We start from the raw sequence: 144179 nt of genomic DNA on the forward strand, positions 1-144179 counted from the left end.
CATCAAGAACTCCCCTATTCATAATTATGATAGTCAAAGTTCAACATACTTAGAGGATGAATTGATGGCTCCATCGCACCTTCTTCATTAAACTCAACAGGGATGCTTGTCAAGATTTGTAAGCAGTGATGGCAGAAAACTTTAATTTCCCACACAAAGGTACCGTCTTCTTGCTCAATCACTTTATATCCCTTGCTCCACCAGATAAGCCTCCCCTGATGATATTTTTGCTCGAGATATGGGTGCTCCAAATAAGAAATTAACCGCCTCATCAACCAATTTAAGCTCTTCTGTAGGTCTCCAATCAGCCCCAGCATGGGCCTGTAATGCATTTTTCCGTGTTAACATACTTAGAAATAATAAGGTTTAATCTTATTAAGATTAACCTTATTCTGAAATTCCACTCCTTATAGATCAGCTAATAGAACTGTGGACTTATTTTTACCTATCCGAACTATCTTGTAAGGGCCATACCATATGCGCATCGTAATATAAAAATAATTGCCCCTTTTTAAAAGTATATTTCTTCGCTTTCAGATCATGCAACCATTTCATCCGACATTTAGCTACCTCCTGGTGCAACAAACTCTGCAATTTGAGCTCGTCCAAGTGGGCTATAGTTGTAAACCGCTCAAATAGGGCATCTTCATCACCCAAAGAATGATTGGTTGTGAATCTAATGGTCGGAAACTCAATTTCTAAGGGCAATACACACTCCTCCCCATAAACTAATTTGAATGGGGTGTGGCCAGTGGCTCATTTAAACGTCGTATTATACACCCAAACCGCCACATATAATTTTATATCCCAGCCCCACTTCTTTTCGGAGACTATCTTGGATAGGATACCCACAAGTTGCTTATTGGTGCAACTTGTCCATTTGCTTGCGAATTATAGGGGGTCGTCTTGTTATGCTTGATTTTTCAAGCTTCAATCAGACTTTTAATCACTTTATTTAAAAAGTGAGTTCCACGGTCCGATACTTTTTTTTTTTGCGGACCAAAACTGCAGATGGTGTGCTCAAGTAGGAAACTGGCTGTCTCTTTTTGCATTGTCTTGCCTCGTTGCATGTGCTTCTGACCATTTTGTAAAATAATCAGTTGCTACTATAATGTACCTCTTATGAGTAGTAGACGACGGGGTGATAGGATCCACAAAGTCAATGCCCCACTTCTCAAATGGAAGGATAGCCATAATAGACGTAAGTGGACGCTTCTTATTCTCTCTGCTATCATGCCTTTGACAGATATCACATCTCTTAACGTACTCAAAAGAATCTTGGAAGATGGATGGCCACCAATATCCAGCTCGTAAAGCCTTCTGTGATGTTAACCACCCAGCCAAGTGCCCTCCACAAGCGAAGTCATGGCACTCTTCCAAAATGAAAGGAACCTCGTCAGGCATCACATATCGGCGATAGATATCATCAACACCCTGCCGATATAATGTGCCTGCGATCAAGGAAAATTTCAATGCTTGTTGTTTAATCTTCCTCTTCTTCGATTTTGATAAAGTAGCTCCAGTCTCTCCGGTAGAAAGATAGTGCATTATAGCAGCATACCAGGAGGGAAATGACGCTGTATCAATCTTGAACAAAGTCTCCATGTCACTTCCTTCAGCCACGATCTCTTTTGGTTCTCCAAAATCCACAAGACACTCTACAATGCCCTAAAGCTTCGGCGGCTTGCTCTTAATCTCATAATCAAATTCCTGTAAAGTGATTAACCACTTTGCTAAACGGTCAGGCGACTGTAACTTATTCAACAATAATCGAAGCCCTTCCGCCTTTGTATAAAAAACCACCCTCTCATAAAGAATGTAGTGCCATAGCTTTTTGGTCGTGAATACCATCGCAAGGCACAATTTCTCCATATAGGTGTAGTTAATTTCCGATATGACCAACTAGCAAAAGCTATCGGATGGTACCACTTTTCCTCTCAAATTTGGGCCAAACAGCAGCTGATACTATATATAGTTGCTGCTGAAAATATATAGAATATTTCATCCCTTTTTTGTGCTTTTAAAATAGGTGCTTTGGCAAGCTCCTGCTTCACATCGTCAAAAGACACTTTGCAAGCATCACTCTGTGTAAACTGACAATTAAAGGACAATAGGTCTGTCAGCGGCAACATTCTTTCTGCCAAGGCATTGATAAACCTCTGATAATACCCTACTGATGACAGAAAGCTATGCACTTCCTTTGGAGTATGTGGCGGACTCATGGCGACTATGACCTTGATCTTTTCAGGATCAGACGCAATCCCTACGGAACTGACCACATGGCATAACAAAAGCCCATAAGGGACTCCAAAGATGTACTTCTGTCAGTTAAGAGCTATGCAAAATTGTCTACAATGCTCAAAACACTTGCACAGAATGATTAACTATCTATCCCTTATGGTGGCTGCCCTCGGATCATCAATGAATACTTTCAGCTCCTCTGGGGAGATGTCACCAAAGGTCTTGTCAGTTGTTCTTTGCCATGAACCAAGGGCATTACACAACCCAAATGCCATCACATGGTACGCAAAGGTACCAAAGACTGTAATAAACGTTGTTTTTAGCTTGTCTTGCTCAAGGATCACCATTTGGTTATACCCGCAAAGCAGTCCATAAATGAATAGATTTCTCTACCCGCTAGTTGATCCAAATTTTGGTCAATAAACGGCAACGGAGTAATCTTTAACAGTCTGCTTATTCAGCTCTCTAAAGTCTACACAAAGACGGATTTGATTATTCTTCTTCTTCCTGATCACAACTGGTGAGCACCATTCTGTATGTTGAACAGGGAAGATCAAACCTGCTTTACGCAACTTTTGTAGTTCCTCGTACAACCTGTCCCTTAATTCAAAAGGCATACACCTTACTTTCTAATGTACAGGGCGGGTACCTTCATTTACAGGAATAGTATGCACAGCTAGACTGGGAGAAATACCCCGAAGTTCGTCATAACTCCAAGCAAAGATATCGTGGAACTCTCGAATTAAGGACACATAATCCTCTCTTTCTTCTGAACTAAGCATGGACCCTAATTTAATTGGCCGCGAATCATTTAGCATACCAAGATCCAACTCAATAACGTCCGCGTCTCTTATTCGACCATGAGGCTCTATCAGCTCATTCAAGGTTATCTGATAAATATCCTCTGTAGTGGACCCTTCCTTAGATCCATCACTCGATGACATCTCACTACCAGATGGATCATCTATTGTTTCTAGTTCAGTGGAGGATAGTGGAGGTCTCTCACTCTGAGGGGACTCAAGGTAAGCATCCACTATTACACGATGGGTACCTCGACCTAGAATCACTCGACCAGCAGGTATATCGACTTGACAATCTGTCCGTAGAATCTATGGCCTGCCTAGCAAAACTCGATAGCTAGGACGTCCTGCAAACCTTATCACCCTAAAGTCCAAATAGCATTCTATGCTCGCAACTATAACATGGACCTTAGTAATGCAACCTTTCGGTTGCCTTAGACTATCACATTAGCCATCCTAAGAAGCATGGAGCCGTCTTTTTGGATCTCCAGACCTAACCTCTCCATCAAGTTTGAACTTATGATATTGATGGAGGATCCAGTGTCCATGATAGCGTGCTCCACTAATATTCCATCCACATATGCTGGAACCCTAGGGCAATGCTTTTTAGCATGATTGAACCAATCTTTCCCCACTCTAGCTATGCCCAAAGATTCTACTATATACCCTATACGCATGATTTTCTTGAATTCCTTGCGTACTCCTGGAGAAAGTTTAATCAATTGTAGGAGATTCATGTCTAGTTTGACTTCGCAAAGGAAACTTGCTAGATCAAAGTCGTGGTAATTAGCCAAAGTTCTCTTCTCGCACCAAACCATTCTCTCCTTTGGTATTTTCATTGGCTTTGGTGTCTCTTTTTTAGCCTTTACCTTCTTTCTTGGCAATCCTTTATCCTCCTCGGGGTCGACTTTACTACCAATAGGTCTTAACGGTCCACCTTCCATATCAGGATTCAAGACTCGCTTTTCCCTAGCATCTTGCTTAGGGCTTCCCTCGACAGGTTTTACAATTCCTTTGTCACCCTCTTTAATCTTTTGACCTCTTATTACGACTTGTAGATTAGAAGTTTTAGCATCATTAACACGTACAACCTCAATAAGGCTGAATCCATTGCCATGAGGTAACTCCTCTACAACATGCTTTTCTCTTTGCAATATTTGCCTTGGTCCATCATCTTGCGGGAGATTATTCCCTTGTGCGCAATGGTTAACTGGACCTGGTTGTTTACTCCCTTGTTGGAGAGAACTGATCTTACTCCAACAGGTAGCAGCTTGGCCAAACTTCCCACAAATATCACATTTGACATTCGAGCAATTCCTAGGGAAATGTTGGCCACCACACCACTTACAGGTAAATCTTGAGGGGCCACCCTCTTCAGGGCGTCGGCTCCCTATCAAATTCTGTTGCTTCTTAAGAAAATTGACATCCATAGCTATTTGTCGATACTATTCAGAGATTATATTAGTGTAGTGCTTCATCGTGTCCTTAACTTCACCAAGGACATTAGAAGCATTTGACTCATAGCCACGATCGTCAGTCTGTCGTCCCATGGGCCTAACCACTTGATTAGAAATTAGTCGCTGAGCAACTGGGACAACATTAAGATTCATTGTTTGATTTCCACCACTATTTAGTGAGGCCACCTGACTAGCCATAGGCATAGTCATGCTAGAAGGAGCTGGTAACATAGGAAAATTCGACATAATACTCCCTCTACCACCCGTATTTAACATGGGGTCCCCTTGAATCCCATTAGTCAAGGCCAAATTATTACCATTCCAATTGATCCTTACTGCATAAGCCGCTTGCAAGCACAACTCTACTCCTTCTACTTGGGTAATGGTAGTGTCAATATCGGCCAGAGCAACACTACTCAGCTGCACCTGGATATTGAAATCCAATCCATGTAGGAAAAATTACAACTATGTAGCCATTGGAATGGGAATATAAGCATTAAGTTTGCGAAGAACATACTTTAGTTTCTTGGCATATGCCTGGACATTCTCATTTGGCTCTTGACGTGTTACATCCGGAACACATAACCAATATTGCCTACCCTTCTCAAGGGAAGACTCCCTACGGAAAGCCATAAAGAATTGGGCACTGCTAGTTATGGTTCCAACTTCTAGACTGTGATACCACACTGCCGCTCTTCCTTTTAACGTCATGTTGAAGAACATCATTAGGTGTCCTTCATCTTGGATTCGATAGTTAAACATGAGCATTTGAAACTCCTTAATGTGGAGTTCTCCATCTTGTGCTACTAACCCATGGAAAATGGGCAATGGTGCTCCTAATGCCGATAAATCCAGTGTACCTACTGGAATTGCAATAGGTTGTGCCATGGCTACAACCGGACTGACAACAGGAATTTGTGTAGGCAACACTACACCCCCACTTGTTGTGGGTTGATTAACTGGAAATAGGAAAGTACCAAGACTCCCACTTGCACTCAAAGAGCTACTCGTAACACCTAGGTTACTGGAACCACTACCAGTTATGCGTAACAGACTGCTCCTTTGAGAAGAATAGCATCTTACAATCTCCAACCATCGTCTAGCCCTCTCAGCACATTCTACTTTTTGTATTTCGGCTTGACGGTCCTTATCAAAGGACATAAACCAACTATTTGGTCCCTAAAAACCCTAGATTCAAGAACGACTACTTGTTGGGGGCTCCGGATGGCATACGCACCACTGATGAGACCTAAAATGGGCCAGCACTGGCTATGGCACTAGCCGGACCTCATGCATACGATAGACAACCCCACCACACAGCCTCGCGGGCTAGGAGTATCTAAAACTCACTTTGCACTAAATGCTTATGACAATTTTGCATTTATATCCAATATGTAGTCCAATGTTCACCTTCCCTTCTCCTCAGAGGGAGATCCCATAACATCTAGGCATAATGCCTCGTAATATACACATATGAAAGCATCTCTCGACTGATTGTCGCGGCTCCACTGCGACTCTCCTACACCTCAGGGATTAGCCCCAAGATGCATCACTAACACATATAACATTCGCACAAACTCCACTCTTTCATAATTCTGCGTTCCAAGAGATTTTGATTTGCCTCACAAAACTTTCCCTAATAGAAACGCCCATCTAACCCTACAGCTTGGGTTTCCTATCCTCTCAGCGTTGGTCAAAGTTTATCAATCAATTGCAATGCATTCCAGGAGATACCACGTGGCATGCTTGATGCAAGGTGTATGACAATTGTGCACAACCATTTTATGATTAAAAAAACTAGCCATGTGAGGTATGAAAAACAACCCTTTCATAAATTTTAACTAATCATTACGTGCTGCGCTGCTTTAGGGACTAGCACCAAAACTTCCATGCTAGTAGTCGCCTATATTTAATCATAGTACGATCCCTAAATGCTATGCACAAAGAGGAAAATCAGAATTTGTATCTTTCCAGCAATTAGATCGTCACACAAACTTCATTCTCCCCTCACCGTTTAGGTGTTGTTGTGGTGCATAGGTGTAAATGATTGTTTTGTATCATTTTTGTATGTGAAAAGCAATAAACACGTACTATAACACTAAGGACAAGGCCAAACTAGGGCTTGACCTCATGCTTTAACCTTGCCAAACATTCACGCACATATTTTGAGTGCAAAAACCCCGATTTTCTTCTATTTTTCGCTATTTTTTCCTATTTATTATTCATGAAAAGCATGTATTTTTTAATTTATTTGTATTGGATTATTCTTTTGACTGAAACTTAACATTTTCTCTAAGTTTATTCATTTTTTCCAACTCAAAATTTAAAAAACCCACTAATTTCCATAAAAAATGACATTTTACGGGTTTTAAAGAATTAATAACGACTCTAAATCATTACAAGTTCTACATTTCTGTAGTTATAGCCCCCAAACATGATATAAACAAGGTTGAAACAAAAATTCATCACATATGAACAACATTTGGACCATGAAACAACAAAAACAAACAAATTTCTTCATAAAATTGGAGCATACTGCGTGTCTTGCGTGTTGCGGGTTTTTTAATAATTATTATGAGCAGACCACGGACTGTTCAATGCTGAACCTCTTTCCTCAGCCTCCTCTTCATCTTGAAGCAATCCGATCACAGCCAAACAAGCATTCTTTAGCCCCTCTTCTTCTTGATTTCTTGCACATGAATTGCCTCTATACAGGAGAGAGAGGGAGGAGAGAGAAAGACTGGTTTTTGATCTCCACAACTAGGCAGCCAATTGAGGAGCGAAGACCGGCGATGGAGAGCGAAGATAGGAAGAAGAACAGCCATGAGATCAATTGGGGGGGTTGTTTGTAGGTGTCACAATCCATCTCTCCACCAAATCTAGCCATGGCGCCTTCATCCCTGTCTCACGGCAAAAAAAACGCCCCCCCCCCCCCCCCCCCCCCCCCCCATACTCACAAAATTTTTGGGGGGCTCCCTCAAGGGAGCCCCCAAAGGTCATGACCTTTGGCCTTCCTAAAGTCCATTTTTACTTGGCATTTTGGGCTTGGCCTCCCGGGCACTCCCTCTTCCACGTCCGGTGTCCGATTCAGGATTCGAAAAATCTTGGGCATTCGTCTTGAAGTCCTTCACTACTGGGCAGCTCCCAGAGTCTCGTCCCACATGCCGAAAAATTATCAAAATTCCCCGACCGCCGTCTAGTGGCTCTTTTAAGCATGTATGGGGCATTATCGCTTAAAATCGTACTAATTGCCACCGCCACCTTCGACGATGTATATTTTTTCCTTGAAATTCGTAATTTTTGGCTATTTTTAAGCACTTCTTGGCATCAAAAATCATCTGTTAGGGTTCGATCGTGAACATTCCATTGCAAGGTGGACTCGGGAAACCCTAGGCAACAAACCCCGGAACATTCCATGGGAGTGCCGGGCAGCAATGCTTAGACTTGTTTCTCCATGGAGTGCTAAAACGTCCTTCGATAGCCAATAGACGGACACATTACATGCTAATCCTCGATATATAAGAGACCTTGAGATGTAACTGCCAAATGATATTATTCATAATTAAACTAACCAAGATTTTCTTTTATTGCAAGCAAAGACCCACGAAACTCCAAGGGAGTTATCCTCAAGTATCAAATTCTTGCTTAAATTCAGTCCAATCTAATCCCCAAGGAAGAGGAAGTCCATGAAGACTTTTGGAAGGTATTGCCACATGCTAGTTTGTCTCGAAGTTATATTGCCACTTATGCTAATTTGTCTCAATGTTATATTGCCAGTTATGCTAATTTGTCTCGAGGTTATTTTGCCACTTATGCTAAATTGTCTCGATGTTATTAAGTATTGCCACGTACGTTAATTTTACACTTATACTAATTTGTCCCAATATTATTAATTTTTGAAAAGAAAATATTTGTCTTGGAAATGAACCTATTTGAAGTTTAAGTATAATGCATTCAAAATAAAGATGTTTGTGATTGCAAGCTAGGTACTGATATTTTTTAAAATCATCAAGCTAAAAGATGGATGATTGAGTATATACATCGCCGACTGAGGCAGTATTCTAGAGAGCATAGAACACCGACTAAGGCATTGTTCCTAATGGCGCTAGACCTCCCCAAGGCCAGCATGAAGAAAACCTACTCCGAGGGTTTTTTCTCTTTTGTTTTACATTAGTGAGAATAGACCAATCATGATGCGAAAGATCTTGTCGTAGGAAACTTTAGTTGGTAGGAGGAGATGAGGGTACCAGGGGACTCTAGTCACAAACTCCTTAAGCTCTTACAAATTTCCAACTACCCTTCGATTCCCAAACTCAGTGTCGTGGAAGTTCCAATACTAGTTGGAGAATGGAACTCGGAGAGAATAGTACCTTCGAGTAAGAAAATATTTGTAAAATGTCTTTTTTTTTAAAGGAACTATTAAGAAGGAATTACTTTACTCTATTTTTGTGTCATGAATTAAGGGCATGTAACGAATGTGTATTAGGAAATAATTCAAAGAAGTTGTTTTTATATGTTGAATCTAAAGTGGTAGATAATTAGATAAATAAAACTACTCTCTCGAGGGAAGTGGGAGGATGGACCCCTGACGAGGATCCACACCTATGGTTGGGTGGTCTCGGTAAGCCGAGAGCTTTCCTAAAAAGTGTTGGAAGAGAGGGAGAGAAACAGAGTAGAGCAAAAGATGAGCCTCAGCTCATTGTTGTTCTTCTTCCATTATTCTTCCATCATACTCACTGAAAGAGACTTACACACATAGGTATGACTAATCGAGACTAATTGTGATTGAGTCACTGACTACACCGACTTATTGAATGTCACACACATATACAGTCATATCCAGCTAATGCCAGTCACACACATAAAGATAGATAACTGAAGAGTAATGGGAGCTTGATATTCTAAAACTCCCGCTCAAGCTCAAACCATCGGATAAACTCCAAGTAGCTGTCTAAAGTATATGAAATTTTCTTTACCAAGAGACTTGGTAAATATATCTACTATCTGGTCTTCAATCTTCACATGAATCAAGTCAATCTGCCCTATAAGAACCATTTCTCTGATGAAATGGTAGTGAACCTCAATATGTTTGGACCTAGCATGGTAGACAGGATTGCTAGCCAACATAACATTGCTGAGGTTATTACAATGCAATCTCACTCTACTTTCCAAATGTATTCCCAAGTCTTTCAGTAGTTTCATCAACCAAACTGCTTCGCAAGCCGCTAAGGCAGCTCCTCTATACTCAGCTTTCTGTACTAGACAATGCAACAGTAGGTTGTTTCTTACTCTACCAACTGATCATACTACTGCCCAATCCAAATGCATAACCACTCGTTGACCCAGTGTTATAGGCACAACCAATCCAATTAGCATCAGTAAACCCTGTCAAGTCAAGGGATTTCTCATATGCATAAAGCAACTCATAATCTGTAGTACCCTTTACATATCTCATGATTCTCTTGACTGCATCTAAATGTGGTTTGCGAGGCTTCTACATGAATTGACTAATCAGCCCCACTGCATAACATGAGCCAGGATGGCGGGCAATAGTCAAGTATATCAAGCTACCCACCATCTGTCGATACATGGTCGCATTCTCTATGTCATTCCCAACATCAATCTACACCTTGACATTCTGATCAAGAGGTGTCTCCATAGGCTTGCATTCAGCCATACCATACTTATGTAGCATGTCATGAGCATACTGCTTCTATAGCAGCCATATACCTTCAAGCATAGAGACTACCTCAATCCCAAGAAAATACTTTAGTTCACCAAGGTCTTTGACTATGAATTCAACCTATAAACATGATTTAATTTCAACAATGCCATCTTCATCATCTATAGTGATGATAAGCTCATCTACATAAACCACTAGAAACACATATCAATGATTTGTCTTCTTTGTGAATAGACTGTGATCTGCATCACTCAATCTAAATCCATGTTACTATACATAATTGCTGATCCGAGCATTCCATGCTCTAGGTGCCCTGTTTCAGTCCATATAAAGCCTTTTTTAGCTTGCATACATGTGTAGGAAAGTTCGGGTAAACATAGCCTTCATGCTAGTCCATATATACTTCCTCAACCAAATCACTGTTCAAGAAAGCATTCTTGACATCCATTTGCCATAATTTCTAGCCTTTGCATGCTGGGAAAGCAATGACAGTTCTGACTGTTGCCATTTTAGCCACCGGACTGAAAGTCTCCTTATAGTCAAGGTCATATTGCTATGTATACCCTTTTACAACTAGCCTGGCCTTATAGCATTCTAACGAACTATCTGACTTGCACTTAACCTTGTACACCCATTTGCAACCAATGGGGACTTTGTCTTCAGGCAACTCAACCAATTCCCATGTCTCATTTTTAGCTAGGGTTGCATGCTCCTCATCCATGGCAGCACACCAATTATCATCAGTAACTGCATCATCAAACTTTGTAGGTTCTTTGTAACCTATCACACTAGCCATAAATGCATAATGGTGGGCTGAATAACCAGTGTATGTAAACCTGTCAACTGGTTTTCTGCCTCTCTTAGATCTTTGTAATTGTGGCTCACTCTGAGCTTGCCTCTCATGAGGCGGTACATAACGACTTTGCCTTGCTCCAAGTGTCATAATAGACAGAATGCCCAACTCACTATCCAAACTATCACTATTAGATGACTCATATCCTATTGTAAGTGGACCTATCACATCCTCAAGCATCTTTTATTTTTCCTTATCCAATCTCCCCTTCACTGACATATTTGTATCAGTGGATATAGGATTAGAACTCCACAAGCATCCTGACCAAGGACTTACTCTAGGTGACCCATCACCTGTAGGACTACTCATAGATGCACTCACTGTAGGTGTATTTTCAACATTACTAGTGTTGGCTAATCCATCAGTAGCCATTGCAACAAGATCACCATACCACGATGCCAGCTCATCAAAAACAATATCTCTACTAATCAATGTCTCATATGTAGACAGTACATAACACTTATAAGCTTTCCGGTCTTATGCATATCCAAGGAACACACTCTTGATAGCTTTAGGATCCAATTTCCTCCTCTTTTCATCAGGAACATGCACATATGCAATGCTGCCAAATACCTTCAAGTGTGAAATATCAGGTTTATGACCATGCAACCTCTCATATGGAGTTACATCATGAATCCCTGCTGTATGGATTCTATTCAGCACATAGACAGCAATCACTACTACTTTAGCCCAATAACCATTTGGCAAACTCTTCTCATTCAGCATAGCTCTTGCCGATTCCATCAATACCTTATTTTTCCTTTCTGTTACACCATTTTGCTGCAGTGTATAGCTGCAAGTTAGCTGTCTTTGATCCCACATTTAGTAAGGTACTTGTCAAAGTAATTAGAGACATATTCTCCACCTCCATATGATCTTAAACATGAAATTTTATAGCTCAACTCATTTTCAATATGCTTCTTAAAGGCCTCGAATGCATTAAACACATCATCTTTATGTTTCAATATGTAAAGCCAAGTCTACTTGTTGCTGAAATCATTAATGAAGGATACATAGTAACGAGCACCATCAAAAGAAGCATTATGAGATAGACCCCATACATTTGAATATACCAACTACAAGGGTTATGAACTATTATGTACATGTCTCATAAATGGAAACCTTGCTTGCTTTCCAAACTGACATGCATCACATACATGTCCAAAGTCATGATACTTGAATTTAGGCAGTCCAAGCACAATCTCCTTCTGCTGCATAGATTTTAGCTTTTGTAAATTCACATGGCCAATCTGCTTATGCAATATCTCAACATCTCATATAGCACCATCATCATGTACAAAAATGATTGCTTTCAATTCTAGAATTGACGCATCAAGAGCAAATATTCTACCATCTCTTCGGCCTCTAACAATCAATTTGCAGCCATTACCATATTCTTCAACAAAGCATCCATCTCTATTAAATCTCACCTATAGATTTTGTTTTGCCATCTATCCAACTGAAAAAATCTTATTGGCTATTGTAAGTACATGTAGTACATCATGCAGGCTCTTTTTCTTGCCATCAAGCAATAGCATCAATAAAGGTACAACTCCTTTCTGCTGAATAGTATGCTAGGTGTCATCCCCAGTACAAACATCATGTGAACCTGCAACCATCTCATCAAACCATTCTCCATGGGTGTCATATGATTTGAAGCCCTTGAATCAATGTACCATCTCTCATCTCTGTTCTGCCTAGATGCATTCTTAGACACATGCTGCATGGCAAACAACCTATCACCTTGATCATCCCGCTAGATTAATCATAATTTTCATGCTGTCTACCCTTAGCTTTCATGTCAATCTGCTTCTTATGACAATATTTGGCTACGTGCCCATATCTACCACAATAATGACAGTCCTTGACCCTATTGTTGGACTAATCATTTGACTGCCAAGATCCTCCTTTGCCTCTAGGGAATCTTTCCTTGCCTCAAAAACCACCAGATCCACGCTGACCATGTGTATTTGTGCCATGCCAGGCATTCTACTACTGCTGTCCATAAGTGTTTCGAGTGTCTTCTCGACCTCAAAAAGAGCCACAGCCTCTGCCGCCTCTACCATGCTGGTTAGAGTAAAGAACAGTGTCTCTACTTTGAGACATACTAGAATATGTATTCAGCCCAAGCTTAACTTCCTCATGTAGCAGCAAAGCAATCAACTCATCCCAATCAGGGGATTCAGATCTCACAGAAATAGATGTATCAAATGCTTTATACTCTTTGCCAAGTCCATTCAATGTCACTGCAATCATATCATCCTTAGACACTAAATATCCAATGGTGGCAAGCTGATCCTCTATGTTCTTAATCTCTGTAGTGTAGGCTTGAATGCTTCTGTCATTCCTAGACATGTTATTGAAGTGTTGCTTCCACTAAATCTTTATTGCATGTGTTACATTTTCATAAATCTTAATGAGTATGTCCCATGTATCCTTTGGGAAATTGCATCCAATAATCTGTATAACCATAGCATCTGATATACATAAGGAAAACCAATGTAACACCTTGCATGCTCTCTCATCCATAGCTTATGAGCCCTTTTTTGATCATTTGTCAGATTCCTTTCAAGCATTTCAGGGTCAGCCTCATCTCTTGTACACAAGTCCCAATAACCTCTGCCAACCAAAAAATTCATCATACGAAACTTCCATAAAGTAAAATTTTTGTTGTCTAGCTTTTCTCCCACAATTTGAGTGATATTGTCAGTGCCTTGAGCATTTGCCAAAGTTGCAGCTTAGGTATTCAGTGATGTATACAACCTGTAAGTATATGACTCATTTTCCTACAGTTCTGAATCAGTTTCCTGCTATTCATGACAATTTCTTACAATTCAGGACAGTTTTCTGCGGATCATGACAATTTTCTCCAATTCAAGATAGTTTCTTGCAATAATTTTATGCACCAAAGAAATAGGGTATTTCAGCCCTTTACAACCTCATAAACATCCACAAGCATGGGGGATAACCCGTAGGTATTTTATCAATACATAGACTCTACAAGCATTGTATCTCTATCTCATGTATTCTTACTACAATGAGGAGAATATGCAGTCTAAAACTTGCAACCTGACATTCAAGCACCTTCCTGACATTCAAGAAATCAACTCCTTTGAGATCCTGTGATAAATGATGCTATTTTCTTCAAGAGTGTAGAGAGGCTATGTCATACACTGCATATACTGTAAATGACCAGCCAAGTATATGTTAAAGCATCATCTCCATATTTCAATCCTCAATTACATCCTATGCTCTCTTTAGTCTTCTAAGAATTCAACATATATATATCAGGTCATACAAATGACAGGAGCTCCAAAATGACATGTAATGCTTCAGTAAGAGACAATGCTTGTTGCCTACATTCAGTGATAGTTTTCAGTCATTTAAAAATTCTAGATCTGAATATTTTTTAGCATATACTCCTACCTCCAATGCATGACATCAATTTCATATGACTTCCCAACATATACATATGCTTCAATGGTACTCTTGAACAAGTTTGAGAGCTCCAAGCTCATGTCAAAGGTGCATACATGTTGTAGGTTGTCTGTATACAGTAGATCACTGTTGTTTCAGATTTGTAATTAGTTCTTCAAGCTCCCAAATGAGCTCTTGGTCAAGCAATGATGCTATCACCTGCTATTTATTGCAGTGAGCAACGGGTCTGCATAGGTCTGTGATGAATATCTAAAAATCTGTGAGGAAATTGAAAAAAAATTCTTCTACAAAGTTGTAGACCATGTCTAAACGGTCAGGAAGAGGGAAGAGCTAGTCATTTCTTCAAAAACCATTTCTGTAGCAAGATATAGCTTCTGTAAAAAAAAAAAGGGTTGCAGGCACAGTCTCCTTTAATGACGTTTTCTTCATATACGCTGTCTTCATGTCAAATGGCCACTACCAAGCCTTCAAGCTTCAAGCGTTCAAGCTTTGATACCATGTTGGAAGAGAGGGAGAGAGACAGCGTGGAGCAGAAGATGAGCCTCAGCTCATTGTTGTTATTCTTTCATCATACTCACTGAAAGAGGCTTACACACATAGGTATGACTAACCAAGACTAACTGTGGTTGAGTCACTGACTACACCGTCTTATTGAATGTCACACACGTGTATAGTTGTATCCAGCTAATGTCAGTCACACACATAAAGATAGACTAAGTGAAGAGTAACGGGAGCTTGATATTCTAACAAAAAGAAATAAAAATCTCACTTGATGGACCATTAGAAAACTAGAAAGCCTAATTCACATCACTTTAGAATTTGCTAATACTAATTAGCCACTAGTAATAGATTTGACTAGAAAAACTCAGGCCGAGATCCTCATGGGAGTGGCCGAAACTTCCATTGCGGGGTGGACTCAAGCAAGCCTAGTTAGCAAACTCCGAGGGTTTTATCGAAATCTTGGACGATGCTTTCTAGGACATCTCTTGATGGGATACTAAGAACGTACCGCCAAGAAAAGCTCCGGGCGGCACATTACAGCTACTACAGGCTGTCTAATGAGCTATACATGAGCAGGATGCCCCTCTTAAAATATCACCATGCACACCTCAACCACCTGCCCAGGTTGCTTATGCATATTTTCCTCATGGAAAATGATGTCATGGCTGCGGACAACCTTGCAAGCCTACGGATCCCATAGGCTATGTCCCATCTCACCTATGTCCTCATAATCAAGAAAGATACATTTTATGGACTTAGGATCCAACTTATTGCACTTGTCCTTGGGACCACATCAGAATGCCTCACAAATAAAGATATGTAAATGAGCGTATGATGGAGGTTTTCCCATCCATACCTCCTTAGTAACCTAGCAATAAAGTAGTGCAAGGGGACCTGTTATAATGAAGTGTATGGCAGCAGTAACTATCTTAGCCCAAAAGTGCTAGGATAAGCCTGTCTGGCTAAGCATATTGTGGACTCTCTTTTGAATTGTCCTATACACATGTTCGACAATTGCTCAAAAGCTTTTGAGACATACTCACCCCCATTATCTGACCTTAGGTATTTTAACTTATATTCAAGCTGGTTCTCAACAAGAGTAAGCAAATGCTAAAAGATAGACAATACATCTAATTTCTGCTTAATAGGGAAACCCAAGTTCTTTGCACCACCTAGCGAGCGACTGATAGGGCATGGGACCACATACATTTGAATGAGCAAGATCCAAAGGCTCACCTATGTGCTTCATAGGGAAACCCAAGTCCTTATAATGTAACGAAGTACTTTGCACCATCTAGCAGGATTGACTAGGTATGGGACCACATACATCCGAACAAACAATATCCAAAGGCTCACCTATCCACTTCATGTTTGAGTTCTTATATGTACTATGTGTTTGACAGCCATACAAACAATGATTATAAGACTCAATGCACATATAGTCTAGGAAATAAAGATACCACAAACTGGTAGGCTTTCATTTCTTTCAAAGACATGTGCCCAAGGTGACGATGCCAAAGAGATACGTATGGAATTATAGCCACATCCAAAGCATGGTCAACTGACCTAAATACAAGTGAAGGACAGAGGATACTAGACTTAACACCACGTGCAATAACAAGATTCCTACGACAAATCTTCCATGAAATCACCAAAAGAGACAACATAACCTACATCATCCAAGGTGCCAACAGAGATAAGGTTATTTGTGAGAGTTGATACATGATGTACATCATGAAGAGTGAATATGCTGCCTTGAACCAAAACATAGCTGGACATCATCAATACCAATGATCTCTAATGCTAGGTCTCTAACCAAACAGACAAATCCAAACATGTTGCAATAGGAGTGAAACAACTCTCTATGAGGGGTCACATCAAAGGAAGCCCCTGAATCTATACCAACACTCAGTATATCTTGACAAAGCATTAGTCAGTTGTAAAGCATCCAATGAGGAAGCTACCAAGATAAGATCATTAGATATAATGGGATGCACTATATTAATCTCCTCAATCTTGACACTAGAATTGCAGGGCACAATGCTACCATTAGCATTTTTGTCCTGCACTTTAAACCTTTTCCTTTTTCTTATTCTTGTCTTTGCGCATTTTATAGCACTATGGTTAAATATGACATGCTTTCCCACAATAATGACAAGTAAGACCAGACTTATAGCCATGGAACTCACTGCAAGATTGTCCACGTGTCCTAGACTGAAGCTTGTTAGAGTCTCTACCATGACCATTTCCATCTTGTTGGCCTCTCATAGTCAATGCATGTGACATACGAGAAGCATCCACATTATTTCTATTCACTTATTCCTTCAAGAAGGCACTCTCAATATCCTGCAATTTCAGCCCATCATTAGTGGAGAGAGCCATAGGAAAGGTGCTCCATGAGACTCATATAAAGTAGAAGCAAAAATAAAGGATCTAAAGTATCCTTGAACTCAATCTCTTGCGAAGTTAAATGGCCGATAATGGAGTGCAACTCATTCCAAGTGTGCAGACATAGAAGTCCCTTCCTTCATGCGAAGGTCCATCAACTCTTTCAGTACTTAGAGAGTGATAAAATGATCATGGACTTACATAGCTCATTAGTTCATCGCAATCCTCGACTATAATGTTTTTGGTATCCCCATTTTTTAGTGTCTAACTTGCAATTTCTACACTAAGACCTACCATATCTGGGTCTTCCAATAGTTATACTTGGTTCCATCTAGTTTCTCAATATTGAAGATAGCACTATCATGAGAACCACTAGATGTTATGAGACCAAGCAAACACACACATGGGTAAGATGGGTGGTTGTATTATCTTGCAAATCAGCCCCAAAACCACTACTAAATCAAGCAAAAGACAAGAGATACTACCAAAGTAATGAGTTGTTCACAAGCTATAAACAAAAGACTATCAAGTCTATGTGATTGCTCTCAAATAGAATGCATAGAACCAAAAAAATAGGTTGATGTAATAAATTGCAACAATATGCCAACAACAGGATGAAGAAGCTCCTCGAATGGTTAGCTCTGATATCAATCAAAGGGAGTGAGCTTAGAGTGAAAGCACGCAAGTAGAAGCAAGAGCTATGGTGGAAGGAGCAAGAGCAAGAGAGAGAGAGAGACTCAAGATGTGGGAACTCCAATAATGACGATGCATGACCAACCTTCCTTTTACTCCAATATCACTGAAAGAATAAAGAATGAAGTGACAATGATGGGTGTCTGCCACTTGCAATGTATTAGGTATGTGAGTATTGTCAGTATAGTAATACATGGGCAGCTAGGCACATGCCTTTACCCCCAACATGAAGATGGCTATTTATTGGAAGAATCTTCTACACATACCCCCCGATGGCCTTGTTGATTGCCCAAGATAGATGGATACACACCTGTCTCATGGTGTATAATGTGCCATTGGACACCTTGTACATTCTCACACTAACTCCGAATTGAGATAGGTTGACACTATGCAAACTCCCTCCCCCCAAAGGACATGATTTGCTAGCTTTCTCAACTCGAGCGAGAGACAGAGGAGCATTACTTATGCAGATGCTCAGTGCACTATGAGATCTGAGGATGCTTCCATTGCTTTTTCAGAGAGGGATTTGAGCCACTATTCATGGTTATGGATTTCTTGAATCAGAGATGTATCAAGCTCTTCTTACTAGAGCTACATTGCCACAAAGAGAACCTTTTATGGACCTAGTAGTAGGCAAAGACACAAAGCCACACATCAATATGCACTAACACTATTCTACAGAGCATCGACTACTCCCTCCACCATAAAGCCCTCATCGGTCCATCCAACTGACGACCCTACCATGGGAGCCACAAAGAGGTGCAAAGCCTATCTTCCATGTACAATTGGTCCATGCCCTCATAAGAGGTATCGTTTGTAGATACAAAGGGCACACTACACTATCACTAAGGGACCCTACCTCACCACTTTAGCCTCTCTACCCACCCCATGAGAAATATATTGGGATGTTAGTACCTCTTGAGTAGTTCCACATTGTATCTAACTTAGATATCATTTTTTCCTCATTAGCTAGGTATTGTTCGTTGTTTATTTTCCATTCAATTAGTTGTAGCATTAGATGATACCGATTTCGGGACATGGGAAATTCCCAAACTTTTCAAATGTACCATTTGGTCTCCGATGCCAATTTGGCCTTTGTAGACATTAATATAGCTTTATTTTATTTCTCTCTCTCTCTCTCTCTCTCTCTCTCTCTCTCTCTCTCTCTCTCTCTCTCTCTCTCTCTCTCTCTCTCTCTCTCTCTCTAACAAACTAAGCAAATAAACAATAAACTAAACCCTAAACCAAGTAACAAACCAAAAAATTAAATTAACAAATAAATTTATAAAATAAAACTAATAAATAACAAATAAGCTTATAACTTTAATGAAACAATTAACAAATAAAAATAACCGAATTAAACTAGTAACCGAAGCCAAACTAACCATAACCAATTACAAAAAATCAAACTAACTAAAAAACAAACTAATAAACTAATAACTAAACAAAACTAACAATTTAGGCTGAATTAACCCTAAACTAATTAACAAAAAATTAATCTAATCAAACTAACTTAAAAATTAAACTAATCCTAAACTATCTAAATCAAAATAAACTAAAGTAAAAGCAAACCAAAAAATTTAAACTAAAAAAGAAACTAATATAACCAAAAACATTAAACTAAACTAATAGACTAAAAACTAAACTAAACTAATAATCTAAGCTAAACTAACCCTAAATAAACTGACAAAAAATTAAACTAACCAAACTAACTTAAAAATGAAACTAACCCTAAACTAACTAAACTAAACCCTAAACCAATTAACAAACCAAAGAAATGAAATGAACACATAAACTAATAATTCAACTAAACTAGCAGTCTAAGCTAAAATAACCAAGTAATCAAATGAACTAATTAAAAATGTATAAAATAAATAAATAAATAATTTAATAATAAATTTAAAAATAAAATGTGATTATTAAATAAAGTAAAAATAGTAAACTAAAAACAAACCTATGAATAAACCAAAAGTATTATTCACACACACACACACACACACACACTCTCTCTCTCTCTCTCTCTCTCTCTCTCTCTCTCAGCTATGCAAACATGATTCATCACCATCTCACTGACCTGATTCATCACCATCTTGCTGTTGTCGCCACGACGCATGATAGTCAAGCTACCTTCACTACAACATAGAGAGAGAGAGAGAGAGAGAGAGAGAGAGAGAGAGAGAGAGAGAGAGAGAGAGAGAGAGAGACCTTTGTTATGCTAATGACCTCTACTACATGAGGGCCCTATTGTGGATTGCTATTGCTGACAATGTCTATTGTGTGATGTCCCTCTAACTAAGGGAGAGAGAGATAGATAGAGAGATGAACCGAGAGAAAGAGAAAGGCTTGACACTATGTAAGAGAGAGATGAAGCAAGAGATGTATTGTCATTATTATCATGCACCGGTTTAATCATTACCTTTTTCATTAATGAGTTATGACATGCAAATTTCTATATATATATATATATAATTTATGGTTGGTATGGTATGGGAAAGCTAGGCTCAAGAGCTCTTTGGTGCTTTGGTGTATTTTGAACTTATAGCTCTAATTTTATAGTAGTATTTAGATGTAGTCTATTTCTCCTTGGTAGAGAGATATCAGCTAACCTGGACAATAGTCATCAAAGAGACCCTTTGAAGGACCAATAGTCATTGAATAAGTACCAAACACCAACAAATAGAAATAACAACTAAAATGTAAATTAATCTCTCTCTCTCTCTCTCTCTCTCTCTCTCTCTCTCTCTCTCTCTCTCTCTCTCTCTCTCTCTCTCTCTCTCTCTCTCTCTCTCTCTCTCTCACACACACACACACACACACACATTCTAAATAAACTAAAGTAAGTTGAACCAAACCAAACGAAAGTAAATTAAAGCCAAATCAAATCGTACTTTATAACAAACTAAAAAGTTAACGAACCAATAAACTAATAAACCTAACCAATAAGTAATTAACTAGACTAGACTAAGTGAGTAAGCTAATAAACCCAACCAATAACTAATTGACTAAACCAAGAAATTTGATTAAAATAAATACATTAACAAACTAGATACATTACATTACACAAATTGAACCAATAATCTGAACTAAAGTAACTAACTAATAAGCTAAACTAATTAACTAACTAAATAAAATGAATGAATCAACTAAACTAAACTAATAGCCATAAAACAAACTAAACCAAAACTAATTACCAAAGAAACCAATAAACATTACAATTCTTCTCTCTCTCTCTGTCAATTGAACAAAATTACACCAACTAACTTATCATTAACAAACTAAATCAATAAATTAAATATTAGAAAAATTATACCAAGCAAAATAAGAATTTAAACAAACAACTAAACTAATAAATTCAACTAGCAACCAACCAATAAACTAATAACCTAACAATCATAGACTTTATCAATCTTTAATTGATCATGATCATAAACTAATACATCAATGACATAATCTAATAAAGTAATAACATAAACCAAACTAAACTAACCAATAAACTAAAATAAACAAATAAACTCTATCAAATAATAGACTCTCTCTCTCTCTCTCTCTCTCTCTCTCTCTCTCTCTCTCTCTCTCTCTCTCTCTCTCTCTCTCTCTCTCTCTCTCTCTCTCTCTCTCAAACTAACATAAACTAATAAAATAGCCTAGTAATCTTTATCAAACTTTGATTGATCATGATAATAAATCAATAAACCAACAAAGAAACAAATAAAAGAATAACACAAATTGAACTAAACTAATAAATAAACTAAACCGATTGAAAAACTAATAAGTAAATCAAGTAAATCAATAAACTAAACTAATAAATAATAAATAAACTATATCCTCTCTCTCTCTCTCTCTCTCTCTCTCTCTCTCTCTCTCTCTCTCTCTCTCTCTCTCTCTCTCTCAAATAAATATAAACTAATAAAGTAAAAACTAATAATCGTAAACTAATAACCTAATAATCATAAAATTTATCACACTTTAATTAATCAAGATCATAAACCAACTAACTAAATTAATAAACATTAAATAAATGATATTTTCTTTTTCTCTCTCTCTACCAAACAAAGCAAATAAACAATAAACTAAACTAAAGTAAATCCTAAACCAAAAAGAAGAAAAACTAACAAATAAACTAATAAACTAGTAGACTAAGAACTAAACCAATAAATAACAAACAAGCTAATAATTAATCATGAATAAATTGACAAATAAACTAATAACCAAATTAAATTAACAATCTAATCTAAACTAACCTTAAACTAATTGACTGAAAAATTAAACTAAGCCTAAACTAACTAAATTAAACAAAACCAAACTAAACTTAAACCAATTAACAAACCAAAATTTTTAAAATAACAAATAAAATAATATATAAATTAAGCAAATTGAAGTAAAACAAACCCTAAACTAGTTAATAAACCAAAGAACTAAACTAAAAAATACACCAATAACTAAACTAAACTAACTCTTAACTAACTAAACCAAACTAAACCCTAAACCTATTAACAAATCAAAGAAATTAAATTAACAAATAAATGGCAGACTGCAATGTGGTTCAGGGGGTTTGGTAACAGTGGTAGCTATGAGCTAGCAGCTTGACTATTACCCTCTCTCTCTCTCTCTCTCTCTCTCTCTCTCTCTCTCTCTCTCTCTCTCTCTCTCTCTCTCTCTTTCCCCATGTTGTGGCAAAGGTAGCTTGACCATTGTGTACTGGGGCAATAGCTACGAGTTGGTGGTGAATTGATATGAAGTTACATGGTTTTCTATTTGGCATGCAAGAGTGGGCTAGAAGAGATGTTGAAAGACAAGAGCCAACTAGTTTAGCTAAGGCCATGAGGATGGTTGAAAGACTAGTCAATCTAGAAGGGAGGAGGACAACCCAAGGAAGTCAAGCTAGATTCAACTCTAGCCTTACCACCAACTCTTGGACTCTGAGACCCAATCCCACCAGAGACCCCATCTCAGAGATTCGGGGTCAAATCTCAGGAAATAATCTTAGCCGCGTCACAATCAGCCTTGGTGCGAAGAGGAACGATTGGATGGGGGGGAAACAACCACTATAGACCGACCCTGAGTGCATCTTATGGGTTTGCTAGATCAAAATACATCGTGGTGGAGACCCCAAGCCTCAACCATGGGGGCAAGATGCTTTACTGTGGAGGATCCCACTATCAAAATAGGTGCCCCATGGAAGATACCGCCTTAAGCGGGTCTAGGATAACAATCACCAGTGCTTATGGAGAAGAGGAGCCACAACCCCCACACATATAGGAAATCCCCAGTGGAAGTGAAGAGAGCCTAGACCACCCAAGGGTGGGGGTAGTGAGTGCTCGTCCCCAATGTATGGCGGCTCAGGTAGCAACAATACAACACTTATACCTCAAGGGAAGAATGAGCAAAGGGGATCAAGCAATCATGGTAGACACAGGAGCCACCCACAACTTTATCACACCGGATTGTGCAGTTAAACATGGACCCAATTTGTCTGAGGCTCTAGAAGGATTAATAATAACCTTTGTGCAAGGAGAAGCCAAGGAGGTCAATAAACAATTCTTTGTGGTGCAAATGGAAGTAGGTAAATGGAAGGTCAAACTCAGCTTTCTAGTCATACCTATAGATGATTTTGAAATCATTTTAGACATCGAGTTCTATGACAAATATGCCATTGCAATGTTTGGAGAAGGAGTAATGAAATGATGCTAGATATGCAAGAAGAGGGCATCAAAGTACCCTCTAAAAGAATGCAACTCCCAGGCAGGACCTCAATCAAAGTGCATATGAAAGAGAGCAAACCTAGAGTCTCATGCCAAACTGCGAAGCCACCACCTAATAAACCAAGAGCACCAGTCCAAGTACTGCCAACAAGTTACCCATGTACAGCCCAACATCATGACCTGCAGTGCCAAACAAGTGGAGAAATTAGTGTAGGGAGACACGGTATATTTAAGTATGATTTGACCTATAGAGTAGGGGGTCGCCGAGAATCCCAAACCACAACTTGGCAACCAATAAGTGGAATCAATACTTGAGGAATATGAGGATGTGATGCTAGTTGAATTACCCATAGGTCTACCACCCAAAAGAGAGGTAAACCACAAGATTGAGTCAATCTTAGGGGCAATTCCTCCAACTAGAGCCCCATACCATATGAATCACATCAAACTCATGGAGTTGAAGAAACAGTTATATGAATTGGAAGAGCAAGGATTCATCCGACCAAATAAGTCCCCGTTTGGTGTCCCGATGTTGTTTATTAAGAAGAAGGATGGGGGACTCCGATTATGTATAGACTATAGGGCTCTTAATAAGATCATCATCAAGAACAAGTATCCCATGCCCTTGGTTGAAGACATATTAGATAAGCTGCATGGAGCCAAGTACTTCAGTCGTATAGATCTTAGGTCTGGATACCATCAAATCCATATATCAGAAGAAGACATTTCCAAAACAGCCTTTCGTACCCATTATGGAAGTTTTGAGTGGCTCATCCTAGGGTTTGGACTAAGCAATGGGGCGGGTACCTTTTGTGGCCCAATGGATGAAGTATTCCGCCCTAAATAGTTGTCTTTATCATTATCTATATAGATGATCTCCTAGTGTATAGTAAAACCCTAGAGGAAAACAAGAAACACTTAATATTAGTATTTAAGAAGTTGACACAACACAAAGTGTATGCCAAACCCATCGAGAAATGTGAGTTTGCAATGAAGGAGTTAGAATTCCTAGGGTTCATCATAGGTGAGGAAGGTATCAAGGTAGACCCCAAGAAGGTAGAAGTAGTGAAGAATTAGCATGTGCTAAAGACCATGAGAGAAATTAAGGAGTTCCTAGGGTTCATGGTGTTTTATAGAAGATTCACCAAGGATTATAGTATGATAACCGCTCCACTATCCCACCATACCAAAGGATATGGAAATTGAAAAGAGAGGGGGAGAGATGCGCAATGGAGAGTGACAACATCGGATATGGAGGCTCTACCATTTATCATGTTCATCTTCTTCTATATCTCTATGTTCTTCCATCCTCATTGACTACTACAAGTGGTATCCTCCAGTGATAGATACCCTCAACTTAGGGACACTTTACATATGCTTCTACTTTAGATGCATACAACCATATATGACTTAGGATATGTCATATTTATCAACACTCCCCCTCAAGCTCAGAATGAGCTTGCACACATAAGACTCCAAGTGCACTCTTGAAGTACTCAAACTTATCTTTACCTAATGCTTTGGTAAAGATATCAGCAACTTGGTCATTTGTTTTGACATGGACCAAGTCAACTCTCCATCAATAACCTTCTCTCTAATGAAGTGATAGTGCACTTCTATGTGTTTTTTCCTTGCATGGTAGATTGGGTTCTTTGCCAGGGTTCTTTGCCAACATAATGTTGCTAACATTGTCACAATACATAATGACTCCACCATCAATCTCTATCCCCATGTCATACAAGATCAATCTCAGCCATGTCTGCTCACATGCTGCCAATGCAATGCCTCTATATCTGCTTCGGTGCTTGATAGAGCAATTGTAGGCTGTTTCTTATTGCTCCAACTTACCATGGCTGATCCAAATGAGAATACATAGCCACTAGTAGATCTTCTATCCATAGAGCTACCTGCCCAGTCTGCATCTGAGTATCCAAACAATGTAGGATTGATTCCTTTTTCACAAAACAAGCCATAGCCAACTGTCTTCTTCACATACCTAAGAACTTTTCTCACTACATCCAAATGTGATTTGCATGGTTTCTGCATAAATTGACTTATTAATCCAACAGCATAACTCAAGTCTAGTCTTGTACTGGTCAAGTAGATAAGACTACCAACCATATTTCTGAACATAGTGACATCGTCAACATAAGGTCCATCATCCATCAACTTAACATTTTGATCCAATGGTGTATCGACCGGTTTGCATCCTATCATGCCATATTTTTCCAACATCTCCAATGCATATTGCCTTTGTATTAGCCATATACCATGAGGGGTGTCAATAACCTCAATACCCAAGAAGTATCTCAACAAACCAAGGTCCTTTATATCAAACTCTTTATGTAACCCATGCTTGACTTTAGCAATCTCCATCTCAAATGTACATGTAATAATGAGGTCATCAACATAGATGACAACAACAACCATACCATCTTCTATATGTCTCACATAAAGTGAATAACCAGCTTTGCTCTATTGAAATCCCGTGCTGCATAAGAATTTGCTGATTCTATCACACCATGCTCTTGGTGCTTGCTTCAGTCCATATAAAGCCTTCTTCAACCTGCATACATAATGTGGGTATATTGGATCTACATAGACCTCTGGCTGATCCATGTGCACTTCCTCTTCTAAGTTTCCATTCAAAAATGCAATTTTCACATCCATTTGATAAAGCTTCCAACCATAGATAGAAGCCAAGGCAATGACCGATCTCACTGTCATCATTTTAGCTATTGGATTTGAATGTTTCTTCATAGTCCAAACCATAAGTTTGTGCATATCCTTTTGCAACCAACCTTGCTTTATACCTCTAAAGGGAACCATCCGACTTGCATTTGACCTTATAGACCCATTTACATCCAATGGATTTCTTGCCATGAGGTAATTTCACCAAATCCCAAGTCTTGTTTTTCCTTAGTGCATCCATCTCTTCATCCATTGCTTGTCTCCACTCTTTGCTCTCTATTGCTTCTTCAAAGCAAGTAGGCTCCACTTGTTGTACATAAGAAACCATGTATGCATAATGCATCTTCATGAACCCATTATAAGTCAATCTATCAGCTAGATATCTTACCCTTTCTGACCTTCTCAATTGAGGTGCACTACCATGTGTCTCAAAACTGATCTAGCATGTGGTGGAACATACTTTTCTGCACTTCTAGTGCCATGTGTTTTAACATGCGAAATGCCATACTCACCATCTATAGAGTCATCTTCTGAACTTTCAGCCATAGGTCTCTTTCCTTTCTCAACTTCTGCACTCCTTTGTGCACTTCTCAACCTACCACTCCATGGACTATAAATGCCACTGCTTTCCACATTCTCTTGAGGCCCTGAAGCATCTTCCACATGCTGATTTTCAGCCTTGTTGATTGCTGAAATTTTCCTTCCATAGCTTGTACCATGATTCATATTCACTGAATTTGACATCCTTGCTCATGTGTACTTCCTTACTCATTGAATCATAGCATTTGTATCCCTTCTTCTCATTAGGATATCCAATGAAAATGCATTTTACAGCCTTTGGTTCCATCTTCTTTCTCAAATCATCCGGAACATGAACATAACAAACACATCCAAAGACTCCAAAGTATGCAACAGTGGGTGTCTTGCCATACATTTTCTCATGTGGTGACATATTATGAGTTAAGGTTGTAGGTGTTTTATTCATAATGTGAATTGCAGTATGCACTGCTTCTGCCCAATATGATAATGGCACATTCATTTGGTTCGTCACTGCCCTTGCAACCTCTACAATGATCTAATTCTTCCTTTCAGCCACACCATTTTGCTAAGGTGTGTACCTGCATGTCAATTGCCTTTTAATACCATGATCTCTCAAGAAGTCACAAAACTCATATGACATGTACTTTCCACCATTATCTGACCTCAAACATTTTATGTAGCATCCAAACTGCTTTTCAGTAGAGTTAAACTCCAAAAACTTTTCAAATGCTTCACTTTTATGCTGCATAAAGTACACCCAAGTCACTCTGCTAAAATCATCAATGAAAGTGATATAGAATCTACATCTTCCGCTCATGGAAACATTTTGACATGGGCCCCAAATATCTGAGTGTACCATTTCCAAAGGATAGCTACTTATTCTCCCCCTCTTTGGAAATGGCAATTTGGACTGCTTGCCAAATTGACAAGCCTCACATACATTATCAAAATTCACATACCAAAAATGCGGTAAACCATGAACTATTTGTCTTGATTGCATTTGCTTCAATCTTTGCAAATTGACATGACCAATCCTTCTATGCCACAATTCCACATCCTTATCTTGCCCATATCCTTTCTTAACATACAAAGAGTTTTGAATCATTTGAGTACTTGCATCCAAAGCAAATAATCTCCCTTTCTTTCTACCATGAGCAATCACCCTGCCAAGTTGTCCATTATGGAACTCCTCAATGAAACATCCAAACTTATTGAATCTCACCTGAAATCCTTGATTTGCCATTTGGCCAATCGATGCTAAGTTCTTGGTTATTATGGGCATATAAAGTACATCACCAAGCTTATTCTCAATCCCATCTTTAGTAACAAGTGGCACACTACCAATATGAGTAATTTTATGAGTCATGTGGTTTGTAGCTCTTGAATCCAAAAACCAATAATTCTCACGAGGAGAGCGAGTCATGCTTCCAAGCATGGGCTCCATAGCAAATAGGTGACCTCTAGGTGATCCACCTCTAGGTCCATAATTTGTACTGTTATAAGTGTCTGCATAGTGGCCATATTGGGTCCTTCCACGACCCCTAGACATGGCATTTTGGTTGTGATAACAATCCCTCTCAAAATGACCAAACTACCCACAATAATGACAAGTGTCATCTCTATGTGAAGGACTAGACCGTCCTCTACCTCTAGGGAAAGATCTCCCCCTGCTTCTATGCATGAAGTCACCATGAACAAAGTTACCTCTTTCATGAGCAAAACCATCATTACCACAACCAAGTGAAGGCCTCTAGCTCTAGATGAGCTGCTACGACCTCTCTGGTGATAGAAAACACGGTCTCCACCTGCATTTTTGCCACTGCTAGATGCATTCAATCCCAACTTGATTTCTTCTATAAGTAGCAATCCAATAATCTCATAAAAAAGTCAAGCAAAAAGCATCCTCTAATTGAAATAGAGGTATCCAAAGATTTGAAGGCTGGTCCAAGTCCATTTAGTGTCACTGACAGTAAATCATCATCATCAACATGTGCATTAATTGATGCAAGATCTTTTGCAATTTGCTTGATTTCTGCCACCACATAGTCATTGATACTGCGATTGCCTCTCCATGCACCATGTAATCTCTACTTGAGTTGTATCTTACGAGCCTTTGTACATGTTTCATACATTTATTCTATGATTTCCCATGCCTCCTTACAAGTACTTGCCTTTTTTATAAGAGGAATCAAGGTTTCTAAAATACATATGGAGATCCAATGTAAAACCTTCATGTTCTTCCCTGTCCAATCCTTGTACGCTTTCTTTTGCTCTTCAGTTCAGGAACTTTTGGACATTCATCATCACCTGTTATGAGGTCCCATAGACTTCTACCCATCAAAAAATTATCCATCCTATAAGACCAAATACTATAATTGTCTTTGGTCAATTTGTCTCCCACAATCCGAGTGATCTGTGCCGTGTCAGACATTATGGCTGTTGAAAATTCAGGAAAACTAGCAATACAAACTATCCACAAATGGTATTCAACAGCATGCCCCAATCTGGAACATCAATGGTCCAATCCGAGACAAAAAAGTATAAAAAATGGCCCAAAATGCATGTAAAAATAGCTTCTAGCAATATGTCTGTCATACATGTGTCCAAAAACTATCATATGCATCCATCCATGATGCCAACATGTCATACATTCAGTTCTCAACAAGAACCATCCGAATCGGATTCCAAACGATGTCTGTATGACCCAAAATGCATCAAAACATGGGTCTAAACTTGACCATTTTTCCTGCATTTTTTTATTTTTTATTTTTGGTTTGTGCCAAACTGGAAGTACATATCAAGCTAAAGCTACAAAAATTTTCCCATAAATTTTTGAGCAAAGATCGACCTCCAAATAGTCTCCTGTAAGTTGCATAGAACCTGCCCTTAACTTCTACACATTCCTAGAACAGATGTTGAGTAGATTCTTCATGCATTCTACAGCTATTCTAGATATGTCACTGGAAGGATCATCCAATTGTTGAAGAAAAAAATGTGATACTTTCCATTTCGTTTCAAGATCAGTCTTGAATGTATCTTTATGCAGCTCATTTAGAAGATTTGATGTGGCCATATATCATTGATCCTTATCCTTTGCAGCTATCTTTTCAAGAATAAGCCCAATGGCAATGCCTTCAGTCAATCCAATAATTATTATGGAATGTTACAAGTATGCCGTCAGTTGCGATCGATTCATCTGTCAACAATTTGTCTTGCTTCTCCTCCCTTCACGAATGGCCTATGCTTTTGCTTGATCATAAGCATGATTCTGAATACGTATGTTATTCCAAAACTGTGCATTTGCAATTTCTGTTGCCCTTTGCTTGGGAAGCCCCATATCAACAAGCTCCATCACTCGGTGTGCCATCTTGTGTACATGAGATTTATCAAAGCCTTCAACCTCAACTGACTCATATCCCAACTCTGGATACCGCTTGAGCACATCTTGCACGTATGGATCTTCTAGTAGTATAATGTCAGTGGGATCTTTCAAAGGGGTGTAATTCGCCAAAGGTGGGTTCTTGATGATTGGTTTGAACCACACTGGTTTCTTACTCAACAGCTTTGCCTTGAGGAGCTTGTTTGTCAGATAAACTAGCTTTACCCTTTTGCTGGCCAACTTTGCCTAGCGCTTTAGCAATCATGTTTCCAAATTCATAGTTGTTTCCAACACTCACAACTGCAACATTAGCAAGCTCACTATCCTCTACCTCCTTGGACAGGGCCTTGAGCTCAGACACAAGAGCTTTCATCGTTTTCTCAATGTTCTGATACCAAATAAAAAGAGAGGGGAAGAGATGCGCAATGGAGAGTGACACCATCGAATATGGAGGCTCTACCATTTATCATGTTGATCTTCTTCTATATCTCTATGTTCCTCCGTCCTCACAGACTACTACAAGTGGTATCCTCCAATGATAAATACCCTCAACTTAGGGACACTTTACATATGCTTCTAGTTTAGATACATACAACCATATATGACTTAGGAAATGTCATATTTATCAACAAAAATTTCACATGGGAAGTGAGTAGCAAGCCTCATTTGAGTTGATGAAAAAATATACAAGTCAAACCCTTGTATTCAAAGTGCCAAACTTTACCAAACCCTTCAAAATCTCCATATATGCATCGGATTATGGCATTGGGGGAGTGTTGGTGCAAGATGGACACCCTATAGCTTATGAATCCAAGAAGTTCATAGATACAAAAACAAGATGGGGCACACATAAGAAGGAAATGCTAGCAGTAATTCACTATCTTAGAAGATGGAAGCATTATGTACAAGACAAACACACAATTGTATTCATAGACAACATATCACTCAAATACTTCAAGACTCAACACAAGTTGTTTGCCAAGCAAGCTGGATGGCTTGACTTCCTAGTCAAGTTTGACTTGGAGATCAAACACAAGCCAGGCTCCACAAACAAAATAGCAGATGCCCTGAGTCCCAAGGCCGATTTAAAGGCCGTGAGCGTGGTCAATAACAACTTTCTTGAGTTAGTGAAAGAGGCCTTAGAACATGACCAAGAAATGCACAAGATTATAGAAGAAGTGAGAGCTGAAAGGATGCCTCATGGCATGTATACATGGATGAAGGAGTTCTATTTGTAGGCAATAGATTATACATTCATGACAATGCAAAGTTGAAGAAAGCCATCCTACATGAAGTACATGATGGAAAATTAGGGGGGTATAAGGGACAAAGCAAGACACTTGAAGCCTTTCGGGGACAGTTCTTTTGGCTAAACATGAAGGAAGAGGTCATAGACTATGTCAAAACTTGTTCTACTTGCCAATTGGTGAAGGTACCATGCTCCAAGCTAGCAGGATTTCTTTAACTAATGTCAGTACCTAGCAGCCACGGGACATCATTAGCATGGATTTTATTGTGGAACTCCCAGAATCCCATGTTTATACCATCATCTTTGTAGTGGTGGACTATTTCTCCAAAAGCAAGCCCACTTTATCCCTGCTAAGCCACCACTAAATGCCAAGGAGGTAGCCTGCCTTTTCTTCATGCATGTGTTCAAGCTGCATGGTTTACCCTTAGCCATTGTCTTAGATAGAGATGGTAGATTAATGAGGAGTGACATGTGGAAATATCTCTTTAAGACTCTAGAAACACAATTGAGATTCATCCTTCCATCCCAAGAGATCGATGGGCTGATAGAGAGTGTGAACCAAGGCATCAAAGACTATCTCAGGAGCTATGTCCGAGTGGACCAAAAAGATTGGGCCTTGTACCTTGATATACTCGAGTTCCACTATAACAACTTAATTCACTTAGCCACATTTTACACACCCTTTGGGTTAGCCACAAGGAAAGAAGTCATCACACACCTCGCCTTTGCCTTAGGAGTTGCCAAAGCTAAAGATTTGAATGCAGAAGAATTCTTGAAAAAATGGAGAGACTGCAATGAAGTTACTAAATAGAGTTTGAAAAATAGCAAAATCACCACGACCGAACATGCCAATAAGAAACGGAAGGCAGTCCTCTTCACCAAATGAGACATGGTCTTAGTCAGTTGCAAACATATGTCCCTCCCAAAGAATGCGAGTCCCAAGTTCAATCATTGTTATTATAGACCCTACCATATCACTCAAGTCTTGAATAAGGTGACATACAAGCTTGACCTACTAGAAAGCATTTGTGTCCACAATGCATTCCATGTACGCCTTCTACGTAGGTTCTACCTCAACACCCAATGGGGACGACATGTTCCACTGCTTCATTCCAATGGCCCCTTCGAAGCAAAAGCAATCCTTTAGTTCCGAGAACACAAAGGATAACCCAAGTACCTCACTAAGTGAAAAGGGCGCCCTCTCAAAGAAGCCACTTGGATTTTCGAAGTGGAGGCTTGTGAACATGGCAATGAGGCCTTCACTACCTGACTCTAGGAGAATTCCAACAATCCTTCCAATGCACCTTGAGCCATCACTTAACTTACCATAAGCCTAGCAACACCTCCATGCCTCAAATGTCATCAAGTCGAGGGTGGATAGGCATGATAGCAAGGATAAAACAACAAACAGAGGAGTCTAGATGGGTTGACATTGACCAGCTTTATAGAAAAAGCTGTGTTAAGATCCCCAAGATGTAATGCAGTAGACATTGACCAGCATGGTAAGTAGTAAAGGCTGTGTTAAGACCTTGCTAATGTGTCAAGACAGATTACTGACTAGCTTATTAGAAGAAGCTATGTCAAGACCTCGGAACGAGTTAAATAAGCTCTACCCTTAGATTGCTGAGGACACAAATCCATTATGTGGGGGTGAGTATAAGTGCTTTGTAACTATACCATGGCATTGCTACCAGAAACACCTATATAGGGAGTAATAGTGACTTTAAGTCTTGCTTGGTTTCCACTCTACATGTGATTTCCTATACCCAATGCTGAACTCTCACATATGCGATGTCACGAGGGTGTAGTCTTAGGATGTATCTATGTTGTATCATTTCTTTCATTAAATAATACAAGAATATACATTGCCTTCACATATCATGTTACCTTCCTGTACCGTGTCAAGTAAGTAATTGAGTGCAAGTGCATCACGAGGATGGCAGGTAAAAAATGGCCAAAAAACTCCACCCGTCAAATTGAGGTAAAAAATGCCCAAAAAACTCTGTCTCCACCCTATGCAGCCAATCTTGGTCTCAATGACAACCCGGAATTTATGATGAAAAGTCAGTGGAGGCGGGAAATCTAAATCCCGAGCGTTCAACATTTCTTCTTCTTCTTCTCCTCTCTCTCTCTCTCTCTCTCTCTGTGTCTGTATCTGTCTGTCTGTCTTTTTTTACCCTTGACAGAATTCTCTTAGCGTCAGGTGCAGTTTTCCCCACGTTTGCGGAGACCCAGATTTTTCCTGTGGGCGCCGTGTATGCCAAAGAATATAAACCAGTGAATCGAGGAATCGGCACACCATCTGAAGGTACTTAAGCTCACGATCCAATGCACCATTGTTTCGTTCCTGATCATCTACCCACGATGGTTCTGTTTCACTCATCCTAGCTTTGAGATAGAAGGCCCTATGCCTCGTACGTGGTGCATTTTCTGGCACCTCATCTGTCCCGGATCATAGGTAGAATTGTGCTTCCAGTGGAAGATTTGACTGCGCTCACTCTGATTTCTCTATGTCGTAGTCTGATAATGGGATCAAGTGCCCGCTTTCTGTTCGCAGCAAACAATGCGATTGTTAAATTCTACTGTCCTATGTAATTTTGCTTCCCTACAGATTCAGAATGTTTCCGGCATGAGGAACTAGCGATACATCCTCCAATTACTGACGGCTCACTGTTCAACGATCTCTTTCATGTCCTGTCATGCTGCGCAGTAATTGGTATCAATGTGGTTTCAGGATATCTGCCTGTGGAAGTCTCATACTATTCCTCTAATGGATTTATCTAGTGGCCACAACAAGTTACGATAATCCACCTTTTGACCTATTCTGCACTCTATTGGTCTTTTCAGACGCTCATCTCAAATGCATATGCCTGTAGGTGCTATAAACAAGTGGCGTAACTCTTATTAGTTCCAAGTGTGGACGTACGATATGTGTAATTGCCATACCACAGTATCTGTTCATACCATGGTTGCTTGCTTTCTTGTTACCTTTGGTCATCTGATGCTTGCTGATGTTCTTGTGATATTTATTACAGGTCATGCCTGGACCAGTTCAGAAAAATTGCAATCAACTTGAGCTATGCCAATGTGGGACGGATGCTTTATCTCCTGAAAAGAAGGGTGCACAATCCAACAAGCAGACCAGATATTCTTGTCATGCAAAAGAGTCTCCTTTTAAAGCCAGTCGATGTGAGGGCACATGTGCTTGCGCATTGCAGGGCAAGCTTGTAAGTTTTGGTTCCAGTAAGGTGCCCTTGAACCACTGGTGGGAGGACCCAAAATCAGGATCAAAAGGACAAGGTGTTTCGAGTACATTTGCCATGCAAGCAGCATCCAGTTCATCTTATCAGTCAGGCTTGGCTTTTGGTATGTTGCATTCTTAGCCTCATGTCTGGTTGGCTCGTTGTGTTTCTTCCATCTTCCAACTACTCCTGCTGTACTTATGTAGCTACAAGTTTGTGATTGCAATTGCTTGTCATTCTATGCACACCATAAGCAATTTTAATCAAAGGAAAAAAGTTTTACAACTAAGAATTCAGTCCTCTAAGACCAGGAAATTTACGATCTGACATAATCAAACCATTGGTCCAGAGTGTTACCAGCATTTGGATTTGAATTACATTGCATGACATGGCAGCATTACATACTTTTAGAGTTCAGCTACTCAAAACTTAAGCTTGAAAGGCTCAAGGTGGAAGAACTTAAGATAGAGACGAGAACAAAGTCTTAAACTACTTTAGGATCAATAAAGTGGTCTTAGAAGGACTCGTAGGTGGAAGCAAAGGGTACTTAAAAACCTAAATAAAGGATGTTTCCGTGCGTTTGTCACATCAAGACAATGTATGTAATAAGGCCAGCAATTATAGGATACAATAGGAAGCTGTTCATGTTCCTTTTGAGATTCATGGTAGAATCATTATAAACGGACAAGACTAGGAATGGAAGTTCATTTTCATGTATTTGGACTTATATGGCATGTTAATTCAACTTTCGAGCCCAACTCTACAGGTTTTCTTGGATATAAAATTGGTTTGTTCAATAAATGGGTCACCATTATTTACACAAATTGGCTATTCATTAATTGCATTTACACAAATTAGTTGAACAATAAACATATCGAGTGAATTTTGGGTCTTGATATGCTTACAAATTATTTTTTATTATACCACTTAAAGAGATCTTAATGAAATTTAGTCATACTTGAATTGCTCTATCAATGAAAGGAACAAATGAATGTGGTTTTATATCTCATTGAGATAGACATTATCTTCTAAAAGTAATATTTGTTTGAAGTAGTTGATGACAATACATTTGTTAGTTTTCTTAGCTTCTTTGTTGATTTTTATTAGAAGGATTTTGTGCTTTTGAGACTAAATGAGTTATTGGTTGCATTTGTCTTTGTTATTTTCGTTGTTGCTATTTTCAAAGTACCAAAAGATCACCTTTTTAGTATACTTGGTTTTTAATAAGGATAAGGTTGATAATGAAAATGTTGAAAACATATCAAAGTTAGAGAATGATTGCATTTCTTTTTTAAAAATGTATGCTGATTGCTTTTCTTAGTCACTTTTAGATTAGCTATCACTTGAAAGGTTAGAAGATCATATCATAGATTTTATCCTTGGAAGTAGCCTACCTAATTGGCCACCCTATAGGGTAAGTGTAGTCTAGCAAGAGAGAACGATTCAGGTGAAAGAGTTGTTGGAAAAATGATTGATTCATCCCAACTCATCTCTCTGCCGTTCTCTAATATTTTTGGTGTAGAAAAATGATGGCTCATGGTGTATGTACATTGACTATTGTGCTTTTAATAAAATCACGATAAAGAGTTGGTTTTCAATTTCTCGGATCAACAATGTTACGAATATATTGTAGGGGGTAGCTTGTTATTAGTGAATGCAGCAATGAAAGCATAAAAGGATGTTGAAATAGATTGCTAAACACAAGATAGAAGAGAGAGAAGATAGAAAACACAAGAATATTGCAAAGGAGAATTCAGAGATGTGCTTAGGAAATAGAATCCATATACTAAACGTGAGACAATCGTATATATTAGTGAGTCATTGGTTGCATGGGCATTGACATTGGCTTCCTCTCTTCAATAAGATATGTGTTGGATTTGCAAGCGATGAATGAATGAATATGAGGTAAGAGTCCGAATAAATAAAACAAAATAGTATAAAAAAAGTGATTAGGTTAACTAGTATTTAATGCTAATCGATCAATATAAAATGCTAAAATGATCATCTTAATGATTTTTTAAAAATATCTAGATAACTCATGAATGCTTGGTACTTTCGAGACTTACACATGAGTTGATTAGATTATGAACACTCTCTTAGATCATGGATAATTTGATACGATACAATGATACAACGATAATGACTCATCATAGTCCATATAACAAAGACCATCAGAATAGGACTATCGATACCCAAGCAGTGGGTGATTAAACCACTCCCAAGTTACCTTGGAGCGAACCTAAGTGTCGATGTTGACCATACTAGAACTTGAACATAGAGAAAAATCATAAAATATTTTTGTGTTTATTATCAATGTTTTGCAAGAGCATACATGATTATCTTGTCAAAAATGCCTTTGGGTATATGTAAACGCGGATTTCTCACCTTTGGCTAAGATCACCAAAGTGTCCCCTCATGTGAGCTCGGACTAGAAGCTAATCCTGCTCTTTGTCACAAGGAACAATTCATGATGAACCTAAAGGTCAATCCTAGCTTTAGGATTCTAAAACTTGCCAGACTTGGATCGATGCTTCAAGGAAGTTTCTCTTTGGAACCTATGTCAGAGTGCAGCGATGCGGAAGCATAGGACAAAGACTAAGAGAGAGTGAACACAGAGAGAAGAGAGAGAGAGAGAGAGAGAAAAGGAGACAGTGAAATACAAAAAATCTGCACTGTAGTATGTTGTATAGGAGTGCAAAAACATACACGCATGCAAAGAAAATATCTGTGTGTGTCTCTGCCTTGAGAATCTCAATCTCCGTCAATCCGCACGCTGTCAATTTCAACAAGCCGTCTTTGTCAAATGTCAGATTGGAATATTTGAGAGTGCTACAAACTGTCTATAAATAGCGGAGAAAAAAATAGTGTCAAACACCAGGTCGGTTGTTGGAAATGTAGTCGATTGCATAAAATAATGCAAAAACTGTTCGATTGACCAAACTGTTGTCTGATTGATCAATCAGTTGATGTGGCACTTTGCATTGTTCGTACTGTATTACTTGTTGATGTAGCAATCTGTGTTGTCTAAGAAATAACTCGCTAACATCTCCCTTCAAAGCTTGGACATGTCAAAAGACTGAGGGATTTGGTATGGCTCCGAAGAAGAGCTTGGGGAAGCACCTTCGTGAACAAATCTGCAAGATTATCCTTCGTCTTGTAGTACTCCATATCAATGGTCCCATCTAGAAGCTTCTCTCGAATAAAGTGATATTGGATCTCAATGTGCTTCGTCTGGGCATGGAATACGGGATTTCGTACCAAGGCAATGCAACTCTTGTTGTCACACTTTAAAAGAGTAGGACGAGTTTGGGAGCAACCAAGCTCCTTCAACAATTGTCGAAGCCACACAGCCTCACATATGGTGGAAGACGCGGCTCGATACTTCGTCTCAATAGAAAAAAGGGCTACCGTGGGCTGTTTCTTGCTACTCCATGAGATAACACTTGTACTCAAGGTAAAATAATAGCATGTAGTAGACCGCCGTTGGTCCATATTGCCAACCCAATATGAGTCGCTTCAACTTGCAAGAACAAGATCGGAAGCATTTGTACTTGTTGGATAAGAAATTTCTAAGTCAGAGGTCCCCCTCAAATATTGAAATATCCGCAAGGCAGCTTGCCAATGCACTTGTTTGGGTTTACTCATGAATCCCACCAAAAGACCCACATCAAAACAAAGATCAACACGAGTGTTGATTAGCCAAATCAAGGATCCAATCAATTGACTGTAGCAGAAAGCATCTGTCAAGGGAGAATTGGCGTGTGAAGTGACCTTTCAGTTTGGATCCATAGGAGTAGAAATTGTCCGATAAGTCTCCATCTCAAAAGTTTCCAAGAGCTCTTGAATGTATCTCTATTGAGAGATGAAAATCCCACTTTGAGATTGATAAATCTCGTGACCCAAGAAGAAATAAAGAATCCCCAAATTTGTCATCTCGAATGTTTGATGCAAAGCTATCTTGGTCTCTTGGACCTTCTGTGCATGATCCCTTGTCAGAATCAAATCATCAATATACAACACAAACAACACACGACTAGTCTCAAAAGTGTTCACATAAAGATGTGGATCGGTCTCGGAGTGCAGATAGTCCAATGTGGACTGAAGAAACGAGTTAATCTTCTCGTTTCATGCACGCAGTGCTTGCTTGAGGCCATACAAGACCTTCAATCTGTAAACCTTTTCATTCGAGGATCTAAAGCCAAGAGGTTGCTCAATATAGATCTCCTTCAAGTTACCATTAAGAAATGTCGACTTCACATCCAATTGATAGACATGCCATCTCTTGTGGCCAGCCAAGGCAAGAACAGCTCAAATAGTCGCCATACGAGTAGTGGGGGCAAAAGTATCATGGAAGTTAATGCCTAGGCGTTGAGTAAAACCTTTAGCAATAAGGCGAGTCTTGTGCTTGTCCAAAGAACCATCGCTAAGGTACTTGGTCTTGAAGACCCACTTGACGTCAATTACCTTCTTGGGAGAGGGATGAAGCACAAGGGACCAAGTATCATTTCTCGCAATAGCCTCCAACTCGGCTTTCATAGCCTTTCGCCAATGGTCGATTGCAAAGTCTCCTTCATTGAAGTGGGCTCTCGATCTTGCATAACACGGGTCATCAAACAATAGTTAGAGCAAACAAGCTCCGTAGAATGTGTTTGGTTCCTCTATGACCTCCGCGGCCCATCTTGCAGTTTCCACTCCTTAGGGACTCCTCAATCGCTAAATCTCAGAGTGTGTGACATGCCCAACAAGGCTGAGGTTGGACCTCTCCTTGTCGCTCTTTATCTGTTGAAGACTTGGGAACATCCATCGGCGGAAGCTCCTTTGGGGCGGCCGGTGAAAGGGAAGACTTTGAATCAGAAGAAGAATCTCCATCAAGAGGCTATGGCTCCAAAGGAACTATCTTGGGAGCCCAACTCTCCCTTGGATCTCGAAGTACAAGGTGCTTCTCACCCCTCTCTGTGGCCTAAACTTCTAGGAACTGCACATCTCGGCTCGTGTAGACATTCCGGTTGACGGAATCAAACAGACGATAACCTTGGGGCTGGGAGTTGTAGGCAACAAAAACCTGTCTTCGGAAAGTTGCCTCAAATTTGTCATGTTGCGTCTTCAGGATGTTTACATAGGCATCACATCCAAAGATCCTGAGAGACATTAGGCTTAGTCTCAAAGTAAGCCTCAAAAGATGTCATCTTGTCAACGACCAAAGTGGGAGGAGATCGATTGAGGATATGAATTGTAGTAGCCACAGTCTCGACCCGCAGAAACAGAGGTGTTTGTCGGTGCTTCATCATGGTGCGTGCCATCTTGATCACACTTCTGTTCTTTCACTTCAAAATGCCATTCTCTTGAGGAGTGTTGGTGTTAGCAAACTCTTGGTGAATGCTCGTATGTACACAAAAACGAGCAAACTCATTAGATATAAATTCACCACCCTTGTTTGAAAGCAAGGTCTTCAGTCATCGACCAGATTGGTTCTCCTCAAAGAGAAGCCAATCCTTGAAGTGGGAGAAAGCTTGCAACTTCAATGTCAAGAAATAGGCCCATGTTAGCTTGCTGTAGTCATCTATAATCAACATGAAGTATAAGCTTTCCTTCAAGGACTCAGTACTCATCGGGCCACAAAGATCCGTAGTGACAAGCTCCATAGGTGAAGTAGACCGCCTTGAAGCTTTGTTGGAAATTGCTTTCCCATGCAGTTTTCCATGAATGCAAGAGACACATGGTTGATGGCTCTGTTAGGAAGCGGAATTACGTGGTAAATCTAGCAAATCAAATCTCAATCATAAACAACTTTATGACACACATAATAGAACTTAATGGAAAAATCTAACAAATCAAACATCTCAACTATTAAATACAAACAACATTATAATATATAAGAGGATTTGAATAAATCAATAGATTGAGAAAGACGAAAAAAACACACGATTGGGCCCAATCTTCCCCATGGCAAAAGCCATGGTTTGCTATCCTTAATTATATATTATAGTTTTACATGGATATTTGCATTCATATCTTACATATAATTGCAAAGAAAGTATAAATATCAATTGAAATACAGAGTTTTAAGAGTTAAGAGGTATCTTGTAACATGTTGCAATTGCTGTAGAAGATTCTGTGCTCTAAATCTTGACGTTTTGACATCACCATCGCATCCAGAGTGTGCCAAAACTCCCAAAATGACTCTTGAAGCTTTGAATTTCGATTTTGAATGAGGTATCAACAAAAAAACTCAGTTTTCATCTTGTTCTCTTGTTTTGCGTGCAATCCTGTTGCTTTTATAAAGAAAGCTAGAAAAGCCTTCTAAAAATGTAACCATATTAACAAAGTAGCAAGGTATTCCATAAAGAAAGCTTATTTCAATAAAAGCATATCTTAAATCTTATATTTTAAAATAATTTATATTAAAAATAATAAATTAATAATACTAAGGACAATGATTTAATTATTACTAAAGAAGTTTAAACTTATAACTTACAAATAGAATAGTAATTTTAATAATACAATATCATATAAATACATAATATTATATATTATACTTAATATAACTAATCATAATTATGAAATTTATGCTTGGACTTACGTTAATGCCCAGTGCTACCCAAAGCTATCGCTACTTGCTTTACACATCAATTGAAGCATTCACAATTGTTTATAAATAAAATAAACAAACAATAGTGAATACCTAGCAGTTTTCAGTTACAAATAATTAAATAGGTTGGAACTTTGTCTTGATTTTAATTTAATTCGAGTGCGCACTCTGAACTCGTAAAAGCTTAATTAATTAATATGAATTTTGCAGAATCACCTGTTGTGGAATCATCCATGTGCATATTAAATTAATCTGACGCTTGAAAAGGATAGATGTCCCCTTCAATTTCTCGCACAAGGAATCCACCTTGTGTATGATGATCCTCGGTAAATAAATATAGTTTTACGGAATTCATCGAAAAAACCTCACGGAATTCACCGTGGAATATTTCACGGACTCCATCGTAGAATATGCCTCCTGGCATCATACCTCCTGGCATTGTAGAATATGCCTCCTGGCATCTAAAATTTACCAAGTGTTTAGTATAGGATAATGAATCAATCGGAGTCTAATTATTAGCAAATAATTGATTCTAATAAGATTAAAAACTAATATTAGTGTCATAGATGTCTTTCATGGGAGTAAGAGAGTCAAAAGATAAGGTAGAAATATTATGAATGCTAGGTCTTATACTGAAAGCATCGATAATAACAAATAAAATTGTTATTTTAGTTTATTAGTAAGTAAAAATTTAACTAAGAATTCTAGAAAAAATAGTAAGACTTACCTATCTTACCTTGATTGGAGATCTCTATCTTTATATGAAAGTGTGAATTCGCAACAGAATTAGGAAGTTGAAGAAATTTTTAAAGTACTTTTAAGAAAAATTTGTTAGTCTCAATGTTGATCAAATCAAAAGATAACAACATTAAAGGTATACTATAATTGTAAAAAATTAGAGTGAGAATCATATTGAAGGCCTACTTTGAGTAAAAACAACTTATATCTTTTTGTGAATTAAGTTAGTCTATAACTAGAGAGTTGAAGCTTATAAGGAATTTTATAAAACATTTACTTATGACTAAGACTAAAATTAAAAAAATAATAATAATTATAAGGCTAAAGTTGGATAAAATACTAGTCTTTTGGTAAAAAATAGTAATATTCAAGTTCTATGGCATATTTAGATATGATTATCTTTTAATATATGCATATTTAGACAAAGCCATGTCTAATATAAATTTTAGATCTTTGTACAAGCTAAAACTTTTTCTTTTGGAAGTATACTCAAATTCCAAATGGATTAAAAGCTATCCTACTCGGAAATTAGTGTCAAAAAATGACGTACTAGTGAGACGGTAGGGTTGATGGGGAGGAACACGGAGTGAACTCAGCAAACATGGAGAAGAGAAGAGAAGTGAGAAGAAACTCTGATGAATGAAATGATGAAGTTTTGAATCATGGAGTGAATGTGATACAAGGAAACAAGGGTGCCGTAGCACAAGGAAGATGATGAAGACAACCACGTACCATGAACCACAATATCCTCCTGAAGGGGTGTGAGGGTAGTGGAGAGGCTGGAGAGAAGAAGTGACGGATTGAATGAATTAGCCGTAAAGAAAGAATGAGAGAGTGGCCTATAAATAGGCATAGTTAGTCTAGGATGGCGCCCCTTTTTGGGGTTGCAAACCCTAAACGCAAAATGCAAAAACGCAAACTGTAGGTGAAGGGCGAAGGGTTTCTCAACACCCCCTCTCAGGCCCAAAAAGGGGAACAAGAGAAGAGAGGTGGAGATGCAATGCTTATGCAGCAGGTGCCACTTGGACAGTGTCCCTCATGGAAAAATTGTTCACTTGCCGAAGTGTCCTAGTACAAAGATGATGAAAACATGCAATGCATAAGAGAAATGTCAGACTTTGTGTGGTGCCGAGAACCATAAGGATATGCTTGTACTTGATCTCGGGAGGTGGCTTCATGCTAACCAAGTGACCAAGGCAAGAAGAGAAGAGGAGGAAGAAGATGTAGAGGATCCCTAAGATCCAAGATTTCCACTAGAAAGAGAACTTGTAGTAAAGAACAATAGACAGAGTGAACGGGAGAACCTGAAACTCAACCTTGGGAGAGAAGCCACTAGCTCCGTGCATCCATGTTGGAAGGAATATGAAGGCCTCGTCACCAAGTTGCGGCTGAACCTCCGAGGTTCCGATATAGGTAGTACATGAAGATCCTGGGTATCAGTAGAAGAGATGACTGGTCGAAGATAGCCACCCCAAGAAAGTGGAGGATGGGTGAAGAACTTCATGTGGAGTAGGTTGCTCCTTTGAGGTGGGAGGTGGAGGGGCCCCCGTTGAAGTTGAAGAAGTAGATACCCTCTCTGAGAGCAAAGAAATAACATCCCCCTTTGAATCCCCCTCTGAAGTAGATAGGGAATCCAAAAACTCATGGATCATGGACTCCGAAATGTCTGATGATGAAGGAAGTGCCGCCGGTCGTGCTGAAGGTATCTGGGGTGCCGAAGAGCTCCCAGAGGTAGCCTCTCGAACCTGAGTAGTCGAGGGTGGGGCTCAGAATGAACAAGAGGTGGGCACCAATTGCTATCTCTTAGTGGAGCGGACTGGGTAGCCAAAGAAGAGGAAGGAGTTGAGCAGCCACTGTCTCTCGAAGGAGCAGATTGACGAGGAGATGGTATCAAACAATCATTGTCTCTCGATGGAGCAGATTGCAGATCCGTAGGTTGTGGAAGCCACTGTACCTGAAAATAAGTGGGAGAAGATTGCCGCTGGCATTGCGATGATCTCCAAAAGGTCGTAGCGCCAATCCATCCTCCATGTGCTCGAAAGGACTTAGTGCGCATCGGATGTGTCTTATTGCCTTGAGCATAGTACTCTGATAGCCGATGCAGAATGTTTTCTATGGCCCAAAAAGGAGAGGTGGCACAAGGAGTGCCTGGTGGAGGACGCATATGCTTCGGGGAGTTGGGGAGCAAAGATCGAAGTCGGCAAGCATCGGTGGCGTGTCTGGTGATGCCACAGTAGAAGCACCTAGTAGTTTGGACATCTATTGGTAAAGAAGCCATGGATACCAGTGTGTTTCGAACTTAGTGCGTATCGGATGCGTCTTATTGCCTTGAGCATAGTACTCTGATAGCCGATGCAGAATGTTTTCTGTGGCCTAAAAAGGAGAGGTGGCACAAGGAGTGCGTGGTGGAGGACGCATATGCTTCGGGGGGTTGGGGAGCAAAGATCGAAGTCGGCAAGCATCGGTGGCGTGTCTGGTGATGCCATAGTAGAAGCACCCAGTAGTTTGGACATTTGTTGGTAAAGAAGCCATGGATACCAGTGTGCCTTGTTGAAGAAGGAAGAGGTCAGCCACCATGAACCACGAACTGCAATGTTTGCCTCAAAGGGTGTGAGGGCAGTGTGAAACACGAGCCGCAATGTCCGACTCAAGGGGTGGGAGGGTAGTGGAAGGGTTGGAAGTGAGCTGCCAGTGGGAGGAGGATGTGACCAGCAGTAAGAGATTGCAACCAGTAGAAAAATGTAGGTGAGGAGAGAGAAAGAATAAAAATGCAGGTAGGATAACTTGCAGGAGAGAGAAAGACTAAAAACGCGGACAGGACGGCTTGCAAGAGAGAGAAAGACTAAAAACGCAGACAGTAGGAGAGAGAAATATTAAAAACGCAGGCAGGACAGCTTGCATGAGAGAGCCACGTACCACAAACCGCAATGTCCACCTCAAGGGGTGTGAGGGCAGTGGAGAGGTTGTTAGCAGTCATGTTTGTCATGCCTTGTCATCTCCTGCCTGTGAGCCTCAGTCTGAGTCAGACGAGGACATTAGGAGCTTTGACATGTTTGTCATGTGTTATGATGGGGGAGGCTAGTCACTCTTGATTGGCTGTCTTAGGTTGTGTATTTCTTTTTGGCCTCTTTTAGTGGGCAGCCACTGGCTGCCCGGCCACCTTTTTGGTCACTGTTGTGGGGCGCCCATTTTAGGGCACTTTTAGGGTTTGCGCCCATTTTAGGGTTAGGGTTAGGGTTTGTCCGTTGCCTATATATTGGCAGCCCCCCTCCCCACTTGGTCAGTTGTCTTCTTGCAGATTCCGACACTCCTTCTCCCCCGTGGTGGTGCTGCCATCGTCATCAGCCTGATCTGGTGCCCTCACTGACGTTGTGGGCTGCGTGCAGGGACTGATCAGTCCATTTCAGTGTATTCAGCATTCATTTCAGTCAGTGCAGATTTCTCTTCCTTATTTTCTGCTTTCTCTCCCTCTCTCCCTCCGTGTTCGTATTTCCTCTTCCGTTGCGCACTCTCACATGGTATCATCGCCGAAGGAGAGTACACGGAGCTGAGTTTTACGCGGGAGAACACCCACAACTTTGCGTTTGCTGGTCCCGATGTCTCCAACAGCTGAGGCGTCACCTTCTGCACCATCTCCTTGATCCAGGCGGCCTGTTTTGGTGTCAACAAATTTGCGTTTGCTGCTGGCGCCTTCTCCAGTGGCTGCCACGTCATCACCACCCTCTTCCTGCCTGCGTTTTCAGTCTGGGCGGCCCTCCTCCAGCTGGGCTCTTTTCTGGCTGGCGACTCTTTTCCTGCTGTTGTTCCCTCGTCCGGCGGCTCTTTTCCTGCTGGCGACTTATTCCCAGGCTGCGTTTTCAGGCAGGCGGCTGTTTTTCTGTGGTGATTGCATCGTCAGCATTTGCGTTTGACAGCATCCTTGCGTTTTGTGCAAGGCGGCCAGCTCAAGAGCTTCTGGTGTTTGTGTTTCGGCACCGGCAACCTTCCCTTGTTGTGTTTTGGTGTTTGCAGATTGGAAGATGTCTTCTCATCAGTCTACAGGTTTTGATGACTCAGATGACGAGCTTTTGTCTCGACATTCATCTGAACGGAGGCATGATTTCTATCACGAGGACCGTCGTCCGGAGTCTATTCCTCTTTCCCGTCCCCCTTCTATTCATGTATCTCGGCGATCCCCTTCCAGTGGGCCGAAGATGCAGCCTTTGGTACCCCCTGTACAGGTACCCGTACTTCCTCAGCTGCCCAAAGAGGACCGGTTGGATGGCTCCAACTTTACTCTATGGTCCTGCAAGGTGGAGTGTATCTTGGACTCCTTCGATCTTTGGGAGCTTGTTTCTGTTCCTATTCCCCGGCCTAAGGTGGATCGTGCAGATGGGACATCTATGGATCGTGCAGCCTTATGGGATCGGCTCAATTCTAGAGCCCGATCTTTCCTCTTTCTGAGTTTGCAGGATTCTGTCCTTGTTCATTTTCACAGGTTGAAGACTGCAGCGGACGTGTGGCAGAAGCTAGCGTCTCTCTATCAGCAGAAGACGTTTGCCCACCGGATATCTCTTGAAAAGAAGTTGCGGATGCTCGCTATTGATGATAGTCCTTCCATGAAGGACCACATCAACAGATTACAGGATATGAGGGATGAGCTTGCATCCCTCGGTCGGACGATATCTTCTGAAGACATGGCTATGATTCTTTTGACTCAGCTGCCATCGCCTCGGTTTGATGTCTTCTACACCAGCCTACTTACATCGAGGACCCGTGAGAAGCTTCTATGGGAGGAGCTATCCCCGCTTGTCTTGGAGCATGACGAGCGACTCAGAGAGGTCAGTGCTAGTGGATCCGACTCCACTAGAGCCTTTGTTGCAGGTTCGGGAGGACAGAAGAAGAAGAAGTCAAAGGCTAAGAAGAAGGACAGTTCTTCAGGCTTTGACTCAGATTCAGAGAGACCGAAGTGCCCACACTGTGGGAAAGGGACACATCCCGAGGAGAAATGCTGGAAGAAGTACCCTCACCTTCGTCCGGGAGCGAAGGATGGATCTATATCAGAGCCTTCTTCTACCTCTACACCAGCTGTTACCCATGAGTCAGTGTTCCTTCATATCCATGCTTTGGAGGAGGATCCTTCTTCTGTGGCTGTAGTGTCTTCTGCGCAGCCTTGGTTAGTGGACAGTGGTGCTTCGAGTCATATGACTCCCCGAGGTGATTTGTTACAGGATCTCCGTCCATCAGAGGGTTCAGTCACTGTTGGTGACATTTTATCGGTGCCTATTAGTGGTGTTGGCACATTGTCTTTGTTTACAGACCAACCTACGAGCTTCCTTTCACAGGCCCTACATGTTCCGGACTTGGGCCTTCCTCTCCTCTCAGTTTATGGCCTTACGAGGCTTGGCACACGAGTGATCTTCACCGAGCATGCCATTGTTATTGAGGATCCTCTTACAGGAGCTGTCTTATCTACAGGTTGGCAGGAGAGCGGGCTTTACAGGCTCCATTCCCCTTCTTTGATGCAGGGTCCTCCGAGGTAGTCTATTGCTACACCCGTTCTCGCTTGTGCACCTTCTATTCCACAGGTTCCTTCCCATCCCCCACCTTCTCCTCCGGTGGTTCCCTCGTACCTCCCATCCCTTTCAGAGGGGGACGATCTTGGTGATGCGGCTGTGGATTCCCTGGCCCCTAGTGTTTTCGAGGGGGCTTTCCAGGATCGTGAGGAGCTCCTTCAGCGGCAGTCTACTTCGATGGACTTCATCGACATTGGCATTCCTCTTGCGACCCCAGGATCTATTTCCTCTTCGGCCTTCAGCTCTTGATTGGCTGTCTTAGGTTGTGTATTTCTTTTTGGCCTCTTTTAGTGGGCAGCCACTGGCTGCCCGGCCACCTTTTTGGTCACTGTTGTGGGGCGCCCATTTTAGGGCACTTTTAGGGTTTGCGCCCATTTTAGGGTTTGCGCCCATTTTAGGGTTAGGGTTAGGGTTTGTCCGTTGCCTATATATTGGCAGCCTCCCTCCCCACTTGGTCAGTTGTCTTCTTGCAGATTCCGACACTCCTTCTCCCCCGTGGTGGTGCTGCCATCGTCATCAGCCTGATCTGGTGCCCTCACTGACGCTGTGGGCTGCGTGCAGGGACTGATCAGTCCATTTCAGTGTATTCAGCATTCATTTCAGTCAGTGCAGATTTCTCTTCCTTATTTTCTGCTTTCTCTCTCTCTCTCTCCCTCCGTGTTCGTATTTCCTCTTCCGTTGCGCACTCTCACAGAGGTTGGAGAGAAGAAGTGACGGACTGAATGAATCAGCCGTAAAGAAAGAATAAGAGAGTGTCCTATAAATAGGCACAGTCAGTCTAGGATGGCGCCTCTTTTTGGGGCTACAAACCCTAAACGCAAACCCTAAACGCATAACGCAAAAATGCAAAAATGCAAACTGCAAGTGAAGGGTTTCTCAACAATTAGATGTCTGTATAGGTTGAAATTTACAAATTTCATTAAGTTTGGGTTAACTGCGAGATCTACTTTCAAGATAAATAACTTTCTTTGTAGATAGAATTAGGTCATGATGATAACTAAAGAGTTGTAGACAACAAAAAGGTCTACAATTTATGTCCCTATGATGGATTACTAAATTTGAATGTAAGGTCATAAAAAATAGGGCTCAAAGTTGGCTACTACATAGTTTTTTGCATATTGCTGTGAAATTTGCAATCAGGGTCACTTTAGGACTCAAATAACTTGTAAATATTTAGAATTTGTAAAATATGTGTCTAATAACAATTGTAGATCTTTCGGAGGGCTGAAACTTTTGTTTTTACACCATCCTCAAAATATGAATCAGTAAAAAGTTACATTACTTGAAAAATAGTTGTTCGAGAGGATTTTTATGGTAAAGTATATGCAATAGCTAGGCTATTTTCAAGTGCCTCTTCTATATAGCCTGTTATATAAATAAAGACTTAATATGCTTAAACTTAAATGTTTTATCAAATAAAACAAAGCTTTGATTTACTATGAAATAAACTTCAAAAGCTTTTTGGCTATAACATCATGTTTGCATGGCCAAGTCCATGCTATAATCCAAATTTAGAGAAGAACAAATTGGATCAATTCGAGTCAATCAACTGTGGATATAAGGTTGTCCAAAACACGAGAAATGCAGTTGTAATATTCATCTGTAGTGATTTGTCTTGTAGATTGCCATTGTTTCACGGTGTTTGTCTTTATACACTGATATCATAGAATTGAAAACTCGGAACGTAGCCAAGCTCTGATACCAATATTACGAAGTAGAATCACGTGGCAAATCTAGTAAATCAAATCTCAATCATAAACAACTTTATGATGTACATAATAGAACTTAATGGAAAAATCTAACAAATCAAATATTTGAACTATTAAATACAAACAATTTTATAATACATAAGAGGATTTGAATAACTCAATAGATTAAGAAAGACAAGAGAAAAACACACGACTGAGCTCAATCTCCCCCATGGCAAAAGCCATGGTTTGCTATTCTTAATTATATATTATAGTTTTACATGGATATTTGCATTTATATTTTACATATAATTATAAAGAAAGAAAAATATCAATTGAAATATAGAGTTTTAAGAGTCAAGAGGTATCCTGTAACATGTTGCAGTTGTAGAAAATTCTATGCTTTGAATCTTGACTTTTTAGATATCATCATTGCATTTGGAGCATGCCAAAATCCTCAAAATAACTCTTGAAGCTTTGAATTTCGATTCCGAATGAGGGACTAACAAAAAAACTCAGTTTTTATATTGTTCTCTTGTTTTGCGCGCAATCTTGTTGCTTTTATAAAGAAAGCTAGAAAAGCCTTCTAAAAACTTAACCACATTAAGAAAATAGCAAGGTATTTTATAAAGAAAGCTTATTTCAATAAAAGCATATCTTAAATTTCATATTTTAAAATAATCTATATCAAAAATAATAAATTAATAGTACTAAGGACAATGATCTAATTATTACTAAAGAAGTTTAAACTTATAACTTACAAATAGAGTAGTAATTTTAATAATACAATATTATAATAATACATAATATTATATATTATACTTAAGATAACTAATCATAGTTTTGAAATTTATACTTGGACTTACGTTAACACCCAGTGCTACCTAAAGCCACGATCCTCGCCATGTCTTTCCAAAGGTACTCATAGTTTAGATGGCTAAACCGAGCATGCCATAGCTCGGACTGTGTTTGAGAGGTAAGAAGAAGAGAGGTGAGAGCTGTAGAAGTGTTCAATATGTAGATGCCATTCTCCTCATACCTTGCAGAGAGAATCTTCCTTGATCCACGATCAAGGACTCGAATAGTATCACTGTCAAACTCCATTAAGAGACCAAGAGAACAAATCTTATGGATCGAAGGCAAATGATATTCCAAGCTTGGCACATACAACACCTCAGAAGTGTGGGTACCACTACGTCCATCTGAAATCAGCTGCATCTCACCCCGCGCAGCAAGAGACACAAAAGAGCTATCTCCAATGAGAATCAGCCCACGCGAAGGTCGCAAACGGGCAACACCAACAGGAGGAGTTATGTGCTGTGAGGTACCACTGTCCACGATTCACTCTCGAGCTTGGGGGGTTGTCATCGTAGTATCAGAAGTCTTCGGTGAAGAGTCCTCAATGACTACTAAGTATAGAAAAGCAGTTGATGAGGGTGTAGTTGTTAGAGTATAACGATGCGGAAGCGTAGGACAAAGATTGAGAGTGAACACAAAGAGAAGAGAGAGAGAGAAAAGTAGATAGTGTAAACGCAGAAAATCTCAGTGTAGTATGTTGTATAAGAGTGTAGAAATATAAATCGGGGCAGAGGAAATATTTGCGTATGTCTTCGACTTGATGACCTTGATCTCCGTCAGCCCAAGCACAGACTTTCTCAGCCAACAGATCTCAAGACCAGAATTTGAAGTCAATAGATGACTGAGTATGTCACAAATTGGCTATAAATAGCCAAAAAAATAGGAAATAACAACACCAGGTCGGTTGCATTAAATGCAACCGACTGCAGTAAAACTAATCGATTGTAGGTGCTGACGTGGCGCCTGTTGATGTGGCACCCTGTAGACATGGCACTACCGTACTCTGCTGTCCAACGACTGTCCAGGAAATGATTGGCTAACACCTCCTCTCGAAGCTTGGACATGTCAAAAGACTGAGGGATCTGGCATGGCTTCGAAGAAGAGCTTGGGGAAGTGCCTTCGTGAACAAATCTGCTAGAGTATCCTCCGTCTTGCAATACTCCATATCAATGGCCCCATCCAGAAGCTTCTCTCGAATAAAGTGATATTGGATCTCAATGTGCTTCGTCTGGGCATGGAATACAGGATTTTGTACCAAAGCAATGCAACTCTCATTGTCGCACTTTAGAAGAGTAGGACGAGTTTGGGGGCAGCCAAGCTCCTTCAACAATCGCCTAAGCCACACAGCCTCACATGTGGTGGAAGACGCGGCTTGATACTCCGCCTCAGTAGAAGAAATGGCTACCGTGGGTTGCTTCTTGCTACTCCAAGAGATAACACCTGTACCTAAGGTAAAACAGTAGCTTGTAGTAGACCGTCAGTGGTTCACATCGCCAGCCCAATCCGAGTCACTCCAATTTGCAAGCTTCAGATCTGAAGCATCTGTACTTGTGAGATATAAAATCCCTAAGTCAGAGGTTCTCCTCAAATATCGAAGAATCCTCAAGGCAGCCTGCCAATGCACCTGTTTGGCTTCAGTCATGAACCTTGCCAAAAGACCCACAACAAAATAAAGATCAACACGAGTGTTGAGGAGCCAAATCAAGGATCCAATCGACTGACGGTAGCGTGAAGCATCCATCACAAGAGAATCTGAGTATGAAGTAGCCTTCCTGTTCGAATCCATAGGAGTAGTAATGGGTCGACAAGTCTCCATCTCAAAAGTCACCAAGAGCTCTTGAATGTACCTCTACTGAGAGATGAAAATCCCCCTTTGAGACTGATAAACCTCGTGACCCAAGAAGAAATGAAGAAGCCCCAAATCCGTCATCTCGAATGTCTGATGTAAAGCTGTCTTGGTCTCTTGGACCTTCTGTGCATGATCCCCTGACAGAATCAAATCATCAACATACAATACAAACAACATACGACCAACCTCGGAAGTGTGCACATAAAGCTGCGGATCGGCCTTGGAGCGCCGATATCCCAACTTCGATTGAAGAAACGAGTCAATCTTCTCGTTCCATGTACGAGTCAATCTTCAACCTATAAACCTTCCCATCGGAGAATCCTAAGCCAGGAGGTTGCTCAACATAGATCTCCTATTGCAAGTCACCATTAAGAAAGATCGACTTCACATCCAACTGATAGACAAGTCATCTCCTATAGCCAGCCAAGGCAAGAACATCTCGAACAGTCGCCATACGAGCAGTGGGGGCAAAAGTATCATGGAAATCAATGCATGTGCGCTGAGTAAAACCTTTAGCAACAAGACGAGCCTTGTGCTTGTCCAAAGAACCATCGCTAAGGTACTTGGTCTTGAAGACCCACTTGACACCAATCACCTTCTTGTGAGAGGGACGAGGCACAAGAGATCAAGTGTCATTCCTCTCAATAGCCACCAACTCCGCCTCTACAGCCTTCCGCCAATGATCAAATTGCAAAGCCTCCTTCACTAAAGTGGGCTCACGATCTTGCATAACACGGGTCAGCAAACAATAGTTGGAGTAAACAAGCTCCGAAGAATGTGCTTGGTTCCTTCGTGCCCTTCGCGGTCCATCTTGCAGTTCCCACTCCTCAGGGATCCCCTCGATCCTGGGGTCTCGGAGTGTGTCATGGACCCAATGAGGAGGAGGCCGGACCTCTCCTGACCTCTCCTCGGTGCTCGCCATATGTTGAAGACTCGGGAACATCCACCGGCGGAAGCTCCTCGGGGGTGACCAATGGAAGTGAAGACTCGAAATCAGAAGATGAATCTCCATCAAAAGACTCTAGCTCCAAAGAAACTATGGTGGGAGCCCAACTCTCCCTTGGATCTCCAAGAACAGGGTGCTCCTCACCCCCTCTGTGGCTGGAACTTCCACGAATCGCACATCTTGGCTCGTGTAGATATCTCGCTTGACGGGATCAAACAGACGATAACCTTGGGATTGGGAGTTGTAGCCAACAAAAACCTGTCGTCGAGAAGCTGCCTTGAACTTGTCACGCTATGTCTTCAGGATGTGCACATAAGTGTCACGCCCAAAGATCTTGAAATAAGAGACATTAAGCTTAGTCCCGAAGTAAGCCTCAAAAGGTGTCATCTTGTCAAGGGCAGAAGTGGGAGATCGATTGAAGATGTGAATTGCGGTAGCCACTGCGTTGGCCCCAAAAATTGAGGTGTTTGTCGGTGCTCCATCATGGTGCGTGCCATCTCGATCACACTTTGGTTATTTCGCTCCGAAATGCCATTCTCTTGGGGAGTATTGGTGTTAACAGACTCTTGGTGAATGCCCATCTGCACAAAAACGAGCAAACTCGTTAGACATAAATTCACCTCCCTTGTTTGAACGCAAGGTTTTCAGTCGCCAGCCAGAACGGTTCTTCTCAAAGAGAAGCCCATCCTTGAAGTGAGAGAAAGTCTCCGACTTCAAAGTCAAGAAATAGGCCCAAGTCATCCTATTGTAGGCATCTACGATCAACATGAAGTACAAGCTCCCCTTCAGGGACTCGGTCCTCATCGGGCCACAAAGATCCGTAGATACAAGCTCCATGGGTGAAGTATAATGGAATTTCATTGAGTCAACAAGGGAGCATGAAGGTAGAAGTAAGAGAAGGATAAATCATAAGCCACGTTTAAGTCTACAACCACTAGAATGATTGCATTTAGTTTTTCCCACCTTAAATATGATTGGGTTCTTTTACATTTGGGTGGTCTCTTATTCTTGGCATTATGCTCGAACATTTTGTATGCTCATAGCCTTTGGGTTTTTGGCTTGTCAACACAGCTCTTTTAATTCCATTGACTCATTGTGCATGGTGCCCTTACGTGTGTGTAATTTTAAATTACAAATTGCACAAGAATGAGCTTGATGCTTGAGAATAATTTTACAATAAACTATTTCTAGGTTTTAAACTAATTTCTTGATTTGTCGTAGGGTGCTCGACTCTTTCATGCCATTTTTGACCTTTTTGCATTTTGAGATATGCTTTTATTCTCAGCTTTGATTTTTAGCACTTATGAAGTGGTCAATGTATTGTTGGGCAATTGTATTTGGTGTTAGCTTTAAATTTGGCCTTTATACCCATTGCTTTTCACTTTTGTTGCAGCTGATCTTGAACTCTTTTGTAGTCTACCTTGAAAAGAGCTCTTTGTATACCTTGAAAAGAGCTCTTTGTAGTTGACCTCGAAAAGGATTAACAACCATACCATACCACAACAATGATTTACCAGAAATCTATACCACCATGGTTCATACAACATTGGCAAAGAGAGAGGACCATGGTTACCCAAGTAGTGGGTTAATCAAGCCACAACCAAGATATCTTAGAAAGACATTGATATTGATGTTGATTTTACCAAGCCTTGAACTAGAGAGTAGAAATAGCTAAATCTTGATGACCATCATGAATGAGCTCTATGAAAGGCACATATTGACCATGGATTTCTTACCTTTGACCACACTGCCAAAGGGGTCTCCTCATGCTAGAACAATCTAGGAGCAAACATCAACTTTTGTCTAACCTCTTGTGATGAACTTGAAAGATGAACCAACTTTAGGATTTATATTGCAAGATTGCATCTATGTATAAGCCACGTCCAAGGTCCACCATAGCTAAATATAGATGAGGCCAGAATGTTCTACTTTCACCCGTTAGAGAGTCATGAGGGATGATGGCACACTAGGGCTAGAAATGATGGCACACCAAGCACAAATGCCCTACCTCCACTCGATAGAGAGTCATGTTGGAATTGGGATGATGGCACACTAGGCCAAAATGCCCTACCTCCACTTGCTAGAGAGTCTTCGTTTGCTTGACCATTTAAGTATGGACACATGTCACAATCAAATCGTCCACATAAGGACAAACAACACATGATCTCCACCTAAGGTGTGTATATACAATTGGGGGTCGGCTTTGGAATGCCGATATCCTAATTTCTCTTGGAGGAACGAGTCAATCTTCTCATTCCAAGCACGGGGAGCTTGTAGGCCATAGAGAGCCTTCGGCAACTTGTACACCTTACCATCAGAAGAATCGAAGCCTGGAGGTTGCTCAACATAGATCTCCTCCTTCAACTCCCCATTCAAGAAGGCAGACTTCACATCCAATTGATAGACTGGCCATCTCCTATGGCTAGCCAAGGCAGGAACTATGCGAATAGTGGCCATTCGAGCGTAGGGGCAAAAGTATCATGGAAATCAATGCCTGGGCGTTGTGCAAAACCTTTAGCAACAAGGCAAGTCTTGTGCTTGTCCAATGTGCCATCATTGCGGTACTTGGTCTTAAAGATTCATTTGACTCCAATGATTTTCTTACCAGGAGGCTTCAACACAAGAAACCAAGTGCCATTCCTCTCAATCAACTCTAGCTTTTGCTCCATTGGTTTTCGCCAATGATCATGTTGTAAAGCCTCCTTTATGGAAGTGGGCTTCCAGTTTTGCATGACATGAGTCATCAAACAATAATTAGTGTAAACAAGCTCAATGTGGTGTGCTTGGTTCCATCGAGAATGTTGTGGACCATCCTATAGTCGCCACTCCTCAGGGATCCCCTCAATCCTTGCATTACGAAGAGTGTTGCAAGCCCAACGAGGAGGTGTTGAGAAACCCTTCACCTACAGTTTTACATCTTGCGTGTTGGAGGGGTTTTTGTCGTAAGGTTGTATCCATCGGGGATCAGAGATGGAAGGAAGTAGAGGATAGGAGATGGAAGAGAAGAAAAAGAATAGACAAGAGGTAAACACGATAAAGACAAAGCACAATGAATCAAATCACTATGTGTTGATAGAACTTGAAATCCCTTGTTTGGCACTACTCAGAAGCAATCTCCAAGCATTAGATCTCTTGGAGCTTCCTTGTAGATAAAAAATGTACATGAAAACAACAGCTTTTTCTCTGTTGCTCCGAGTTCAAATCTGATGGCTCCGTTGGCTCCGAAAGGGGGGTAAAGCTCCAGGATGCCTAGTCCGGAATCTCCCAGATCACTCCTTCCTCTCCTTATTCAAAGTGTTATTTGTTGCTTGTCAATTGCAATCGCGACACGCACGATTTTGCCTATTTTTCTTTTTTATGAAAATTCCAAAACCGGTTGAAAAAGCAACTTGCTTTTTGCATGCCATCCTAATTTAGGAGTTTTTCTAGCTTTTTAGGATATTTACAATAAATAATATAAAAAATATCAAAACTAGGTTAAAATTGTTAAAAAATCTAGTATTTTTGGACCATCCATGCCATGGACACTAGTACTAATGACTTAGATGACATTGTGTCAGAGTGCAGCGGTGCGGAAGCGCAGGACTGAGAGAGAGAGAGAACGCAGAGAGAAAAGGGAGAGAAAGAGATAGTGTACAATGAAGATCTGCTATATAAAGAATGCTGAATACAAAGATATACACGGGCGTAGTGCGCTGGACTGCGTGTCTCCACCTCGACGATGCGACCTGCTGTCCACCTCGAAGTCTGCTGCAGTCTGCACTGTCTGCTGTCTGAAATCTGTGAACAGAGACAGAAATCTGCACGGCACCGGTCTGTAATCTGCGACAGAGAAGAATGTGTAGACTGCTGGAAACGTCGGCAAAAAATAGGCGAAAAACCACCTAGAACGGGGCGCCAAAATAGGGCGCAGCTTGGAATAAATCCGCTGCAGGCAGTCGGACTGCCACGTGGCAGTCCGACTGCTGCTGGTCTGACTGCAGCAGTCCGACTGCTGCTGCTGGTCCGACTGCCCTCCAAAACAGGCTATGATCTCTGACACCCCCTCTCAGAGCCTGGACAGGGCAGAAGCCTGAGGGATCGGGAATGTTGCCGAAGTAGAGCCTGAGGAAGCGCCTTCGTAAACAAATCCGCAAGATTATCCTCCGTCTTGCAATACTCCACAGTGATGGTCTCATCCAGAAGCTTTTCTCGGATGAAGTGGTACTGGATCTCAATGTGCTTCGTCCGGGCATGAAAAACAGGATTTCTTGCCAAGGCAATGCAACTCTCATTGTCACATCGCAGCAATGTAGGACGAGTCTCGGGGCACCCAAGCTTCTCCAACAATCTCCGAAGCCACACAACCTCGCATGTGGTGGAAGATGCGGCCCGATACTCCGTCTCAGTAGACGAAAGGGCTACCGTGGGCTGCTTCTTGCTACTCCATGAAATAACACCTGCACCCAAAGTAAAGCAGTAACCTGTTGTAGACCGCCTGTGGTCCACGTCACCGGCCCAATCCGAGTCGCTTCAACTTGCAAGTACAAGATCTGACCCATCTGTCCCTGCGGGGTAATGAATCCCCAAATCAGACGTCCCCCTCAGATACCGAAGTATCCTCTGAGCAGCCTGCCAATGCACCGTCTTAGGTTCACTCATGAACCCTGCCAAGAGCCCAACAGCAAAACATAGATCAACCCTCGTGTTGAGAAGCCAAATCAAGGACCCTATCAACTGTCGATAGCGGGAAGCATCCGCCAAAGGAGAAGCTGAGTGGGAAGTGGCCTTCCAGTTCGGATCCATAGGAGTAGAGAGGGCCCGACAATCTTCCATCTCAAAAGACACCAAGAGCTCCTGTACATATCTCTGTTGGGAGAGAAAAATCCCCCTCTGAGACTGATAAATCCCATGTCCTAAAAAGAAATGGAGTAGCCCCAAATCCGTCATCTCGAACGTCCGATGTAAAGTTGACTTTGTCTCCTGGACCTGCTGTGCATCATCACCTGTGACAATCAAATCATCAACATATAATACAAACAGCACACAACCATCCTCGGAAGTGTGAACATACAGCTGCGGATCGGCCTTGGACCGCCGATATCCCAACTGAGTCTGGAGGAACGAATCAATCTTCTCGTTCCAAGCTCGCGGGGCCTGCTTGAGACCATACAGGGCCTTCTTCAACCTGTAGACTTTCCCATCTGAATAACCAAAGCCAGGAGGTTGCTCAACGTAGATCTCCTCCTTCAAATCACCATACAGGAAGGCCGACTTCACATCCAGCTGATAAACAGGCCATCTCCTATGGCCAGCCAAAGCAAGAACAGCTCTAATGGTTGCCATACGAGCTGTAGGGGCAAAGGTGTCATGACAGTTAATCCTTGGGCGTTGGGCAAAACCCTTAGCAACAAGGCGAGCCTTGTGCTTATCCAAAGTACCATCACTGAGATATTTGGTCTTGAAGATCCACTTGACTCCAATCACCTTCTTCTTCGAGGGGCGTGGCACAAGTGACCAAGTGCCATTCCTCTCAATAGCCTCCAACTCAGCTTCCATAGCTTTCTTCCATGGGGCGGACTGTAAAGCCTCCTTCACGGAGGTGGGCTCTCGATCCTGTATAACTCGGGACATCAAACAATAATTGGAGCAAACAAGCTCCGAAGAATGCGCCTGGTGCCTCCGTGACCGCCGCGGACCATCCTGCGGTCCCCACTCCTCAGGAACCCCCTCGATCCCTGAATCACGGAGTGTGTCACGGGCCCAGCGAGGAGGAGGCCGAACCTCCCCTCGTCGTTCTCCATCAGTAGAAGACTCTGGAATGTCCACCGGTGGTAACTCCGCAGAAGGATCCGGTGGAACAGTAGACTCTGTGTCAGAAACAGAATCATAATCAAACGGCACAGGCTCCAGTGGAACTGTAGAAGGAGCCAAACTCTCCCCTGGATCTCCAAGAACGGGATGCTCCTCACCCGTTGAAGAAGCCGGAACCTCCACAAACCGCATATCACGGCTAGTATATACATCCCGCTTGACAGGATCATACAGTCGGTAGCCTTGGGACTGGGAGTTGTAGCCAACAAATACCTGTTTTCGGGAAGCCGCTTCAAATTTGTCACGGTGAGCCTTGGGAATGTGAACATAGGCATCACACCCAAAGACCCGAAAGTAAGAAACATCTGGCTTCGTCCCAAAATAAGCCTCAAATGGAGTCATCCCTTCACGGCCGAAGTAGGGGATCGATTAAGGATGTGGACTGTAGTAGCCACAGCCTCGGCCCACAGAACCTAAGGGGTCTGTCGGTGCTCCATCATGGTGCGCGCCATCTCGATCACACTGCGGTTCTTCCGTTCTAGAATACCATTTTCTTGAGGAGTATTGGTATTGGCAAACTCCTGGTGAATTCCTCTATCTGCACAAAACCGAGCAAATTCATTAGACACAAATTCACCTCCCTTGTCGGATCGCAAGGTCTTGAACTTCCGGCCTGATCGGTTCTCCTCAAAGAGAAGCCAATCCTTGAAGTGCGAGAAAGCTTTTGACTTTAGTGCCAAAAAGTAGGCCCATGCCATCTTGCTGTAGTCATCCACGATCAGCATGAAGTACGAGCTCCCACGCAGGGACTCATTCCTCATAGGGCCACATAGATCCATAGATACTAGCTCCATCGGTGAAGTAGACCGCTGCGAAGCTGTGTGGGGAATGGCATCCCGATGTTGCTTCCCCCGTATGCAGGAGACACATGGCTGTTGGCTCACCACTATATCCGGCAACCCCCGAACAAGCTGTCCACGTGACGCCTTCCGAAGATAGTCATAGTTCAGGTGACCAAACCGAGCATGCCATAATTCAGACTGTGACTGTGAGGTAAGTAGAAGAGAAGAGAGGGCAGTGGAAGACTTCAGTTTGTAAATGCCGTTCTCCTCATATCCAGATGATAGAACCTTCCTCGATTCACGATCAAGGACTCGCACAGTAGAACTGTCAAATTCCACCAAAAGACCAAGGGAGCAAATCTTATGAACTGAAAGGAGATGGTACCCCAATCCTGGTACATGCAAAACCTCTGAGGTATGGGTGCCACCTCGTCCATCCGGAATGAGCTGCATCTTACCCCGACCTGCAATAGAAACTGAAGAGCTATCTCCAATGAGAACCTGCCCACGCGAAGGTCGCAGCTGGGCAACACCATCGGATGAAGGAGTCATGTGCCGTGAGGCACCACTATCGATAATCCACTCTCGAGATTGGGGAGCCGCCATCGCAGCATCAGAAGCATTCGGTGAAGCGTCCTCAATGACAACTAAATGTAGAAATGCAGCTGATGAGGGTGCAGCCAGCACTCCAGAATCCTTGGTTTCCTTCTTCTTGGTGTCCTTCGAGTCTTTGTCAGGGCAATCCTTCTTCCAATGGCCAGTCTTTCCACAAATATGGCATGTGGAGTCTTTGTACTTGTCCTTCTCCTTGTCCTTCTTGGACTTGTTATCCCCCTTCTTCTTCTTTTGATCCTTCCCCTTCTTCTGAGAGGCTTGACCTGTCAACGCCTCCGTCTTGGAAGCATTCTGTCCCTTTAACTGTTCCTTTTGGTCCAGGACCATAGGAACCAACTCTTCCCACCGAAGAGTAGACTCTCGTCCCGAAGCAATAAGGGCAGAGTAAAATGTACCGAATCGTGGCGGGAACTGGGACAAGAGTGTAATCGCCATGTCTTCGGAGGAAATTGGCTTCCCCGCATTCTGAACCTGCATCTGTAGCTGCCTTAGCTTGTTAATGTGTTCCCTTAGCGAAGAAGACTTATTGACGGACAAGGTCCGCATCTGTACCTCCAAAGAAACCCTCTTCATCAGGGTCATCCGATTGTACATTTGATCAAGCTCCAGCCATATCTCACGAGCCACCATCAAGTGCTCGATCTGAGCGATCACGGCTGTAGTGCATGATAGAAAGAGAAAGGATCGAATCTTGGCATTCAGTTTGTCCCAATGAGATTGGGCCCTGGCCAACTCCGCACGAGCATCGGAAGAGAGTTTGGACTCATCTCTTACCGAAGGCCGGTCAATATCTTCCTGTACCAACTCCGCCAAATCATAGGACTCAAGAATGGCCAACATCATAACGCGCCAAATGCGGTAGTTGTCGCCGTCGAGCTTCTGATCTGTAGGAAGAGCCGGTAAGACAGGCACCTTCCGGTCCATAATCGTCTGGAACTCCAAGTCCATCTCTGTAGACATCTTCACCTGCAATGCCTTCTCAAACGCAAAAGCAGCCCCCTCTGACTGAGTAAACTCAGCCTGCTAAGGCTCTTCCGCGTCCCGAAGCTTCTTCACCCGCCGGAGGCGATGAAAAAGCAAAACCTGCACTTTTAGGTTGAAAACTCAAACTTTCTCCGCGTTAAACAGCAGTAAACAGCAGCAAATCCACCACTCGTACTCCTTTCCTGTGCGCCCACACTCGTTTCAGCCTTGTTCCAAGGCGCAGCCCTCCTGTCTGCCCTTAAACGCAAAAAACGCAAATTTGTGTCGCGATGAAAACTCCTTTTCAGGTTGATTCTGCGCTCAGTCAGCCCTCAAACACTGCTCTGATACCATGCCAGAGTGCAGCGGTGCGGAAGCGTAGGACTGAGAGAGAGAGAGAACGCAGAGAGAAAAGGGAGAGAAAGAGACAGTGTACAATGAAGATCTGCTGTATAAGGAATGCTGAATACAAAGATATACACGGGCACAGTGCGCTGGACTGCGTGTCTCCACCTCGACGATGCGACTTGCTGTCCACCTCGAAGTCTGCTGCAGTCTGCACTGTTTGCTGTCTGAAATCTGTGAACAAAGACAGAAATCTGCACGGCACCGGTCTGTAATCTGCGACAGAGAAGAATGTGTAGACTGCTGGAAACGTCGGCAATAAATAGGCGAAAAACCACCTAGAACGGGGCGCCAAAATAGGGCGCAGCCTGGAATAAATCCGCTGCAGGCAGTCGGACTGCCACGTGGCAGTCCGACTGCTGCTGGTCCGACTGCAGCAGTCCGACTGCTGCTGCTGGTCCGACTGCCCTCCAAAACAGGCTATGATCTCTGACACATTGACTCTCTAGATCAATAAGAAAGTCAGATGATGATGTACTTCAGAGTTTTTCACATTGTGTTCGCGTAGTGGCACGACAATGTTTTGTGTTTAGGGTTGTGTTTTGCGTTTAGGGTTTCACAATGGACTGTCCCAAAAGGGGGTTGGGCGTCCACAGTGGGGCACCACCCTAGATAGCCAGTGGCCTCCCTCCGGGCGTCACCCTAGACAGTCTCTTCCCTATTTATAGGTTGCCTCTGTCACTCATTCTTTACGGTTGATTCATTTAGTCCGTCACCTCTTTTCTCTAGTCTCTTCACTATCCTCACACCCCTTCAAGAGGACATTACGGTTTGTGGTTCGTGGTTGTCTTTATCATCTTTCTTGTTCTATGACACCCTTGTTTCCTTGTATCACATTCACTCCATGATTCAGATCTTTATCATTTCATTCATCGGAGTTTTCTCTCTCTTCTTTTCTCTTTTGTGTTTGTCGAGTTCACTTCGTGTTTCTCCCTGCAAACCCTATTATCTCATTGGTACGTCGTCTTTGGACATGGTATCAGTGTTGGATCTACTCAAATAGCGGCAAAGATCCTCCATTCCAGTGAAGGCAAAGATCGGTGGCAGGTTCGACATCCACTTCTCTTCTTCTTCCGTTGCATCAACATCCTAAATGGCAGTTTCTCCCTCCTATGTTTGCTATTTTTCAACTTGCGTTCAGGGTTGCTTTTGCCATCTCCACCTCCCAGTCAGTTGGCGGCTACTCCCTGTTGTTGGTGGCTTAGCCAGACTGTTGACAATGATATTTTGCAACCGGTGGCTTCTCCCTCAGTGTTGCAGGCTGTGTTTGCAGCTGGTGGCTCCTCCTTGGTAGCTAGGAGCTCCTCCCTGTAGCAATTAGCAGCTCACGTCCGGCCCTTCATTGCCCTCCGAGCCTTTGAGGCAGACATTGCAATTCATGGTTCGGCTGACTTCTTCCTTCTTCAACAAGGCACAGTGATATCCATGGTTTTTTTACCAACAAATGACCAATCTACTAGGTGCTCCTATTGTGGTATCATCGAACACACCACTGATGCTTGCTGTCTTTGACCTTTGCTTTCCACCCCCTTGGAATATATGCATCTTCCACTCGGCACTACCTTTGCCTCCTCTCCTCTCTGGGCCATAGAGGTCGTTCTGCATTGACTATCGGAGTATTATGCTCAAGGCAATAAGTCGCAACTGATGTGCACTAAGTTCTTTTGAGCACACGGAGGCTCTAAGAGCTTGCAAGGCGATAAGCCCTCTTGGAGACCACCCCACTACGCGGAGGTTTTCCCCATCCACTTTCGGATACAGTGGCTTACATGGCCCACATCTCCTCCACAATCCACTCTCTTGAAAGCTCGCGACTGTTCCCTACCCTTGGTTCATCTTGAGTCTCCTTCTTTCCCACCCTCTTCCACTTAGGTTCGTCACTTTTGGGTGCTTTCTGGCTTTTTAAATACGTTCTTCGGCACGATTGGCGGTGCTTCCTTCGTTATCAAATGCTTTGCAGTCCGTGAGCCATGAGTGGTTGGATTCTTTTTCTCTCTTAGACTGGGATTTAGAGGGGGATTTTTTTACTTCCCTCTTAGAGGGGGCTTCTAGTTTTTTAGCTTCACAAGGGACTCCTACTTCTACTCCTTCCGATTCAAAGAGGGACCCTATGTGTCATGAAGTTCTTCACACACCACCACCTTTCACTTTTGAGGAGTGGCTCTCCTTTGAGCAGTCATTTCCTCTACTCATACCCAGGATTTAGAGGGTTTACCTAGATTAGGGCCCTTGGGTCTTTAGCAACGCCTTGGTGGTTAGGCCTTCGTATTCCTTCCAACATGGAGTTTCGGGTTCTATAGCTCATCCAGTCTTCTAACTATTTTCAAAGGTCTCCTTTCAAGTGGTATTCTTAGATTACAGGGTGGATTTTCTTTGTCCTGGTCAACATGTCTCGAGATCAAGTACGAGCATATCCTTATGGTTCTCGATACCACACAAAGTCCGACATTTCTCCTATGCATTGCATGTTTTCATCATCTTTGTACTAGGGTGCTTGGGCAAGTGAACAAATTTTCCACGAGGGACATCGTCTAAGTGGCACTTGCTGCATGGGTATTCTTCAGCATGTAGCATTGCATCTCCACTTCACTATTACATTCTTGAAATAAGAAACATCTGGCTTAGACCCAAAGTACGCCTTCTATGGAGTCATGCCAACAACAATGGAAGTAGGGGAATAATTCAGGATGTGAACTGCGGTAGCCACAGCCTCAACCCATAGACACTGAGGTGTGTCTGACGATGCTTCATCATGGTACATGCCATCTCGATCACACGCCGATTCTTCTGCTTTGGAGAAAGCCTCTGACTTCTGCTTTAAGAAATAAGCCTATGTCATCTTGTTGTAATCATCCACAATTAGCATGAAATACATGCTCCCTTGAAGGGATTCTATCCTCATCAATCTACAAAGATCGATAAAAACAAGAGGGTGCTAATGACCGCCTTGAAGCCTTGTTGGGAACAACATCGCGAGTCTGCTTCTCACGGATGTAGGATACACAAGGCTGTTGGCTCACCGCAATATCGGAAACAAGCTGTCCCTTTGGCGCCTTCCGAAGATAATCATGATTGAGGTGGCCAAATTGAGCATACCTAAGCTCGGATTGAGTTTGGGAGGTAAGAAAAAATTGTTCGGCTGATCAATTTGTTGCCACGTGGCATTTGCGGCAGCTGACGTGGCTCCTCTTGTGCACCTGCTTTGCTGATGTGGCTCCTCTGCTATCCTATTGCTGATGTGAAACTCTCCTGTCCAGGAAATGACTCTCTAACACTCCCTCTCAAATCTTGGGCAGGTCAAAAGATTGAGGGATCTCGCATGTCTCCGAAGAAGAGCTTGGGGAAGCGCCTTCATAAACAAATTTGCGAGATTATTCTCTGTCTTGTAGTTCTCCACATCAATGGTTCCATCCAGAAGCTTCTCCCGAATGAAGTGATATTGGATCTCAATGTCCTTCGTCCGGGCCTGGAATATGGGATTTCGTACCAAGGCAATGCAACTCTCATTGTTCCACTTTAGAAGAGTAGGACGAGTTTGGGGGCAGCCAAGCTCCTCTAACAATTGTCGAAGCCACATAACCTCACATGTGGTGAAAGATGTGGCCCGATACTCCGACTCAGTAGAAAAAAAAGCTATCGTGGGTTGCTTCTTGCTACTCCACGAGATAACACCTGTACCCAAGGTAAAACAGTAGCCTGTAGTAGACCGCGGTTGGTCCATATTGCCGACCCAATACTAGTCGCTTCAACCAACAACAACAAGATCGGAAGCATTTGTGCCTGTTGGATAAGAAATCCCTAAGCCGGAGGTCCCTCTCAAATATCGAAGAATCCGCAAGGGAGCTTGCCAATATACCTGTTTGGGTTCACTCATGAACCCCGCCAAAAGACCCATAGCAAAACAAAGATCAACACGAGTGTTGAGTAGCTAAATCAAGGATCCAATCAACTGACTGTAGCGGGAAGCATCCGTTACAAGGGAGAATTGGAGTGTGAAGTGACCTTTCATTTGCATCCATAGGAGTAGAAATGGTCCGATAAGTCTCCATCTCAAAAGTCACCAAGAGCTCTTGAATGTATCTCTATTGAGAGATGAAAATCCCTCTTTGAGATTGATAAATCTCGTGACCCAAGAAGAAATAAAGAAGCCCCAAATTTGTCATCTCGAATGTCTGATGTAAAGCTATCTTAGTCTCTTGAACCTTCTGTGCACGATCCCCTGTCAGAATCAAATCATCAATATACAACACAAACAACACACGATCAATCTCGAAAGTGTGCACATAAAGCTGTGGATCGGCCTCGGAGCGCCGGTAGTCCAAAGTGGATTGAAGAAATGAGTTAATCTTCTCGTTCCATGTACGTGGTGCTTGCTTGAGGCCATACAAGATCTTCAACCTGTAAACCTTCCCATCGAGGATCCAAAGCTAGGAGGTTGCTCAACATAAATCTCCTCCAAGTCACCATTAAGAAAGGTCGACTTCACATCCAACTGATAGACATGCCATCTCTTATGACTAGCCAAGGCAAGAACAACTCGAATAGTCGCCATACAAGCAGTGGGGGTAAAAGTATCATGGAAGTCAATGCTTGGGCGCTAAGCAAAACCTTTAGCAACAAGGCGAGCCTTGTGCTTGTTCAAAGAACCATCGCTAAGGTACTTGGTCTTGAAGATCCACTTGACGCCAATCATCTTCTTGGGAGAGGGACGAGGCACAAGGTACCAAGTGCCATTTCTCTCAATAGCCTCCAACTTGGCTTCCATAGCTTTCCGCCAATGGTCGATTGCGAAGCCTTCTTCATTGAAGTGGGCTCTCGATCTTGCATAACATGGGTCATCAAACAATAGTTAGAGCAAACAAGCTCTATAGAATGTGTCTGGTTTCTCTATGACCTCCATGGCCCATCTTGCGGTTCCCACTCCTTAGAAAACCCCTCGATCCTTGAATCTCGGAGTGTATGACAGGCCCAACAAGGGGAAGGTTGGACCTCCCCCCGTCGCTCTTCATCTGTTGAAGACTTAGGAACATCCATCAGCGGAAGCTTCTCTGGGGTGGCCGGTGGAAGGGAAGACTCTGAATCAGAAGAAGAATCTCTATCAAGAGGCTTTGGCTCCAAAGGAAGGATCTCCAAGTACAGGGTGCTCCTCACCCTTCTCTGTGGCTCGAACTTCCATGAACCGCACATCTCGGCTCGTATAGACATTCCGCTTGACGGGATCAAACATACGATAACCTTGGGGTTGGGAGTTGTAGGCAACAAAAACTTGTCTTCGGGAAGCTGCCTCGAACTTGTCTTGTTGCGTCTTCGGGATGTGTACATAGGCGTCACACCCAAAGGTCCTGAAATAAGAGACATCAGGCTTAGTCTCAAAGTAAGCCTCAAAAGGTGTCATCTTGTCAACTGCCGAAGTGGGAGATCGATTGAGGATATGAATTGTAGTAGCCACAGCCTCGGCCCACAAAAACAGAGGTGTCTATCGGTGCTCCATCATGATGCGCGCCATCTTGATCACACTTTTGTTCTTCCTTTCCAAAATGCCATTCTCTTGAGGAGTATTGGTGTTAGTAAACTCCTGGTGAATGCCCCTATCTGTACAAAAACGAATAAACTCATTAGACATAAATTCAACGCCCTTGTCTGAACGTAAGGTCTTCAATCATCAGCCAGATCGGTTCTTCTCAAAGAGAAACCAATCCTTGAAGTGGGATAAAGTCTTTGACTTCAATGTCAAGAAATAGGCCCAAGTCAGCCTGTTGTAGTCATCTACGATCAACATGAAGTACAAGCTCCCCTTCAAGGGATTGGTCCTCATCGAACCACAAAGATCCGTAGATACAAGCTCCATAGGTGCAGTGGATTACCTCGAAACATTGTTGGGAATCGCATCCCGATGCAGTTTCCCACGAATGTAGGAGACACATGGCTGATGGCTCAGAATTATGTCCGGCAAACCTCGAACAAATGATCCTTGCGACGCCTTCCGAAGGTGCTCATAGTTCAGGTGGCCAAACCAAGCATGCCATAGCCCGGACTGTGTATGAGAGGTAAGAGTTGTAAAAGATTTCAATTTGTAGATGCCATTCTCCTCATACCTTGCAGAGAGCACATGCCTTGGTCCGCGATCAAGAACTCGAATAGCATTACTATCAAGCTCCACCAAGAGACCAAGAGAACAAATCTTATGGACCGAAAGCAAATGACACCCCAAGCTTGGCACATGCAACACCTGGGAAGTATGGGTATCTCCACGTCCATCTGGAATCAGCTGCATCTCACCTTGCGCAACAATAGATACAGAAGAGTTGTCTCCAATGATAATCTGCCCACGCGTAGGTCGCAATTGGGCAACACCAACGAGAGAAGGAGTCATGTGCTGGGAGACACCACTGTTCACAATCCACTCTCGAGCCTAGGGAGCTGTCATCGTAGCATCACTAGTCTTCGGTGTAGAGTCCTCAATGACTACTAAGTGTAGAAAAGCAGTTGATGAGGGGGCAACCACTGCTCCAGAATCCTTTGTGTCCTTCTTGGTGTCCTTATTGTCTTTGTCGGGGCAATCCTTCTTCCAATGATCGGTCTTACCACAAATATGGTAAGTCGAATCCTTCCCCTTGTTCTTCTTGGATTTATTGTCCTCCTTTTTCTTTTGGTCCCTCCCCTTCTTCTGAGAGGCGTGACCAACCAAAGCCTTTGATTTGGAAGCATTCTGTCCCTTCAACTGTTCCTCTTGGTCCAACTACCATAGGAACCAACTCATCTCACTGAAGAGTCGACTCCCGCCCTGAAAAGAGCGGAATAAAGAGTATCGAATCGTGTTAGTAGCTAGGACAACAAAGTGATTGCCATGTCTTTAGAGGAAATAGGCTTCCCCGCATTGTGAACTTTCATTTGAAGCTGCCAAAGCTTGTCGATGTGTTCCTGAAGCGAAGAAGAGTTATTCACGAACAAGGTTTGCATTTGCACCTCCAAAGAAACCCTCTTCATCAAGGTCATCCGATTATACATTTGGTCGAGCCCTAGTCATATCTCTCGAGCCACCATCAAATGCTCGATGTGAGCTATCACGGTTGTAGTGCAAGACAGAAAAAGAAAAGAACGAATCTTGGCATTCAGTTTGTCCCAATGAGACTGTGCCTTGGTTAACTTTGCACGAGCATTGGAAGAGAGTTTGGACTCATCTCTTACCGAGGGCTTGTTAATCTCCATCATAAGCTCCGCCAAATCATAAGACTCTAGAATGGCCAACATCATCACCCGCCAGATGTGGTAATTGTCACCATTAAGCTTCTGATCTGATGGAAGAGCCGGTAGGACAGACACCTTTCTGTCCATGATTGCTTGGAACTCCAAATCAGTCTCTGTAGACATGTTCGCCTGCAATGCCTGCACAAATGCAAAATTAGCCCCCTTTGATTGTGTAAACACAGCCTGTTAGGGCTGGTTCCTTCGCTTCTTGAACCTTCTTTAGCCGCCGGAGGCGATGAGAAGGTAAAATTGTCAGAGTGCAGCGGTGCGAAAGCGTAGGACTGAGAGAGAGAGAACGCAGAGAGAGAAGGGAGAGAAAGAGACAGTGTACACTGAAGATCTGCTGTATAAAGAATGCTGAATACAAAGATATACATGGGCGCAGTGCGCTGGACTGTGTGTCTCCACCTCGACAATGCGACCTGCTGTCCACCTCGAAGTCTGCTGCAGTCTGCACTGTCTGCTGTCTGGAATCTGTGAACAGAGACAGAGATCTGCACGGCACCGGTCTGTAATCTGCGACAGAGAATAGTGGCCAGACTGCTGAAAACGTCAGCAATAAATAGGCGAAAAATCACCTAGAACGGGGCGCCAAAATAGGGCGCAGCCAGGAATAAAATGGCTGCAGGCAGTCGGACTGCCACGTGGCAGTCCGACTGCTGCAGGTCCGACTGCAGCAGTCTGACTGGACTGCACCTGCCTGGCTGTGATCCTCTCTAACACCCCCTCTCAGAGCCTGGGCAGGGCAGAAGCCTGAGGGATCTGGAATGTTGCCGAAGTAGAGCCTGAGGAAGCGCCTTCGTAAACAAATCCGCAAGATTGTCCTCCGTCTTGCAATACTCCACAGTGATGGTCTCATCCAGAAGCTTTTCTCGGATGAAGTGGTACTGGATCTCAATGTGCTTCGTCCGGGCATGAAAAATAGGGTTCCTCGCCAAGGCAATGCAACTTTCATTGTCACATCGCAGCAATGTAGGACGAGTCTGGGGGCACCCAAGCTCCTCCAACAATCTCCGAAGCCACACAACCTCGCATGTGGTGGAAGATGCGGCCCGATACTCCGCCTCAGTAGACGAAAGGGCTACCGTGGGCTGCTTCTTGCTACTCCATGAAATAACACCTGCACCCAAAGTAAAGCAGTATCCTGTTGTAGACCGCCTGTGGTCCATGTCACCGGCCCAATCCGAGTCGCTCCAACCTGCAAGTACAAGATCTGACCCATTTGTCCCTGCGGGGTAATGAAACCCCAAATCAGACGTCCCCCTCAGATACCGAAGTATCCTCTGAGCAGCCTGCCAATGCACCGTCTTAGGTTCACTCATGAACCCTGCCAAGAGCCCAACAGCAAAACATAGATCAACCCTGGTGTTGAGAAGCCAAATCAAAGACCCTATCAACTGTCGATAGCGGGAAGCATCCGCCAAAGGAGAAGCTGAGTGGGAAGTGGCCTTCCAGTTCGGATCCATAAGAGTAGAGAGGGCCCGACAATCTTCCATCTCAAAAGACACCAAGAGCTCCTGTACATATCTTTGTTGGGAGAGAAAGATCCCCCTCTGAGACTGAAAAATCTCATGTCCTAAAAAGAAATGGAGTAGCCCCAAATCCGTCATCTCGAACGTCCAATGTAAAGCTGACTTTGTCTCCTGGACCTGCTGTGCATCATCACCTGTGACAATCAAATCATCAACATATAATACAAACAGCACACAACCATCCTCGGAAGTGTGAACATACAGCTGCGGATCGGCCTTGGACCGCCGATATCCCAACTGAGTCTGGAGGAACGAATCAATCTTCTCGTTCCAAGCTCGCGGGGCCTGCTTGAGACCATACAGGGCCTTCTTCAACCTGTAGACTTTCCCATCTGAAGAACCAAAGCCAGGAGGTTGCTCAACGTAGATCTCCTCCTTCAAATCACCATTCAGGAAGGCCGACTTCACATCCAGCTGATAAACAGGCCATCTCCTATGGCCAGCCAAAGCAAGAACAGCTCTAATGGTTGCCATACGAGCTGTAGGGGCAAAGGTGTCATGACAGTCAATCCCTGGGCGCTGGGCAAAACCCTTAGCAACAAGGCGAGCCTTGTGCTTATCCAAAGTACCATCACTGAGATATTTGGTCTTGAAGGCCCACTTGACTCCAATCACCTTCTTCTTCGGGGGGCGTGGCACAAGTGACCAAGTGGCATTCCTCTCAATAGCCTCCAACTCAGCTTCCATAGCTTTCTTCCATGGGGCGGACTGTAAAGCCTCCTTCACGGAGGTGGGCTCTCGATCCTGCATAACTCGGGACATCAAACAATAATTGGAGCACACAAGCTCCGAAGAATGCGCCTGGTGCCGCCGTGACCGCCGCGGACCATCCTGCGGTCCCCACTCCTCAGGAACCCCCTCGATCCCTGAATCACGGAGTGTGTCACGGGCCCAGCGAGGAGGAGGCCGAACCTCCCCTCGTCGTTCTCCATCAGTAGAAGACTCAGGAATGTCCACCGGTGGTAACTCCTCAGAAGGATCCGGTGGAACAGTAGACTCTGTGTCAGAAACAGAATCATAATCAAACGGCACAGGCTCCAGTGGAACTGTAGAAGGAGCCAAACTCTCCCCTGGATCTCCAAGAACGGGATGCTCCTCACCCGTTGAAGAAGCTGGAATCTCCACAAACCGCACATCACGGCTAGTATATACATCCCGCTTGACGGGATCATACAGTCGGTAGCCTTGGGACTGGGAGCTGTAGCCAACAAATACCTGTTTTTGAGAAGCCGCTTCAAATTTGTCACGATGAGCCTTGGGAATGTGAACATAGGCAGCACACCCAAAGACCCGAAAGTAAGAAACATCTGGCTTCGTCTCAAAATAAGCCTCAAATGGAGTCATCCCTTCGACGGCCGAAGTAGGGGATCGATTAAGAATGTGGACTGCAGTAGCCACAGCCTCGGCCCACAGAACCTGAGGGGTCTGTCGGTGCTCCATCATGGTGCGCGCCATCTCGATCACACTGCGGTTCTTCCGTTCTAGAATACCATTTTCTTGAGGAGTATTGGTATTGGCAAACTCCTGGTGAATTCCTCTATTTGCACAAAACCGAGCAAATTCATTAGACACAAATTCATCTCCCTTGTCGGATCGCAAGGTCTTCAACTTCCGGCCTGATCGGTTCTCCTCAAAGAGAAGCCAATCCTTGAAGTGCGAGAAAGCTTTTGACTTTAGTGCCAAAAAGTAGGCCCATGTCATCCTGCTGTAGTCATCCACGTTCAGCATGAAGTACGAGCTCCCACGCAGGGACTCATTCCTCATAGGGCCAGATAGATCCGTAGATACTAGCTCCATCGGTGAAGTAGACCGCCGCGAAGCTGTGTGGGGAATGGCATCCCGATGTTGCTTCCCCCGTATGCAGGAGACACATGGCTATTGGCTCACCACTATATCCGGCAACCCCCGAACAAGCTGTCCACGTGACGCCTTCGGAAGATAGTCATAGTTCAGGTGACCAAACCGAGCATGCCATAATTCAGACTGTGACTGTGAGGTAAGTAGAAGAGAAGAGAGGGCAGTGGAAGACTTCAGTTTGTAAATGCCGTTCTCCTCATATCCAGATGATAGAACCTTCCTCGATTCACGATCAAGGACTCGCACAGTAGAACTGTCAAATTCCACCAAAAGACCAAGGGAGCAAATCTTATGAACTGAAAGGAGGTGGTACCCCAATCCTGGTACATGCAAAACCTCTGAGGTATGGGTGCCACCTCGTCCATCCGGAATAAGCTGCATCTTACCCCGACCTACAATAGAAACTGAAGAGCTGTCTCCAATGAGAACCTGCCCACGCGAAGGTCGCAGCTGGGCAACACCATCGGATGAAGGAGTCATGTGCCGTGAGGCACCATTATCAATAATCCACTCTCGAGATTGGGAAGCCGCCATCGCAGCATCAGAAGCATTCGGTGAAGCGTCCTCAATGACAACTAAGTGTAGAAATGCAGCTGATGAGGGTGCAGCCACCGCTCCAGAATCCTTGGTTTCCTTCTTCTTGGTGTCCTTCGAGTCTTTGTCAGGGCAATCCTTCTTCCAATGGCCAGTCTTTCCACAAATATGGCATGTGGAGTCTTTGTCCTTGTCCTTGTCCTTGTCCTTCTTGGACTTGTTATCCCCCTTCTTCTTCTTTTGGTCCTTCCCCTTCTTCTGAGAGGCTTGACCTGTCAACGCCTCCGTCTTGGAAGCATTCTGTCCCTTTAGCTGTTCCTCTTGGTCCAAGACCATAGGAACCAACTCTTCCCACCGAAGAGTAGACTCTCGCCCCGAAGCAATAAGGGCAGAGTAAAATGTACCGAATCGTGGCGGCAACTGGGACAAGAGTGTAATCGCCATGTCTTCGGAGGAAATTGGCTTCCCCGCATTCTGAACCTGCATCTGTAGCTGCCTTAGCTTGTTAATGTCTTCCCTTAGCGAAGAAGACTTATTGACGGACAAGGTCCGCATCTGTACCTCCAAAGAAACCCTCTTCATCAGGGTCATCCGATTGTACATTTGATCAAGCTCCAGCCATATCTCACGAGCCACCGTCAAGTGCTCGATGTGAGCGATCACGGCTGTAGTGCATGATAGAAAGAGAAAGGATCGAATCCTGGCATTCAGTTTGTCCCAATGAGACTGGGCCCTGGCCAACTCCGCACGAGCATCGGAAGAGAGTTTGGACTCATCTCTTACCGAAGGCCGGTCAATATCTTCCTGTACCAACTCCGCCAAATCATAGGACTCAAGAATGGCCAACATCATAACGCGCCAAATGCGGTAGTTGTCGCCGTCGAGCTTCTGATCTGTAGGAAGAGCCGGTAGGACAGGCACCTTCCGGTCCATAATCGTCTGGAACTCCAAGTCCATCTCTGTAGACATCTTCACCTGCAATGCCTTCTCAAACGCAAAAGCAGCCCCCTCTGACTGGGTAAACTCAGCCTGCTAAGGCTCTTCAGCGTCCCGAAGCTCCTTCACCCGCCGGAGGCAATGAAAAAGCAAAATCTGCACTTTTAGGTTGAAAACTCAAACTTTCTCCGCGTAAAACAGCAGTAAACAGCAGCAAATCCACCAGCTGTACTCCTTTCCTATGCGCCCACACTCGTTTCAGCCTTGTTCCAAGGCGGAGCCCTCCTGTCTGCCCTTAAACGCAGAAAACGCAAATTTGTGTCGCGATGGAAACTCCCCTTCAGGTTGATTCTGCGCTCAGTCAGCCCTCAAACATTGCTCTGATACCATGTCAGAGTGCAGCGGTGCGGAAGGGTAGGACTGAGAGAGAGATAACGCAGAGAGAGAAGGGAGAGAAAGAGACAGTGTACAATGAAGATCTGCTGTATAAAGAATGTTGAATACAAAGATATACATGGGCGCAGTGCGCTGGACTGCGTGTCTCCACCTCGACAATGCGACCTGCTGTCCACCTCGAAGTCTGCTGCAGTCTGCACTGTCTGCTGTCTGAAATCTGTGAACAGAGACAGAGATCTGCACGGCACCGGTCTGTAATCTGCGACAGAGAATAGTGGCCAGACTGCTGAAAACGTCAGCAATAAATAGGCGAAAAATCACCTAGAACGGGGCGCCAAAATAGGGCGCAGCCAGGAATAAAATGGCTGCAGGCAGTCGGACTGCCACGTGGCAGTCCGACTGCAGCAGTCTGACTGGACTGCACCTGCCTGGCTGTACCTGCCTGGCTGTGATCCTCTCTAACAAAAATCTGTAGTGAAAGGCCTAAAACACAGCCTTCCTCCCCTTCGAATAGCAACAGCCTGCAGCAAATTCACCAGTTGAACTCCTTTTCCGCACGCCCACACTCGCTTCAGCCTTGTTCTGATGCGCAGCCCTCTCGCTCGCCCTCAAATGCTGAAAACGCACCCTTTTGTTGAGCTGAAATCTCCGCTTCAGGTAGATTCTTCAATCAGTCAGTCTGATTTCACCGCTCTGATACCATGTGAGAGTGCAGTGATGTGGAAGCGTAGGACAAAGACTGAGAGAGAGTGAACCAGAGAGAAGAGAGAGAGAGGAGACATTGAAACACCAAGAATCTACAGTGTAGTATGTTGTATAGGAGTGCAGAAATATTCACGGGTGCAGCGAAAATATTTGCGTGTGTCTTCGCCTTGAGAACCTTGATCATCGTCAGCCCGTGCGTTGTTAGTCTCAGCAGGCCATCTCTGTCAGATGTCAGATCAAAATATGTGAGAGTGTGCCACAAATTGACTATAAATAGTCAAGAGAAAATGGTGCCCAGCAACAGGTCGGCTGTAGTAAATGCTGCTGATTGCATAAAACAATGCTAAAAATTGTTCGATTGATCATACTGCTATGCGACTGATCAGTCTGTTGCCACATGGCATCTGCGATAGTTGACATGGCTCCTGCTGTGTACCTGCTCTGTTGATGTGGCTCCTTTGCTGTCCGTACTGCTGACGTGGCGTTGTGCTGTCCAAGAAATGACTCTCTAAGAGAAGAGAAGTCAAGGCAGAAGAAGACCGCAATGGGTAGACTCCTTTCTTCTTATAACTTGAAGAAAGAACCTATCTCGATCCACAATCAAGAATCCAAAAAGTATCCTCATGAAATTCGACCAAAAGATTGAGGGCGCAAATCTTGTGCACCGAAAGGAGATGGTATCCTAAGGTTGGCACATAAAGTATCTCGGATGTATGGGCACCACCATGTCCATTTGGAATACGGTGCATGTATCCCCGACCTTCTGTAGGAATAGATGAATTGTCACCAATGAGAATTTGGCCATGTGAAGGCCGCAAATGACCAACACCTATACTGAAGAAGGAGTCGTGTGTCGGGAGGCACCACTGTCAACAATCCACTCTTGAGTGTATGGGGCCGTCAACGCAGCATAAAAAACCGTCAGGGTTGAATCCTCAACCACCTCCAAGTGGAGGAAAGCAACTAATGAGGGAGTACCTACCGCTTCGGAATCCTTTGAAGATTTCTGCTTCTTCTCCTTGTCAGGACAATCCTTCTTTTAGTGACTTGTTTTGCTACAAATGTGACAAGTAGATCCCTTTTCTTTGTTCTTCTTAGATTTGTCCTCCTTTTTCTTTTGGTCCTTCCCCTTCTTTTGAGAGGATTGACCAATCAAGGCCTTAGATTTCGAAGCATTGGTATCTTTTAATTGCTCCTTTTGGTCAAAGACCATAGGAACCAACTCTTTCTACCGAAGAGTCTCAGACCACCTTGAAGCAATCAAGGGGGAATTGAAATGGGGCGGTAATTGTGAAAGAAGAGTTATTGCCATGCCTTCAGAAGTGATCACCTGCGTTTTGAACTTGCATCTGAAGCTGCCTCAGCTTGTTGATATGCTTCCGCATAGAAGATGACTCGTTGACACTCATGGTCTGCATCTGCACTTCCAAAGAAACTCGCTTCATGATGGTCATTTGATTGTACATTTGATCAAGCTTCAGCCATATCTCTCAAGCCATTGTCAAATGCTCAATATGAGAGATAATAGTTGTAGTACATGAGAGATTAAAAAAAACGAGCGAATGCAAGCATTGAGTTTATCCCAATGTGCTTGAGTCTTTGCCAACTCCACCTTATCATTGGAAGAGAGTCGGGACTCATCTCGCAAAGGATGATGAATAGCCTCCGTAACAAGCTTCGCCAAATCATAGGACTCCATGATAGCAAGCATTATGACCTGCCAGATTGTGGTGATTCTCGCCATCAAGCTTTTGATTTGATGGAAGAGTCCGTAAAACGGTGAAACACAAAAAATTTGCCATGAGAGCAGTCTCCACGGTTTGTAGTGTGAAATCTGTGGAAACTAACTGAGGAAGATTGTTGAAATCAAGGCCTATAAATAGGCCAAGAAAAATGCGAAAAATAATGTAGGTCGGCGGCCGATTGCTGCAATTGGTCGATTGTGCCATGTCAGTTGCCGTGTAGCACTCTTGCGCTTGTCGTCTACTAACCAGTTGTTCCTATTAGTCTTGCTTGTCTAGGGAATGTCTAGCTCTAACAGGAGGCTATCTATTTGAGGAGCTTACTAGCAGCACTTCAGTTTCCATGCGACTCTCCTATTGTTGTCTACTATAATAACCAGAGTACCGAGCAATTCGATCATTACTCTATGGATGTGGCATGTGGGGGTTCACTTTCACTTTACCAAAGAGTAGATTGAGCTAGGTATCATATGCTCAGAGTTTGTGACTTCATTCAATAACTTTGTAGATATATTGACTAAGGTGATCAATTGGCCGGTGTTGCAATATATTCTATCTAGGATCGGTTTGGGTACATCCTCCTCTACTTCTTCAAATTCATAGGGAGAGGGTGATTCCCTTTAGCTTTTCCTTCCAGTTTGAGAGGGGGTTGCTTTCTTCTCTTGGTGATAGGATGTTGTTTATGGTTTTTTTAAAAGACACTTTTGTATGTTGTGCGCTGTATTTTCATCTGCATCATTAGGATGATATGATTATAAAAGGGTGCTTGGGCTATTGAACAATTCCCTTGTGAGGGTACTGTCCAAGTGGCACCATTGCATAGCATTTTGCATTGCCATGATTTCACTTGCATTGTCTCTTATATAACTTCAATGTATTGACATTTTGTTTTGTAAACATGCATATGTGCATATTTATCCCTTTTTGGTCTTTTTGAATGGTTGACTTTGGATTCACCATATTCACAACATTGCACATGGTAGTCTCCCTTGCTTGCTTAGCTTTGCTAGCTTGCTTTCTACACATCTTTTTTGCCTCTCCACTTACCCATCATGTTTGCTTCACACACCACTAGCCTCTTCCTTTGTCATTGATATCTAGTAGTAGTAGGGTTAGTTTACTTATTTTGTGAAAGCCTTTCCGCTTGGCTACTTGTCTTTCATCCGTTAATTGACCGTCACCTCTACTTTTTGAAACACTCATTACCAAACCAACACAAACTAAATATAAAAATAAACAAAAACAAAAACAAACCCAAGAAAAAAGTTCACCAAAGTCCCATTTGTCTTTGTAGGACTTGGTAGGCCATTGGGTAGTTGATGCGCACCCTTTGTTCGATGCCTTGACCTGTCTATGGTGATCTGTTGGACTCCCTTGGTAAGATAACCATTGCCTTTGTAGTCTTGGTAGGCCATTGGATAGCTCTTGTGCATCCTTTGTTAAATGCCTTGAATGCTTTGGGATGGGACGCCTTAGGGTGAAACACGAAAAAACAAGCACACTCAAAACTTTGGGTTGGTCTTTTTTCTATATTAGTTTTTGGGCTTGAGAGAGGGTGTTGAGCTAACATAAGGATTACATGTTGAATTGGCCAATTAAACATCCCTAAAAATGCTTAATTAATAAAAATCCTAAAATGGTGCATGGTATGAGGTTTCAAAACTTTTTATAAATATGCATGTTGCCCTCCATTTAGTCCAATCTCCACCTCTTGACATATTTACATATTGGTATGGGTTTAGGTCTCCATGATAACTTGTGCACATAAATACCTTCCAACAAAGTGTCTCCATGGTAACTTGTGTACATAAATACTTTACACTAACTTTGGTGGAAATAAAGATATTGGATAGCTCATTGTACCCATGTCAATGTGTCCTCTTTCAACTAGGAGCTTTGGATTCTCCTAGCGTTTAGTGCTAATTGTTGTGTGCCTCTTTCCAAGCTGTAGATTGGAGTAATGGATTGATATGTTGGATGTCTTGAAGGGATATTACAAGGTAGAATTTAAGCCAAAGGATGGTTAGAACCCTCTTCTTCCAAGTGACTCTCATGTCTTTATCTCAAGACTCGTGTTCATCATTGGACAAGAGATAGAGTGCCCTAGAATGGAGATCTTTGCCTTTAGCCTCGGAGAGTGATTAAGGGTACCAATCCCTTTGAGCTTGGAATGAGGGGGAAATTGTATGTTGGTGGAAGCTCTATGGAAAAGTGCTTTGGAGAGGTTGATTGAGACATCATTGAGTGTGTTTTTGCATGCTCTTGAATGCCAACTTCGAAGCTCTTTTAATCAAGGTTGTGGCGTTAGTCAAGAGCAGCCCAAAATCCTCCTATAAAAGGACATGCTGTGGGTATCCTCAGTTTATTTTTGATTATTATCATTCTCACTAAGCCATCAATCATGATTCATCATTGCCCTTGCTGCCATCAAAGGCTGCCTCCCTGTTCCAGCTTTTGCTGCCCTGCCACCAGAAACTGCCACCTACTAGCATCAGCTGCCACCCTCCTTGCAGTGTCGTCGCCACACCAGATCTGCTTTTGCTATCAGCCACATCATCCTCTCCTATTGGAACTGCTGCCTTTTTCTGCCAGTCTGGAGGGCTGTCACCATTAGATGCATCATCTTCACCATATCAGATTGGGCTGCATTTTCAGCCTGCATGCCCATGTTTTGCTGCCTAACATGAGCATCCTGCTACATGGAGACACGTGTCCCATTCCTTTTTTCTGCTACACATCATCATCATCATCATTAATGGTGAACTGTTGCTGCTGCATTTTGGGACTCATCTGGAGTATGACATGCACTCTTGGAGCTGCTCTCAACGTCTCCCATACCTATCTCAGCTCACCTTTGGCCTAGTTCTCAAGATATGAAGGTCCAAGCACCCTTATGAAAACTCATACTATATCAAAGAGAGAGTAGGGTTTGCAAGGAGAAACACAGAGTGTACAGCAAACACTGAGAGAGGAAAAACTTAGAAACTCAGAAGAAGAGTGAAGAAGATAATGAATGATGAATCATTGAATCATGCTGAATAGATCAAGCTGATACAATGGAGCAAAAGCTCAAAGATTGCATTGTCTTGGTTGATCTTGTGGCAATATTTGTAGGGAAACTGCACTATGAAGGGAGTGAAATGCAATCCTCCGGGTAGTAGGGTATTGAAGATAATGCTAAATGGTGAAGGAAAGGACAACCAGTTGTAAGGGGAGTGGAATGCAATCCTTAGGGGCCGTTGAAGTCAAGGAAGAAGATCACAAGCAATAGTCGCGAACTTTGGAGAGTGGTAATCAACAAGGGGGCCCACTGGATGCTAAAACGCAGCCACCGAAGGAGCAGAGATTGCAAAACACAGGCTACAGAGGGTGGCAAGTGCTTGTTGGAGCCATCATCGATGCTAGGAAGAGTCCAGTCTACAAAACACAGCCAGTGAGGCTGATTCCAGGTGTAGATCATTGTCGCCAGGTGGAGAAGAAGATGCTAGACTACAAATGCAGCCAGTAGAAGGTGCTGTCAGGTGGAGAAGCCAGTTGCCAAGTGAAGAGGACGGTTGCCATGCAGCTAGGAGATGGAGGGCAGCTGGATGATGTCACCTGAAGCCAAAATGCAGCCTGTGATGAAGAGGATTAGGGTGCTTGAGAGCAGGGAGAAACAGACCACGAACTGCAATGTCCTCATGGGGTGTGAGCAGCAGTGCAGAGACTAGAGAGAGACGAGAAGAATGTGGGAGAGAATGATTGAGAGTGTCAAGATAAATGAATGATGATGTGAACATGAGAATTTGAGATAGAGGATATGGTTCAAGAAGCACATGGGGGGATAACAAGAGGTCATCTACTGTTGAAAATAGAATTCCTTTTTCATAAACAAATCTTTTTGGGGCTTTTTAATTGGATTAAATTAGGTTGAAATGCATGACAATTTTCTATGCATTGAGGCCTTCAATTTTAGTTGCTCAACATGTGGTAGAGGAGATACATAGATATTATCTTTGGGATCACCCAAATCTTAAGAGATTTGGAAGAGAGCTCTTAGGTTGGTTTTCCTAGTATAGATGACACTATGACAATGACCTGGAGTCTTGGAGAGCAGATTCTTGGGTCATAGACAAGAGGCCTAGCTTGCCGTTATGAGGGGAGTCTTTAATTTCTCATCCTTGGGCAGTGTTTGAGGATCCATGACAGTGATTCTCCGGGATCTAGATGGAGAGATTATCCAAGAAGGTGGGAGATGATATAGGGACACTTTAAGTGCACACGAATATATTCATATCCTGCTGTTGGAATTTTTTGACTTGGATCTGCAAATGGTCTGATATGACAGGCCACAAAATTGGCTCTTTACAAAGCCCTTGTATAATGTATTAGATACTCTTGAGTGGAGATGTGTTCTTCTGTAATTATTCTGCTGTTCACAGGGTTGTATTGTGTTTTTATTGAATTCTATTTGATGAGTCAGTTATAAATAGGATTTTCTTATCTAGGAAAAAAACAGTTTTCAGTTTCTGGTTGAATAGCTACTTCTATTGGATCTGTGGATTGCAAATGTGTCCTACTGAAATTTCAGCATTCATCTTGCTGAACTAGTGATGGATGTGCTTACATGCAGTTTGCTATTTGACATGGAATGATGGTTTTTGAGCTTTCTGAGTTTGTTGATAGATTCTATGTCAAGTTGCAGTACAGTGATGAAATGCCACTGTCAAACTGATAGGTCTTTTTGGTCCTGCTCAGAGGGTGGAGGTGTTTCTAGTGATCATAGAGATGATGCATGCTCCGAATCGACACGAATGAGCAATACTACACCTCACAAAATCTGCGTTTCTGGTGTAGCAAACAAAAATTTAAGCAGACCAAGTTCAAACAGGGCTCCTAAGCTAGAAAGTCCTGGATCTGCAAAAGGAAGTTTAGCAGACATTGAAAGTTCAGTTCATAATGAAGAACATCAGGCAAACAGATGGTCAGAAGAAGAAGGGAAGATAGTCATTCAAAGTGTTATTTATAATGCAGTTCTTCCAAGTACTGATGAGGTAAAATTTAGATGATTAATTAGTTTGATGCTATGTTTTTCCCGTTGTTGTAGATGAGATGAAATTTCATAGTTCAAGGTGCTGCTAACCTCAGTTCACCATCTAGCTGTAAAATATTTTCCTTTACTCACACACTTAATGAGTAAAGAAGTTGAAGGAAAATTAGGAGTCAAGCGATTCAATATCAATCTTGTTCACACAGGTTGGTTTGCAATGGAGGATCTCAGAACTGCGAGTTGCATTACGAGCTTCTGAGAGGTGACATGTTAAGAAATGTGGCAAACACCTTGACATAGTAATTCACTATTGTTAATCATAAGTAAGCTCCTTTAAACAACTAAACTGGTAGTGTTTTTTGGAGTCATGCATTCAGATCAAGACAACTTTTGATGCTGCATATGCACATACTTGGTTTATTTATAGATATTGTGGAGCAGAGAATTGCTGCTCACTAGTTTGGGAATTGAAATGGTCAATGTGTTCAGGATTATTGACATAAACTTCTATTCCAAGCTCTTTTGCTCAATAGTGACTGCTTTCAACACCATTGTGAGAGCCTTAAACATGCTCAACAGTTGTTGGATGCCCAACTGCTTTCATACACTCTGATACTGCAGTGTCAATGGTAATTGTTGCTCTTCATTGGCACACTTTTGAACTGCCATCAAGCCATCCGTTTTCAAGCTCATTGTTGACAGTAACCAAGGATCATGATAACTTTAGGTGTAGGCTACATGGTTCTCTGAAAAAGGAATTGAAAATAAGGATTGGATGTAGATTATAGAATGCTTGTTGAGCTTTAAATGCTGCCTTGTGCTGTTCTGCAATTAATCGGTTTTCTTGTTTTATCGCCTTAGGTCGCAGTCACAAAATCCATCCAGTAAGATCGAATCTGCAGTAAACACAGTTCCTTTTTGGCAAACAATTGAGAGTGCTTTACGAGCATAGATTAGTTCTTCTGCATCCAGCCTCTTTCCACAAGAGGAGCTTGCCGAGATACTTGAACCCTCCCATGGTTGAGCAGCTGCTGGAGCATTCTCTGAGGGAAATACTCAGATAGTAAACACTACATCAGACATATAGAGGATCTAAAGCTATCATCCAATCTTCTCCAAAAGTCAGCTAGGAAAATCGGTGAGATTCCTTGGCCAATCCAATGTTGCATAGCAATTGGTGTTCCTCTAATCCTACATATTTGGATCCTTCTCCCTGCTCTGGTGGTGTATCTAGAAAGGGATCTCTTCAAACCCACCCCCTTGGGTCCAACTAAAATCTTTGGAGAGGCCTACTTTGATAAGCCAAGTACCTCCAATCATCCATTGTGCATGTCACTTTATCCGTGTTTGAGCAACTCCTATGACAATGAGCTGCCACTCACCCTTTGATGAGCGCATTCCATGAACTTTGGCTGATCCAAATCCTCCCTCTTGAATGTGCCATCCTTCTGCATTGAAGAAGTGAAAATTCTCTCCATTGTGGTGACCATTGCAAGAAGAATGCCTTCCTTTGGTCTATAAACCAATCTAGGTTTGTGGAGCCTGCATGAGTTTCCCACTCTTAGGGATTCCGTTCATCATCGTTTCCATGATGCTCTTGGCACCCTTGATGCCTTGAAGTCTCTTTCTTTGTAAATCAGCCAATAAAGCAAGAAAAGCCAACCACTACCCCACTATAGAAGCTACTTGAGTAGAAAGCCTCCCCCAAGAGGGTTGTCCTTTGTCCTATGATGGTGTGGCTTGTCTTTGTCCTCAAGACACGGTTGAAGAAAAGAGGCTGTTTTTAAAGCTAAAAAGGTGCATCACACACTAAACCTTCATTAACTCGTTTAGACAGCCCCAAGACAAAAATTTTAATGGACGATGTGCTTCACTGTCCCACACTTTTGGTTTGTTCCTCATCTATAAATAGATAGTTTGCATCCTCACTTGAATCTTTTCTCATCTAGTCTCCATCACGGTTGCATCATCCACCATTCCTAGCTGCTGCTGTGACCAATTGCTGCTGCTGCCTTCATCATCTAGTGGCTGCCATCATCAGCGTTTGGTTCCAGCTTGCTGATGTCATCTTTAGAGCTACTGTGACCATCTGGCCACTGTTGCCTTCATCTACGGGTGGCTGTCATAGTTGCACTTTGCCCCATCTGCACTCATTATCATCTCTAGCACCATCATGACCAGTTTCAGCTTGTGTTTTTGTCGTTCTAGTTGACACTTGATTGCTAGTTACCATGTGCATTAGTCGTATTTGTGAGAGTGTGCAACAGAAAGAGGAAAGTGAACACAGAGAGGAGACAAAGAGAGAACGCATGAGAGAGAAGGAACAGTGTGATTGCAATGGTTGAAGATACAGGGCTGCAATAGTCAGCCCCAACACGTAGCTCTATGTGCCAGTGTGGGTGTTAAACGGTAGTAGGGGGATGAGAGAATGAGGAGGGCTGGCTGATCATGAAGGATCAATGATGGATGATAAGAGTGGGAGGGCAGGCCACCTATATATAGGCAAAAAAGTGGGAAAACCCTAACTATCGTCAAATCCCTAAAAACTAGCCAAAAGCGCACAAAAGGAAATACACTAATATATCCTCCATCTAAAGTGTCTAAAATACATAAAATGACGGACAAATACAATATCAGAGCTCCTAATGTCCCGTTTGACCTAGATTGAGGTTCATAGGTAGGAGAATGACTACACAAGATACACATGACTGTTGCTAACACACCCTCTCAGATCTTGGATGTGGCAGAGTGTCAAAGGAGATGCAAATCAAAGGGTGCTAGGAAGAGTGTCAATGTCGATGAAGTCTATTGATGAAGAAAGCAAGTCAAGGAGCTAGACTCCCTCTCCATAGAAAAATACGATCAAACGAAAGGCCACCAAAGGGCAAGGGAAACGGAAAGACTTGGAATGGATCGCTCCTAAAAATCCTAGTCTAGAATGGATGAGCCAAGTCTCTGATCCAACTATGAGATGATAGCGAGGAACTATCAAAGGTGCCATAAGTTGCATAGAAACAATAGGGATCAAGGGCCAAATGGCAAGGGATGGTGGCTTGATGATGAAGAAAAGGGGTTGTTTTAAAAACGAAAGGCCTAAAGTAGATTGCAAACTTTGAAGAAACTCCTCATGATCTTGGGAAGCTCTCTTTGAAACACAAAGGGCCAGGAAATCCACAACCATATCACTGATTATTGTTCCCCTTTGAAAGGAATGGGAGGTATGAGGGAACCACTAGAGAAGATGTTGGGGGATGGGATGGAACATATGGGATAAATGGTGCACAATCGGAAACGAGTGTGGCAATAAAAATGTGTCTCGGAGGGCCTTGCACAATGGAAGGGGAATGGAGCATAGATAGCCCCCTCTCCTCCCAACCCGTCACAAAAGTGGCTCCTGTAGAAGAATCCTCAACAAAGACGATTGACTCGGTGAAGACAACAGAGGTCTTGAGTTTAGGAAGGCCAAAAATTGAGAGAAGAGGGAAGCCCAAGTATAAAACATATAGGGCCTTAGAAACGGAGCTCGATGGACGGTCAAACAATAGAGGCAAGATGCCAACGCCGCTAATAGGCATCAAAGAGATGTCACTAGCAGTAAGGATACCCTTTGACGGATAGAGATCTTGCAACAAATCACCTCGGGAGTCATAGGACTCCGTGCACCATTGTCAATGAGCCAAGGTTGCTCAGAAGACAAGACAATGGAAGAAGGCTTCTCCACATGATAAAGGTGTACAAACATAGCACTTTTCCTTGGGGTGTGAGGTCTTCCCACAATGAGGACATGTGGGATATCCTCTACTTTTTCCCACAAAAGCTGAATCAGAGTCAAAAGATGACTCCAACTTCTTCCTCTTTCCTTTCTTTTGCTTGGCATGTCCTATACTTGGAGATAAAGACACATAAGAATCTGCCTTATTGTGACACACATCTTGCTCAAGCACCTGCTCAAGTACCTATGGGACTAGCCCCTCCTAAGTGAGAGTCTCCTGGCTACGAGAAGTGAGAAGATTGGTGTAGAACATATTATATGTCAATGATGGAAGATGTGAGAGAAGTGTCACAACTAGGTCCTCTGAAGAAATGTTCGTACAGAGGGATGCAAGCTCATCCCGTAGCTCCTCCATCTTGTGGATATGATCCCTCATTGTAGGGGAATTTGTGTGACAATAAAGCTATCAGAGCTTCAACTCGAGATATAATTGATGCCCAAATGTCTTGATCCGAAAGAGAGATGCCAATCTCCTCCAAACCTTTGTGGTGGTGCGTATATGTAAAACATGAATGGACACATAATCTGTACAACTCAAAAAAAGTACTTGCAAGAAAACAAAGAAGATGCTGGAATTGGGGTGTCCTCCATCTGTACAGGGTCTGTCGATCTGCAGGTCAACCAGAGATATAGCTGCAATAGGGTAGACGGCGAGTATCTGAGGTGAGAGAGATGGCCAAGCAGAGGGACAGATCTGCAAAACATAGATATGGCTGCAATAAATGCAGTCAAAACAGGTCAGAAAACTTGTCACCCAAGAGTTGCTTGAGGTCAAAATGAAAACCTGCCCTTGTAAATGTAGTAGTAAAGGGTTGGAAACAAGCCAGTCTACCTTGTTTGACTTCACACACAAGGTTTGCAGTACGTGAGGATGATGCTTGGCAAGTTTTGTCGTGGACATCGTGCTCCTCTTTAAGATCTTTGGTTCCAATGTGTGGCTTTGATACCATGTGAGTGCGCAATGGAAAGAGAAAAGTGAACATGGAGAGTAGAAGGAAACAAAGAGAGAATGCAAGAGAGAGAAGGAACAATGTGATTGCAATGGTTGAAAATACAAGGCTGCAACAATCAACCTCAACATGCAACGCTATGTGTTAGTGTGGGCACTAGACGATAATAGGGGGATGAGAGAGTGAGGAGGATTGGTTGATCACAATGGATCAATGATGGATGATAAGTGTGGGAGGGCGAGCCACCTATATATATATATATATATATATATATATATATATATATATATATATATATATAGGCAAAAAAGTGGAAAGACCCTAAATATGGTGAAACCCCTAAAAAGTAGCTAAAAGTGCACAAAAAGGAATGTACTTATGTGTCCTTCATCTACAGTGTCTAAAATACAGAAAATGACAGACAAATACAATGTCAGAGCTCCTAATGTCCGCATCTAACTCAAACTGAGGCTCACACGCAAGAGATGACTACAAAAGACACGTATGATTGCTAATAGGATTGTCTCGTTGACATTTGCACTTTTTTTGTCTTTTCTAGTTGCCATCTTGTTGATCTACATTCAAAGGATAGTTGCATTTTGCTTCAGATTAGACCCTAGTATTGTCACCTTGCTCTTGGTGAATTGTCTTGCTTTGGCATTTCTTCACAGACTCCGTTTTTATTGCCTACACACTTGCACTTCCTTAGCTTTGACTAGTGGTTTCTAGACTTGGGATTTGTCTTTGTTGGACGACTGTCACCAGATGGTGATACTTTTTGCAGTTACTTTGCTTACTTATATAAATATTTTATTTTATTTTTCTTTAGTTGATGTTGCTTTTTATCCCCAGAGTTCTCTTGGATTAAGCCGAGACCTTTGCATGGCTAGAAGAGGCAGCCATTGAGACAAATTGGACTAATGGTTTGTCTAAGCCTTGGGATTGGGTTGAATGGGCTTTGAAGAATAGAATGCTAGTGGTTTGGGACTGTGTGCTTAGCCACTGGAGATAGTGCATGACAATGAGCTTGGCCGAGACAAAAGATGCACATGTGAGAATGCCCACAGAATGAAAGTCACCGTAATTGAGCCACATTAGACTTTTTGATGTGGTTGCAATGATAAAAGTTGCTCGGAACAACTTGAGGAATGCAGGGGTCACCATTTCTAAAATTTAGAGGGTTACTATTTTTGGACTCCAGAATTTGTTTGCATCATTATCTTTATTTTTGCACGAGGATTAATTCTCCGGTTTGTGCCGAGGCGAAATTTTGCACCAATCATGGAGAATTTTAGATTGGAAGGTTTAAACGGGAAAATTGTTATGTGTATGCCATGTGCCACAATTTAGGCACAAATTTTCAAAAGAGAGAGAGTAGCAAGGTTGAATGCAGGAGCAGCAGATTTGAGCGTAAATTTTTTTTTTTGGGGTTGAGGGCAGATTGTTGCAAGTACATCAGCTATGGAGAGTATTTCTTCGTCTGTGACTCATGTACAAAGGTAGAGTCTACTCTTTCTGGTTAACTCTCTCTCTATTCTCAGAGGAAATGCTTTGCATGATAGGTTGATTCAATGGAATGTACAGTTCTGTGTTTTCTTTGCTCTTCTGTTGAGGCAAGAGCCTCGTTGTCCAGGTTCAGGAGCAGCTGATTGCTTCTCCAATGCAGGAACTAAAGAAAGTGATGACCATGCCATACAAAAACAGGGTTTTCAGCTTTGATTTAGTGCAGTTTGAGGGACTGTTTTACTATTGGAATGATGCCAAGGTCAAAGGGTTTATGGAACATATCTGGAGTGGAATAAGGCTGAGAATAGGTCAAGAAATAGGTGAAAAATAATATATACAGAGTTCTGCAGATTGCAGTTTTAATTATTGAGTTATGGTCACAGAAAGTGTTTTTTCCTACTTGGAATGTTGTTTTGGATATATTGCACTGTCCTTATGTAATTGAAATTCACTTAGAAAAGATGAAAACCAAGTGTTTACAAGCTTTGTACTTTGGAACTTTTTTTTTTGTAACTTTCCATCTTTTATTTGATAAAGAAATATCAAAAGGGGCGTTGGACCTCGGGGCCAATTTGAGGGAGTGAGATCTGTGTTTGTGTGTGTATGTGAAAAGACCAGGTATTAATTGAAGGGACTATCACTTTATGTGAGTCATAGACCGATTTCATGGTTTCATTGCCAAGATTTGAACGCGGGGCATCTCAGATTTCTTTTAAACGGGACAAAGGACAAAAAAGACCTCTTTTTGGCAAATCATTTGAAGAAAGAAAGGCTTTAATGATGGTTGGGAAATGCTTTATATGTGAACAAAAATTCCATATTGCTTCGAAGTGCCCACAATAATCTTCTAAAGATGTGGAGGATAAAGATGCGCCAAGTAAAAAGAAGCCATCATTGGCTTAGTGCTTGATATGATGGGAGATCAATCAGTTGATGATGCTACAGAATTGTGTAAAGCTTGGGGAAAGATTAGAGATTCCAGAGTGCTTATTTTCTTTGATCTTGGAGCTTGTGCAAACTTTATTTGATTGGCATTGGCAGCTAAGCTGGGTATACGTCCCGAGGAAATGGGGCCAACTGGATAGGTTGATTTGGCATGCCCAGGACATATTGAACCCGTCACCCCCATTCTTGGCAAACTTTGTATGCACATTTAGAGCTATGTGGACACAGAGGAGTTTCATATTATGCCTTTAGAGGGCTGTGATGTTCTGTTGGGAATTCCATGGTGCCATAGGAAGCATGCTATTTTGGATACTTACAATAGAACGATTACTCTTGTACATAGGAGCAAGACTCATGTGTTAGATGTGAAACTTGAAGGAGAGTCTGTCCCAGTTGTTTTGCTTTTGCAATAACTTCTGTAATGAAAAATCATATTTTTGCGTATTTGGTTTTTACAAAGCAAGTTAATGAAGTTGACAGTAATGTGTTTGTACTAGATGAAAGTAAAAGGGCTTTCTTGGATAAATTCAGTGATTGTTTCTCAGATTCGTTACTAGGAGAGTTACTCCGTGAGAGGCCTAAAGATCATATCATAGAACTTATTCTAGGGACTAGTCTGCTGAATAGGCCACCGTACAGGGTCAGTGCAGCGCAGTAGAAAGAGATTAGGACACATGTTAATGAGCTTTTAGAGAAGGGACCCAGTAGTTCTCTGTTTTGTTCACTTGTGTTGCTAGTTTAGAAAAAAGACGGCTCTTGGCGAATGTGTATTAACTACAGAGCCTTGAATAAGAACATGATTAAGAATAGGTTTCCGATTTCAAGGATAGATGACATTCTTGATTGATTACAAGGAGCAAGAATGTTTATCATGATAGATTTGAAAAGTGGATACCATCAGATCAGAATCAGGCCAGAGGATATCCATAAGATTGCTTTTTGAATGACATTTGGTTCTATGAATTTTTAGTTATGCCGTTTGGATTGACCAATGCCTTGCTACATTTAACAGGATGATGGATAGAATTTTCCGCCCTCATCGAAGTTTCGTTGGTACATTCTTTGATGATGTGATTATCTTTTCAAAGAATGAAGAGGAGCATAGAAAATACTTAGTTATTGTCTTTAATGAGCTTAAGCGTAACAGATTGCTCATTAATGGTAAGAAGAGTGAATTCTTTTTGAAAGAGATTCACTTCCTTGGGCACATGGTTTTAAAAGATGGTGTGAAGACGGATCTTACAAAGATAGAAGTAATTGTCTCTTGGCCAGACTTGAAAACTTTTCATGATGTTCGCAGTTTCCTTGGCCTATGCTGTTACTACAGAAGATTTGTAAGATACTTTGCAGAGATTGCTTCTTCTTTACATGTGCTTGAAAAGAAGGATGTCAAATGGCAATGGACTGAGAAAGAGAAATTAACATTTAGATGTTTGAAGGATAAAATGACTACAAATTCAGTACTTATTTTGCAAGATGTGTCTAAGCCATTCGTAGTGCAGCATAATGCATGTGGAAACAACATTGGTGGTGTATTAATGCAGAATGGCCGAGTTGTGGCATACGAGAGTAGAAAAGACTTACCAAAATTTATGAGAAAGAGTTATTGGTTGTGATTTTGTTGTGATCCATGCACTTTCTAGTTGGAAGCACTATTTTCTTGATGCTGATTTTATAGTGCAAACGGATCATCAAACGCTTAGATACGTTCTCACACAGGCTAAATTGTCAGAGAAACACATGCGTTAGGCAAATTTCCTATCTATGTTTCATTTTCAGATAGTGCATGTGGAAGGCAAGAAGAATGTAGTTGCAGATGCTTCATCTTGCAAACCACAGGTGTCAGCTGTTTCAATTTCTTACCACCATGAATTGGATGATATGAAAGAGCAGTATGCTGATTACGCATATTTCTCTGAAATCTATGAACAGTTGATCAATGACCAACATCATGATCATTATGTGTTCAAAGAAGGCTTTATCATGATGCATGGAAGACTATGCGTTACAAAACAGCTAAGGCCAAAAGTTTTATTAGAAAGTCATGCTCCATCGTATGCATGACATCATGGTATAGATGCTACAGTCAAAGCGGTAGCGACTTTCTTCTATTGGCCAATCTTAATCTAATGTTGATGTATATGTCAGATCTTGCCTTGTATGCCAAAAGATCAAATTTGATAGACAAAAGGCACTAGGATTATTGCAACCATTGCCTATTCGAGAAAGGCCATGGGAAAGTATTGCCATGGATTTCATTTTTGATATTCCAAGAACTTCTTTAGGGAATGATAAAATGTGGATTATCATTTGCAGATTTAGCAAGTACCATGGAATGCCACGGTCAATTGTTAGTGATAGAGACCCAAGAATGACTAGCTTATTTTGGAAAGTATTGTTTGAAAACATGGGCACTACGCTGAAATTTTTATCTTCTTGCCATCCACAAACTGATGGACAGTTTGAAGAAGCAAATTCGACTGTTTTAGATATACTGAAGTGTTATGTTTCAGACCATAAGACTTATTGGGAACACTACTTGCCATTGGTTGAGTATGTATACAATAATACGGTGCATTGGTGTACTCATCTATTGTAAAAGTACCTTTTGAGATTGTGGAAGGTGAAAAGAAACTGCCTTCCATTTTGCAGACAAAAGATAACGTTTTTGAAGCAGATCTTTATGTAAAAGATTGGGAAGAAGCATGTAAAAAGGTCAAGTATGCCTTAGAAAAGTCACAAGCTAAACAGAAAAGAGCTACTGATAGTCATCGTCGGGAACTCTTGTTCAAAAAGGATAATTGAGTCTTATTGCGTTTTGAAAAGGACGTTTGAGAAAACGGAAGGGCGAGGAACGTTTGTTTCCAAAGCATAGTATGCGTAACTATGGCCCTTTTCAAGTCTCAGGGAACCTATAGTGACTTAGAAAGCTTTTGGAAGCAATGTACATTCTCTATTGTACAGTTGAATGTTGCATCTCATTGAATAATGCACAATGTATGGTTTACACTTAGCATTAACATGTGTATCATTGAATGAAATCTTAGTGCTTTGAAGTTGTATTTGTTACACTTCAGTTGAATGGTTATACATGTGATACTAATAGTTCGGGGATATGTGCTATCGCCTTGTGCAAGTGATACATGCGATGGCACTAATAACATAGAGAATCTTGTTATCGTTTTGTGTCATCTGGTAGCATGTGTGGCATGCAATCGAGGTCGCTTGTTTCTTTCAAGAGGGAAGGGGGGTTTGTCACTAGGTGGTGATACTTTTTGCAGTTGCTTTCCTTATTTACTTATATAAATATATATATATTTTTTCTTTAGTTGTTTTTTCTTTTATCCCTTAGAGTTCTCTTGGATTAAGCCACGATCTTTTTATGGCCAAAAGAGGCAGCCATTGGGAAAAATTGGACTAATGGTTTGTCTGAGTCTTGGAACCGGATTGAATGGGCACTAAAGAATAGAATACTAGTGGTTTGGAATTGTGTGCTTAGCCATTGGAGATGGTGCAGGACAATGAGTTTGGCCAAGACAGAAGATGCACATATGAGAATGTCCACATAATAAAAGTCACCGTAATTGAGTCACATTACACTTTTTGATGTGGTTGCAATGAAAAAAATTGCTCAGAACAGTTTGAGGAATGCAAGGGTCACCATCTCTAAAATTTAGGGAGTTACTATTTTTGGACCTCGGAATCTATTTGCGTCATCATCTTCGTTTTGCACAAGTATTAATTCTCTGATCTGTGCCGAGGTCAAATTTTGCATCGATCATGGAGAATTTTAGAGCGGAAGGTTTAAATGGGAAAATTGTTACGTGTATGCCATGTGTCACAATTTGGGCACAAATTTCCAAAAGACAAAGAGTAGCAACGCTGAATGCAGGAGCGGCATATTTGAGCTTTTTTTTTTTGGTTGAGGGTAGATTGCTGCAAGCATATCAGCTATGGAGAGTACTTCTTCGTCTTTGACTCATGTACAAAGGTAGAACTTGCTCCCTCTAGTCAACTCTCTCTTTATTCTCAGAGGAAATGCTTTGCATGATGGGATGATACAATCAAATGCATAGTTCTGTGTTTTCTTTGCTCTTTTGTTGAGGCAAGAGCCTTGCAGTTCAAGTTCAAGAGCAGTTGATTGCTTCTCCAATGTAGGAACTAAAGAAAGTGATGACCATCCACACAAGAACAGGGTTTTCAGCTCTGATTTAGTGCCATTTGTGGGATTGTTTTACTGTTGGAATGATGCCAGGGTCAAAGGGTTTATGGAACAGATCTGGAATGGAATAAGGCTGAGAAGAAGTCAAGAAACATGTGAAAAACAATAAATACAAAGTTTTGCAGATTGCAATTCTACACTTGAATTATTGAGTTACGGTCACAGAAAGTGTTCTTTTCTACTTGGGACGTTGTTCTAGATATGTTGTATTGTCCTCATGCAGCTGAAATTTACTCAAAAAAAATGAAAGCCAACTATTCACAGGCTTTGTACTTCAGAATTTTTTTCTTTTTGTAACTTTCCGTCTTTTAATTGATAAAGAAATACCGAAAGGGGCGTTGGACTTTGGGGCCAATCTGGTGTTGAGCAAGGGAGTGAGGTCTCTGTTTGTGTGTATGTGAAAAAACCAGGTATTAATTGAAGGGACTATTGCTTTATGTGAGACATAGACCGGTTTCAACGATACACTCCAACCTATCTCAACTTGCTTCCACAAGAGTGATTGGCTGTTGGATAGCTTCGCCCTTGAGCTTTGTGTACACATTCCTTTATCATTTATTCATTCAATATTTGGTACTTTTCATCCGTTCAATTTATCTTCATACAATAGTTTTGTGTTTTTTACTAGTGTTTGTATTCACGATGTTTCAATTGTGGTTGTAGACTTTGTTTTCTTTTGCAAACCCTAGCATATCTTCATAGCCACATCTTCTCTTCAATCATTAATGTCGATTAAAGAAATTTGAAGTCCTAAAGATATTGACCTCCAAGCTTGAATGGTTCCAACAAATCTTTTCAAACTTTATGGCTTTGATATCTTGAAAAGTCCAATAAATGCTAAGCAGCCATGGTTGATTGTTGGATATTAAAGCCTAAGTTGACTTGAGTTTATAGTAACTTGGGATAGAGTATCGACAAATGCTCTAGCGTTAGAGACTAGAGGTGGGACAACGTAACTTTTTTTTAAAGGTGATGTGTGTTGCCAAACCACCATGGACTATTATTATCCAAGCTTCTCTCAAGGATTGGAACCTTTGGCATGGTAATACGAAGAGTCAAGGTTCGTGGTGACATGTGCTTGTTGGTTGAGGTTCCGTTTTCTTCATTTGCTTTAGTCCTTCTCAACCATTTGGTGTGCTCATAAAAAATGGTGCTTTGCAAAGTTCAATGGCATCCAATAGAGGATAGATTGGTTACCAATTTGTTATAGATGGAAATTCTGGCCATGTCTCACCTACTTTCTTGGGACGACAAATTGAAGCAAAGACCTAAGTTTAATCGCACGACTCATCTTGGATTGGCCTCAGTGGTTGATGCCACCCTCTTGTCTCGAGGCACACATGTCTTTTCACACTATCAAACGGGTCTTTTGGGTTCCTCGTGGCTACTATGAGCTTTGGTGCAAGGTCTCCAATCTTATGCAAGATTGGCAACCATTTCTTGTCTTGGATTTTGATTGTCCTTGGTAGGTTTGGGACCTTGCAAGGTGTATGACCCTTGAGTCTTCTTTGGTTAACCAGATTTCTCATTTCATATCTCAAGATCACTCATGGTTGCAAAACCAATACACTTTGGGTCTTGCACAAATCTAAAGCTTGGTGGAAATTGACAATGATGGAGGAATGGATCAACAAGACATATTCAAGTGTATGGTATTTATTTGGAGAATATCAGTGGGTGGCCTTTCCCTTGCATTGACTCTTCACCGTAGGGATATCTCCAATGGTAATTGTATCTTTTGTATCACTGCAGTTGAGTCTCCTTGTCACAGATTCATTTACTGTCCTTTATTGACATTGCAAGTGTTCACACAAGGAAAAAATCCTTCTCCAAATAGAAGGTACAAAGTGCCCATAGATAAGGGAACATTCACACTACAACTTAGGAGGAATACGATAAGTGTAATAACCATAGTGCCTAGAGCCCATGATACATATTGAACTAATAAAAGAGGCAGCTAAAATATCAACTTGTTCGAGTATTGGGCAATCGTTGTAGTGATCGGGAGGCATGAAGATCGAGATTGTTGTTGTTCCTTACGTACGGAGAGACAAAGAGAGCGAGAGAGAGTAGAGTAGAGTAGAGTGTGCATGATTTGTGGGTACAATGACGAGTGTACCACTTTAGGTTTTTTAGATAGATATATATATGTAAGTACAAGTACTAAGGATGTGTTCACATCCAAGCACATTTAAAGGCACGAGGGCTTCCCAACAACCTCCCACCTAAAGGCAATGTGCCTTAAGAGGAGAAAACAATGAGCTAAGTCTAGGTACGTACAAAGCTGAAATACATATATCTATCCAACTTCCATCATTTGTCGGCAATGAGCAAACCGCTTTGTTGGAAGACCCTTCGTGAGAAGGTCCACATGATTATCATCTGTATGCACTTTGACAAGCTTAATGCTCTTGTTGCAAGTGCATCTCTAATGAAGTGATACTTCATCTGTATGTGCTTCGTCTTCGCATGAAAGACGGGATTCTGTGCTAGCATGATACCACTCTGATTGTCACAATGGAGAACAGGTAACTCTGTAATGCCAAGCTCTCCCACCAGACGTGAAAGCCATAAAGTCTCCTTGCATGCCTCAGTGGTAGCCACATACTTTGTCTCTGTAGTAGACAATGCAACACACTTTTGTAGCTTGGAGATCCAAGAGACCGCTCCTCTTGTGAAAGTAAACACATACCCAGAAGTGGACTTTCTACAATCCGCATGACCAGCATAGTCTGCATCCGTAAAGCTAACAACAGATGCCTTCTGCTTTCCAATGCAGATGTACAACTCCTTTGTGCCTTTGAGGTATCTCATAATACCTTTCACTGCTTCCCAATGCTTTTTACCAGGATTTGCCATGTATCTGCTAACCACTCCCATTGCAAAGGCAATGTCAGGACGTGTAGCAACCATAGTATACATCAAACTGCCAACAATTGAAGCATATGGTATCTTGGCCATTTCAGCCTTCTCATCATCAGATGTAGGGCTGTCCTTTGCATTGAGTTTCATATATGGAGGCAATGGAACCCCAATTGTTACCCCCTCCTACTACCCCCCCCTCTTCCATATTGAAATGCTGTAAAACTTTGGAGATATACTCTTGCTGAGATAGATAGAGCAATCCTTTTGACCTATCTCTAAGTATTCGCATACCAATAATGTGATTTGCATTACTAAGATCCTTCATGTCAAAGCTACCATGAAGACTTTGCTTCAGTGAGTCCAAGGCATGAGTATCCTTGCCAGCAATCAGCATGTCATCAACATACAAAACCAAGATAATCAGGTTGCCATCTGTTGTCTTCTTAGTGTACAAGCAGTGATCTACTTGACTTTTATAGAAACCTTGAGATTGCATAAATGTATCAAATTTATGATACCATTCTCTTGGTGCTTGTTTTAGCCCATACAAACCCCTTTTGAGTTTACATATCATCTTTTCTTTCCCTTTTTCAACAAATCCTTCAGGTTACTGCATATATATGTCTTCATGTAGATCACCATGTAAGAATGCAATCTTTACATCCATCTGTATGAGCTCCATATCTTCAGCTGCAACCAAGCCTAAAATGGTTCTCAATGTAGTCATCTTGACTACAGGAGAAAGAAAGAAAGAAAGAAAGTTATATTAACGTCTTCTAAAGACCAAAACTGGCCTATGAGACAAACTGTGATACAACTGATGAGGTCTAGCTATCCAAAATAAAAGTGCTGAATGAAAAGCTAAAAACTGGAAACTGAAAATACGGTGCTGTGAGTGTGATAAGTGTCGTGTATGTGTATGTGCGTATGTAGCTCTGGTACTCCAGATAATGGCTACAAAAGGAGAACAAATGTCGGCTGTGATAGGGAAACAACTGTCGGTTGTGATAAAGTGGTGCGATATGTATATGTAACAGATGTAGGGAGATATACTATCCTGGGATGTAGTAGCAGTCGTCGAAGTCGCTAATAGCAGGTGATCCCTCCTGGATGCAGGATGTGGTACATCGGCGGTGGAGAAAGAGCAAACTGGAGATCTGAGATCCAATGTGTCGAGTATCGTCGGATCTCAGTCTGCTGTCGATGTAGATCAAGAATCCTCCGGATCTCCTGTCGGTGTGGCTGTGGGGTCCGAAACCCACGGATCCTCGTGCGACGTCGGGTACGTTGGTCCTCAGTCTGCTGTAGTGTGAGCCCGGAGGTCTGGCTGGAGGCTGGTACAGTAGCTCTCACTCTGTCTGTCTGAAAGAACTGTGTAATAGTCGTCTGGGTGGGCCCCTCTCTGATTCGGACCCGCTGTGTGCTCTGCTCTCTGATGTGCCATGCCTCTCTCAGAAAACGGCCAAATGATCTCTGATCCATATCAGTCATACATCCTTGAAGTGAGCTGCTCAATGTGTATCTAGATCTCAACTTTGAGTATGCCGGGCATCTGAGAACAAAATGCTCCTCACTCTCCACCTCTGATCTGCAAAGGGGGCATATCCTCTCCTCTCGCGGGATGCCACTGGCTCTGCCACTCTCAATCATAAGCTGATGTGATGATACCCTGAGCTGTCCAATAAGAACTCTCAATCGATGTGGCATATAGATCTGCATATATCTCGGAATCTCTATGAATCCCTGCTCTGATATCCTTAAGAACTGTGTATAATAATGTGCCATCTTCGATGGCAGTGGCTGTGCAGGGTTGACCTATGTCCTCTGTATATAAATATGCCATATCTCCTGTCTGATGACTCTGTTCCTCTCAGAGAGAGAGAGGGTGTAAGTGGGAGCCTGAGTATCATATAAAAGTCTATCAATGTCCAACCCATGTCTGTCAAACCAAGCTCTAGTCTGTGCATACCATGATGTGGTATCCCCCTCTCGAGCCATCTCTTGAGATGCCATATATGCTCTATATGCAATGCGATCTTTGTCCATATCCTGAAATCTGTGTAGGAAGCAGACTGTCTGAAATAATGCCTCGACTAGCATGGGCGGTGTGGCAAGCTCTGCTCGCACAATGTCATGTGGGACTGAGGCCTTGCTGCGAATCAATCTAGATATCATGATCACCTGAGGTCTCTCCATCAATGTCCATACATAATCGGCAAGGCTTGGCCCCCATATAGCTGCTCCATACATCAGTGCTGGAGTGACTAGAGTATCAAAGAGCCACCCCTTGGTGCGGGTCTCCTGGAAATGTGCCTGATGACACTATCGCTCCATAAGAGCCAATGCTGAGTATCCTCTAGTGAGGCGGTCACGAGCTGCCTGTGTCATCGAGAAAGTCCCTGAAGCTGCTGTAAAGGTGACTCCCAAATATACATATGATCCAGTGACCTCAATACTCCCTCCTGCTGCCATGAAAATACTCTGTCTGCGTATCTGAGCTGATGTATGGAATATAAGAACCTTGGTTTTACCAAGGTTCACTGTCACGCCTCTCTGTATGCAAAAATCATCCAATGCTAATAAATGCTGCTGTAATCTCTGAGCTGAGTCTGAGACCAACACAATGTCATCTGCATATAGTAAGATATGAACTGTGGCTCCACTGAGATCTATACCTCCACCGGCTCGCTGTTGAATAAACTCTGCTATCTCATCAATGTATAGCCCAAATAGAGTCGGTGAGAGTGGGCATCCTTGCTTCACACCAATGGTGCTCACAAGGGGATCTGATATACCTCCCGGACATTTGACTCTGCTAGTAACCCGCTCATATAGTGTATAAATACCCCACATCATGTCATCATCCAGCCCCAAATCAAGTAGGCGTCTGAAAAGCCTCTCTCTCGGAACTGTGTTAAAGGCTTTGCGGAAATCCACAAAGCAACAGTACAATCTCTGTTTCTTTACTCGTGTCTGGTCGATCAGACAACGGAGAGTGAAGATGTGGTCTATGGTAGAAAATGCCCGTCTGAACCCTGCCTGTCCGGGTGTGCGCATGCACTCTCTCTCTGCCAGCGTGCTGAGCTCCTCCTCCATCATCGTGCCATAAAGTTTGGCCAAAACTGGTCCAATCATGATGGTCCTATATGTGTTAGGATCCATAGGATCCCCTGACTTGTGGATAGATACAATGGTGTGCTCTGTCCACGAGTCAGGGAACCCCTCAGACAATGCACGGTTGAAGAGGTGAGCAATGAGTGGAGCCAATGTGTCTCTGCCATATATAATATGCTCTGCTTGAAGATCAAACTGGTCTCGAGCGCGGCCATGCTGTAACCGTGAGATAGCATGTTTCACCATACTAGTGGTGAAAAAGGATGAAATACCTGGTCTCGGTGTACATGGTGTGGGTATCAGCGGCTGTGCGGGTACATGATATAAACTTTGTGCGTATCCATGCCATACTGCAGGGTCATGTATCGGTGTGGGTAAGTGTGGTTCTCTGATCTGCCTCCATGCCTCTGCACAATCTCTGCTCAGAAGAAGGTGGTATATATCCCAATATCTCTCCTGCTCCCATTCCCGCTTTTTACGGCGGGTCAAGCGGTGCATGCGTCTCTGCGCTTGTTTGTGTGTGATCTCTCCTCTAGCCTCCAAATCGCGTAGCTGTCGACGTAGATCTCTGCACTCATCATCATACCACCTGTTCTGTGGCATGGTACCGGTCCGAGGGGGGTGCGTGTATGTGTGATGTGGAAAACTGAGTGTAGCAGAATTATGCAGAATGCGTGTGATATCAGTGGTCACTGTATCAAGGGGTGCGTATGGATCAAGTGACGTGATGTGCTCCTCCAGATGCTGAGTAGACATGTGAGAGCTCATGGGTGAAGTGTATGGTAGTATGCATGTGGGGTATGATATCTACAGGTGGTGATGGTAATGAGATGAGGAGTGAGAAACTGAGAAAGGTGTGATTGGCACTGAGTGGAAGTCTCCCAAGTCCGAAGGACTCGATAGTATGCATCCCATCGATCGGTCCGAGCAGATAATCTACAGTACTCTCGTCCCCCCATGTGGGAAGCATGTAAGACCTCTTGAATATGGCCATCGTGCCATCCCGTTATAAATAACGAGATGATGTCTACTACCAAGCTCAAGTAAATGCCCTCCATACCCTGTGGCGTCTGGCCCAGTATCTGCTGACTCCCTACTGATCCCCAACTCCTGAAAATCTCATCAAAGTCAATTCCATGCTCTTACTTGTATCCCTTTGCAACCAATCTTGCTTTGTACTTTGGGGAGGAACCAGAAGTGATCTTCATCTTGTAAATCCATTTGCATGGAAGGGTTTTTTGCCCTTTAGGCAGCTGCACCAAGTCCCAAGTGCCATTTTTCTCAAGAGATTCCATCTCTGACAATATGGCTTTATACCATTTTTTGCTGTCCTGTCTGTCCACTGCTTTCTTGAAGCAAGACGATTCACCACAGTTAGTCAACATGACATAATTAGCCACATTATTTGCACCAGGAATGAATCTATCAGGTTGTCTAGTAGCCCTAGATGATCTCCTAACCCAATGATCATTGTTTGCTGGGTGTTGAGCATTTTCAGCTTGTTGTCTTGCAAATCAACATTAACAGCTTGCTGTCCTGGTTGTTCTTGCACATGTAGTGGCTCATTATCATGGGCAATAGCTGGCTGATCATTTACAGTATTATTTTTTGCATTTACAGGTTCATTTATAGCAAGTATTTGCTTTTTGTACAACGGGCACATTTTGCTGTTTAAAAGGTATTTCTTTTTGGAATACAGCCTTACGGACCTCCTGAGTCTTTTCGGGCTGTTCATGCATGCGATATTCTTGGAAAATAACATCATTGCTGCGTATTACTTTTCTTTTCTTGAGATCCCATAGTCTATACCCCATTTCACCCTCGTTATCGTATCCTAGGAAAATGCATTTACAGGACTTTGGCTCAAGTTTGTTGCGTTTTTCTTTACGAATGCGCACAAAAGTCTCGTAGCCAAACACTTTCAGGTGAGCATATGAAGGCGGCTTGCCCGACCCCCCCCCCCCCCCCCCCCCCCCCCCCCCCCCCCAAAGATCTATTTGGTGATCGATTAATTAAGTGTACGACTGTCATAACAGCCTCTGTCCAAAAACCATGGGGTAATGCAGTATGAGACAGTATTATATGGACCTTATCTTGTATGGTCTGATTCATACACTTTGCAACTTCATTGTGGGGTGGATTATGAGGGGTAGTGAGCTCCCTCTTTATCCCTTTGCTGTCACGAAATGCTTGAAAGGCCTTGGACACATATTTCCCATCATTATCAGAGTGAAGATACTCGAGTGTCTTATCAATTTGATTTTCAACCAATGTCAATAATTTTTTAAACTTATCAAGTACTTCATCCTTACTACGAAAAGGATAAACCCATACCTTCCGTGTAGCATTATCCACAAAGGTGACAAAATATTTCTTTTTCTCTAAAGATAATCTTGGTATCTGACATACATCTGAATGTACTAACTCTAGAGGATAAAATTTCAATAAAAGGGACTTTTTGTGAGACGTATGTGCATGTTTACTGTAAATAAAGTGATCACAATGCTCAAAATCAGCATAACAAAGACAAGGCAAGTAACCCAAACAAGACAAGGCAAGTAACCCAAATAAGAAAGCACTTTCATTTTTGTTTGACTTATGTGTTCCAATCGGCCATGCCACAAAGAAACGCTTGGCTGCTCGATCACGGCGACAACATGATCACTCACACTAGATACATGGAGAGGATACAAAGTATCACTTTTACAACCTCTGGCAATCACTCTAGATCCCTTACAGATCTTCCATTTCATAAAGAAGCGCTTGGCTGCTCGGTCACGGGAACAACATGATCACTCACACTAGATACATGGAGAGGATACAAAGTATCATTTTTACAATCTTTGGCAATCACTCTAGATCCCTTACAGCTCTTTCATTTTCCATCACCAAAGGTGGTATGAAAACCATCATCATCTAGCTGCCCTGTGCTAATCAAGCTCTTTTTGACCTGAGGTATATGTCGTACATGTTGAAGTGTGAAGACATAGCCATATTGAAACTGCAACTTCAGACTGCCAACACCTGCAATGTCACATGCATAGTTGTTTCCAAGATGGACAACACCATGTCGACCACCTGTATAGGCAGAGAATCACTCTTGATAAGGGGTGACATGAAAGAAAGTACTTGAATCGAGAATCTAGGCATGCATGTCCTCATCTGTATGTGCAAGTAAAGCATGTGCACCAAAGTGTGAAGAGACCAAAAGTACGTCATTCCCACTGTCCTCACTGTCACGAGTGACTACATTCACCTCTTCAATTTTGACACTGCTCTTCTTGGGTTGACCCTCTTTCTTCTCTTCTTTGCTATTATCTGTCTTCTTGCCCTTTTCTTTCTATGTCTTCCATTTGTAGCAATCACGTTTAAAGTGACCCTTCTTACCACAATGGTATATCTTTGCCACGTGATTTACTGCGTCCCTTGCTATCAGATTTGCCTTTCTGCTATGATCTGCCCCTAGTATGCAAGGCACTAGAAGACTTATTGGATGCATTGTTCTGCCGATTCATGTCTTCCATGAGTAGAGTACTCTCTACATCAGCATACAAAAAAATCGCATTCGAATTGCTCATAGCAGTCTTGAATGTATCCCAACTCTTTGGAAGAGTACAAAGCAAGAACGTAGCCTTAAATTCTTCATCAATCAAGAACTTCAAGGTCACCAATTGGCTGAAAATAGAGTTAAACTCAAGTGAGTAGACATTGCTGTACCCTCTTTCATACGCAAATCCATAAGCTTTTTCAGCCAATACACTTTGCTTGCAGCACTCTTCTGTGCATACAGTTCTTCCAGTCTAGTCCATATAGCATATGCAGAATCCAAACCTTCAATATTAAACAGCAAGGCATAAGAAATCGATAGCTCGATGGTTGAGCGTGCAAGCTCATTTAACTCATCCCAATTTTCCTATTCCATGTCCATGGGCTTTGTCCCTTTGGTTTTAATCGGCTTTGCCTGCTTCTTTTGCAACAGGATATTGTAGCACTGTTTTTGCCAAACTGCAAAGTTATGTGCTCCTTCAAGCTTCTTTATGTGGATGAGAATACTGTTGTCACTGCTACCAGCCATGATTTTCAGCCCAAACGTGACAAAAAAATCAGCAAATGCAGGCCGAAACTGTCACCCAAGTGACCAAGGTACAAACAAGTACCAACCAGCAATAAATGACCACGTAGAAGCAGAGATTTCAGATCTGTAAATAAATTTTCAAAAGCACCAAACCATGTGCTATAGCATTCCACAACTGATTACAGCTGTTCCAAGGGCATATGCATCACATTACATGAGAAATCCCAAATTTTAGCTGCAATTTTTGTTGTACATGTACCCATGGGCATAAAATTTGACATGCACAGCCAAAAGCTCCAAAATTTTGTGCTTAAAGCATCAATCACACATCTGCATTTTCTTTGTTATGCATATAACAGACCAATTTTGCTAAAATAGAGCAATTTCAGCAAAACCCCCAAATTTTCCAAGTGTTGGATGTCCAAATTACATGAAATTGAACTTGCATGTACATAAAATGACCAAATGGTGCACAAAGTTTGTCCAAATTGCAAAAGCCCCAAATTGCACGGGGTCCAATGTGCATCAATGTAGAGAAATTGAGTAAATTTCAGCCCAATTTGTGCATGTACATGTAAAACCCCAAATGTCGAGGACAAAACGTCATAAATTCCTGCAATTTTTGATACAGATATCACCATTGTAACTTGCTCGCACCAAATTTGGACAAATCCCCAAATTTTCCAAGTCTTGCATGCACTAATTTCAGTGAAATTGAAAGAATTTCACTAAAATGTGAAAAGCCCCGAAATTCCCGGGTAAATGTGCACTGACTTTGCAATTTTTGAGTCGGATTGTACAGTTTTGTGTTAAGATTCCCAATTCGGGAAAAGCCCCAAATTTTTGGGCTTAAATTTGTCCAAAATCCTGATTGTGCCTACACGCATGAACACCCGTCAATGGGCAAAGGACTTGTTTGCAGGAAACCTTTGAAAAAATTAAAAATTTTCAAGGGGAAAATGACGGATCCGTTCCCGTTGACCAACCGTAGTTGTCGTCCAGTCGCGCCTTTGAACCGCACAGCGTCTATCGTCAGCACTACCACGCTGCCACGCTTGCTCCCTGGTTTGGTCACTATCTATTGGTCTTCAACTTGACGCTCGTTCCCTAGTCAACTAGACTGCTCGGTTGTCACACACGCCAGTTACTTTTTTTTAGCACGACCTGAGCTGTACATGCCTTTTGCCTGACGACCTATTCAATGGCTGCTTGCACAACCTGTCGATTGCTGCTCGTCGAGTCCACTTGAGACTCTTGCAACACTTGAGCTGTCTCTTGCCCGCTCTGATACTAGTTTGTAGTGATTAGGAGGAACGAAGATCGAGACTGTTGTTGTTCCTTATACGCGGAGAGACAGAGAGAGTGAGAGAGAGCAGAGTAGAGAGTGTGTACGATTTGTGGGTACAATGACGAGTGTACCAGTTTAGGTTTTTAGATAGATATATATATGTAAGTACAAGTGCTAAGGGTGTGTTCACACCCGAGCACATTTAAAGGCACGAGGGTCTTTATTCCCAACAATCACTTGAAGAATTTGGCCTATAGGGGGTCAAATCAAGATGATGACAGCAAAGGAAATGACCCCTATCTTATAGGTGGGAAATTTGATGCTAACCATCAAGTGGGCACCTAACTCACTCATGGAATGTATAGATGGATTTGACCTTTAGGGTCTTACTGCAGGCAAGGGTAATATGGATAATCTTAGCAATGGCTCCCTTCTTTACTTGCACATCCCTATGAAAGACTTGACCAAAGCGGGTCAAATACAAGTTCTCATTGCAAGGGGAATGGTCCTTGCATCATAGGCTTGATGATATTGCGCTCCTCCCCATATTGCTACTTGGACTTGGACTACATGGGAAATATTGCTACCTAGGGCGTCACCCTTCACTACATTCCTTCAAAACAAGGCGGTGCAAAGTGGGGCAGGATGATTCTAGCAAGTGTGACAATCTGTGCCAACTAAGGCATTTCAAGCAATGAACACAGGTTATGGGGAGGTCCATCAAACTAGGCTCATGCCTTCCATGCTAGGAGGCATGTGGGCTCCATAATGAGATGCTGTGTTTCCAAAAGAGCTCCAAGTTCCAAACATCCAAGTATCTCAATTTCCATCAGTGTTTTTATCCTTGACATAGTTATTCATGACATGGGTCACAAATGGGGATGGTTACAGGAATTGCTGTTCCTTGTCACCATGAGAGGGGCGGCTCCAAATGTGGATGAGACTGCGATTGTGGGGACAGCATGGGATTGGGATGGGAAGCTAGAAAATGGCCGTTCCATATCACTATGATGATATGATCCATGTCACCATGATTGGGTCTACGGGGACAGCATGGGATTGTGACGGGAAGTTAGAAAATGGCTGTTCCATGTCACTATGATCCATGGCATGTTAGATGGAGGTAGCACTTTGCACTGATCTCTCTGCCATGCCCACATGTTTAGGCAGCTTCGGTTGTGATGCTTGGTTGTCGTGCAGCATTGGTAGTTGTGTAGCAGCCTTGATTGTTACTTTCTTTGTAGCTGTTGAACAGTTTTCAGGTCTTTTGCTTAGACTGCGGTTAGTCATCACTTTTTGGACTTTTCTCCCTAGCAGTAGGCACTTTTTCATCCTTTCACCGAGATTCTAGAGGCTGTGGCCTGTTTTAACCAGTTTGAAGTGGTCCGACCTTTACAGTGGGCTGGCCAGTTTGGTCATTTGTGCCTATACACTTTGCTGTCTTAACTTCAGTCTTTGCTATCATTGTGATCATCTTCATCATTGTCTCCATTGCCTGCTGCTGTTTGCAGCCTCCTTCTGGCCACCATGTTTTGTCTCTCCTCCCTCTCCTTCATATGGGACCCTCACTTATCCTGCCTTCTTTGGCACTCGTGCAGGGATCCATTCCATCTTCATCAGTGTTGTACGCAGTCTGTTTTTCCTCACCTCACCATTATTCAGGTTTTGTATTCATTTCTGTGTTCTCTCCTTCTCTCACAGTTGCACTGTTGCTTCTGAATGTACACTGAGGACCACAAGGAGAGACCCAAATGTCCGTCATACAAGGAAGCCCAAAGTGCTTAAAACAAGAAACCTAAAACCTAGGCTCTTTGACGTCTCTAGACTTGAGTGAGCTTACAGAAACATATGCCAAAGGGATCTCACTAGATCTTATCATAAATACCTTTGTGCATGTGAAGTAGAGAATCTAGCATGCAATGTTAAAATAGCTTCCAGTGTGAATATCTTGTTATTTGGTTTGTTGTTTCCATGTGTATTTTTTGGACTTAGAAAAGTTCGTGATGACTGTTTCCCATCTGTATGAAGTCATCTTTAAAAAAAAAAAAGAAAAAAAGGGGGGGGGGGGGGCATATAGGAGGGTTAGGAAACTTAACTAGCTTTATTTTAGCTTGTTCAGAAAGGCCTAAAATTAACTGTGAAAACAGTGCCCGCATTGAAAGTGAGCAGGAGACCGAGTCCTTAAGGAGATATCTAGCAGAGGTTGAAGCTGCAGCAGCCAACCTTCAATCACGGGTTCAAGAGCTTGAATGCCTGCTATCAATCTGTTTGTCTCCAAAACTCTTCTTTGTTTTCTTTGCCATGCAATTACAAGTTACACTTCACAAAAATTTTGCGTGTTGGTCACAGAAGTGCATAGATTGTGCTGATAGTGAGTGACCTTTTCCACATAATCATTTCTGGTTCTGTCTTCCAGACAACTTGGGTATTAGGTTGATAAGCATTAATTTTTTGAATGATTAGCTTCAAAAGATGAGAGAAGGGACCTCGACAAACTTCGTGCCAAAATGGTTTTAGAAATTTCGAAGGAGGTATGCAGTCAAACTGCCAAGGCAGCGGAAGCAGTGGCTGCAGCTCGTGAGGCAACTATGGAGCTAGACAAGGTTATCTCTAATGCACTTTTATCAATACTTGAACCAGTAACTTATGCTGTGGTTTCTGGAGGATTCAATGACCTGTTTGTCAAAGTTCTGATACATGTATGAGCTGTAAAATTGGGCTATATTTTTATCCATTCAAGGTGAAGAGGCATGCCTCTGCATTAATCAAAGCTCAAGAGGAAGAAACAAAAAGGCTCAGAATAGAGGCTGCAGAAAGTCGTGCTCTATACAATGTATGAGGAAATGAACCATTGAGACTTAATTCTGTACTCATCACATAAATCATCAACGACAATGTTCAATGTTGATTGTGGAAATGAGTTTAATATTCTGTGTGCACAGGCAAGGGCTGGACAGCTGCATGCAATGAAGGAGCAGATAGAGAACCTGGTGTCTTTACTGCACTTCAAGTATAATGTCATAAACTTTAGTGGTTTTATTCAAACAAGTGTCTTTCTAATTTGGGGCTTGATCAACAGGAAAAAATGTTAAAAGATCCTTCTAATGCTTCCAAGGAATCATTCAGATTTTCTCAGCAAGAGTTGAATGAGCTGCAGAAATCTCTTGAAGCTGCCAAGGTTTGGTCTACGTCTGTTTTATTTTGAGTCATACAGTGGTAGCAGCAGTGAAAACATAACAGGCCTCAATGATCCAACTAAGCCTCTGCTTGGCGGATGGGAGCTTACAGTTGCGTTCCTTCGCGTGCATTCCCAGGAAGAAGCAGAAGATAAAACCAACCAAATTGCTGATCTTTTGACTGCTTTTTACGCTCAGAGCAGAGTAGTGCAGACTGCTGATGATTGCTTGCAAGAAATGGAAAGAGAGAAGGAAGATCTGGCCACTCATAATGAGTGGTTGGAACAACAGGTCAATGATATTAAAATTTCTGAAATTATCTGCTATGTTTCAGGCCTCTAGATTTTTCTGAAGGCATCAGATAAACACATGCTCCTGTGAACTTGCTTGCATGCAAACCAGAAACCATTGAAGTGGGCTCTACTTTTTGGTTAATATCTTCTTATTTGTGCCTGGACTTTTGTATCTTGCATGGTAGTCATGCACAGATAATTTCCCAAAAATGATTTGTACTCCCTTTGTTTTTATTGATGATCCAAGAAGATCACTGGATTTCATATTCAAAGTACGCGGTAAAGCTGTAACATATCCAATTCTTAAAATATCAGGTTGCAGAGTTGCAGAACAAACTAACAGTTGCACCAACAGAAAACTATGACCACGAACTTCTCAAGGTCAGCTCTTACCAAAAATTCTACAAAATTCAAAATTTTGTGGGTGTGTTCTTGCTTAATTTGCTTCTGGCTCTTTCAAGAAAGCTTTTCTTTTTCTAAACAATCAAAGGCCAAAGGTCCATGTTGCACCTATATTGAATTGAATGTGCCGATTCCCTTAGTTTCTGCGTAAAATGTTATTATCCATCCAGTCTCTTTGATACTTGCTCAGCTAGAAATACACCTGATGTATTCTATTCTTGTAGGAAATGCTCTGGCTTGCATACAGCAGGTGTGTTCTGCTTTAAAACTTAACTTACATTTGTCAGATTGGAGATTCCATTAGGATATATATACCAGCAATCAGGGAGGCAACCACAAAGCCAACCCATATCTTAGGATGTTAGTTTACTCACAAATCTTAGGCATCATAACTCAAAGCCTCTCAGCCCTAGATTTTGAAGAAGGTATATATCACTCTTGGCATTCTATAGACTGGACACAAGTTACGCCAGTTTAAACACATATCACTCAGTGATGTTCACAGGTCTACTTAACACGATGTTTGATTATTATTTGGCAAAGTGTTCATAAACAGGTTTTGCCAGTTTAAACACACATCACTTGGGTGATGTTTATAGGTCCAATCATCCTACTCTTGTTACGATCTGGCACATGTTCTTTATACAGTTCAAAGATTGAAAACGTGCGTGCTAATTTGGTTTGTTGCAATGTGCATTTCATTCTTCAGGTCAGAGCTATGTTGAGGGCTGAAAAGCAGCACCCTCTCACTGAACTGGCAAGATTCTCATGACTTTGTACCATGTGCCTTATGCAACACTGCTCCTCGTCAGACACTGAATTTTCTACAGCTATTCTTTGCAGGCAAGTTTGCAGTGTGGAACTCAAAATCTGCAAGCTTTACTGGTGCGATGGCAAGACAGATACTGTGATTTGAGCCAACAAGCATCTGGAATAGACATTGGCCATGCCCGCAAGCCGGCAGAATTGCAGACTGCAAAAGGTCCGCATGAGAATGCATCAGAGATAAATATGATATCACAGCAGCAAGCTTTGGGTAAGTGCAAGCTTTGCACTGATGATGCTGGTTTAGCGTCTAAAGCTTATTCAGACGAAGGATGCAGATACGAGGGGACAAAGATTGAGGATTTGACTAGGAGACTGGAAGACAAATCAAGAGAAATATCCAGCATGCAGGGGAGAAAACAATCAAGTGTTCTTAAAAGCTACAATTGGCAGAGAACGGGCTGCGACTTAGTAAAAGATAGTCTGCTGGCAGCGGCTCACAAAGAGATTGTTAGGCTGACAGAGGTACTGGTAAAGATATGTGATCATAATTTGTCAATTTCGGAAAGTTGTCCAGTTAGTCTAAGGAAAATGATGTGTGTTTATGCAGATCAATCACTGCCTCATGGCTGCCTGCCAAGATGAGTTCAGGTCAGCCAAAGCTCGATGCTGAAAAGCAATAGTACTTTGATCGTCCGGTAGCACTTGCTAAAGTACGCGCAAGATCAATCACTGCCTCATGGCTGCCTGCCAAGATGAGTTCAGGTCAGCCAAAGCTCGATGCTGAAAAGCAATAGTACTTTGATCGTCCGGCAGCACTTGCTAAAGTACGCGCATGCTTCATCTAATGACTTCAGAGATGAGTGAAGTGGCCTACACAGAGTAACTGTTGTGAGCTCATCTGGAGGATTGTTGTATTGATGCGGCAGCAGAGGTGTCGAGTTCGTAAATTTTGGTTCCATTGGTTGATCCCACAAGTGTTTGTAATATGAACGACTTTCCTGATAGGATATACAAGGTTTCCCAAGGCTGGAACCATGATTTTCTGTACACATTTGTCTCCTGTCTTCAAGCTTTTGCCTGTCATATCTACCTGTGTCTAAAATTTAAGCCCTCCTTTTGAGCTCACTTCTTTCAATGGATGAAACCCAGTTCGGGTAGACGACTGTGTTGCCTTTCTGGTCGTCAGGCACATATTGACGAGGATAGACGGCAACGATTGTCTTTGATATAATAGTGAGTCGATATAAGCATTCTAAACATACGACAGTAACATGCGTCCTGACGTCCATCCTTACCTTTTCCCTGCAAACGCAAACAATAACGGACGATATGTTTACCCAATTACTAGTATCAATATCATCAAATACAAATACTCCACAATCCTGCCATTTTCACAGTTAATCATGGTTTACCCTTGGGAAGTTCCTCCTCCGATATTTGATGAGGTCTCATTTCAACCCTTCCACGTGTTGGCTCAATCGATCAAGACTTCACAGGTAGCAATGGGGTTGATATCGGCTTGCTTTATGTGCTCCGGATGAATGGACCATTTGGAAGAAGCCCAACTGACATGTCAAGCTTAAGCAATTTCTCGGATACACAGAGAGAGAGAGAGAGAGAGAGAGGTATGTATTCCTTACTGAGCATAGTGTCGAATATTTTCCTCTCCAAAGCAGTCTCTCTCTCATTGTTCTATCTCTCTCTCTCCCCTCACACATTCCTCTCCCTCCTTTTATTTGGGAGGATGCCTTTCTACAAGGGATGGGGAGAGAAGATCCTCCATATATATATATATATATATATATATATATATATATAGAGAGAGAGAGAGAGAGAGAGAGAGAGAGAGAGAGAGAGTGAGCGTTTACAGTTTTGGTGGATACTTAGTTATCCTAATTTTTCATTACTATCACTTATATATGACTATATAGTGTGCATTAATACAAGGGGTGCTTGCTTAGCGTTTGGACATTGGTCTTTATCCCAACAATGTCACGTACTTTCAAGGGAGAATAAATAATGAAGATGCCCATATACATTATTATGTACCAATTTTAAACCTTTGGATTTTCTAGTATTAATATCTTTTTTTGTGACACTTGAGTTTGTTCGCCATACATACAATGCTCACATATTTTAAAATTAGAAAAGTTGAAAGACTAAAGATATTGCCAATGTGAGAACTTTTATTCTAGTGATAGACATAGTCTAATGATTTGTTTGAGCATTTCAAAACTTTCAAGGTGGTTGCTGAAACAAAGAGGTTCGAGGTCAAATCGAGGGGGAGAGTCTCTCTCTAACAAGTTCAGTGCCTTCTTGAGGTTGCATGGGATAAAGAGACCATTACTTGTTGTAGGTATATTCCATAGTAAAATGGGGTTACAGAAAGGAAAAAGTCATATTGCAAAAGTTGTACGGACATTGATGGTTGAAAAAAATATAAAAAAATATTTTTGGTTTAAACCTATTCATACTATTGTTAATATTATGAATAGAACTCCCATAGTTGCAGTTCGTTGGATGACTTTCGTCGAAGAGTGCTTTACAAGTAAAAAGCTTGACGTGTCATACTTGAAAGTATGTGGTTGTATAGCATATGTTCATGTGTCGGATGAGCTACAAAAGTAGCTTGATCTAAATGATAAAAAATGTATTTTTATTGGATACTCTTTAGAGCAGAAATGATATCACTATTATAAAGATGCCAAAGTGATATAAATGGCTATTTTGTGATAGTTATAATGTGGTGTTTTACATTATGTACATGTAAAGAGTATATGATGTTAAATTTTGGCATTTTAGTAACTACTAGGAATCCTTTGTATATCTTTCAAATGCCATTATCAAAGATCACATGGTAATCATAATCATCGAGCTGTTTAGTGCTTATTAAAATTTTATTTAAGTTTGGTACATGACATATTCTTAAGTAGAAAAGAGAAACCATTAGCAAGTGACAATTGTGTATTTCCAACTCTAACAATGCTACAAGTAAAGTTATTTTCTAAATGAAACATTTTTGTTGAGCCAAGCTCAACACGAGGTGATACTTACATACTTGGCAGTCAATTTCCACATTTATATCATCGACATGGTTGGTACTTGCATCACTATATGTTTTTAGTGATACTTTATAGTTCACCTACTTGAGTTATGGGATATCTATCTAGTCAGTTTTCTAGTTAGCATGTTCACACTATGGATCACTTGTATATTATGTATGTTGTACTTTCTCTTTATTCTTGGCAGACTATTGTAATGGATAAGAAGAAAAAGAATGATTAGGATTTTCAACTTTTTATCTTATGTGTATTTTGTGTTGTGTATCTTGCAAGAGCTCATGCTCCCTCTCTTTCCATATATTTTCCTAGTATCAGAGCATCGTCCAACGGAGTTGTGAGCCACAAGTACAAGAGCCTACAAAGACTCAATAGGAATTTTGGCACGTATTCAAGATTTTGGCACAAATCTTTATATAAGTGATGTACTAAATTGATGGAGGTTACTCAAAATATGACAACCAAATCTAAGTAGTATATAGTTGGAACTTTCAAAGTTGAGTTTATCATTACTTTCACATGAGCCTACAAAGCACAATTAAAGTTTCTTTCAAAAGGAGACACAAGAACTCAAGAATGAGTAGATGTCAAATGAATGAGAAACAACCATAGGAAGTACTACTAATGTGCATAGAAGTAATTAGTACAACAAACTAAAGGAATGTTTACATAGAACAAATAAAGTGATGGCTACTAAAGGATAGGTAACCTAATCACCAACTTGAGGTGCCCAAAGTTAATGAAACTCTAACTCCAAGTAATCAATTCTCCCCCAAACTTTGGTGGGTTCACAACTAGAGATGCCAAGGAATATTCTAATGTTTTAAAAAAGAGTTTTCAAACTCTACTCATGTCATTTTCTCTAATAACATGATGACATGAAAAGTATTCCTCAAGAATTTGGAAGTTCTTCATCACTATCTAAACAACAATTATCACCAATAGAGCTTTCAAGTTTTAAATTAGCTTGAGCTTTTGCGGCTACAGATTTGGGGATCCTCATAGACTTTGGAATCAATATGTTTTCTGACTGTAAGGTGATTCCATTTGTGACTCTTGGTTTCCAGCTCCATAGTATGCTATCCACATGCTCCCATCTCTTAGGATCATTTCTATTGCATCTCTAATTTTTCTTCCAATAATCTTGATATACTTCTTTCTCGCTAGCATTCTTGTTTCTTGTAACACATGCCTAATATTGGATAATTACCCTCATGTAGTTTGCTGTTGTTGGGGGTAAAGGCGCTTGTGCCTAGCCGCCTGTGTATTACTACACTCGCAGTATCTACACACCTATGCATTGCAGGTGGTAGGAGCCCATCACTGTTAGTTCATTCATTATTCTTTCAGTGTCATTTGGATAAAGGGAAGGCTAGCCGTCACACATTGCAACTATTGGAGTTCCCACATATTATGTGTGTGTGTGTGTCTCTCTCTCTCTCTCTCTCTCTCTCTCTTGCTCTTGCTCTTTCCATCATAGTTCTTGCTTCCGCTCCCCATGCTTCCACTTCGGGCTCACTCCCTTCAATTACTATCAGAGCCAACCATTCGAGGAGTTTCTTAAACCTTTGCTTCAACTTGAATTCAAAGATTCAACTTAAGGTTTTGTGGTAGCCATTGTTTCTTTCTCTCGAGGTATGCATTGAGTCTTTCATTCTTCTGGCTTATTTCAACTTACTCTATACTTGTTGAGGAGCTTTCCAAGGTTTAGTTGAGCCTTGTTGAGTGCTTATTGAGCTAATGAGCATATTCATTTTTGACTGGATAGAGAGCATGCTATAGAAGTTGTGGATAGCTATAGCAGCTTGACAACACTGTTGTATTTTGGCCATAACTTTTGCATACAATATTGGATTTAGGCATTCTATAGAAGCTAGAAACGAAGAGCATGATGAGATATACAAATATGAGTACTCACAAAGTTGATTATATGTAGTTTTCTATTCTCTATTTCACACAGAATAGAATAGTTCTAGTATGGATAACAAACATTGAATTAGATAATGCATGTTTGATACTTCGAGGATGCTAGTTTGGTACCTGGATGGTATGGTATAAGCTTTTGAAATGATTCGAGCACACATATGGCTCAATTTTCTCATAGATTTCATTGCTGTAATAAAAGAGCTAAATGCCATTTATTTGGGAAAAGCATACGTCTCTTATCATTGATGCTTTCGAGGCTTGGTATTTGATGCCCGAGTGTTCGCTTGACACTTATGCATACTTGATACATGTCTTAGAATGCTTTCGGGCTTCGATTGAGCTTCCATTCACTCAGTTTTGACAGTCATATCCCTATTGTTCATAGTGGACAACAAGTGGTTGTTTTGATAAAGATTATGCTCGTTATTCTTTAAAGCTAATCGGGTATCACATATTGGATGTACCGATACTTTGGTTGTCATGTATATCTAGGGATATGTTTATGACATCCTCTTAAGCCGAGATTGGACCTTGGATGCTTTGACATTGGTTATCATTTGTGTCCTTCAATACTACTTGGATGCTACAATAATCAAAGTCTTGTAGAGTACTTAGGTTCAATGCTTCCATATGTATGCTTTATGGATTTTGGATACTTAGATGTCATTCACATAATGTGGCATTCGACTTTTGCTTTAGTGGGAGCTACTTGACTTTATGTATTGAGCCACATTGGCACTTGGATGTACTATAGAGCATTTGGTTTATGTAGTTGAGCTTGAGCTTATTATAGTGAGATAGTGGGACTCTTCAACCTCCTACTATATCCTTAGGATGCACAATTTTGAAATTGAGCCTCCAAGATAATGAGGCCTCCTTATACTTAAGAATCCATTTTCTCTCTTCTTTGTAGGCTCAACTTTGAAATTGAGTCTCCATGATCTTAAGGATCTCCAAGTCCTATTTCCTTAGGTGGCTTGATTTCAAAATTGAGCATCCAAGTTGAGGACACCTGCTTAGACTCGAGAATCTGTTTCCTGTCTAGTCCTATTTCCTTAGGTGGCTTGATTTCAAAATTGAGCATCCAAGTTGAGGACACCTGCTTAGACTCCAGAATCTATTTTTTTCCTATCTAGCTTATTGTCAAAAGTGAGCCTCTGTGATGTTGATACTCTCCACCTCTTTTCTCCATAGAAGGCTCAAAATTGAAATTGAGTCTCTATCATTTTAAGGGCCTCCATCCAAGAACTACGCCACTTCCTAATAGACTCAATTTTAAAATTGAGCCTCTATCATTCCTAGCCTCTCCTCCTCCTCTTTCCTTTTAGGAGGATTCTCCTCTCTTCTTAGAGGCTCAATTTTCAAATTGAGCCTCCACCATTTTGAGGCTCTCCATGTCCTCTTCCATTAGGACATTAAATCCCAAAATTGCACTTTCAAGATATAAATGTATTCTTGGAATTAAGAACCAATTTGCTCTCCAGCTCAATTTTGGAATTGAACCGCCATGATATTAATATCCTCAATCATTTTTCTCCTTAGGAGGCTCAATTTCAAAATTGAGCATCTATCATTTTAAAGCTCTCTAAAAAATTAGTCTCTCCTTTTAGGAGGCTCAAGTTGAAAATTGAGGCTCCATGATTTTGAATCTCTCCACCCTCTTTCTTCCCCTAGGAGACAATTTCAAAATCCAACCTCCAAGATGATGAGTTCTTCTTAAACTTAAGAATTCATTTTCTCTCTAGTTCAATTTCAAAATTGAACCTCCGTGATGAGGTCCTTATATATATGGCTCTCTATTTTCTCTCTTCTTTGGGAGGCTCAATTTTGAAATTGAGCATGAGAGCAGATTTTTAAAGCTAGAATTCAAGTGCAAAAGAAGCCAGAGACTTATAAAAGAGGCATTCTTGGTGCAAAATGAAATGATTATGGATTAAGGAGCTAGAGTTTTCCTAAATGCGTTTCGATGCCAGAAATCTAACCCAAGTGTCCATTCATCAATTAGAGTCTGTTTGACCCCCCATTTAATGGCCATAAGGTTTGGTGTTATGAAGCAACTACTAGATCTGAAAGTGGAAATCATGTGATAGAGGCTAGGCGGCTGATAGATTTTGATGCCAGGAAGTTGCATGTCTAGTTGGATCATTGCAATTTTGAAGGCATTTGCCCCTCCAACCAAGCCAGAACCACTTTGGGTTAAGTGTAAACTTGAAAAACTTAAACTAGTTACCTAGGGGATTATTGCTTAAGCATAATTAAGAGCTAAAACCCATAAAATGCTCTCGAGATGGGGGGCATATTTTTTCTTCGTCCCTTTCTCCCATTAAAAAATGCCAATTTTGGAACTGCAATGATCACTCTCCTCCTCTCTTGCGCTTGAGTTCCACCATTTTTTTGCTCTCCATCACTCCTATCTTCGGCGAAGAATGATATAGTAATCAAAAAGATCCAAATTCAGTATTTCTCTCTCATGTTTCTCTCTCCTCTTTGTTCCTTATTCCTATGGCTGCTTATGAGAGAGAGAGAGGGAGGGTTGATTTGACAAATTGGTGATGGGTGATGGTTTAGAAGCGTAATGGCATGTAAATCGAGTGATTTAGATGCATCAGTAGAGCAGGGCTAGGAAATAGCATAAGTGGCTCCATTTCCTCAAAAGATGAGATGCATGTATGCGAAATTTCAAGTAAGCGATCTTTATTTAATTTTTATGATGAACTGTTAATGCATATGATGAAAAGATGATTGCAAATGATTAAAATATATTTGTGATATTTGTAATTCTAGAAATTCATTAATTTTCCTTCCTGTATATTAGGAAATAGTAAAATCACAAAAGCTGAAACATGGGATTTAACGGATAATGGTTTTTTTTTTTTTGGTTTTGGGGTTCAAATGATGTTCGTATGGTATAGAAATGAGTGTGTTGATGGATCACACTTCACATAAGTTCTAAAAATTAGAAAACTCAAACAAATCAATAACTCATATTGAAATAAGTGAAAAAATTTATGAAAATAGTCGAATAAAAAAAAGAAAAATAGTTTTTATGCATAAAAAATACAAAAATTAGGAGAATATTTGTGAATGTGTAATGAAGGTAAAATATGAGGGTTTGCCTTTATTTGTATACTAAACACTACAAGATATAGGCCTTATACCGACGTTAAAAGCGATGAAAATGTAAATAACAAAATTTGTCCCCGTCATCGCAAAAAGCGTCGTTATTGGTGACACCATAGAACAATTGGTATCAGCGTCGTTATTGGCATCGATATTTGCGATGTTGATAACGATGCCAATAACGACGCTGATACCGACAATCTGCGACAATAATAACGACGCCAATAACGACGAGAGCAGTAAATTTGTAACGCTAATAGCGACGGTAACAGTGAATTTTTTTTTTGTGGCAGGGACATATAGCAATGTGTGCTTTATTTGGGCCATACAAAATAGTTTCTGCACTGTGTACAATGCTCGTGCAAACAAAAACAAAGTATACTGAAATCATAACACTGATACATGAAATAAATACATGATCGCATAATGAAAGCGATTGGTACAATCATGACAAGATATCACTAATACATAGAAAATATCTACACAGATCAGGCTACCAAAAAAGAAAGGTGTGTGAGCTCCAGGGATCCAAGGGCGAGCTACATATCCTCACCATCCGAAAGCTCGTCCCGCCGCAAAGAAGCATCGAATAGACTCTGGAAAAAAAGAAACAACAACACATCAGTCCACCGTACAATAATGCATTCTAATTAAACATGGTAACTACGGACAAGAAAGATGAGTGACTTACAAGGCCGTTGCGTCTATACAATCGGTCGATCAATGCAGTGGGACCGTGCCTCTCTGCATATCGAGTCTCAAGGCCGGTCGGATCGCGATTTGTAATGGAGTGCTGCAAAGAAAACAAAATACTAATTGTTAAAAACATGATTGTCAGTACAAAGGATATTGCAAAAAAATAAACAAGCAAAACAAAAGAAAAACTTACAAAGTCCTCCAAATATGTCTTGTGGCCGCCACTCCCAAGATGATGGACCACTCCGGCCTCGAGTTATACCCTCGCTGCCTCGTGCTGTTAACTCCAACATCCTGGAGAATTTGTAGCCTCCTCCCTTAGTCGGTGCCAGTCGTCTGCGTCTAACCACTCGGGCTTTGTAGCCCCACTCTTGAGTGCCTTGCGTGCGTCTGATCGTCTGTGTGACATATATGCACGCATGCAATCCATTATCCAGCCCGTAGAAAATCTATCTATTGAGGCTGGAACTGGAAACTCCTCATGCAATCCATCATCTAGCCCGTAGAAAATCTATCTATCGAGGCTGGAACCGGAAACTCCTCATGCAAGGATGCTACTATGTAGTCCTTGCTCCCCTCTGGTATGTTCTTCCAATGATCTAAGATGTTGTGCCGAAAAACTTGTTGGCACAACTCTCTCATGCAAGCCATCACCCTCCTCCCCTCATCATTCATGATGATGGCTCCTGACCTATCATCGACTAGATATACATATCCCCCTAGGGTATGCCTAAGGTGGGTTCTCTTCCATCTGCGTCCACGCTCCTGGGCATATCCAGGAGACCCTTGTGCATCCGGTGTACCGACCGGGGTAATATCTGTCGGAGTGGCACCCATAGGGGTGCCACCTGCAGACGTCTGATGAGAAAAAGCCGGAGTAACTGGAGTAGATGTCCCCATAGGTGCAACAAATCTTGGAGATGACACAACTCCAGCTGAACGATGAGACGGAGATACCGCGTCCGTGCCTTCATAGCATCCACCTGAGCCTGAGCCAGGCTCCCTGAAACCGCCACGAGAGCGAGTTGCACCTGTATCCCGTACCGACCGCGGACTCACTGCCGCCGTATCTTTGCAGCATCCCCTTGACCTTGAAGCACTCCTTGCCTCTGGCCCAAGTCAGGAGCGTCGACCTCGTCTGCTCAAAGTTGAAGCATCCAATCACGCTGAAGTAGATCTAGCAGAGCGGCCTGACGATGTTCGAGACAGCTCTTGGTCTGCCATGTCTCTGAATCTCGCGATCTGGTCTAGAGACATGCGCGTGAAGATATCCTGAACTCCTCATTGCTCATCCCTCGACTCATCTTGAAAATGTCACTTGCACAGATAGAAAATGATGTTAGAATAACCAATTTAAATCATACAAAGCACGGTAATATAAATCCTAAAAAAATGATCTCACTTAAAATGCATATCTTATGTACCCTTATAAGCGATTGGTCAACGAATTGAGTAAGTGGATGCTCCAAGTATGAAGTATCCTATGGTCCCATGTCAATCTCTTGACACAACTCCGCATACACTAGAAGGTTGATAGACATGTCACCACAAAAGGATGAGTCCACCTCGTTCTCAAAGAATTCTTGGACTCCTGTATTTCCATCATTGTTAGTCGATGCTGGCTCCAAGCTTTCGGTGGCCTCCACCCCTTGCAATATGGATCCCTCTATTTGCATATTGTCTTTATCTATGCTCGGAACATCGCTTTGATCATATACTCTCGCACTTCAGGGAGCTGAAGGTATAACATACCACCATTGAGATTGTTAGAGATTTGGATAGAAGATTACCTATTCACAAACACGTACAAGAGAGTTTAAACTATTGTGACATGTATCATGTCATAATACAATAACAAACAAATGAGTCCATGCACCTGTTCACAATGGGCCGGCAACACAAAGGTGTTGCACAAATCCGTCCATTTTTTTCGGAATCTATTTCAAGAAATCTAGATGGACCTCATCGAACTGTTGCTCTAGCTCCTTCAAGTACCACTTTGAACCACTGCATATCGAATAGTATCATGGAGAAGCTATAGTAATCCACCGTAACAATACTTTGCAAGTTCCCAAAATACTCCATCTCATCTATAACCGTGTTTGGATCCGTTGCTTGTCGCCTGCTCTCTTGCTCGAACCTTGCCATGATACCACAGTCCATTGTAGAGCACATTTTGTCAATACGCTCCACGTGAAAATGCAGTCCGTGGTACCACGCTGCACTATATATTTTGTACTGTACATTGAAACAATCAAATTATATGTCGCATATAAAATATAGATACAACAAATCCTAAACACCTCATCACCTTTGGACTACATCCCCTCAAGAATTCCCACTTCTCCATTGAGACCTCTGTCCCTTCGCGAGACGCTGCGGTCAAAGCTCCATGCAACCATCGCGTTGACATGAACCGCGGCATCTCCTCCATGCCCTTGGGATATCGAATCGATCGATGATGCATACTATATCGGAATTCAGATCGTGCTTCCTCTTGATCTTGCCTAGCGATCTGGTACTTGGCGAGCCATGTCTCCATAGAGGCATGGTGCAATATACAAAAGCGATTCACATTCTCCTCCATTGTAGCATCCATTCTTTTTTCTACCCCATTTTCAACCACCACATCTCCAGTTAGTCTATCATCATCCTTCAGCGACCATAGCATTTTGTTGTCTGGATCCATCATTGATAGGCATTGTGAAATATGCACTAGCGCCTCAGACACCAACCAACCTTCAGCCATGCTACCTTTTGGCCGAGCTCATTGTCGCACAAAGCCTTTCAAGGTTTTCATGAAGCACTCCAAGAACAACACCCATCCCGTATGGACAGGTCCAGCAATCTCCACTTCATCTACAAGATGCACAAGAAGGTGGACTTGTATCGTAAGCATGCTGGTAGGTAGGTATTTCTCAAAGAAATAGACCGTCTCCACTACTCCCCGCCTCGCGGATTCAATAGAGGACGTCTTAATCTCCTTCTGTGAGATCCATTGCACCAAAGTCAACAACCTGTAAATGGCCCTGCGTATTTCTGGAGTAAGACATCCTGCGATCGCGATCGGTAGTACAAACTGCCACAAATGAGAAAGCATTATGAATAATGGCTACACTCCAAATAGAAAAATGCACACGCCAAAAACAATCCATTCGTAGTACAAACCTGACATATCTTATGTCAATCATGGGATTTTAGCCCTGATAATTGGTCGTCTTTAGAAAATGCAGACCTAAGAGAACGCATCATACCCATCGGAGTGCGGATAGACTTGACTACTTGCTTCACAATGCGCTCTTCTTTAGTGGATAAAACCCAAGGAGCGTGAGGTAGCTGTACGCGACCATCAGCACTTGACTGTGGCCAAAGCGCCTCCATCTTACCCACCTCCTTCAAATCCATTCGTGCACCTATAGTATCTCTCTTTCCTGTGATGTGGTCCCATAGCAAGCTGCCCACATTCTTGAAAATATGCATGGGATCAAGTGGTTGACCTGTAAGTGGGTCCAATATGGCAACTCGTAGAAAAGTGAGAACCACCGTATTCCATTTGGATGTGACTCCCGTGGACCATTTTCAGCTCGTACCAGCTTGCTGCGTTCATACGTGTTGGGGGTCTTCCAAGAAAACCTTCCGTGAGTTCATGATCCTCTGGCAAGAAAGCGGCGTGTCCTTGATATACCATCTTCTTCATGGTTCGTAACTTCGGGAGTTTAACTGTGGCCTGCACAATGGACATGCATGATAACCTGAGGTAACTAGACCTGTTTCAACACCACGACCCAATGAATACAAGCTTGAACGAGATGAAATATAGATATTACCAACGAGAACGGAGGCTTATTTACCTGAGCACTCTCCGAATCCCAAAAAGTCATGCATCGTCCACATGAGAATGGCTCGAATATTGGCAGACTGCCAACCATCGCGCTTGCACGGTGACCCCCTCCTCCCACAAAATCTTAAGCTCATCGACTAATGGACGAAGATACACATCCATATTTTTGACTTTGTAGTGGCCGGGGACGAATAAGCTAAGGATGAGATGTCCTTTCTTCGTAGAAAGCCATGGAGGGATATTGTAGTTGACAAGGACTATAGGCCACACGTTGTAAGAAGTTGAGCGCAAGACGAATGGGTTCACACCATCCATTGCAAGACCGAGCCGAAGATTCCTTAGCTCTCGAGCAAAGCCTGGGAAGGTAGAGTTAATGTGGCTCTATGCGCGTGAATCCGCTGATATTCATTGAACTCCATCCGTGGACCTATTCTGCGCATGCCACGTTGTCAAGTTCGCCATGTCGAACGTAGGAAACATGTGGTTTATGCAGGGGATAAGCGGAAAGTGTCTGAGAAATTTTTGAGGGATGGTTTGCCCTTGCAAGTCCTATCGATACCTGTGAGCACCACACTTTGGACATGTCTCCATAGTCTCGTATTCTCCTCGAAACAGTATGCAATCGTTGATACATGCATGGGTGTTGTTGTAGTCCATGCCAAGCTTTCGTAAAACATGTCGTGCATCATCACGAGACTCAGGCATGGTATTTGGAGGTGGTAGTATACAATATTTCAATAACTTAAAAAAAATCATAAAACACCTTGAAAAAACACAAATGTTTTTAATAATAGTGCCAAAAAAAAGTCAACAAAGCATATGTACAAGGTACCTAAACAACTCGGTCACACTCGCATCGCTCCATCCGTATTTTGCTTGCATACTTAAGAGTGCAAGCAGTGTCTTTAGGTGAGATTCTCGGCACCCATCATATAATGGTATGGATGCTTCCTCTCGAAGCGGATCAGAAGTCTCGACATCCATGGGAATCAATGCATCGCTCATTGTCTCCATCTCAGGCTCCAAGATTATAGGTAGGTCTGGAAGGCTGCCTGTCTCCTCTGGCATTGACGGTATAGATTGGCCTTACAAGTGGTGGATTGGCTCATGCACTCCATCCATCGCACGCCCACGAACTCTTCTAATTGGCTACAAAGGGTGCACTCCTCCTTGGGACGAGATGTCACCTCCTTGGATAGAAAATTTTCCAGCCAGACCCAATCTTATTGTATATGGTATTTAATTAGCTTGCGAGTATAATGCATGATTGATATTAACTTTTCTTACCGTTTGCTGAAAATCCGCAATCGCCTGATCAATGATCTTAGATTGAAACTTGCCCAATCGTCGTATGTGTTCTATAGACAATCGACGTTTTCGTCTAATTGCCAGCTTGCATTGAGAGCAAGGACATGGGACACACTGATTAAGATACGCCTCGCTATCTTGAATAACATGACCTTCATCGTTTTCCATTTTGTCTACGTTATGAAAAACAATTTGTTTTTGTTATCATTCTTTTTTTCTTTCTTAAATTGTTCTCCTCTCCTTCCATCTCTCTCTTTTTTTTTTCTTTCTTAAATTGTTATCCTCTCCTTCCATCTCTCTCTCTTTTTCTACGTTACGACTATGACCATGACCATGACCATGACCACGACTACGACTACGACTACGACTACGACTATGACCACGACCATGACTACGACTACGACTACGACTACGACCATGACCACGACCATGACCACGACCACGACCACGACCACAACCACGACCACGACCACGACCACGACCACGACCACGACCACGACCACGACTACGACTACGACTATAACCATGACCACGGCTACGGCTACGACGACTATGACCACGACCACGACCATGACTACAATCACTACCATGACAACGACCACGATCACGACCACGACCACGACTACGACCACTACCACAACCACGACCACGACCACGACCACGACCACGACTACAACTAGGACTACGACTACCACTACGACCACGACTACGACTACGTCGACCATGACCATGACCACGACCACGACTATGACTACAACTACGACCACGACTACGACTACGACTATGACTACGACCACGACCACGACCAGGACTATGACCATGACTATGACCACGACTACGACCACGATCATGACCACAACCACGATCACGACCATGACAACCACGACCACGACAACCACGACCACGACAACCACGACTACAACTATGACTATGACCACGACCACGACCACGACCACGACTACGACTACGACTACGACTACTTATATAGAGATGGAGAGAGAGACAAGAGTTGAGAGAAGAGAGAGGAGAAAGAGAGAGAGATCCAACTAGAGCATTTGACACCCATAGTCAACACACCGTGGAAAACACAAGTACAAATTGACATTGAATTATGGCAAGAAAATCCACCACAAAACAATAGTTATAATAATCGAGGTAGGATTTCAAAGTCTTATTGATTTCAATCGGTCATGGATGCCATACTATGGGTAGGTTGCACTCACTAAGAATAGGATTGGCGATTCACCTCATTTTCTCTCCATCATCAATAGAATTCTCCTTTACCATTTACAACTCACCCACCTTCTCTCCACACTATTGCACACAACAATCTCTATGAAGGCATGAGATTGGGATCTCCACAGATACCAAAGCATAATCTCTAGCTTGATGGTTGCATATATACTACTACTACTCGTGGAATAAACCTTAAAATAGATGCTTGGATATCAATAAGCTTAGGGTTTGGCATATTGATTAGAGTTGTTGACACATTATTATATTCAGGAGGCAAACTTTTAAGCAGAATACCAATACAAACATCTTCTTCCATTTTAATGTTGATTCCTACAAGCTGGGTTAGAAGTCCTTCCATGTAATTTAGATGTGTGGCAAGTGATGTGTTGGACTTCATGTCAAGCCCGAAAAATTCAATCAAGAGACCATACTTTGATGCCTTAGATTGTGCACGAAACAAAGTGTCAAGTCTCTTCCAAGTATCTGTGAAGTATGTCATCTAGCTCCAATTTGATAATGGCCTGAGCCTTATTATCATTCTTTTGCCAAGTGATTGCAAGGTCTGCATCACGAGGCTTATTCTCTTTGCCACTAGTGATGGCCCAAAGACCCTTCTTCATTAGGGAGCTTGATGCGGGTCTACCCTGTGTGAAACCCAACCCCTTTGAAGTGAATTGTCGGAGAGTCCTTGCCCATGCTAGAGTTGTTGGCTTAGCGGAAAATCAACTTCAAAATTCTTATATTTCAATAGCAGAAGACTTGATCTTGAGTGTACTTGATAAGCACAAGTGCCAAAAAACACTAGATGAATAGTATCAAGAGATATTGATGCTTGTGGCTCGAAGCTTGAGACCTTTAGAACGACCTTCAGAATCTCCCTTCCTTGATTTGATGCTGAACAAAGTGTTGGAGAACTTTAGATTCAGTGGATCAGAGTAGCAGAGGCTTGGTTCGAGTGTTAGGAGAAAGAAAATAATGGAAAGATAAAGCATTGAGTTCTTGGCTATGGCAGTCACAGTTAGGGTTTGCAGGCTAGCCTGGTTTTTCAAAGATTGCAGGAGTTGTAGTGCATCATTTCCAAAACATTTTATATGGAAATGAAGCTTGTATCATGGGCTTCCAAAGCCCTATGGTGGCACATTGAATCATGGCATAGACGCAACATGCCAGCAATACGATAGCAGCGGGCACAATTCTGAACAATGACCATGAATTTTGGCAATGTTGAGCTTTGGAGTGGCCAATGTCAAGGTGTTATGTGTGATAGAAAGCTTTGCCCTCAGCAAGGCACAACTCTCTAGAAGGAAGCTCCCAAAGATATGACCTCTATGATGAGATATGAAAGCTCCAAGTATAGTAGGTCATGTCTAGCTATGACTGCCATGGAAGGTTGGTGAAGATAGAGTAGGAAAATGAACTCATTGGTTGTGAGCAAATTTGGAGAGAGCTTGAAGGGGGATCTACTGATTTGAGATGATGTATGCTATGGTGACTGATTTGAGATGATGTATGCCATGCTCACCATGGCTCTGATACCATGTAAAAGCATGGATCTAGAACATGGCTTGAGGCGAAAGCTATGGAGGTTGGAAGAGAAAGAGTGAGTTCATGAAGACATTGACTTGACTGACTGTTACACAAGTGAATTAGGTTCCAAGATCGAAGCTTGGACTCATAAACACAATCTTCTGTGTAGATTGACAATGACACATAGATTTTATTGAGGGACAAAAATACTATGACATTGCATTAGAAAAGAGAGCAAGTACAATGCTTTATATAGGAAACTGGATGGTAGCACTTCTCCTACTGTGCTTATGGGATTCTAGTCTTGAGCACACCCTGCTCCATACAAAGAGGCTAAGTAGGTGTGATTGGAGAAATCTTGACATTGGGCATATGGCAAAATGCCTCACATCCAAAGACACAAAAATGCGCATAAGAGGGAGGCTTTCCCGTCCATACCTCCTTTGCACTGGAAATCAATGGCATGGAAGTCGTAACTGCCTCAACCCAAAAGTGATGGGGTAGGCTTGCACAACTAGGCATACTACGAACCCTCTCCTGGATGGTCGTATTCATCTGCTCAGTCCTACCATTCTGGGGAGGGATGTAGGGGGCAGTCAATTGATGCTTGATATCCCTCTCATCACATAACTACTCAAAAGCACACAAGATATACTCACCCCCATTATCTGTCCTTAGGCATTTCATGCCTAGATTGGTTTTCTACCAAAGCAAGCCATCTCTGAAAAAATGCCAATACATCAAACTTCTACTTTATGGGATAAGCCCATACTTTACGTGAAAAATTATCTATGAAGGTAACAAAATACTTTGCACCACCCATAGACTAACAGGGCATGGGTCCACACACATTAGAATGAATCCAAAGCTAAGGCCTCACTCATGCGTGACATACCAAACTTCTTATGCGTAGATCTAGGCTGCGTCCTCCATAAAGACAATGATCATAAGAATGAAAATGAGAATAGTCAAGGGGCAGTAGGTATTGCAAACCAAAAAGCATTTTTATTCCCTTAATGGACATGTGCCCCAAACGAGCATGCCAAAGAGATACATGAGGTAAAGATCCCATAGACAAAGCATGATCAAGTGTAGATCCAGAAACAACTAAGGGGTAGAGGCTGCCAACCTTGGCACCTCTCGCAAGCAAAAGCCTGCCACGAGTAATATTCCATGCAGAGTCTCCAAAAGATACATGATATCCTGCATCATCAAGTTGTCCAATGGACATGAGACTGCATGTCAATGCAAGTGTATGCCGTACATCGTGCATAATAAAATTGCTGCTAGAAGGAAACTACAATCTAACATCACTAATGCCGACAATCTCAAGAGACCTATCATCACCCAAGTGCACAGAACCCAAAATAGAACGGTATGAATGAAACCACTCTCGGCAAGGTGTCACATGAAAGGACACACCTGAGTCCAAGAGCCAACACTATGCATACAAAGAGTGTATCTTTGTCATCTATGTGAAGCACTAGATAAAGCTGCTCCAAGGATATAATCCCCATCACTATCCTCGGGCTACATGATATTGATCTCTTCAATTTTAACACTTGACTTAGCAGGTACTATGTTGCGATCAGAAGACTTTTCCTGCACTTTCTCTTTCCCCTTGTCTTTGCGCCTTTCATTGCGCAATTCATGACATTGTGGCCTTATGTGACCTTTCTTCCCACAATGATGACAAGCCAGATTGGCATTTCTCCCGCAAGACTTATTGCGTGACTTGCCACGCGACTTGGACCAAGATTTCTGCGAAGCCTATCCACGACCATTACCACAGTCATTCTTTGCATTTCCATCGTGTTGGCCTCTAATTGTCAAAGCATGAGACACTTGAGAGGCATCCAAATTCTTATAGTTTATCTCTTTTTGCAGGAAGAGTGCTCTCAACATCAGATAGCTTTAGAGTAGTGGCAGAAGCACATAAGGCAGTGCGGAATACATCCCAAGACTCATTAGGAGTTCCAAGCAAGAATAATAGAGTGACATTCGAGTCTTTGAAATTGATGCCATGCGAAACCAAGTTCTTAAGAATAGCATGAAACTGGCTCAAAGGAGTTGACATGGTCACATTATCTTTTATGCGGAGATCCATAAGCTGTTTCAACCAATACATTTGACTTGTAGGACTTTGCTTGTCATAGATGTTCTTGATCTTATCCCAAAGTCGCCAAGCACTCTGTGCTTCTTCAACCACATTTTAATGGACTTGATTAGTGAGAGACAAGATGAGGATGGACTTGTATAACTCATCAAGCTCCATCCATTCATCATTAGTCATAGTTTCAGGCTGCTCTCCACTCAACCTTAGTGGCTTTATCTATAATTTTTGCACCAATACCTACCAAACTTGGCTCTTACAATAGGCATAATTCATACCATCAAGCTTAGTGATGTTGAAGATAGCAATGTCAGTGGAAGAAGATGTAATACTACAAGCAGCAACAGTGTAGAAAATTCAAAATTGCTTGATGTAAACTGTAGAAAATGACCAAAAAACCACGAAAACCAAGGCAAAATGGCAAGAAACAAGTATTTAATGATGCTGCCCACCAATTACCATAAAAAATACATCAAACCAAGATGATTCAACATGAAATTACATCACATTCCGGAGATATATGCTTGATGTAATAATTTGCAGCAGTGTACAATGAGAGCTGACATTAGACAAAAAATAATATTCCAAGTCAACCTCACTGACTGCCAATGCAAAACCAACATCAAACGGGCATCAACAAGCATGTAACAGTCAAAACAACATGAGCCAACACCCAAGCATGTCAGACAAAGTCCATTAGTAAAGTCAGTACACCCCCCAGACAATAGGGAAAAATATACATACCACTGCCAAGACCTGACACAAGTCGGTGTCTTTTTAGTGAATAAAAAGCCGAATCAATCCAAGTACATCTGCACGGACCAAGATATATCAACCATACATCATGCACGAGGAGATCCTGGTCTCAAAGATCCAAAAGCTCAATATGCCTAACCCGCACTGGTCAATGTCATATAAGCATACAAAGACACTCCCACTGGCACAAAAGCCATAAGTGTCAGGCAAATAAGCTTAAACAAACCATGTAAGAGCACTAGACGGAGTATCCAAGATCACACATTAGTAAGACATTCAGAGCATATGAGTTGTCAAGTATCCAATGATAGCATCCAATATCATGAAGACAATCCCAATCAATCTCTGACGAGCCAAAGCAAGACCAAAATAAGCTCCAGAATATCCAAAATCAAGTCCAAACGAAGCTCCAATAGCATTCAAGTCCAAGCAATGTAACTAGCATGTGTAGGTGACATAAGTATCAAGCATGTACCAACGGGTCATACATAGACTATAGGTATAACCTCTCTAACAAAGCATGGTAGTTTAGACCAATGTCAAGTAAATGCCAACTGATACAAAGCTCGAAAAAGGATCAAAATACATTTTAGAACCATCCAAAGAATTTTCCAACTTTCATTTGTATCCCAAAAGTCATATGAAACACCTGAGAAGCACCCATGACCAATAAGCAAAGCATAAAGTGAATAAACAAGCTTTAGTATTAGAGTGTACATCAATGATTTACTTTGTAAAACTGAGTACTTTAGGCCACTAAATCAGCTCCAAATGATGGCCAATCAATAGGCATATATTCCCCTAACATTCGGGGACCATTCGTCGGCACCAACCGGGCATCAAATGTCAATGCTATCCAAGCATAAACATAAAGTGCTAATGTAACACTATTTGTGGCTACTTATGGACTGTGGAAAATAGTCCTAGACTAAGGTCAATTAGTCCACAAATCAATGACAATGATAAACCACCAATGCTGAGCATCAAGGGGGTGTTCCCAAGTGCCAAATGAAATGTTTTCAAGCTGCCAATGAGTGCCAAGGGAGGGCTGAAGTAAAAAATGAATTTTTGCACGTCTTCAAGGTGGCACAAACATGGTTGATGTTTTTGGGTATGCTGCTGGTCCACGTGGCATTAATGGGGTGAAAGAGGGGCTCAAGTAAGGCCTAAAGAAGGCCTATACAAAGCCTTGTCAATCCTAATTAGGCAGGAGCCAAGATATGAAATGGGGGAGCTCCAATGGTGGTTGGAGCTATGGCTGCCCCATCCTAGTGTATCCTGCAAACTGAAATAAACACTCAAAAGAATGCTATACCTCTGAAGGAATGCCTTGAGGGTGCCCAAATGGGCTAGGTAGGTGCTCGAGAAGCTAGGGAGTGATCACGGAGCTCGAAGGAGTCAGATATGGCTGCCGGGAGAATGCAGAATGGTGTAGGGATTCAATGGGATGCTGATGGAGTCACAAACCATGCTCGAGTGCTCAAGAAACCAAGTTCTGATACCAGTTGAAAGGTGAGAAAGATCGAAGCTTGCACGAGAGAGCTATGGCGAGAGAACAAGAGCAAGAGAGAGAGAGACTCACAATGTGGGAACTCCAATAGTCACAATGTGTGACCGGCCTTCCCTTTATTCATTTGCTATCACTAAAAGAATAAAGAATAAAGTGATGGTGACAAGCACTTGCTGTTTGAAGTGTGCAGGCGCGGGTACTGTCAGTGTAGTAATACACGGGCGGCTAGGCGGAGGTGCCTTTACCTCCAACAGAAGACCTCACCTCTTTTGGGTGCTTTCAAAATTGGTGCTTTTGCTAGTTCTTGCTAGTTGAAAGATATGAGGTTCATCAATGGCAATGCTGTTTCTGTCAATGCATTGATAAATCTTTGATAGTATCCCATTGATGACAGAAAGCTATGCACTTCTTTTGGAGTACGTGACGAACTCATAACGACTATAACCTTTATCTTTTCAAGGTCATTCGCAATACTAGCCAAACTAACCACATGGCCTAGTAACAACCAATAGGGCACCCCAAAGATGCACTTTTGTGGATTGAGAGCAATGCAAAACTGCAAACAACGTTCAAAACATTTCTTTAAAATGATAGACTGTCTATCCCTTATGGTAGCTGTCTTGAGATCATCGATGAAAACCTTTAACTTCAATGGGGAGATATCACCAAAAGTCTTATCAGTTGTTCATTGCATAACCCAAAAGCCATCACACTACATCCCCATATTAGTGAGTTCCAAAAGTTAATGTTTAATTATCAGATTCAAGATGAAGGACATCTTATGATGTTCTTTAATATGACTTTAAAAGGAAGAGTTGTGGTGTGGTATCATGGCTTGGAAGTTGAAACCATAACTACAATAGATCTATTTTATACGGCCTTCCAAAGAGAGTTTGCCCCTGAGAGAGGTGGTCAATATTGGCTAGATCTTTTGAATGTAACAAGTTAAGAGCCTCATGAGAATAATCGAGTGTATGACAAGAAATTGAGGTTGGTGTTTTGCAAATTACAAGCCTTTATCACCATTCCACTTGCTACCCAACTACACTACTTCCTACATGGATTGGACTTGAACATTCAAGTGCAGTAGTTGAGTAGTGTTCCTCTCACTAATATAGATATCGTTATTACACGAGTGGAGGAGATTGAGTCATGATTACAAGTGTCCTATGCATCTAGGATAAATCTCTATTTGAGTCTAGGTCCTAACATTAATTTGGAATTAAGTACAATTAGTGGAGGTCAAGGTGTGATAAATATACCCATGACCAACCCTACTATAAGAGGCAGTGTGATGCAAAATGTACATATGTTGCCAGCTCCTCCTAATGGTGTTATGGCTAACCAAATTTCTCCATTAAACAATGGAAGCCAAATGATGAATCCCAATGTAATGCCAACCAATCAGCCACTAATACCTAACCAGGTGGTTAACCCGTTGAAACGTCGAGTAGATGATTACAATTATGAGTCTAGTGCATCGAATGTTCTTGGGGAAGTCAAGGAAATGATGAAGCATTACACTGACATGATATTTGAACAATATAGGCAAATAGTTGTAGATGTAAACTTCCTAAAGAAGCAACAAAACATAATAGATGTGGTGGTCAACACTTCCCTCGAAACTATCCCAATGTTAAGTGTGACATATGCAAGAAGTTTGACTACTTAGCAAGCACCTACTAGAGCAAGATAAATTCCCTTTAGCAAGGAAGTAGATAGCGAAGTCCTATTAATCATCAAGGACAAGGAAAAAATCTTCAACAAGATGAGGGATCGAAGCGAATTTTGCAAAGAGGAAAGGTTGTAGTGGAAGAACTAACTAGTAGTAGTGACGTAAGTTTGATAGAAGCAATACATATTAATGACACTAATGCTTTTAGTTTTTTAGTAATTATGAGAGGTAAGATGGCTAAGGAGGGAGATAGAGATAATGTAAAACTTGTTGCGAAAACCCCTAAATAGGAGGATAATACAAGAAAATTCTTAACCCTAATGTGCAAGATTGTCATTTGAAGGCTCTTGATGGCAAAGCGGACTTGAATAAGGAGCCAAAAAAGAAGTAAATGAAAGCCAAGAAAGAGGCATCTAAGCCTATGAAGTGACAGCATATGGTTTGGTGGGAGAAGAGAACTATTGCTAACTTTTAGGAATTTGATTTAGCAAGTTCTCTTTGTGAGGTCAAGCCTCACATCAACCTTCTGCAATTAATTAAACTATCCTCGAGAGTGTACAAGGATTTTAAAAATATCATTCGCATTGTGATGGGACACTAGCCGAACCTCATGCCCTCAACAGACAACCCCACCTCATGGCCTCGCGGGCCATGAGCGTCTATTGAGGGATACACTGTCCTAAACACTAATCACTTCATGTTTATAGTTTGTAATCCAATGGATGTTCCCTTTTCCCCGTCTCCTCAGAGGGAGATCATACATATGTTGGCAAACAATGCCACATATTACACACACAGAGGCACCCCACCGGTTGATTGTCATGGCCCTACTGCAACTCTCCTACATCTTGGGGATTGGCCCCTCGATGCACTGCTTCCACACATAGACACATTCAAAACAAACTCCTCTCTTAGTGCCAATATATTTAACGTTCCAGGAATGCACTTATCCATCCCCTTTGACCCACCGTCTAGACCTATAGCTAGGTTGCTCACTCTCTCTATGTGGGTCAAGTCCTAGAGAAACCAAGTGCTATGGATCCAGGAGCTTGTAATTGATACCATTTAACGATGCTTGATGCAAATGTGTATACGATTAAGTGCTCAAAAAATTGGAAAATAGCCTCATGCATTGTGCAAATCCATTCTTTTCATGTTTCCATACACTAACGCATAATTGCTGCGATGAGAGAAGACACCAAGCCTTACACTCATGCTGTACTTCCCTTTATTTAACTTAACGTCATCCTATATGAATAATGCAGCAAATACATCAGATTTGATATTATATTTCAGCACTCAAACTTCCCTCCTCCCCTACCGTTTAAGGTTTTGCTTGTAGTGATAGGTAAAAGGGTAATTTCATGTGTATTTTGCACGAAATAAGTAGTAAATACTCACAAAAACATATAAATGGGGATAACCTAAGGAAAACCCTCATGCTTTATCCTGATTATATACTCATAGACACATCCATAATTTTCCTCGTCCGTTCCCTATTTTCCCCCCTTTTAAAGAGCATTTTTTCTCATTTTTCCTTATTTTTCCTTATTTATTATCATTAAAAATGGAAGAAAATTAGCTTTATTTCAGAGCTATGGCTCTTGAGTCTCTAAAAAGAAACCATGTAGATTTTATTGGTGTTTTATTTCATGCTTTTCCCATTTAAGCCCAAAAAACTCCATTTTTACTCTAAAAACCATGCTTTTTGGGTTTTCCCCATTTATTTCTCACACTTTAAGTGTATATTTTCTAAGTTTTTTATTATGAAAGACTAAAACTAGTAGCAAACAACATGTTCATCAATTTTCAGCCCATATGAAAATTGCTAACCTCATCAAATGTGAAAAAAGAGCCATTTTCTTTGTAAAAATATCATTACAGTGTATTTTTTATTATTTCGGGTTTTGAAACTTGTTGCAGTCTGCAAATCATGGCCCGTTTGATGCTCAGACCACCTCCACATTGCCATCTTCAGCCCACCTTAAGTTTGGAAGCAATCTGGTACCGCCCCGGATGAGCATTCACCAACCGGGTTTCATTCTTCTTCATACGCAAGAACTGCCCCTTGTAGGAGAGAGAGGGAGGAGAGAGAAAGACTGAAATCTGATCTCCATAATCGGGCAGCCATTTGAGGAGCTGATTGGAGTGATGGAGAGCGAAGATCAAGGGTAGATCAAGCATGTAATCGGTTGGGGGGGTTGCTTACAACCCCCACATCTCATCTCAATCATTGGCAAGAAGATGGCGCCTTCCTGCTCACGCTCGTGAAAAAAATGCCCCCCCTTCAAAATCGTTTTTTATTAGGGGCCCCCTTTAGGTAGTCCCCAAAGGTCATGCCTTTTGGCTCTTGTCAAGTCCCATTCACACTTGACTATGAACTTGGCCTCCCGGGCACTCCCTCTTCCGCGTCCGGTACCCGATTTGAAGTCTGAAAAATATTGGGCGTTCCGAGCATCTCCCAGGGTCTCATCTAGCATGCCAAATAATTATGAAAATTCATCAACTATTGTCAAGTGGGTCTTTTAAACCTTTTCCGGGCATTGCCGCTTAAAATCGTACTGATTGCCACCGCCGCCTTCGACGAAGTATATTTTTCCCCTGAAATTCGGAATTTTTGGCTATTTTAAAGCACTTCTCGATATAAAAAATCATCTGTCACATTGGGTATATTGTCAACCCCTTGGGTATAGCCCATGTGAGTGATGGTTGGTTTAAGCATGCCTAAAAACATTGCCCAAGGGTGCTAGCTTATGTTGATAGTATATTGGTGGACCATGCCATTGTGGATACATGATCCTCAATCAATATTATGAGCTCAAAATTGATAGAGAGACTAGGATTAGAGATCCAAAAAGATGCATCCACAATTCTAAGAATGGTTAATGACAATCTGAGAGACAATCAAAAGGTTGTATTACCAGACTCCATGTAACCATTGCTAATGTTGAATGTATCCTGGACTTAAGATCATTAGGTTTGTAGGCCTACCAAGTACTATTAGGAATGCCATGGATTGCAATTTGACTATGAAGTAGACATACAAGCTAGTTGTTTGATCTTTGGAAGAGGTGCCAGATGACTTATAATTTATGTTTAACCAAAATCACCTCAAAGCGAGAGAGTACCCATATCCTCAATAGAATTAGATACGCTAGAGGGGCCTTGTGATAGTAAGAATTCATGAGTCAAGAGAGGAGTCTACTATAGAGGACATTTACTAGGTAACTCTAAACGAGCCTATAGAAGCTCAGGATAGAATCTGAGATGCAAATGTGATAGAGATAGACCTTGGTATGTTGAATGATTTGCGGCTGGTCAAATTTGGTTCTATACTTAGCATGGAGGAATATGTGTCCTTAATCCAGAAACTCTGTGATATATCTACTTGGAGTTATGAAAAATTGAGGGATATTCCCCCTATTTTATCTATGCATACTATTCCCCTAAAAGAGAGAAGTCAACCTATCTAATAAAAAGTGAGATACATGTCTTTTGAGCTAAGGGATGGGCTATTCAAAGAGTTACAGAAATTACTTAAGGATGGCTTGATATTTCTTGTGCAACACATAGAGTGGTGTTCACTGCTAGTCATCAAGAAGAATAATAATGAAATCTGGCTTTGCATTGATTTTAGAGATCTCAACAAACAAATATTTAAGGACTATTATTCTTTGCCATTCATTGATCAAATCTTAGATTAGTTAGCAAGTAGAGATATATACTCCTTTAAGGACTGTTTTGTCAACTATAATCAAATGGCCATCATAGAAGATGACAAGCTAAAGATGACATTCTTAATTGTGTTTGGAATCTTTGTGTATCATGTCATGACCTCAAAATTATGTAACGCACTTGGTTCTTAGCAATGTACAATGGCTGACAAAACATTTGGTGACATTTTCTCCAAAGAGCTAAAAGTTTTCATTGATAATCTAGGGGTAGCCTCCACCAGTGAAAGGCAATTGATAATTTTATGAAAATGCTTTGAGCTTTGCAAGTAGTTTTGCATTGCCCTTTATTCGAGGATGTGTATCTTTGGAGTGCCTTATGGATTATTGTTGACCCATGTGGTTAGTTTGGTTGGAATTGCGCGACTGATCCGAAAAACATCAAAGTCATTGTTACTATGAGTCTACCAAGAAACACCAAGGAAGTGCATAGTTTCGTATTATCAATTGGATATTATCGACGATTCATTAATGCATTTACTGAAACAATTCAACATTGAGAGATAAGTCATCCTACACACAGTTCATTTGTTGCTAAAGGCATTCTACCTTAGCAGAAAACCCATCACACAGCTTAGCCTTTTGCTGCAACTAATCAAGCTCCTCTATAGAAGATAAGACATAAGAAACTACAGGAGCTGAAGGAGGAATAGAGAGAGCATCAATTTGCTAGTTAAGCTCTTCAATAAGCTTTTTCTGTGATTCAACAATGTCTTGGGAATGTTGCAATTCACCCTCACAAGTACCCAACTTACAAGTGGACTCTATCATGTCCTCAATAGCTGCATTCTTTTCTTGAGTTAAAGCTACATTCACAACTTCCAAAGTAGCTACTTTAGTTTCTAACTCTTTGACTTGAGCTTGCTAAGAATCCATCAAAGTAGTAGCATTAGTCATTTGTTTATGAATATCACGGAGGGTAGTTTATTCAGATTCCAAGTCCTCCAAAGCTTTGCTCAACTGATTAGTTAGGGAGTCAACTTTGTCTTGCAATGAATTATAAATCCCTGCGTAGACAGATTAAAGACATGAAGTAAGGGAAGTCTCCAATGTAGACTAGACACCAAAAATCAACTGGGAAAACAAAGATCCAGCCAGCATCATTTGTAAAGTAGAGGGAATCTGGTGATCAAGTTGTCTATCCCTGTGGTTGGGTATTAAATAAGTTAGGACAAGACAAGAATGAAGGGAGGGAACTGCTAGAAATAGGAGGACTAGTGTCTTTTCATAGGAGGATCTGCAATTGAACGTGAAGAATGACTAGACAACCCTGTGGTACGTCTACATTTAGTTCGAAAGAACCTAGGAGTGGGCTCATCCTCCATGTTTGAATTTGACTGTAATGGAGGAGGAGATGGAATAGAAGGTGGAGGTTGCTTCGGAAGAGGAGCAGGATCAACCACTGCCACACCATCAGGAGGAGGGGCAAAGGTAATAATATTTTGAAGGAAGACACCATAAGAAACATTACTACGTTGACCTTTTTTTACTCTCTCAAAATGTTGATCCATCTTGGCCAACATGAATGCAACCCAATTAAACTTGGCTCCCTCAAGGATCCGAATAAACGTGGTAGAAAGCTCTTTGGAAAGACATTTTGTAGCAGGCTTTTTGGAGATGAATCTATCTTCTAGGAATTGGTAGAGTTGCTTCCACATCAGAGAGGAGATACGAGCAAAAGAAACCCCAGAACTAGTAATAATTTTGCTGGACACCAAAGGGGTAGATGTTTCCTTCTGAAGAAGTGAAAGCATCTCCTTGACGATCAATAATTGATTGCCACTATGTACAAAGGAAGCTCAAAGGGGAAAAAGCGTCGTCATAGACCAAACCAGATTTTTTTTGTATGACTCCAAGAAAGAGTAGCAATAGTCATGTATCGGCAATGGCACATGCTAGATCACAATCGGGGAGTAGAGGAAGATGCCATTCACACTACACATGATATACACACAACCAAGAATAGGAAAAGTCTTGCAAAACCCAAACAAGCCACTACTAAGAAAAATATCAGAACAAAGAAATAGAAGAACAGACAAGACCAGACAAGACCTCCCCAAGCAATCCACATCCTATGGAAAAAATTTTACATGACCCACACACACGCGACCAAAAGCTGCATGCTATGCAAATAGTCAGGCACCCAGAAACCCCGTAATCAAGCATTCCAAAAGAACAAAAAGTCAAGCACATCGTATCCCCGAGATATTGACTAGACTCAAAATAGAATCATAGATTCAGACTATCAAAATAAATTCAGACCTATACGATCGACACCTTTGATTAAGAAATCCAAATTCCTATGAAGTGAGCAGGTAATTGCTATCGAATTCATTTGTTAGCGGATTAATTAAGATTGGTTGATTATTAAATTAATCCGTTAATATAAGGTGAGTTGTTTGTGTAGCCCTTCCCACTCATTTTGACTTGATTTGATGGGGGTCTCTACTAATGCAATTCATTTTTAGAAATTACATGATCTTTGGTACAAAGCGTATGCATGAGTGACTTTGGGAGATTCATTTTTAATTACAAATATTAATTGTGTCTAAATAGTGTGTGTGTGCGTGCACTGTGAATGAATTTTAGACATTAGATGGATTTATTGTGCTAAAGTGCACGTGCAATGGCGGGAGTTCCTTTTATAATTAATGGTTGGGTGATTTTTATTTACAATTACTTGTGCGTTGATGTGCATGAAAGAGGGAAACAGGAGAAGAAAGAACCTGGTAGTGTGTGGGAACCCACAAAGTCTGATACACAAAAATCCTTTGTCTAGTCAATGCCAAGAAACAAAAAGATCCATAGGTGATAACAGCAAGGTGACTAGAAAATTGTCAACCTCCTGTCACATACAAAAGAAACCAATACTAACACCATAGGGGAGAATAGAAAAATAGAAAATTAAGGAAAATAGAAAAAGAAAATTTGGCCTTGGGGATAAATCATGTGTTGTTTTTTCAAAGATGGAAAACATTAAAAAGAAGCTTGTTGAGATTTTTCTAGAATTTACCAACCATTTTTCAAAATTTTTGGCAAACTTTCAAGCACTTTGGCATTTGAAAATGATTGTCACTGAACAAAAAACATTAAGTGACGAATGTAGGAATTAAGTATCAATTTATCATTCACCAACATGAGAAAAGGATCATACTTTTTTAAAAATATTTTTTGGAATTAATTTTTGATTCTTATTAAAATTTTAATGATTTTTATTCATTTTTAAATATATTTGAAAGGAATTTTTGAGTTAATTTTCAAAAATTGGATTCCAGCATTCCATTTTGGAAAGAAATTCCAAAAAAAACCCAATTTGATAGATAAATTTTTAAATATTTTTATGTACTTTTTTAGAATTTTAAAGGATTTTTAATGGGTTTTATTTGTTTTAGAGGGTTTTTAACAGTTTTTTAATAAACAATTTTGGTACCCGACTGGACGTGAATAGCTGTGTGAAAAGCATTGAGCATGCACTACCACACGGACAAGGCTAGACGCGCTACCTCGCGCGCGAATACTCACGAACAGCTCTATAACATGGCACGAAGACTCCGACTAGCGCGCATGACCTTGCGAACACCCACAACCACGTTTTCGGTGAATGTGAATGGGTGTGGGTAAAGGGGGGCTAGTTACGGGATTGCAGCAGGTTAGGGGGATATTGGGAAAGGGGGCTAGGAAAGAGGGGGGGTTTCTGCGGGGTTTAAGGGGGGAAGGGTGGGAAGGGGGGCTTAGGGGGAGGTGGGGGGAAGGGGGGCTAAGGGAGGGGTGGGGAGAAAGGTTTATGGGTGAGGGGAAGGGGGGGCTGGGGGGTACGGTGGGGCTGGGAGGAGTGGTGGGGGTGTAGTGGAAGGAGGGGAGGGCTACGGGTGGCCCGCTAGCGGCATATGGTGGCAGATTGCAGCAAAGGCAATGAAGGCGACCGGAGATGGCAGGATGCCAGGCGGCATCGGCATCAAAGACGATGAAGGCAGCCCATGGCAAGGGGGCGCACGGCTGTTGGCGCGAGCAAATGCATGGAGGAACAAAGTCGTAGGGTGGCAGCGTGCAGGGCCAGGGCGACGGGAGCAGGCGTGACCCAATGGCGGGGTGGCAAGGAGCCTATAGCCGGTGCCAAGGAGAAGGAGGAGGAGGAGGAGGAGGGAGAGAGGGGGGAGAGAGAGAGGGGGGTCAGGGAGAGAGAGGAAGAAAGAGAGAGAGAGAAAGAAAAGGAGAGAGAAGAGGGAAGAGGGAGAGGAGATGCGAGAGAGGTAGTTAGGGGGGAAAAATAAAATTAAAAAAACTTTGTTTTTTGTTTTTAAAAAATAATAATTAGAATAAAAAGAGAAAGGAAACACACCCCGTCCCACGTGTATGCATGGGTGGGGGGTAAAAAAATTTACCGTGCCGGAAACATAGAGCGGATGCGGGCAAGCACAGGGAGGTTAGTAGATAACAGGACGAATGCGACATGTGCATCGAAAGACAAAAACGAGGGCATTTGCGCGCAAACCTGCGCAACTTTGGGATGCAAAAATAGACAGAAATTAATTGCGAAAAATCCGTCCACCTGAACAAAGTGTTGAAAAAAGGAAAAGGGTGCAAGATGACATGTCAGATGGGTCGATCACGTCAAAATGTGGTTCCGTCAAGGATAGGCATAATAGATTGGTTGATCTAACTTAGAGGGGCCCTTTTGGCATAAGACTACACCGATGCCTTCAACTGATGCATCAGTGTGCCCATGGAACTCCTTCGTCCAATCAGGAGGTTGCAGGATGGGTGCTTCAATCAAACAGTGCTTCAAGGTGTTAAATGCCTCGTCACAATCAGTGGTCTATGTAAACTCGACATCTTTTCTTAGGAGTTTATGCAAAGGGGCTGCCTTTGTCACAAAGTACACAATGAATCTTCTATAATAGCCCACATGGCCGAGAAATCCCCTCAATTGTTTGAGGTTGGGGGTGCTGTTAAGGTGCCAATCTTCGCAATCTTAGCAAGATCTATTACTATCCCTTGTGCAAAGACAATGTGGCCTAGAAGAACTCCTGATGAGATGCCAAAGACACATTTATCGAGATTGAGAGAAATCCCATACTCTCGACATCTGTCAAAACATTGCTCTAGGTGTCCCTAATGCTCTCGGATAAGGCTATAGACACAGAAGTCATCGAGATACACCTAAATGAAATCATGTGAATGGTTTTGGAAGGCAGCAATCATCACTCATTGCAAGGTAGCAAGAGCGTTACTGAGCCCAAACGGAATTACTTTGTAAGCATAGGTTCCCCATTCGGTTGTGAAGGTTGTTTTGGATTGGTCCTCTTTTGCAATTTGGACTTGGTTGTATTCTTGAATTCATTCAAGAGGGAATAGAGCTCATGGCCTGCCATTGTGTCCAACAGTTGGTTTGTAAAAGGGATAGGGAAATGATCCTTCTTTGTCTTGGAATTCAGCTTTCGGAAGTCCACACATATTTGAAGTTTCCTATTCTTCTTGGGTATGACCACAATGGGTGAAATCCATTCACTGTTAGCCACTAGATAAATGAACTCAGCTTCAAGGAGCTTCGATAATTCGACCTTCGCTAGAGCATAATAATTTGGATTCATGCGCCTCTGTCTTTGCCTTACTGGTTTGATATTAGGCTCTAGATTGATGTGGTGCTGCCATATTGTGGGATCAATCCCCTTTAGATCTTTATACGACCATGCAAACACGTCTAAGTTTTCCTTTAGTAGATCTTGTAGAACCAGTAGGTCCTATTCTAGAAGATTTAGATCCACCTTCAAGTGACGTTCAGTACTGTCAGCATCCATGAACGTCAATTGCTTTTCACCTTCCACTTCATGGATAAATGTCCCACGGACTGCTTCTGGGTAAAGATCCGACTCCTTCAAGGGAGTGGTCTCATCTTCTGATGATGCACTGGAACTACTATTCTCTTTTAATGAAGGCTTAGCTCGCCCTTTGGGAGGCTGAAAGGGTATCATTGAGGTTTCAGGTTTGGGTTGGGGATGAATTACTTCTTGGATCAAGGATTCGTCTTCTAAAGATGCATCCAAGAATGTCACATAACATGAACTTTCTACATTCCGTTTAAACTGTAAGGCTAGGGATTGTTGGCAAGGTGCATCGTCATTATCTTCTTTAAGGAAGGGTAACTTTGGATGATAAGAGCCACTGCTGAAGGAAGGCCTATTCTTCTTAATCCAATTTTTATAAAGGCTTTGCTCATGACATGATTCATTAATCATTCCAAAAGGTATCCTAATCATTCTATCGATCAAAAAGGGATCTTTTGCTTCTGTTGAGGCTTTAGAAAATTCCGAAACTTCTTCCTTATCTCTGCCTTCTGCGAGTAGGATTGACTCTTCTAGCTCGCTTCTATAATCTTCCTCTGCATTATCACCTTTGTCTGCTTTAGATTCTACTTCTACCTTTGTGGAGGCTATGTAAGAGAAGAACAAACTCTCTGTTATATCTTCGATTTCTACTTCTATCTCTATGTCTGTCTTTGTCTCTGCTCATGTCTCTATCTCTGGCTCTGTCTCTGTGACTACCATGTAATAGGAAGAATAGTATATCCATGCTTCTATTTCGCTGTTAGAGGTGATTTCAGAAGTCAATTTGCGTTCAGGCAGGAGGTATAGGCAGGAGGTATTCTCCCATGGCCAAAGACTTTGCTTCCTTCAATAGTTGGCTTACAATGCCCATTGTTAGGGACTATGCCTCTGTTTTCTTGGGAAATATTTGTTTGACGGCCTCTTCGTCTCCTGATGTGCCATCTGTTACTTCATTGGAGGAGTTAGTTATGACTTCGATGGACATGGATACATTTCCTTTTTGCAATTCATACAACTTTAATACTACCTTGTTCGGTCCTCTGCCTAGGGTTAGGGTTCCTTTGAACCAATTTGTCCTTACTCTTGCTTCAAAAAACCAAGGTCTTCCCAACAACAAAGGATATGAGGTTTCATAGGAATTTGGTTTGACAACCATATATGTCAGCCAATAATCCCTTCTTGCAAGGGTTGTCTTTACGTACGGGAGAATACCCAAGAGAATACCCAATGGTTTAATTTTGATTTTGATGTACCAATCTGATAAGCCACTATGTAGGTTGCATTCCTTGCAAGCCTAGATCCTTCATTGTCACATTTGTCATTATGTTTACTAATGAGCCTCCATCAATCAATGCATCTGCTATGAAGCATCCTTCAATCCATACGCCAATATTTGGGGTTTCAGGATCCAGAAAGGTGTTAGCCACATCTGCTTCCTTCATGGGTTTTGAGGCTCTGTTGGACTTGGTCACTACGAAGGGAACAATTCTTAGGCCTCTTCTTCTTGTAAGTATGCTTTTGAATTTCTTTCGACAGCTAAGAGACAACATCAATAACTATTGGAATGTCTAGGTCTTTGACCAAATCATACTCTTTGATAGGATCCACAGCCTTTTCCAATTAGCTAGGGAATTGGACCACACCACTTTTACCTTTTCTTTTTCTTCTAGGAATGGCAACATCTGTGCTTCTTCTCCATGAGGAGGTACTTCGGCATCCTCTATTTCCTGGACCTCTAGTTCTGCCTCTGCTACTATCTCTGTGGCTCTATAGAGCTCAATATTTCCTTATTCTAGACTACATTATTCTACTTTTCCTAAGAGGTTGAACTTCACAGTCTTGGTAGGAGGAATGTTCTCTTTTGGAACTACAGGTTCTTCTTTGTAGGGGGGAATGTTCTTTTTTGGAACTACAGGTTCTTCTTTCTTTGCACGTGTTATTGCCGCCACTTCCAATTCTACTAAATTGGAAGCAGGTTCTTGGGTCTTCTGTTGGGTATCAGAAGTAGATTTCACAGGAGCTGAACTTGGATACAGTAGTGTGGCCTTGTCCTTTGTATCAACTACATAAGGGCTTGTAATCCACAGACCTTCTAGGGTTTGGACAATTTGGTGAAATATGACCCCTTTCTCCACATCTATAACACTCCACCTTTGATCTTTGACTATCGCTCGACTGTCGTCCTTTCTAGCTCTGAGAGGGAAACCTCCTTGGACCAAAATTAGGACCAAACTCCCTAGGATTTGGTCCAATATCCTGCATTGTCATTTTGGATTCTAGCAAGTTGAATCTTGCATCTTCATCTTTCTTTCTTTGTTTGCGCATCTCTTTTAGAGAGTAGATATCCTCTATACGGTTCTTCCTCAAATAATATGAACAGAAGGCTCCAGGAATGGTTGATTTTCGGGTACATTTAGTGGCTAAATGTCTTTCTTGATGGCACTTTTCGCACCATGTATTAGAACACATCACATCTCTCCCACCTCTTGTAGGAGTGGATATATTGGCAGTATTCACCTTCAATATCTATAGCTATTCTGTAATAACATCCATAAGCTCTTTCTTGATACTTGCCACTGAATTGGACAAGTAGTCCTTTAGATTTTCACCTCCTAGAGTACTTGCAGTAAGGTTTTGGGAAGCTTTTGTTGTTACTACATACACTAGTTGGGTTGATCTAGAAGGTTCTCTGTTCTAGTTTTGACTCAGAGCTCATGTTGAGACTTGTGGTTGTTGATTCGAGTGGGTAGGATTCCACTGTTGTTGAGTCACCATTGGAGGAACTGTTTGAGACCACTAATGT

At 41.8% G+C, this 144179-nt stretch overlaps 1 protein-coding gene across 10 annotated transcripts; it reads left to right on the top strand.

Annotated features, from left to right (window-relative positions):
• The first annotated feature begins 33631 nt into the window (after positions 1–33631).
• LOC148017734 (uncharacterized) lies at positions 33632–110175 on the top strand. 10 transcript variants are annotated; one of them, XM_087661849.1, is made up of 16 exons: positions 33635–33923; positions 34227–34411; positions 34492–34548; positions 34651–34981; positions 81386–81681; positions 81884–81939; positions 106562–106680; positions 106878–107017; positions 107155–107247; positions 107357–107404; positions 107494–107592; positions 107729–107881; positions 108199–108264; positions 108995–109042; positions 109129–109575; positions 109661–110174. In XM_087661849.1, the coding sequence occupies exons 4-16, from the start codon at positions 34654–34656 to the stop codon at positions 109721–109723; spliced, it is 1956 nt and encodes a 651-aa protein (XP_087517975.1). In that variant the 5' UTR covers positions 33635–33923; positions 34227–34411; positions 34492–34548; positions 34651–34653; the 3' UTR covers positions 109724–110174. The 10 variants fall into 10 exon arrangements, 8 of the variants coding, with proteins under 8 accessions (XP_087517978.1, XP_087517980.1, XP_087517977.1 ...); XM_087661851.1 differs by lacking the exons at positions 34227–34411; positions 34492–34548 and having other exon boundaries at positions 33634–33923; positions 109129–109267; positions 109376–109575; positions 109661–110175; XR_015687716.1 differs by lacking the exons at positions 34227–34411; positions 34492–34548; positions 109661–110174 and having other exon boundaries at positions 33632–33923; positions 109116–109267; positions 109389–109519.
• Positions 110176–144179: the final 34004 nt, after the last annotated feature.

The sequence above is a fragment of the Lygodium microphyllum genome, chromosome 21 (genome assembly GCF_053477565.2).
Source record: "Lygodium microphyllum isolate KBCC chromosome 21, Lygodium_microphyllum_v1.1.10, whole genome shotgun sequence".
Taxonomy (NCBI): domain Eukaryota; kingdom Viridiplantae; phylum Streptophyta; class Polypodiopsida; order Schizaeales; family Lygodiaceae; genus Lygodium; species Lygodium microphyllum.

What these genes read in the sequence shown, in the direction of transcription:
- LOC148017734 (XM_087661850.1), top strand. Translation starts at nt 34,654, where the DNA reads ATGCCTGGACCAGTTCAGAAAAATTGCAATCAACTTGAGCTATGCCAA. An exon ending in TGAATGCCTGCTATCAATCT is followed by an intron (nt 106,681 to 106,877) that starts GTTTGTCTCCAA and finishes TTGAATGATTAG; the next exon opens with CTTCAAAAGATGAGAGAAGG. An exon ending in ATGAGTGGTTGGAACAACAG is followed by an intron (nt 107,882 to 108,198) that starts GTCAATGATATT and finishes TTAAAATATCAG; the next exon opens with GTTGCAGAGTTGCAGAACAA.